We start from the raw sequence: 144,179 nt of genomic DNA on the forward strand, positions 1-144,179 counted from the left end.
GCCTTTCACAAACGGGGAGCCATCGCAGAAAGGGCTCGTTCTCGTGTTACCATCCACCTGACCCATAGCTGCCAAGTACCCCGTTTTCCCTGGGAAACCCCCATTTTTATTTACCTTTTCCTGGTGGTCCCCCGTATCACTTCGTCTCCCATTTTTCTCTGTTATTTTCTCCTGCCAGGGGCCATTTTTTTCCTCATTTGCCCTTCTATGGGCACCAAAAATGGCCACCGCCGGCTTCAAAAGTTGCATCTACGCATGCCCGGAAGTGCATAGACGCGACTTCCGGTGTCGGCGGCGGCCATTTTTGGTTCCCATAGATGGGCAAAGCGACACCGGTAGTTACGTTGACGCAACTTCCGGTGTCACAGGGCTGCCGGTCCCGGATTCTGCAGTCCAGGACTTGGAAGGTAAGACCTGACCTCTCATAGAGGAGGCACATGAAGACAGGGTAACTTATGTTGGCTACACTTAAACTGGTATAACTTCTGTCAACTTCCTGTAGTTAGGATGGCTCTTCCAAGATTTAAAAATCCACCCCACCTTTCAAGCTTGTTTTGTGGGGGTTTGGGGACATAAGGATCTGGTTCACTTCCGAATCCAGTACCCTACCTCTGCCCTAGGGACTATGCGACCTTGATTTCTGTTATTTCTCAACCCATTTTAAAAATGGAGCTGGGCTTGATGTGTTTGTTCTGAAATACATTTGCAAATGAACTACCTGGATTGATTCCTGGATAAAGACTTTAGAATGCCACTTTCTGAGATCATGCAGTGAAAAATCAATTAGAGATGAACACACTTGGAAATACCTGGGTCGTCATTAGCATGCTTGCTGCTTTGTGAAGCCGAAACTTTTCATCTGCTCTTCCTGTGATCACTTAAGGGCTCAGTCATTTGTTGCATTGTCTCCCTGAATTCTGCCATCTCCAAAAACATTTCTGAAAACGGCAACACTAAGGAAGCTGGCAATTAAACTTGGAAGAAAATTACTCCACTGGAAATTGGTTTTAGGGGGGTTGTAAATCTGAGCAACATGAAGGAATAAATGAAGCTGGGTGAGAGGATGTTAAACAGTGGCTTTCATTTTTTGGAGAACAGATAAGAATTTTGAAGTTCCAAAATAAATTCTGAGGCTGTTGACATTTTTAATGCACTTTTGAAACTTTGCTTAATAATTGCTCAATGCTGTTTTAAGTTTTCCCCTTTACAGAAGAATGACCATTCAATTTTTAATGATGGTTACATTACCATCCATTTTAGCCTGTGAAATTTAGTAAAAAGCTATTGGGCTAGATGCATTTGAAATAAATACTTACCTTTATTTACATGTGCATTCTGTCTTTGAACTAAAATGTATTTATAGAATCCTTCATAATTTTAGGAATGCTCTAATACTGAGTACCTTCTAGAAGCTGATTAATTTTCTACTTGGTGTGTATACCATCATGTGATCTAGCCTTTTTTACACATGAAAATGCATAAGGGTGGAGGAGTAGGATCATGACAACATTTCATTGTGAAACTATGAATAGAAGAACTGTCATGTGTACATCTGTAGGTGCTTAAGTTTCTCTCTGCACGTTCAGGAGCCATTGACAATGGAGTTTTTGTTCACTGAGATTTAGGCTTATAAGTATGCAGTTGTAAATGTGGGTGAATCTATTTATTTCTTCGAAGTGAAGGCATTTGAGTTGGGGTAGTGACTGCTGATGCAATCTCTCCCCCCCCCCTATGCATTCCTTTAATGGCTAAAAGGGGTTGATGTGCATGACCTTCAGACATCTAGCCCTCTGCAGATGTTTATATCTATGTGTGGCTGAGGGAAAGTCCCTTCCGCCGTAGAAGGGGGGGAGTTCATGGGCGGCCATGAGCTCGAGCATGTGCTGGGAGTATGGCTGCCATTCTCCCAGCCCATTGGCTGGCTCCCAGACGCAGCGCTCCCTTGGCGTGTCCAATTGGGACACTCCAGGGGGCGTGGCTCGCTGATTTAAGCGAGCGTGCGGCTGGGATTCAGCCTCTCTTTCCTGACCCCCAGCCGCTTCGTTTTTCCCGCCCACCCTCCCTTTAGGCAGGGCCCTTCCTTTTGACATTGCTATGGACCTCGGTTGGTCACCGTTGAGGGGCCTGGTAGGAATTTTCCCACTTGGCAAATTGGCTCTCGCCTGGTGGTTTTCGCCTACCTCGTAGCAACTCATCACTACTTTGGTTTTTGGCGGTAGGCATTGGATTATCTCTGAAAGGTTACAGGTGGGGGGGAGGTTGCTGCCCTCACCTCCCTCAGAATGCTGAAGGGTACTCCCTTAAGGAGTCCGGGGGCGTGGCCATGTCCGAAGCCATGGTAGGTGAGGGCCTAAGGCACGCCCCCTGGAGGTGGCCCCAGGGTGAGTTCCTAGTTGATCTGCATCGCAGGGCTCACCCAACGGTGGTTAACCCTTCACAGACTGCCAGCAGAGCGGGCTGGAGTCGGATATAGACGGTCAGATCGAATGCCTAAGCCAATACCTCTCTACATCCGTAATCAATAAAGTTGTGGCCTTTAACGCCCATTAACCTCCTGCAATTTGACCAGTGTCCTTATTTACTCTGGGAGGGATCGGGGTATCGTCACACAGTTGAGAGCACAGTTTCCCATCCTGTCCCTGTTGCATCTATCCCACCCGCAGTGAGATCCCTGCATTTTCTGGGATACTATAAAATTAGAGTATATGCATCATGTGCTTGAAATCTGTGCACATGGTCCTCTGTGGTCCATCATGAGCAGGCGAGGCGCATAAATGGGCAGGGTGTGGACACCCCACCCTCTAACCTTGTGTGCACTAAAATATTGGCAGCAGTTATTGGGCTTCAAATGCGCAACACCCTAACTTTCAGACAAAGAAGACATGCTCTGTGATTTCCATGTCACCTAGATATTTCTATTAAACCAGCTATCACCCAATGTAACAGCACAATGAAAGATAAAATATCAAGCTCAGCTCTCCATGTAGCAGTTCCATTCTGATCACTGAAGAAAGCCAACCCAAGCCCAGAAACATTTGACAGCTTTCGGGAGAGATTTCCAGGCTCTAATTTTGGCAGCTGTCTAGACCAAAAGAATTCTATCTCGGCCTCAAAGATCGTCTCTCTGTCCCATTTGTCAGGATGCCTAAATACTAAGGCTCCATTCTGCTGCTTTGTAAGAAGCAAAAAGCTCTCATGCCTCAAAGGTAGAAGCAGAGCACAGCCTTGCCTGCAGATCTTAATAGGAGACAGGAGCAGGGCCGGCCCTACGGCAAGGCTGGGTGGTGCAGGGTGCCAGGGGGGCACCACGCAGCTGCGCGGCGGGTGCTGTGAAACAGGGCCGGGGGCGCCGGAGGGATCTTCGCACCACGGCCCCAGATATGCTCAAGACAGCCCTGGACAGGAGATATTGGAGTTTATTACAATTGCTTCGTTGGTTTAGGACTCTCAGTCCATCTTGCCCAATTATCTGTATCCAGCCAGCACTATCCCTCTGTGAAGCTCACAAGCAGCAGTGGTGGTCCCTGGTGTCTCAAATTCCAGCATGCTGGTGGTCAACAAAGGAGGTTTAAAGACTGTCTCAAGGCAAATCTTTTAAAAATGTAGTATAAACACTGACAACTGGGAAACACTGGCCTGCGAGCGCTCCAGTTGGAGAACAGCCTTTATGGAAGACAATCTTACTCGGCTACGAGTGATCACCAAAGAAGAAGAAACGGTCATGCTCCCCTAAATCTGCTTCCGCAAGCAGGAATTAAAGGATACACCCTTTGCCTGTTGCGTGTCCCAGAGCATTTGGTAGTCAGAGGTATGCTTCCTTTATACATGCCATTCAAAATGGCTTCCACCGGCAAGTTGTGATAATAATGAAAGGGCTTCGCACAATGACGGAGATAGTTGGTGTGGGACTTTGAATGGAAAGTTACTAAAACTGCGAAGTGAATTTAAGAGTGAGAGAAAAGCAGAAAACGTTACCTGAAACAAAATGGAGCAGCGTGGGATAAGAATGGGCGGAGACTATTAGGCTGCTGGGACTGTGACATCAGAGGCAGAGAGAGGAACGGCGGGGAAGAGAGAGACTGTGTAGAAAGAAGAGACGGCGGGAGAGCGGAGCAGCGACACCAGAGGCGTAGAGAAGAACTGCAGAGAAGCGAGAGACGGTGTAGAAAGGTGGAACGACGGGAGAACAGAGCAACGACATCAGTGGCCAGAAATGCAACAAGAGTGCTGCCAAAGGGAATAAAGTTGCAGAAAGAACTGCAAAGGGACTTAAAACCTAAAAAAAGAGAGGAGCAACGATATCAGAAGTCAAGTTGGAACTGTATTAACTGGATCGGGTGGAGGAGGGAGAGGATAAAAATGGGAAGTAAAAAACTTAATCAAAGCACATTGCTTAACCTGCAACAAGCAAGAAGGAACTCTGGGCAAGAAGGAGATATGGAGGTGAAAGAACTGATCCTAAGCTTGAAGGGAGATATAATGGAGATGAGAAAAGAATTTGTGGAACTTAAATTAGACGTAAATGAGAAAATGAGGGGGTTGGAGGAAAAATTGGATAAAATGAATGAAAAAATAGAAGGGAACTCAAAATCTATAAGAGAATTGGAAACGCAGGTTAAAAAAATAGAGGAGGAAAATAAAGAGTTGGGAAAGACAACCCAAGAAAATAAGGATAAGGTGCAGCAGGTGGACGACTTGACTAAAAAAACCTTGAAAGAAGTAAGGGATGGCAAAAAAGAGTGGGATAAAGCTAGGAAAGAAAGAGAGGAACAAAGGATACGTCAGGAAGCCACATGGGATGCGTTGGCCTTGCTACAGATGCAGGCCCAGGAGAAATCGCTCAGATTGAGGGGTGTCCCAGAAGAGTTAGAGGGGAACTTGCAAGAGGTAATAATAAAAGAAATAGCGGCATGGCTAGAAATAGAAGAAGAAGTGGTGACAGGAAATGTGGAGTCACTCTTTAGAGTGAACTCAAAGAAAGCTAAGGAAAATAACTGGCCGGGGGACTGTCTAATCACCTTCTACACAAAAAGACTGAGAAACAGAATGTTGCAGAAAAAAAAGGAGAGGAATCTAAAAATTGGAGGACAAAGAATTATAGTGATGAAGGAGGTGCCTCCCCGCTTTTTGAAAAAGAGGGAGAAGTATCAGTTTCTCGCCAAAGCACTCAGAGCCAATTCTATCTTTTTCAAGTGGGAGTACCCTCAAGGTTTATCATTTAGCTACAAAGGGAGGTGGAGAAAATTCGTAACTCCGGAAGACGCTGATTTATTTTATAGGAGATACAAATCACAACTAGGTGGAGAAAAAACTCCAATAGAAGGAGAAACTGACCAGGAAAAGGAGGAAGGGGAAGAAAGTGAAGATATTGAATAGAAGAGCTTCAACTGGTTGTTGTTTTTCCCCCTTTTTTCCCCTCTTCTCCTTTTTTTTTTAAAGTTAAACCAGTAAATAAACGAACAAATAAATAATTAAAATTTGCGAAAGGTAACGCGTGCTGGAATCAATAATATGAATCTTAAATTAACAACATGGAATGTTAATGGCTTAAATGACAAAAAGAAAAGGAATAGGATAAGACATGTATTAATCAAACAAAAACTAGACATTATATGTCTCCAAGAAACTCATATCAAAAAAGAGCATCAAAGATTGCTGATAGACCCAAAACTAGGAGTGGAGTTTATTGCAGCCGACGAAAGGAAAAAAAGAGGGGTGGTGATTTATGTTAAAGCGAACCTAGAACCACAACTACTATATGCAGACCAGGAAGGCAGGATAGTAATAATCCAAATTAAATATTTGGGAGAATCAATCGGTATAGCGGGTATATATGCACCCAACGAAAGAAAGGCGGAGTTCTATAAAAAGGTTGAGGAGAAACTATTAGAATGTATTGAAGGGAAAATGGTACTAATGGGGGACTTTAACGGAGTCTGTAATCCAACGATAGATAAAACCGGGACTGGGAAAGGGAAAAAGATGGGGAAGTTGCCCCAGACGTTTTTTGAGATGGTGAAGATGCTGGATTTGATAGATGGTTGGAGGGTCAAAAACGAATTTGAGAGGGAATATACTTATTTCTCCAATGCAAAAAATGTGGCAAGTAGAATTGATACAATATGGTTGACATCAGAATTGTTAGGAAGGATACAAGAGGTTAAAATTTTACCTAAAACCATGTCAGATCATAACCCAATAACCTTACAGTTGAAACCAGAGTGGAAAGTTGGAATGAGGAGGTGGAAATTGAAAGAATCATTGTTGTACGATGAGAAAATAATAGAAGGAGCCAAAGAAACATTAAGAGAATTTTTTGAATTGAATAACAACAAAGAAGTGGAAAATAGAACTGTGTGGGATGCCAGCAAGGCAGTAATCAGGGGTTACTTTATAAAACAAAATGCCATAGCAAATAAAGCCAAAGAAAAAGAAAAAAAGAAAATAATAGAAGAACTAGAGAAAAAAGAGAAAGATCTAAACAAAAACCCGAATAATGAAAGATTAAAGAAAGAAATTAATATGCTACGAGTAGACTATAAAATTAGAATAGAACAGGAAATGGATTGGAAGATAAGATCATGGAAACAGAACACCTTCGAATTTGGCAATAAGCCTAGCAAATATCTGGCTTGGCAACTAAAAAAAAGGAAAAGTGAGAGAATGATAAATAGAATAAGAGAAGGGGGAAAGACAATAGATAAGCCACAGGAGATAATGAAGAAATTCGTGAAATATTATGGAGAATTATATAAACAAAAAGAGGAGGATAGGAAAGAAATAAAACAATATTTAGAGTCACATAGACTGAAAATAAATATAGAAGAAAAAACCAAAGAGATAGAAAACCCAATCACAATACAGGAAATAAAAAACATAATGAAGAAAAGCAAACCAGGAAAATCACCAGGTCCAGATGGACTTCCGGTTGAGTATTACAAAAAGATGGAAGGTATTCTCCTCAACCCGTTAAAAGACCTGATGAACCAGACATTAGAAAAGGGACTAACACCAGAGTCCTGGAAGGAAGCATATATTACGTTATTACCAAAAACAGAAGCAGACACAGAGACAATAGCAAACTACCGTCCGATATCCCTTTTAAACAGCGACTATAAGATCTTCGCAGGGATAATAGCACAAAGAATAAAAAACATCCTTAAAGAAGTAATACATCCAAACCAGGCAGGATTCTTACCAGGGAGGCAGATTGCGAGCAATACAAGAAATGTAATTGATATTTTAGAACATCTGGAATTTAAAATTGATAAAAAAGCAGCATTATTGTTATTAGACGCCGAGAAGGCATTTGATAATGTCTCCTGGGAGTTCCTAAGAAAGCAAATAGAGATGATGGGATTTAAAGAAAAAATACAAAATGCCATAGGAGCTATCTACAACCAACAAAAAGCTAGGTTGATATTGAACGGAAATGTGACGGATAGCTTCCTGATAACAAAGGGCACAAGACAGGGGTGCCCATTATCCCCTCTGCTATTTATAATGGTATTGGAAGTGTTATTAAACAACATCAGAAATGAGGAAATGGTGAAAGGGATAACGGTCGGCAAAAGGTCATACAAGGTTCGTGCGTTCGCGGATGATATAATTATAACATCACAGGACCCTATTAAATGTATCCCGAAAGTATTGGAAATCATCAATGAATATGGGAAGGTAGCAGGGCTAAAAGTGAATTATAAAAAAACCATGTTACTAACAAAAAATCTGGATAAAATGGAAAAGGAAAAGTTACAACAACTAACAAGTCTAGAAATAAGAAAGAAAGTTAAATACCTCGGGGTTTGGATTACAGCAAAGAGCCTAAATCTGTATGAAAACAACTACAAAAAAGTGTGGAACGAGGTAAAAAAAGATATGGAGCAGTGGAGTAAGCTACAATTATCACTATGGGGCAGAATATCAGTAATCAAAATGAATGTACTCCCTAGGTTAATGTATTTATTTCAGGTAATACCAATACTGGGAGGAATGAAATGTTTTATAAAATGGCGCAAAGACATCACGAAATTCATTTGGAGTGGTAAGAGACCCCGTATTAAATACCAACTACTCACTGATAAAAAGGAAAGGGGGGGCTTCGTGCTGCCTAATCTTGAATTATATCACGCAGCAGCAGGGTTGGTATGGGTGAAAGAATGGATAACCCTGGAAAACCCAGAACTTCTAGACTTGGAGGGAGCTGACAACCGCTTTGGGTGGCATTCTTACTTGCTACATGAGAAGGTTAAAGCCCACAGGGGATTCTTAAACCATTTGGTGAGAAAATCTTTATATACAATTTGGATAAAATATAGAGGAATTTTAGAAAAAAACATACCTCTGTGGGCCTCCCCAATAAATATGATAACAGTCAAAAAAACAAATATGGACGAGAAAAGAGCTACCTACCATGACTTATTGGAAATAAATCAAAACGAAATTAAATTGAAACAATATGAGGAAATCAAAGATCACCTTTCGGTATGGCTCCAATATTTTGAAATAAATCAAAGATTCAATGAGGACAAAAAATTGGGTATTGCTAAAGAAAAATCTAAATTTGAAAAAATCTTAATGAATAAAGAAGGGAAACATATCTCACAGATATATGATTTATTGCTCGAATGGGACCTTATAGAAGAACAAACCAAAACATCAATGGTGAGATGGGCCCAAGATTTTGGGTATAACATTTTCATGGAGCAATGGGAGAGGCTGTGGAAAAAGGACATGAAGTTTACTGCCTGTTACAACCTAAAAGAGAACATCTTAAAAATGTTGTACAGGTGGTATCAAACACCAGATAGATTAGCCAAGATGTACAAAAGCCAATCCAATAAATGCTGGAGGTGTGGAACAGAAGTAGGTACACAGATACATATGTGGTGGAAATGTCCCATGATAAACAAATATTGGAGTATGATCTATGAGGAACTTAAGAAAATGACAAAAATAACATTTAAAAAGAAACCAGAGGTATTTTTATTGAATATAATACCGGAAAATGTAAAGAACGCTAACAGAACGCTAATGATGTATGGAATAGTGGCTGCAAGAATTCTGCTAGCGAGAATTTGGAAAAGTAACAACATACCCAGCAAACTCGAATGGCAATCGTTAATGAAAGAATATGCACAGCTTGCAAAATTTACAGGAAGGATTAGAGGACAGATGAAACAGAAAACTAAAAAGGAATGGAGAATATTTTATGAATACCTAGAATCAAACTAAATAATAAAAAATTAAGCCAACCAGCAGAGTATACCTGAGCCTAAAACAGATCATCTGAAGACCAATACTGTAGACAAATTAAGAATTGTGTCATGAAAATGAATGTAATTGATGAGATACAGAGAAGTAACTGGAAGTTAAACCTCAACTCTTCTTTTTTCTTTTTTCTATTCCGTTTTTTTTCTTTTCTTTCTATAGCTTCTCCCCTGGCTTATCTTTTTCCTTGCCTCGTCGTCTTTGAGCTTGTTAGACGAGGTATATATCTTTATTTGTGTGTACTTTTGCATACTGTGATTTATTGCTGTGCACTGTGATTTTTAAATGGAAACCAATAAAAACTTTTTTTAATGGAAAAAAAAACCAAAATGGCTTCCACCAATTAACTGGTAAACAGACTGATCTAGAATCTAAACTTGTTACTTGCAGGCTTTGTAATGGGATTTGTGGAAAGACAGTTACCTTTCTAGACAGAATCTGCTTCTCTATCAAGGCTGTTCAGAAATATCTGAAGAAGACACAATTATTATTATTTTGAATGGCAGAAACAATAGGTGTGACTGGGGGCAAGCAAAAAATAAATAAAAGCAACCCTAAACCCTCAAACCTGCCTTGTATGGACCGTTTGAGGGAATTGGATCCAAGACCCAAGTTTTGTGACACTACAAGAAATGAAAACTCCTGGAGCATTTATGCCAGGGATGGCTAACCTATACCCTTCCAGATCTTAGTGGACTTAACTCCCATAAGTCCCAGCCAGTATGGTCATTGATGGTGGTGAGAGTTGTATATCACAAATATTGGTTGATCTTGATTTATGTTGTAAAGGATACCTTTGCAGCTTTACTTCATACCTCTCCAGATTCATGGTTGTTGTTGTTGTTGTTTGGGGAAGGATGGATTCTCCCACATGCCATTAAATGCAATAGCATATTTGTTGTGGATTTGTACTGGTTCAGTCATACATCATTCTGCTTTATGTGATGGATTCTTATGTGATGGATCCCCAAATATTATTGCATTTTTTGCCCTTGGCAGTGGCGGTGGGGGGGGGGCACCCCTGCACTATAGTGCACAAAAAACAAGGGAGGAAAACAACAACAATAACACTTCTGCTATAAATAGTTGCAGGATTTCAGCAGGAAGTTAACACTAAAGAAGAGGCACACACTGTTCTTATGCAGGGACAAGAGGACAACCTGGAAATTCCCTTCTTTTGGTAGGTCATTCAACAGACTAGGAACTGTGAAACTTCAGAGTTCTATTAAAGGTAAAGGTAAAGGACCCCTGGACGGTTAAGTCCAGTCAAAGGTGACTATGGGGTTGCGGCTGTTTGCCTTCCTGTGGCAGCAGTACCTATATCTTCTTACACTGGTGTGCTTTCAACCTGCAAGGTTGGCAGAAGCTGGGGCAGAGCAAGGGGAGCTCACCCCATTGCAGGGATTTGAACTGCCAACCTTCTGATCAGCAAGCCCAAGAGGCTCAGTGGTTCAGACCATAGTGCCTCCCTAGAGTTCTATTATCACTTCACAAACACCACTCTTGATCTGATGTGAGACTTCTCTTCCTGAAGGCCAGCAGAAAGAAGAAAGAGAAGATCTCAACAGGTGATGATTTTTTTAAAACGTTACGTAACCCAACACATTTCAAGTTTAAAAGGACGGCTGTAAAATAATTCATGTGAGCAAAGTAATGGAGGCTATGAAAATGTCCTATAATTTTTTGTTTTAATTTATTATGGCGTCCTTCCCAACATCATACAGCATCCCTCTCTGGGAATTGGTCTGTAATGCTTCAGCTATGCCCAAACAAAAGTGAAACTTAGTTCCAAAGCACCCATTCTCCATAGGTTAGCATCATCTAGCAGCGCAGTAGTAGGACATCTGCCATGCACATAGAAGGTGCCAGGTTCAATCCCCAGCATCTCCAGGTGTGGAACCTTTGGGATGTAACATCACTGAAGCAGTCAAATACAACATATCCTGTTTGCCCAGAGTGGACACACAGGGGAATGTTGCTCCAGCCTGGAGGACTTCCTGCCACACCTCGTCTGGAACATTCTCCCCCTGCGTGTGACCAGGTAGATGGGTGTGACCCTGGCAAAAGGGCTGGTCACGCAGCCATCTTCCCTTTCCACTTTTTCGCCTTATTACATTTTGCCTTTTGCTATCTGCTGACTCTCAGCCAGCAACACATGGGCTCATCCCTCACAGCGGATGAACCCACACTTTTCTCTGTAACTCTAACTACAAGATATGGCCTGCCTTCAGGACTGTACTGTGAACTGAATGTAAGTAAACTTTACTATTTCTTTTAAAAGAAGACTGTTGTGTCGTTATGGTTTTTAAGAGGGAACTAAAGGGGATTTGCCAGGGACAATCCAATCTGGACAAGCCAGGATTGCTTAACTCAAATGATTCTCATGAAACCGTCAGCTAGCTTCCTGCTATGTACAAGGGAATGTGCTCTGCTACTAACTCACTAGCGTGAGTGAGGAAGGATAATATTTAATCAATATATCCTCTCCTACTATCTTCAGCATTCCCACAGTACCCCGGAGACCTACCGCCATGTTGACAATTCTGAGCTAGATGGGACTTGGTATATGAGACAATATTTCTTTGTTCCTATTACCGAATTTGGCCATGCAAAAAGAGGCAAAATGTGCTTGTGGGAAGCCCAGACAAATGTCAGGTGAATAGAGTATTAACAATGACTATCCTAGGATTCTGCGGCACAGGTTATTTGCTCTGTTTATGGCAGATGGGCAGGTCTGTACTACAACTAAGTCATATTGATGGGGAAGAAATAACCTTTTTCCTTGAATGTGTACATCATTTGATCATTTATATGTGAGGTCAAGAACAGCACATTAAAAAAAAAATGCCACCACCCCAACACACTCTAAGAGGACTAATTAAAAAGTCCTTTGCATCAACTCAATAGATGTTAGCTCATTTTCAAGTGGAACCTCATTAAGGCAAACCCTTGTGCACAAACGTCTCTTTCCAAATAGAACTTCTGGCAATTATTAATGATGTTTCCAAGAGAATTACCATCTGCCAAGCTATAAAGATGAACAAATCCAATCTAAACCCAGGCTAGATTATGTCTGGTGGCCCTTTATTTATCCGAGGCCCTGGCTGAATTTGAAAAGCAATCGCGTTTGTGTAAGTGTGGCTTTTAGGATTCTAGACTTTCATAATGAAGGCATTACTGTCACTGTGCCATGCAGAACTGCTCTAGCGCACCATTTATTTATATATGAATCTGTGTGAAATAAGTACACACGGCACACCACTATTTGCATATCCTCATTTTGGGCTGTTCTCGGAAGGGATTTTTGTCCTAAAGAATGATAAAATAGGCAATTAAAACAAATGAAGTAAATAAAGCTCACCGTTAATGGGATGTAAATAAAGCTTTAAACTAATGAGAAATGAAAAGCCTATTACCTGCTGACGAATACATTGTTAATATTGTTCCGTGCCCCTCACTTCTCTGAACGTTGGGAAACAGTCTTTTTACATGGCTGAATTGTTAGAGAGGAAGGAATATTTTATGAGTGTATTATTATTATTATTATTATTACTATTATTATTATTATTACTATTATTATTATTATTAGAAAATATAAAAGGTGAATCGGGTGGGGAAGGCAGAGCAAGGGGAGCTCACCCCATCGCAGGGATTTGAACTGCCGACCTTCTGACCTAACCACGGTTTCAATCTATTTAAGAAGGGTCAGTTCCCTACAAAGCAAGAAGCAAAAATAATATGTTATGAACTGATCAGATGCACATTTCCAGACTGATACATCTGGTTTCATGCTTCACTTAGTTTTCTATTGAATAGGAGGTCCCTATTTTGATCTGATAAATGTTAGGGAAAGGTACAGCTAGGCGAGGGAGAGCAAGACACTGTATACAACTGAGAACAACTGACTTTGAAAGGAAAAAGTAAGAGGGTGTAACAGGACAGACTCACAAACTGATTACAAGATAAGCAGAGAATTTACAGCTAATAAAAGTGCAGGGAATTCCATAAACAGAGGACAGAATTGTGCAAGGTTCTGTAACAAGGAAGGGGCAGAAAAACATAATAATAAGTCTGGATGTCCTGTGGTGGAAAGAGTCCTGAACTTTCTTCTGGAGGAAAAAAAAATTGACCCACTTGAATTTTTCAGAGAATGGTAGAGAGTTTGGGGGTACAATCAGCTTAAATATGAATTTTATACCAAAGAGAAGGCAGGAAGAAATCTCACAATGGGTCTAAGGACCTATTGTCTGCTCAGCTCTCCCAATAAACGTTGAGGAGATTCTACAGCAAAGAGCCATTGGTTTGATGCACTTTGGTTCATCTTAGCAAAGTCCAACAGATAAAGAGGACAGGCACAGCATTCTCTAAGAGAACTATTACTTACAGAATCCATGCTGTCCTGTTTGATTAATATTTCTCACCACTAGCAATCTGTCTCACCATCCTTCTTGTCATCCTTACTTATCTGCACCCTGATGAATGTGTTCATGACAACCTGCAAATCTCTTTCTTTCTCAGTGTTTTTCCATGGCCCTCTTCCATTTCGCAGATATTCACAGGTTGTTGGGGGCTCCAGGATTTAGAAGCATAATTTGAAATTGCCATGTCCATTCCTCTGAAATAGTACTCAATCTAGAAGAATGGGCAGGGGTGCTTAGGAATTGCTGAGACAGAGAAAGAGAAAGAACAAAAATTGACATGAATGTTACAGTGGTACCTCTACTTAGGAATTTAATGCGTTCCGAACACACATTTGTAAGTCGAAAAAAGTCGAATCCCATAGGAATGCATTGGGAGGAAAAATTCATAAGTCGAAGCAACCCTATCTAAAAATTCGTAAGTAGAAAAAATCCTATCTAAACCGCATCCAAGATGGCGGACGGAGCTCCATTTGTAAGTAGAAACATTCGTAAGTAGAGATATTCGTAAGAAGAGGTACCATTGTATTGCTTCATCATTGATGAGAATAGAAACCCCCATAAGGCATTGAAGATTGCATGCCTACTGTCGGGTGCACTGAGGTGGCACAATCTCATACACTTGACTTTGCTTATAGTCCATTTGCCATCTGCTTGGCCACCATTACAACATGGAACCCATGGATGAAATAATGAGCTTTCTCTCAGATTACACATGCATTTTTGTAATATATTTTGTAATATAAAGTAGTCTTCTGTACATTGATTAGGTAAAGGTAAAGGGACCCCTGACCATTAGGTCCAGTCGTGACCGACTCTGGGGTTGCGTGCTCATCTCGCATTATTGGCCAAGGGAGCTTCCAGGTCATGTGGCCAGCATGACAAAGCCACTTCTGGCGAACCAGAGCAGCACATGGAAACGCCGTTTACCTTCCCGCTGTAGCGGTTCCTATTTATCTACTTGCATTTTGATGAGACAAATAATTAGAATTCACCAGGGCACTGCAAGTGGTTGCAGTTACTGATCCCCCCCCCTCACGTTTCTAATATAGACCCGATTTCAACATTTTGATAATGCATCTTTTAAGCAAGCCGTTCCATCTCAGCCTCAGTCTTACTTGTGTAATGTGTTGATGACAATGTCGACTGCTCTTGCACTTGTATTACTGAGGTGATGTGTGTGAAGTTCTTCTATATGATGTAGCTGTTGGGCCCCAAGACAATTTGTTGCATCAATTGCAATTCTGCTTGCAGATCTCAGTGTACATAATGGATGCTGTTCTTTCTTGCTTGGCCTTGATTTGAGGCACACCATTGGATCAGGCCACAGCTGATCAGTGAGTCCCCGAACTCACCAAGTTGAAGATCGGTGCTCTAAATGATACCAAGCAAATCTTCTCTTTCCTGTAGAGTCTAAATGTTTCTGAGTTTTAGACTTGTCTGCTGTTTAGCCTGCAGATCGGCAGAACGTTCTGAGGTATGGTCAAAAGGTGAGGTGAATGCAATGCTGGCTTAAAAAGGAAAAAGGGACCCCTGACCATTAGGTCCAGTCGTGACCGACTCTGGGGTTGCGGCGCTCATCTCGCGTTATTGGCCAAGGGAGCCGACATACAGCTTCCAGGTCATGTGGCCAGCATGACAAAGCCGCTTCTGGCGAACTACAGAATTGCAAATTAGTACCTTCATGAGCTTTGAATATGTTAACATTTAGGCAGGGATGAAATTGCTTGCAAGTGACTAAGCTGTGAACTGGGAAAGGCCTCTAGATAAAATCTTATCACTATTATCAACTCACTAGGTAGCCAGGGTCTCTCAGGTTCACATAGGCATTTTCACCTGAAATAGGGAGATGATTAGAATACTGACTCACATTCTCTGTTTGAAGGTTTTGGAGACTATCAGGCTGCATCTTGTGAACCTACTGCAAAGTTCTTTTTTCACACTTGACTGTAGCAAAATCACCAACGCAGGTCAAATTGTCATGTTCTGTCAAAGCAAATAAATTAGTTTTTTTGGCATGTATGAAGGGACACAGGTGGCGCTGTAGTCTAAACCACTGAGCTTCTTGGGCTTGCTGATCGGAAGGTCGGCAGTTCGAATCCCTGCAATTGAGTGAGCTCCCATTGCTCTGTCCCAGCTCCTGCCGACCTAGCAGTTCAAAAGGACGCCAGTGGAAGTAGATAAAGAGATACTGTGCGGCAGGAGGCGAAATGGCGTTTCCATGCACTCTGGTTTCTGCCACGGTGTTCCATTGCACCAGAAGCGGTTTAATCCTGCTGGCCACATGACTTGGAAAGCTGTCTGTGGACAAACACCAGCTTCCTCAGCCTGAAAGCGAGATGAGCACCGCAACCCCATAGTCACCTTTGACTGGACTTAACTGTCCAGGAGCCCATTATCTTTACCTACAGCAAAATCACCAATGCAGGTCGAACGGACATGTTCCTTTGGCATGTATACCTAGAATGTGGGCCCATTTACTTTTGTGATGTACTGATTAGGAATGGGGCAAAATTTGGTTCGGTTCTTATTTTAACAAGAACTTAGCAAACAACCTAATCTCCACTTCCAAAAACAAAACAACTTTGGGATAGGTTAGTTGGTAGAACACGAGACTCTTAATCTCAGGGTTGTGGGTTTGAGTCCCAAGTTGGGCAAAAGATTAATGCATTGCATGGGGCTGGGATAGATGATCATCCTGGTCCCTTCCAACTCTACAATTCTGTGATTCTAATTATGCAAACCAACATGCAGCTGCCCTTTGAAATCTTTACTTTTGGGAGCTAGACAACACAGTTCTTCATCAAGAACATGTGTTCAAAGTGTGCCTTTAAGGGGGAACTATTTAGAGAAATGCATGCAGACCAAAATGTGTTTATTAGGAGAAATGCACACTAAAATGCTGACAAATCTTTAAAGTTAGTTGTTTTAAAAATGAAAAATGATGTGGAAATGTGGTGAACCAAAAGAGTGGAAAAATAGGAAACTGAGAAACTGAACAGATGTTCATCTCTAGAACCAGTGAGTTTCCATGAAATATAAGAGCTGTTGAATAATAATTGCACACTGTCTGAATCGTGTGTGTGTGTGTGTGTGTGAGAGAGAGAGAGAGAGAGAGAGAGAGAGAGAGAGAGAGAGAGAGAGAGAGATACTTGAATGGGATATTGAGCCACCACTTTGTCAACTCACCAAAGAATTAATCTCATACTACCTAGTAGAAATCTTAGCTAGGAGGCACAAGACAATGAAACAGGGTAAGATATAGTGATCCAGAATCTATCCAAATTGGAAAGCATTAGATTAATTTTAAAAAGGAGACACATTAACAAGAACATAACTTCACAGTTAATTAAACAAGTAAATAAAACAGTCTTTCTAATTGGGATAGATAGACCTCCATCTTTCTATTAAGTCAATGTTTCACGGTAGGCATATTATATTCCATTATTATAATGTGGGTTGTGATGAACTTTCCATGTTGCATAGGTTTGACATATACTCTGGAGTTATTCTTATAATAACCTTTATCCTTTTCAACATTTGCACCTCCTCCCCCTGGTTTGCAGATAGCGAAATTGCTATTTCTGGTATTAGAGGCAAGTACTTTGTTGCATATTGTCTATTTTTGGAAGCAACAGTTATATCAAATAAAAAAAAAGCATCTTAACTTCCTGGCAGAGAAACACCATGGACTCTTGTTGGAGCTTGGTAGCTATGCTCCCTAAAATCTGTAACCTTGAGAATGGATAACTGGAGACCACAATCTAAGACCAGGTTCTCTGCTGATAGGAACTTTCTTGTGAAATTAACGCAATAGCAAGCACATCCTTCAGTGCGGATGGCACTGTCGTCTAAACCACCGAGCCTCTTGGGCTTGCTGATCGTAAGGTCGGCAGTTCTAGTCCACACAATGGGGTGAGCTCCCATTGTTCTGTCCCAGCTCCTGCCAAGCTAGTAGTCTGAAAGCATACCAGCGTTAGTAGATAAATAGGTCCTGCTGCAGTGGGAAGGTAAATGATGTTTCTGTGCACTCTCACACTCATCACGGTGTCCTGTGTGCCAGAAGGGGTTTAGTCATCGTGGCTACATGACCCGGAAAAGCTGTCTGTGGACAAATGTTGGCTCCCTTGGCCTAAAAGTGGAGATGAGCATCGCAACCCCATAGTTGAATTCGACTGGACTTAACCATCCAAGGGTCCTTTACCGATACCGAGAGCTGGTGGTGTAGTGGTTAAGAGCAGTAGACTCATAATCTGAGGAACCGGGTTCATGTCTCCGCTCCTCCACATGCAGCTGCTGGGTGACCTTGGGCTAGTCACACTTCTCTGAAGTCTCACAGCCTCACTCACCTCACAGAGTGTTTGTTGTGGGGGAGGAAGGGAAAGGAGAATGTTAGCCGCTTTGAGACTCCTTCCGGTAGTGATAAAGCAGGATATCAAATCCAAACTCTTCTTCTTCTTCTTTACCTTTACTCATTAGATAGGGTGAAACAAAAGTAGGCGTGTAATGTTGCCCCCTCAGGAAGGAAGGCAGGGAGGTTCTTTGGGCTTCAATTGAAGCAAAATGTCAAATTTACAAATGTGTTTTAATTTTCTATGTTTTAATTGCTAACTTCAGAACATTCAATGACATGCGTTTGCGGATTGAGCCCAGTCTTATTATACGAATGGCACACTTTGAATGATTGGGTGAAATATACAAAAGTGCTACCCATTGCTTTTTCTTTGTGCTGAGGGGGTGATGAAAAGACAGCAAAGTGAGAAATGTATAAAAGCGGTGGCTCAGAATGTCAACTCATTCAGCTGGAAGGAGGTTAAGCTCAATTTAGCAATCTGCATAACACTCGCTGGATGAATGCAGCTTTCAGAGTGGCATCAAAATGCGAGGCATTTAAAATATATGTTATATAGGAGGAATTGTTATTCAGCGCTGCAGGAAGGTGATTTGTGGTGAAATTATTGTAATTAGAGTAAAGGAATATTGCACCTGAAAAAGTCACAAATAGTTAAGATTTTTGTTTGTATGACCAAGCAATGAAAGGGCAGGCATTTCCATAGCCAGGGAAAAGAGGCACATGAAACTGTAGCTCAAATAATGATGGCACATTTGTACAGTGGCATGAATGTGTGTGTCTATGGAGACAGATTAAAACATTTAAAAGCTTGCTTTGAATTTAACATATATCTGCCCACTTTTCACGTAGATCAGAATAGACCCCCCCCCAGGTCCTGTTGTCTGATTAAACATAGAATCATAGAGTTGGAAGAGACCACAAGGGCCACCCAGTCCAACCCCCTGCCAAGCAGGAAACACCACCAAAGCATTCTTGACATATGCCTGTCAAGCCTCTGCTTAAAGACCTCCCAAGAAGGAGACTCCACCACACTCCTTGGGAGCAAATTCCACTGCCGAACAGCTCTTACTGTCAGGACTAATAAACTGGGTCAAGTGTACACACCATTTTTCTCTCTGCGTGTGCAAGTGGCTTCTTGAGTTTCTCTGCCCTGTTTGTGTGCTCTGGCTGCAAGTGGCAGCGACAGCAATTGTGTTGACAGTCAGGCCACTATTCTGCATCCTCTGCAATGAGCACTCCTAAGAGAGCAATATGTCACAGAATGCACAGGTTTCGGAGCTCTCAGATCTGTGCTTACCTTGGGATTTGAATAGATGTTAGGCAAGAGGCAGGACCTGGGCCCACGTCAGGCCCACACAGCAGGTCTTCTTCACCCCAGACTTTACCCAACTTTCTAAGCCATGCTTGCTCCAGGTTTGAGGGTGCATTGGGAAAATTGTCTCCTGCTGGGCCATCTGCTACATTTGTGACTTCCTTTGGGCTTACTAGGTAAGCCTAGTGGCAGTAGCACTAAGAAATTGGCCAGGGGCCAACACTGTAGTTTCCCACAATCCCACGAACCACCCAAAAGTGTCCCAGGGTGCATCAGTTTGTAGCACCATTCCCAACGGGCCATTTTGTAGAAGGAGTTTGCCGGGCATTCTGTGTCTTTGCGATGAAAGAGCAGAGAGACCCAGATGTGAGGAAACTAACTTCCCTCCACAAGAAGTACTCCGTGGCGGTGAGCAGCGGTAAAGTTTCCAGTTAATTATACCCCTTAACTTCTACTAAGCGGCACTAATTTCAAGAGGAATTAAGAGACTAAAAAACTACTGTTTAGATCTAGGAGAGTAAAACCTAGGTCCTAGGGGTACCGGACAGGAAAACCTTGGAAATTAACCTTATTGTGTGTGACTTCAGCACAGGAAATAACCACAAGGCTCAGTGGAAAATAGAGCTATTTAAGGAAAAGAACTGCCACTGATACCTCTGCCGCCAAGCTTTAAACGGCAACATGGAATTGTTACAGTAACTGGAACTGGAACAGTAACAAGGAAACATACAGAGATTTGACAAAGCAGTGGATTAAGGAACTGTATCAAATACCACATTGTTAAAGGGGGCAGAGAAGAAAGGCCCAGAATATTGCCACAGCATGGTATGGCTATTTCATCCAGCCCAGGGATGGCTAACCTTTGAGCCTCTGGAAGTTGCTGGACCTACACCTCACATGATCCCTGACCACTGACCATACCATTTGGGGCTGATAGGATTTGTAATCCAATAACGTAAGGAAATGCACAGGTTAGCCACCCTGGACTAGCCCTCTCCCTGATTTGAAATATTTTGACCCAGTGTTAGCCAGGTGCTAATGCCAGGCCTGTTTGAGATATGGGGAAAAAACCTCAGCATGTGATTGTGATGAAATCCTTTTCTTTCGTCTTTTTCACTTCAACCTCTATATTACTTAAAGAGCTACTAGGGAATCCTGAGGTAAAACTAACCTCCCTCTCTCCCTTTCTCCTTGCTGTAAACCCTTCTACCCCGTGGACTTAATAGTAATGAGGTTTTTCTTCCAGCATGCGCGGCCTGGTATCATTTGCACCTTTTGAACTATTTACGGGACTTTCCCTTTTGTCCACAGTAAAGGGGTTCACTCTCCCTGAACTTCCCCCATTGCAAAAGATTACCTCTCCACTGAGGCAACACTGTGACACTTTAGGTTTGTGCTCCTATTCAGCCCCCTCAGTGAGACTCAAAGACACAAACTATCCATTCTTCTCTTGTAGGAAGTTTTGTCCTTTGCGGTGTCTCCACCTAAACAAGTGTTGATACCTTGCTGGAAAATAATACAGATGACTCTTTACTTGGCACTTAAACGACAAATATTTATTTGCTTCTAGTCATAATGAATACTTTATGGTTTCATGTGTACAAGCTTGGTTTTTGTTATTTCACCTTTGTCAAACATTCAATGTATATATATATTTCAACCTTTACCTAAACCTATCCTAACTATAAGACCTTCTTCTTTTTTTATTAACCACACACACTCCCATTCCCCAAAACCCTCTACTCACTGACAAATGGCTGCTCCTCCCTTTTAAACACAAGTATTCCTCCCTAATAGAATGTTCAGTCAGCCAGCCTTGAGTGTGGGTTAACCCTTCACAGGTCAGGTAAAACAAAAATAGTGTTAACCTGTTACAGTGGTCCTCCTGCATGTTCTGGGGATTCTCACATTACCCAAGGGAGCCTGGGAAGGAGCAGTCCTGCAGCAGTTCCCATACTTACTTGCTCATGAACTTAATTTGCTTGTGGCTTGACCTAGCAGATATTCTAGAAATATAATTTTTTCCAGCAATAGCTATTGGAAGGTTTGACACCTGGCATAGAGCCATCAGAAAGTATGAAATGTCATCGTTTCCCCCCAAGAGAACAAACATGACAGATTTTTTAGCACCAGGGAACATTTATTATTATTATTTTTCACAATAAAACGGCTTGTACCTGGTTCAATGGTTCATACTAAAGACTCTCACATTAGTTGACATTTGCATTTGTTTTCACAACAGCAAAGCACTCTCCTGCTCTCACCTTAGTATAAGAAGACAGAAAGGTCAAGGGGACCTTTGGTAAAGCATCCAGCAACAGCCCCTTCCAGGTATTAGCAAAGGCAGATGGAAAACAGCGCAGCATCTATTCATCTGGAAAGAGTGCTTTGCCGCAAGGCAGAGGTCAGACTAGTTGGCTCTCATCACCTACTGAAGAACATTCTCACATGGGATAAATCATAGGTGTTGGCCCTAGCTACTGTTCAGTAAAAGTTCAAGGTTACCTGTGGCTTTTATATGTCTTTGTAAATTCTGCTTTAAAAACATCAGTGTCTGAATTAGAGCTGTGCAAAACAGTCCCCATTCATTTTCAAGTGCAGTGGTACCTTGGTTGTCAAATACCTTGGCTCCTGAACAAATCGGCTTGTGAACGCCGCAAACCTGCAAGTAACTGTTCCAGTTTGTGAACGTTTTTTTGGAAGCTGACCTTCTGACGTGGCTTCCGCGGCTTCCGATAGTGTTCAGGAAGCTCCTGCAGCCAATTGGAAGCCATGCCTTGGTTTTCGAACAGTTCTGGGACTCAAACGGACTTCAGGAATGGATTAAGTTTGACATCCAAGGTACCACTGTAGAAGGTAACAACAACAACAACAATTTTATTATTTGTACCTGGCCCATCTGACTGGGTGGCCCCAGCCACTCTGGGCAGCTTCCAACATATACAAAAATATAATAAAACATTTAACATTAGAAACTTCCATATTCAGGGCTGCCTTCAGATGTCTTCAAAAGGTTGTATAGTTGCTTAACTCATTGACATCTGATGGGAGGGAATTCCATAAGCTGGGCACCACTACCAAGAAGGCCCTTTGCCTGGTTTTCTGTACCCTCAGTTCTCACAGTGAGCAAACTTCCAGAAGGCCCTCAGAGGTGGACTTCAGGGTCTGGGCTGAACAATGGGGGTAGAGATGCTCCTTCAGGAATACATGTCAGGAGTCCTAGTCCCGGCTTGATAACACGGTAAGCGTAGGTAATTAAAAAGGGGGATTCATTGCAAAGACAAACAGATAGCTCCAGACTTCTCTAACAAAGCCACTGGCATTATCACTCAAGGTAACCCTTCTAAAGACTCCTTCCAGTACCTTCAGAAGATATTGAACCTTCACCCCTTATGTCTCTTGTTTTGCTTCCTGTCCAGCAACCTCTTCCTGTTCCGAAAGACTGTCTCTGTTTGCGCCTGTTTGAGCTTCCTGAGAGCTTTGGCTGTGTTCCAGCCTGCTCTCAGTTGTTCCCTTGGCAACCGGCTGTCCAAGGTCAGAGGGATTTGACGCTGGCAGCTCTGGCCTCTGCTCAGCCTGCATCAAATTTAAACCTCTCTGTTCCCGCCTGTATTTTGCAGCTGGTTGTAAAGTTCCACTGGGAGCTGGCTCATTCCGGACAATACAGTAACTTCGTTAGGACAGAAAGAATTCCTCTGGAACAATGTTATCTGGTGTCAGTGTTCCCATGATTATTACTAATTTGATGCCATTCATAGGTGTGTATGTGTGTGTTTTTAAAGCTGCTTTTTCCTCTTTCCGGTCATACGGGGAGTCACACATGATTTGAGAGCATACAGTGAACAAGAAGATACCACTGAGGATCTTTTCACCATTATTCTTTCACTTGAGTCTTCTACCAGGGTGCATTGGTAATGTCTCAATACTATATAGCAATGGTTCCCAAACTCCTCCCTCCCCACCCAATGCAGAACACTTCATAAACCACATATGATTTTTCTTCCTTTCACAGCACTTGCAATGTGTTGTACTAGCTGCTGGATGACTTTTAAGTATATTTTTTATTGCTTCTTTTATTTCTCATATATTGTGTTTTACTGTACTGCTATTTGAATTCCATAAAATTCAAATTGTAATGAAATAAAGGAAGAAATAAAAGAAGCAATAAAATACAATTACAGTCAATGCAGATATTTAATGCGATAGATGTGCTGTCTCCCAGCTTCCACTACAAATCCACACAATAGCACCTTAGAGACCAACTACCGGTAAGTTTGTCATTGGTATGAGCTTTCATGTGCATGCACACGAAAGAAGAATCTGAAGAAGTGTGCGTGCACACGAAAGCTCATATCAATGACAAACTTAGTAGGTCTCTGAGGTTCTACTGGAAGGAATTTTTTATTTTGTCACAAATCTACAGACATGTCTCGGATCACCTGAATGAAGTTTGTGGACCACAGTTTGAGATGTCCTGCCAGACAGCTGACTAGCAAAGAATGCTCGTCTGGACTTTTTACTGGGTTTATTTATATAAATCATAGCAATAGTACTGCTGGAATAAATTTAATATAAAAGGTACAAGTTTTATATTATATGACCCTGGTACATTTCCCACTTGTCCTAAAAGAAAAGCTACCATCCAGACTTTAATAATTACAGAAAAGATCAGAGGACTAATCCTTGTATTTGCCAGGGAGCTATGGTTATCAACCCCTGTAAGTGAGAACCTGGTTTCAAACAGATAATGAAGTTTGCTTTTAAGATAAATTTATGATTCAGGAAGTGCAAGTACAAGATGTCGTCTCTACAAAACTAAGGTTGTGTCCTCTTCACTTAAAACTTCTTTCACAGGAACAAAATAGTAAACTAGAAGGAGCAAACATAGTTCAGGTGACTTGTGCTTGAATAACACCTCCTGCCTTTTTTTTAAAAAAACATAGAAGTTAGATTCAAGGTGTGTCTAGCCATAGTTAGCTGACTCAATGCTCCGATGGAACTCCCTTTTTTCTGCACATTGATTCCAAGGATCACCCCTACACCTCACTGGACCACAGACCAAAGTAACAGGTGAAATATTTCTGTTGCCTTGCTGGTACAGGATTTTGAAGGGGAGAGCTTAATTCTCACAAAACCATCAGTTTCTAATCCCTGACTTTGTGCTCCTTCCTTTTATACTCGAAGGAGTGTCTCCACCCCCATCGTTCTGCCCAGACACTGAGGTCCAGCACTGAGGGCCTTCTGACAGTTCCCTCACTGTGAGAGGCGAAGTTACAGGGAACCAGGCAGAGGACCTTCTCCGCAGTGGCGCCCGCTCTGTGGAATGCCTTTGCATCAGATGTCAAATAAATAAACAACTATATGACGTTTAGAAGACATCTGAAGGCAGCCGTGTCTAGGGAAGTTTTTAATGAATGATGTTTTAATGTATTTTTAATCTTCTGTTGGAAGCTGCCCTGAGTGGCTGGAGAAACCCAGCCAGATGGGTGAGGTATAAGTTATTTATTTATTTGTTGTTGTTGTTGTATGTTTTAGACTGAAGGAGAATCTCCAGATTCACTGTGAATTTTTCAAAAATAAAAATAAAATTAGTGGCTCCACATTTAAATACTGTGTTTGTATTAGTTTGCTGCTGGTTTCTGTCTTGTTCTCTTAATTATGGCATGTGCTGCTTCTTGGCTCCTCCAGTCCAATCAGCCTATCATTTTGTTTCAATTTCTGTCGTTCTTTTTCACTCTGCTCTGAAACATATTTCCATGAAATAGCAGGTGCCCTTATTATGGCAGAAGAGAGACTGAATGGGAGCCTGTAAGTGCAACCTCCTCATAAAGAACATTTTCTAATGCAAATTGCTTTTCCACAGCTCCACGGTAGCAAATTGATTCTCTTTTTATATTGACTGATTATGTTAATGGAGTTAAGGAGGCCACAATATGCTGGCTTTTATTTTTGGTATCTGCAAGGTAACGTTTAATTCTTGTATGATTTTTTTTTTTTTAAAAAAAAGAGAGTGGGAAAGAAGTGTTCTCTGTATAGTTCTCATTGGAATAGTTTTTTTTAAATCTGTGTAGGACACTTGTGGCAGTTTAAAGATGGAATACTTAACACTGTATAACTGAGATGCTCTCTTCCTTGCCTCTCATAGACAGGTTCTTGATTTTTTGCAACAGAGGCTTTTTCACTTGCAACAAGGAATAAGAGTGTATGCATCTGTTACAATACTTCTATTTTATTGACTGGTGTGGGAATGGCCTTTGATCCTAAAAGGGCAGTCCTAAACCAGCCAATAAAGGAGTGAACAAAAGAAAAATGTAATTGCAAAGAGCAGAGCTGCAAGATTAACACAGGGGATGAGTCATTCAAGCCCAGACATATGGCAAAATAAAATAGCTTTTACCAAAGGCCAACCCATCATCAGATATGCAATGTTGTTGTTTAGTCGTTTAGTCGTGTCCGACTCTTCGTGACCCCATGGACCATAGCACGCCAGGCACTCCTGTCTTGCACTGCCTCCCGCAGTTTGGTCAAACTCATGTTCGTAGCTTCGAGAACACTGTCCAACCATCTCGTCCTCTGTCGTCCTCTTCTCCTAGTGCCCTCCATCTTTCCCAACATCAAGGTCTTTTCCAAGGATTCTTCTCTTCTCATGAGGTGGCCAAAGTATTCGAGCCTCAGCTTCACGATCTGTCCTTCCAGTGAGCACTCAGGGCTGATTTCCTTAAGAATGGATAGGTTTGATCTTCTTGCAGTCCATGGGACTCTCAAGAGTCTCCTCCAGCACCATAATTCAAAAGCATCAATTCTTCGGCGATCAGCCTTCTTGATGGTCCAGCTCTCACTTCCATACATCACTACTGGGAAAACCATAGCTTTAACTATACGGACCTTTGTCGGCAAGGTGATGTCTCTGCTTTTTAAGATGCTGTCTAGGTTTGTCATTGCTTTTCTCCCAAGAAGCAGGCGTCTTTTAATTTCGTGACTGCTGTCACCATCTGCAGTGATCAAGGAGCCCAAGAAAGTAAAATCTCTCACTGCCTCCATTTCTTCCCCTTCTATTTGCCAGGAGGTGATGGGACCAGTGGCCATGATCTTGGTTTTTTTGATGTTGAGCTTCAGACCATATTTTGCGCAGATATATTTTGCAGATATGCAATAACCCAGGGCAAACCATTCCATAGTATTGACATTGCAACCCAAAAGCTCCTGCCCCAGGATTTCAACCACTGCTCTTCCATTGGTAGTATGATGTGCAGCAGGACCCCAAAGTTTACATAAGATTACAAAAAAGGGAGTGGTTTATTATTTCTAGTGGAGAACTGGAGTCAAACTAACAAAACGAATTTCAACAGGGGGCCAAAATCAGGTTCTGTGCATAGGCAGGAAGAGCCAGCTGCACAAAAATAAGTCGGGAGATACCTGGCTTACTAGCTGTTCATGTGAAAAGGATCTAGGGGTCTTGGTGGACCACAAGCTTAACAGTGTGATGCAGCAGCAAAAAAGGCTGATGCTGTTCTATCAAGGCTGATGCTATTCTATCTATTCTATCTACATCAAGAGAAGTTCAGTGTCCAGATCAAGGGAAGTCATAGTACCACTCTGTTCTGTCTTGATCAGAGCACACCAGGATTCCTATGTTCTGTTCCAGGCATCACAATTTAAGAAGGATACTGACAAGCTGGAACATGTGCAGAGGAAGACAACCAAGATGATCAAGGGTTGGGAAACTAGATGACCCTTAGGGTACTTTCCAACTCTGCAATTGTAGAATAACTAAAAAGGTCCCCCTGACCGTTACCGTAGGTCCAGTCGCGGACGACCCTGGGGTTGCGTCCTCATCTCGCTCTAGAGGCTGAGGGAGCCGGCGTTTGTCCTCAGACAGCTTCCAGGTCATGTGGCCATGACCCATGACTAAGCCGCTTCTGGCAAACAAGAGCAGAGCACGGAAATGCCGTTTACCTTCCCGCCAGAGCGGTACCTATTTATCTGCTTGCACTTTGACGTGCTTTCGAACTGCTAGGTTGGCAGGAGCTGGGACCGAGCAACGGGAGCTCACCCCGTCACGGGGATTCGAACCGCTGACCTTCTGATCGGCCAGCCCTAGGGCTCTGGGGTTTAGACCACAGCGCCACCCACGTGGATGACTACCATCCTAATAAAATTTCATAAAGTATAACATTCAAAACACACATGGTTTTCATCAAAGAAGATGGAAATTGCTACAAGAAATCAAGTGTACATGGTGTATTTATAGATGTGTGAGCCTAATTTTTCTAACAGTTAATCTAGTAATGTATTAATTTGTTGTATTCCTTCTTTTGTTCTTATATAATTAGTTAGTTTCAGCAGGATGACGTACCCATGCAATTTAATTTTCCATCCAGCTATTTTAGGAATTGCTGCTATTTCCGAATGCTTTGCATGGCATATTCTTATAAATGATGATAAACGACAGCAGTTATCATACTCATATGATTACTGTTATAATATCATACCATAATTTACAGCATTAACAGTGCAGTTCTAAACATGCCTCCTCAGAAATAATCCCTATTGATATCAGTGGGACTTACTCTCACATAGCATGTAAAGGATTCTGATTAAATGGTATATCTTTATCTGAAGGATTAAAAATATATATAACATCAATGCATGTTGATGTGAATTGCTAACTATTGTCAGTACAGTAATACCTCCGCGAACGTCCACCCCATTGACCGCCCATTTCGGCAAATTGAATTTAATGTATTTAATGAAATAACTGCACGAGTGAGACAACTTCTGCTTGCAGAATGAGAATTTCCCCTCTCTCGTCCCCCACCCCCCATTTCTGGAGGTTTGGGGGAAAAACCCCAAAACAGATTTAGTGGGATTATTGGGCAGGGTAATCCTAATTCCACTTGTGCAATTATTTAGTTCATACGATCCTGAGTGATCAGGTCACCCAACATTTGGCCTTACGTTTGGTAACTTCCCTGCTGAATCTATTCTCTCAGGTATTTCTTGCAAACATTTTCTGTGACCATTGTTCCACACCCATATCCTGAACTCTTATTTACTGATTTGTTGGGAAGGGAAGGGATTTCCAAGCGGCTCTCTGCTATGTTTCAGCATGCAGAAAGGTCCCAAGCATTCATAGGTTGGGCTGGGAAAGATCCCAGGGGAACTGCAATCAGGCATCGTAGCTAAATGCATCAATGGTCTTAGTCTGTATGCATCAGTCTTCTATGCTGTTTGACTGAAGCTGGAAACTACAATTGCGTGTGGAGGTCCCCAAAACCACCCCTCCAATAACTCACACCATAGACAGAATTTTTGTTTAATGGTTTTTGGCATGAATTTGGCCACAACTTTTATTGAAATACAAATATAAAATAAGTGAGTGGTTGCGTAGGCATTGGTCCTCAAACTATCACCTAAGGACAGAAATAAACTCACCTTGTCAACAAGGGGAAACCCTACAGGGAGAGACAGGGAGTCGGGTCCAATAGGCTCTCCCCTCTCCCCTCAGGCTCCCAGGGGCTCATGCGCGTTCCTGGCCCCCGACCGGGGTTATGGACACTGCATAGAGCCCCTGTATTCCTGACCGGAATTTCCCCAGCACGCAGGCATTAACTTAAGGGGCCAACACAGTCAACAAGACCCCATATACAACCAATAACCAATGCCTAACCGCCAACCTTACAAGTTGTGACTATTTGCTATGCAGTAGGCAAAAACCAGATGGCACCAGCCAATCAGCCAAATGGAAAAATTCCTACCAGGCCCCTGAATACAGGCAACCCCATGAGAGAGGCACAGCAATGTCAACACAGAGGCCTAAAAACAGCGGAGGGAGGGTGGGGATCCGAAAATGCAGCCAAAGAGAAAGAGAAACCTCTCTCTCTTTGGTTTTTATACCAAGGGGGCTGACCCATCAAATTGCAACATCCAAATTTGCCCAGCAACAGCCGAGGACCTATCCCACAGTGACCACGCATGCCCCCACCTTTGGAACTCAGGAGTGGTTTGTTAAGCTCCCACCGCAAATCGTGCTCACCATGATGGTGAACCCGCATTCCTAGAGGGTGACAGAAGTACCAGCTTCACCCCACAACCATGGATGCCTAGGGCCATGGGTGCCATGCAGTGTGCATGGCCCTGGTGCCGAATTTTGCGGGTGCCCAGCCCCTTCATGGGTAATTTTGTGGGTGCTCGGGCACCCAAGGCCTTAGTGAGCTAACACCTATGGAGGGTGATATGGTAAGGCAGATGAGTGTAGCATCGCAAGCCAAGAGAGAGGTCTCAGGAAACATGAGTTTCCCCAAGAGTGGACTTTGGACTTTGAAATTTCAACAGTGTCCTGTGTGAGGCCAAAATTCAGCAGCCCCCACCTCTGGATTTCTGCATTTTAATATTTTGTTGGAAGCCGCCCAGAGAGGCTGGGGGAACCCAGCCAGATGGGCGGGGTATAAAATAATAATAATAATAATAATAATAATAATAATAATAATAATAATAATCTTGCATTCCATTCTGCTCAAGGCACTCGATCACAGTTGCAAAACCCTATGGCACCCTCTATGTTCAGTGTCCAGTGCAACAGAAGTGCTCAGGCTGCCCTAAATTTCCCTCTGGCTTTCCCTAACCTGGCCAAGAAAACTTGTAAATGTCAGGAGGAGTTTGCCCATTTATTTATTACTTTCCAAATAAAAATCAGTGTTGTTGCTTGCTTGCTTGTTTGTTTTCAAATCCTTCTTCAGTGTCAGTAAGTGCCTCCCATATAAGTAGTTTCTTTCTACATAAAAAGTGAAATCTGACCTTTAAAGAAAAATAAACAGGAAAACAATCTTTAGTATGTGCAATGTGGCCCTAAGCAAATTAAACTGACTTGTTCCTGCTTAAGAACATCTCTCATTTCTTCAGACTGTGAAATCAGAGGAGGAAAGAAAGAGATTATGCTTTAAGGTCTAATTTGTGTCACATTCCTCAAGAGACCTTTGATTTTCGTGTTTAGAAATTGGGGAGCGAATAAAGGGTCTTAAATATGCTCGACTATGTACCTTGAGGCAAACCATTAAGGGGAATATGTTAAAAGATGTGGCAGAAAATTGATAAGAACACACACATACAGACACATATATTCTGTTCAGAGTTCTGGAAAATTGTGTACAGATAAAATGGAAAGACAGGCCATTTAGTTTTCTATTGTAGATGAAGGGTTGTAAAGCAACCACCCCCCATATTAAAAACATTTAATTCTTTCTTTCTTTCTTTTTTAAATGAAAGTAAATCCACATGGAGTACAGTTGTGCCAAAGCTCTTTAAGGAATTTCACTTCTCATTAAATCTCTTTAGGTTCCCCTTGATATTCTTGGCTTTAAATTTGGCTTCAGGCAGCTTAGGTCTGTGCTGAGGTGGTCCTACAATATGGCTCCTTTCTCTACCACTGGAGTAATATGAAAAGCCCTGGGTCACACAGGGATCCAGTTGCAGGAGAAGCAGTTGGTATGGTAAATGAGCTAGACACACCAGCATTTCCCAAATAGTCTGTGGCATCTCAAGATATTCTAGTGCTATAGAAAAGAGCAGCATGGGATTAGCAAGAGCAGCAAGTTACAGGGAACCAGGCAGAGGGCCTTCTCGGTAGTGGCACCCACCCTGTGGAATGCGCTCCCACTAGAGGTCAAAGAGACCTTAGGCATCTCAAGGCAGCCCTGTTCAGGGAAGCTTTTAATGTTTGATGGATTTCTGTATTTTAATATTTTGTTGGAAGCCGCCCAGAGTGGCTGGGGGAACCCGGCCAGATGGGCAGGGTATACATAATAAATTAATTATTATTATTATTATTATTATTATTATTATTATTATTATTATTATATCTGAGGTTGCCCCATCTGCAAGACAATTCTCTCATCAAATTTAGGTATGTGAAGCAGCACATAAACAGCTGAAATAAATAAGCAAGTGAACTTTTTTGGTTCTTTTGAAATTCATTGGAAGAGAATCTCAGCATTTGCTTCAAAAGTTTGCTTTAGCAGAGGTGTAGAACTTTGCCACTTTGAGGTTCATTGTCCGGTGGAGACCAATAACCAGGCAGTGGATAGCAATGCAAAAAATAAAATAAAAAATTATTGTACAAGATTGCTGTCTCATCCACTTTGCGCTGCAGACAAGAGACCTCAATGTACAGCTTACATATATGCTTTCATGGTTTTCCATAAACAGCTTGAGACATGCATCACTGATTCAAAAATCAAAGGGAAAAACAGAGAAAAGAAATGTCATGGTCAGGGGCTCCGGCATCTGGAGTGGTGTGGGGGTGGGGCTAGCCACCCACATAATGGACGGCTAAGGATGCGGCGAGCGTGGAGGGGGGGGGAGCCACTTGCCACCCAAGCAGCGAGCTCCCCTAGCTGCCTGCCGCCTGCATGACGAGAATTGGGAGGGGTGCTGCTAGCCACCTGCGTGATGAGCTTCGGGGGTGCCGCTAGCTGCTTGCGACAGCATCGTCCCCGGCAGCCCGCCGCCTGTGCAGTGAGCGTCCTGGGGCACCGCCTGCGCAGCGAGCGGTGGGTGGCACGGCAATGTCACCTGCCCTCATGGCTGACACCCGGTACACACCCCACACCCGCCTTCCTCTGCCAGTGGCCATGGTGCATCTGCAGCAGCACGGCCATGGTGCATCTGCAGCAGCACAATCAGATGACTTCATCTGCTCCAGCTGCAACAAAACATGTCTCTCCTGGATTGACCTCTACAGCCACAGCAGACACTGTAAACTTCCAACAGTTTGACCCCCAAAGACACACTCCTCCAATTTCTCCCAAGGCAGAGGGATGCCAGCCAACCACTTATGAAAGTGATACATCTTGAGCTGGATTATAAGCTTGAAAAAACAGGGAGATGAAATTTCACACGCTGATGAAGAAGAGCTCTTTCATTTGAAGCCCAGTTTAAAGCCTTAACTGCAGCAGTACCTTGGTTCCCGAATGGCTTAGTTAACGAACAAATTGGCTCCTGAACGCTGCAAACCCAGAAGTGTTCCGGTTTACAAACTGTTTTCGGAAGCCGAATGTCTGTTTCGGCTGTCGGCATTGTTTCTGGGGCCAATCAGCCAGATTTTTGAATGTTTTGGAAGTCAAATGGAATTCCAGAATGGGTTGAGTTCGAGAACCAAGGTACCACTGTACTTTTCTATCCATAGCATAGATAGCATCAGTGTATTAGGTTTAACCCAAACTGCTAGTTTCTACTTAGATGATTAGATTATTTATCGGGATGAAGCTGTAGCCCCATAGTAAGGCATTTATTTTGCATGCAGAAGGTCTCCTTTTTCAATTTCTGGCCTCTCCTGGCTCAGGGGGAATCCTGCCTGAAACCCTGGAGGAACACTGTCACTCAGTGTACATGATGCTGAGCTAGATAGACCAATGGTCTGACTCAGTATGCAGCTTCCATCATTCCTAAACCACAGAAGAAGCCATTTACAAACTGTATATGGAAAAGGTCACATCATTCATCTGTCCTTATTGCTATTTCCCATGCTAGAATCGGACATGGTAAATCTCTTCCTGCTGCAGTGCCCTGAAATCTTTATAAATATTTATACCGTATTAGAAGAAAACTGGCATGGGAAAAATAATTATATTAAGCATCCAGAAGCTTTGCTCTTGCGGGAGGCAAAAGCTCATGCAAGGGAATATTGCACGGTGCATGGCAGAGTTTTGTTTTCATTAACAAGCAAGCCTTGAATTCTTTCCCAAAAAATTCTCAGTCCTATAGCCATAAGACCCAAATTTGATAACGGATATAAATTATGCACAGTAGGGATATTTACATAATCCTTTATTGGTTGCATATTGAAAATATAAACAACATTTTGAATGTAAGAAGGCCCATCTAGTCCCATATCCTCGTATCATAGGAGCCAACCAGATACACATGGGAAGCCTGCAAGCACTCTTCCCACTCCTGTTCTGCAACAACTATGTTATATTCGGAGGTCTACTGCCTCTGACAGTGGAGGTGAAACATAAATACAGTATATGTAAATAAAACAGGCCCAGACTGGGCCAATGAAAATTACTTTATTGGAGCCAATCAGTGTTGGTTTTTTTTAAGGGGGGGAGGTGTTGGTACTTACCATGAAGTTGTTACAGTAAGTGCCATGCTTTTTGAAGTGTAGTTGGGTTCCCATGAGGCAAGACACAGTGATAACAGCAAGAACCTTTATTGAACTAACAGAACGGGACAACAGGGCCAAAGCAACTGCTTATATACATTTCCGAAGGCCTGGGCCACTCCCACTCCCAACGTGATTGGCTGTCTAAACTTCCAAACTGTGAATCATGACTCAGAGTTTAAGGGCCAATGGCAGAGGCCCAAATCCTGAAATGTTCTGTCATAACACAGGGGCTCAGAATCCTTAGTCCAGACTCAAGCTCAGGCAAACACAGACCACATTAACATTTGGAAAAAAAGGTGCTGGCACCGCGTACCCTTGTGTATCCTCAGGAATAAAAGTGGTGGATCTAATAATCATAGAATTATAGAGTTGGAAGGGACCCTGAGGATCATCTCATTCAACCCCCTGCAATGCAGAAATCGTCTGCCCAACATGGGGGCTTATGACCCATGACCCTGACATTATGAGTCTCATTCTCTGCTAACTGAGCTGTCTCCTTTATCCATTGCTGCTGCTGTTGTTATTTATTCATAATATATACAGTGGTGCCTCACTTAACGAATGCCCTGCTTAACAAAATTTCCGCTTAACGAAAGGATTTTTCGAGCGGAGGTTGCCTTGCTAGACGAATTCGTTTTATGAAAAATCTGTCTAGCGAATCGCGCTTTCCCATAGGAATGCATTGAAATTCAATTAATGCGTTCCTATGGGTAAAAAAAAAAAAATATCGAAAAAATTCGATGCGTTCCTATGGGATTCGCTAGACGAATTTTTTCGTTATAAGAAAAGACCCGTGGAACGAATTAAATTCGTCTAGCGAGGCACCACTGTATTCTTATTTATTAAATTTGTTAGTCACTTTATTTTGCCCAAGGTAACAGAAAGCAACTTACAACCAAACAACAAACAACCAAACCCCCACATAGATACATTAAAGCCAAGGTGGCGAAAGGAAAAAGAAATTCATTAAAAAAATATCCCACACACTTCTAAACGGCCAAAGATGGTTATAAGGCCAAAGGCCTGGTTATAGGAAAGTTTTTGCCTGGTGCCTAAGGAAACCAGATTCCCCTCCCCCATGATGCCAAACATTTTTGGGTGCAACTTGCCACAGAAAACTCCTCCCCTCCTCTCCCCTCCCCACACCCCCAAAATAAAAAAGCCCCAGCCTGCTCCATGAAGAAACCAGATTCCATGAAATCTCCCCTCCCCCCCCCAGCAGTGATGAACCCAGAAGTAGAACAACGAACTCATACCCTCCAACATTTCTCCAATGAAAATAAGGATGTCCCATTCCATAATGCTATTGTTGCTATTTATACCCCACACATATTATTGGGATGCCCCAGCACTCTGTATATGTATATAAAATCATAATAAAACATTAAACATTTTAAAAAAATGTTTTCCCTATACAGGATTGCTTTCAGATGGCTCAGGAGTCGCATAACTCTGTATCCTTCAACATTTCTCCAGTACAAATAGGGATGTCCTAAGGAAAAGTGGGATATCCAGGGATCAGGTCATAAACCAGGATGGCTTCTCTAAATCAGGGACATCCCTGGAAAAAGGGACACTTGCATATGGCAGATTGCAAACAACAACAACAACAACAACAACAACCCGGTAGATTGACTAGCTCAGGGGTCAGCAAACTTTCCCTCAGACCTTGTGGGGAGCCGGACTATATTTTGAAGGAAAAAATGAACTAATTCCTATGCCCCACAAATAACCCAGAGATGCATTTTAAATATTTTACATTCTACTCATGTAAAAACACGCTGATTCCCGCACCATCCGCAGGCCGGATTTAGAAGGCAATTGGGCCGGATTCGGCCCCCAGGCCTTAGTTTGCCTACCCATGGACTAGCTGCTTTCATCTAGCGCTTGCAAAAGGAAATGAAAAGATCTCGCCCTCAGAAAAGAGCAACAAGCAGGTTACAAATGCATGCATCCGAGGCTCTTCAGGGTCCTGCCATGGAACTTTCAATGCATTTCTGAGGGACTTCTGATGGGCTAGAGTTTATTCCAAGGGAAGTAAAATGAAAAGAAGAAGATTTAGCAGGGTCTCCTGCCCTCCCTAGAACACTCCTGCTGGAATGTATTATTTAGAAGCTTTTTTAAATCCTTGAGGACAAGATCAGGACATGGAGATGGTTGTGCTGTCCAGAGATGGTTGTCTAGTACAACAGATACACACAAACACACCCAGAGTGTCTCTAAATGTGAGGTAATGTATTAACTAGGAGTGAAAAGGACCTCTATAGCATAGCTGCCAAGTTTTCCCTTTTCTCGCGAGGAAGCCTATTCAGCATAAGGGAAAATCCCTTTAAAAAAGGGATAACTTGGCAGCTATGCTCTATAGCAGTGCCCCACCTGCATGGGGGCAAAAGATGGGGAAGCCCCAGTGCTGAAGGAGAAGTCCTTGTGTGACCAGGATGACTTTGTTGGAGACATGAGAAATTCAAGTGAATATGTAGCCCCTCTCCCCCACTACACACATTCACTCACTACTATTGTGTTATTTTAAGTGATTTTAACTTTAATACTTATCTGTGGTGGTGTTGTTTTTAATCCCACAATACAGAGCACTTAAAAAACCACAATCAAGTGAATTCCAAAGAGAGACGATGCTTGATAGGCAACCTTCTGACTTCCTAGTTTTTTCCTTTCTTTCTGTGATTGGGTATTTGAATGCTGCTGATTTTTTAAAAAACCTACACACTCAACCCTGCATTATCTCGTGCATTAGTAGATACTTGAAAAAAATATTTCCAAAGGGCTTGTAATTGAAGAGTTGGACAATTTGTTTGAGTGGGAGGAAGACATCAGTAAAGTATATTAGATAGCTCAATTTTAAGGGAGCTGCAACAATAACAATTATTATTTTTTAAAGCCCACGCATCATAAGCCTTGATATATAGAAATGAACAGACTGCTATATATTGGTAGGAGAAATAAGCATGCCTGACCCTGACCCTGACACACACTCTCTCTCCCCCCCCCTCTCTCTCTATATATATATATTGTTGCTTTGCCCAATCTTCACTACAATAAGATTAGCCTTCCTGGATCCGAGTCCACATAATTCAGGACCCAATGTTGTATGGGACAAGACATTCATAATTAACTTGAGTCCCACTGATTTTAATGGCAGTAAAGCATGAACTGGTCTGGAACCAAACCTTGTCTCTAATGGTAGCCAGCCAGGGAGTTTGCTACTGGAGCACAATAGATATGGCCAATAGCTCTTGTTTGCCCCTAACCTCTCAAAAGGGGCTTTCTTTCTTTCTTTCTTTCTTTCTTTCTTTCTTTCTTTCTTTCTTTCTTTCTTTCTTTCTTTCTTTCTTTCTTTCTTAGCTATCACGGATAACTGGCATTCAATTAAGTTATCCATGAAAATGTCTAATCCTTTTTTAAAAAAAATCCTTCTGTGTGAGTAGGCATCAATATATTCGATGACAACATCAACAAATGTCAGCTGCTAGTTATGCATCAAACTGAGGCTGCAGTCACTTGGCGGTTTATTCCATTTTCACAACTGCTGATTTCCACATTAAATTTGAGCTTCCACATTTCTGGAACTAGTGGAATATAGCACAAGTTCAGCCCTCATTTCCATGTTATTTGCAAATGGTCCCCCCCCCCCCCGGGATATAAAAAACACAACTCTACTAGCAAGCATAAGAAGGAAAATTAACTTAGCCTATCACATCGCTCCATATTTCAATGTGCCTATAAGAACACCTGCATCCAAGATATGTTCAGATAATTTTCCTGCAAAGACAGACATGCAGAACTGCATTAGGAATTGTTGGAGATTTAATTAATGAATTAGAGCATTCCCAGAATGCCCTTCCCGATATATATCCCAAGGTTTTTTGCAATGTAAATTAAAATCAATAAAAACAAATGCAAACACAATAAGCACTTTATATACAATAACCATACCACACACTGCAAACAAACCCTGGATTTAAATATCTAACCATTGCAACTCTATGCTCTAATGTTCTTATCAACTTGAGCAGAAAAGAATTACAATTTTATAACTCCCTAATAAAATCTATTTCAAGGGCCTCATTTATTTCCTTGGATGTGTGTTTGGCTTTAGATTTGCAGATTCACACAGTGTAAACCTGCAATACATTTGTTCTGTTTCAAGTGAAGAGCTCTTATATTTATGAGAATTGATTACTGTGATGAGAAGTGTCCTATTCACAGACAGGATAAATTCTTTCCATTCCTTTGCAAATACACTGTCTCCTTTTTAAACAAAACCCCCCAAAAACTGAATGGGTTTCAAAAGTTCTTCATTTAACCTAGAAGACTTTTTTCATTTTTCTTCTTCTTTTTAACCCCCCTCCCCCCAAAAAAAACGACGAGTGGCATTATCTGTCTAACATATATAGCCTCTCCTCTTTTACAGTCTTGCTTAGCTTTACCAATTAGTTCCAAATATAGGCTAGATCTGGCAGGTGTCAGAGTCACTGTTAATTGTTCTCTAAGGTTTTCTGAGATCTTTGCCTTTTGACATTAAAAAGATCAGCTCAGTCTGTCCCAGTCAAAAAAAGGGCTGCAGTAATTTGTTAACTCAACGCTTTTAATTAGTGTAAGTGAGCACTTCAGGCTATTTTTAATATAAACTCTTTTAGGAAGCAACTTGAGATGCGGCTCGTGAAAGACAATTAAAAATGAGCACTAGTTTTGCTTCACACAAAGCTATGGGCAAATTCACATTAAACCCTTCTGTTCCTCTCTGTCTGTTATCCCTCCATAGTTTGCTTTTTTAATAATAAAACTTTATTAGGCTTTTTACACAGACTTTGACATTGTTCAGCTAACTTTTTTTTTTAAAAAAATATCTTACATTTTGACTTCCCATCCATACATCCATGATGCTCCTGTTATAATCGTTAATCTGCTGCCATAACTACCATTTTTCCCTATTACATTGTAATTTATATTACATTCATTTATTTACTCTCCTTCCCTTGCCTATAATTCAAACCTTGCCTGCAATTTCATTTGATGTAATTTTTTTCTTAAATAGTCCGAAAAGAATCTCCACTCTTCGACAATCCAATTCGAATAACTTTATTGTACTAGTCATTGGCCATGACAAATCTAAATCCGAAATAAACACAGGCCAAAGGAGTGTCTTGTCACAAATAATAGTCTCTATTTAGGTCTCTGTGTCTCTCTTGCAGTTTACTGCTATATTGTCCAGGGTCTTCTTTCTGACCTTTTGGCTGCCAAAGCAAAAAAGGTGACTTTATAAGTCACTTAAGCATTTACATCACTAAGAAGCCATAGGACCTTCTGTGCCAGAGAGAGACATCTTTCCTGCACAGAGTGAGAAATTCCCTCCTGAGTCCAGAAACTTATTAAGTGAGAAATCACCTCCCGAGTCCAAGGTATAGTGGGCAATATAGTAAATAGTGCAAGATGTCTTCCACCTGCTGTTGCCCACATATACCGAGTCTTCTCTTCGTACGGTACCGTTATATTGTCCATCTAGGGTGGCAGAAGGCACAGCCTGAAAACACCTCTCAGTAAAAGTGACTCTTAGTGAGGTTGGTTGGAGATTCGACAGGTAACTGGCTCAAAAATGGACCATTTTTTGAAGGGGAAACCAAGGAGAACATTTAGAGGATTTGCTCACTTGCAGATCATGTAGTGATTCTGTCGCACCAATCTCTTAATTGGTGTTTGTCCATGGATATAATTTCTAACGTATGGAAATAGTAAGAGTTCCAATAATGTTAGGTGTTAGATTTTCATCACTGGCTGTTCTCCAATTCTGCATAGCACGGGGCTGGCAAGCGCTCACAAGACATGGAGGACAGTCTTTCCAGGTAATTAAATCTGGTGCAATCAGCTCTTGCAGTTAACGTTGGCCATCCAACTTTCATGCCTAAGAGTGTGGTAGCTGTTCCCATGGGTAGGGAAAACAGTCTCTTGGGAAATTGGTTTTGCACTATTTCTAACCCTTTAATAGCACTCTCATCCTCGCCCCAGAATTCAACTCCATAATAAAGCATTTGAGGGATCACTTTACTGCCAAATATTTTTAGGCAGGCTCAAACTGTTTTCCGCCCTTACACTCTTTGACACAATTTCCAACTTTTTGATCTCTTATTTTTGCTGCCAGAATTTGTGTGTGTGTGTGTGCGCACGCACAGACACGACACACACACACACACACACACACACACACACACACACAGAGAGAGAGAGAGAGAGAGAGAGAGAGAGAGAGAGAGAGAGAGAGAGAGAGAGAGGTGCAAACTGCAGAGAAGAGGGAAGAATGTAAAAGGCTATGACATGAATTGTCTAACAATGTGCCACGTTTATGTACAATGTAGTCCTCTCCTTTGCACAAATAACCACAGAGCAGAGTAACACTATAACAAGTTAACAAACAGCACCCTTGTAAGTATTTGCAAAGCATCTTCTTTCTCACTGCGGTGAAGATTATGCGTAGCCTCAAGAAACTTCAGATTACTAAGCATTTCTATGAGTATCTCTCTCCCCTCAATAAAATAAAACCAACTATAACAAACCCATGAAAGTCTAAACTCCCTGAAGTGCATAGCAATCTCTCGAGCCTTTATTGTTTTAGTTTGTAAGGGAACATGCAGAAGAACCCAAATATATTAAAGCTATTTTTTCTTTCTTTAAACCATCTCCCTTTCCCACTTGAACTGATTTCAAGAGCTCTCTAATCTACTTCTGATTAGGTATTTCAGAGAAAGGGTATGGCTTAATATAGCTCAGCTCAAAATTGGGGTTGCAGCTAATAGTTTGCATCAAATTATAAACTCAATAAGACAATCTCACCTTTAAAAAGGTGGCTCTATTCTTCCAGCAATAAACAAAGTTATCACCTGCCTCCTTGATGATACTGTCTTTGCTGTGTAACTTCATTATCCAAAGTTTTTTTAAAAAAAAACCAGAGTAATTTTCAACCTTTTATTTTTTTTAAGATAAATTGGATGGCAAAATCTCTTTATCCATACAGTATCAAGTCTTGACAACTAGAAGTGTATCTGCCCCAATCAACATTTATTTTGTGACTAGTATCATGAAGCCCGTTAAATTAACGGGTGCTAGAACATATGTGGTGAAACATTTGTAATAACAGTTCCTTTAAATTTGGAAAGTACGGTGCGTGATTCCCCCCTCCCATTCCCGCTCTCTCTCCCTCTCTCTCTCCCCCTCCCTTCTTTTCTCCACCCACATGCCTCCCTGCCTTCCTTTATGGCTGCTCTGCGTGTGCGCATTGCTGCGACGCTCTTCCAGTCTTTCCCTGCGCCGTGGGAGGTAAGTGCTGGCTCCTGACGCGGGCCATTTTCTGGCAATTTCCCTGCACACATTGGAAGGATATGGGCATGGAATAGCAGCTCTAAAACACACAGAGGAGTCTTCCGGCTGAGTATACTCTTTTACAACATCTCCCGTTCATTTATGATACTATGTGCTGTTGATCATCAGCAGGGGGTACCAGAAATCAATACAATGAAGCACCTGCCTGGGTGCAGAACTAGTTAAAGGTCTCATTTAGCCCAAGAATGCTGGCTAAATGTCTCAGGGGTAGCAGTGCATATGTAGTGCTATGTTGAAATTTTATTCTGCTTTTTCCTCCTGACCATTCCCTATCAATTATTGAAAAACTCAATAGTGTTCAAAAATCTTCAAAGGAAAAAGAAAATGGTTAAATTTTCATGGATAGGTGGCAGAGCTTTTGATATGCTTACCTTTCTTCTGAGGTTGTCGGGGGCGGGCGGGGGGGTTACAAGTGTCCTTTCTTTGATTATACAGATTGTCTCAACAGCGGTCTGCACTCTGCAGCCTCCCTGGGTGACCATACTTCAATTAAGGCCAATGTCAAGCCCTTGTGATTTAACATGTCCCATGAGGGTTTTTCAGATCATGAAGTGCTGAAATGAGGTTGGATAAATGTTTACTAGAAATAAAAACACATGCATCGCTCTTGGCCACTTCACAACAATGAGGTTAGCTTTAAGGCCTTCCCCATGAAAAAAGGCTAACAAAATTCTTAAGTTCTTATCAATAAGGCAAAATATGTAGGCTTCTTTCGCAGATGGGCCGGGGGGGAGGGGGGAGAGAGAGAGAGAGACAAAAGAGATGTTGCAGGAGGGTTCTGCATATCCTGTGACAGTGGTCGGATTTTGCACGGAGAAATTCAAAATATATTTGGAGGATGCTCCTCAGGTGAAATACCTGAGAGGTTTTGAAGGATACTAAAATGATTTTGAGAAGACCAGTAAATGTCTTTGGTGCAGGGGACTGAAGAACCCTTTAAAACAGGCATATCCAACAGGTAGATCGTGATCTGCTGGTAGATCACTGGGCGTCTGCGGTAGATCACTGGTAGATCATTGGCTCCCCGCAAAGAAGCTGAACAACTGTGGCTCCCCTTAAAAAAGCTCAACATTTTACCTCCTCCCTGAAAAAAACTCAACAACTTTGACCCAAACTACCCCAAAATGGGCCTTCCTCCTTCCTAAAAAAAGCTCAACAACTTTGACCTGAACCCCCAAAAGGGGGTAGATCACTGCCAGTTTTTAACTCTGTGAGTAGATCGCAGTCTCTTGGTAGTTGGCCGCCCCTGCTTTAAAAGGTGTGAACTCATTATAAGATATGAATAGAAAGAAGCCTGAATTCTTAGCTCAGGGCACACACTGCCTGCTCCTTTTATATACCTGCCTAGAACTGAGGTCATTGTTTTATTGTATTTTAATGTTGCTTGCTCTCGGGTTGTGTGAACAAAGAACAGGGCTATAAACAAGCCATCAGGAATTTACAGCTGTTTATTTCTTATTTTATTAACTTTAATGATTATCCACATTGTTTCTAATGGTGTTTTATGTTTTGATGTTGCACACCACACTGATGATGATAGAGAAATACTGTTATAAATAAATATGCAAAACCAAGGCAACATCCACAGCATACATTCATAGCACATTTACAGCACATGGATTCTGTCAAAGAATCCTGGGGCCTTTTGTTTCCCCTCACAGAGCTACAATTCCCAGCACCCTCAAAAAACAACAGTTCCCATGATTATTGGGGAGGGGGGAACCATGAGCTGTAAATGTGCTTTAGTATGGTATGGCTGTGGCCCAAGATAATAATAATAATAATAATAATAATAATAATAATAATAATAATAATAATAATATATTCATACCCCGCCCATCTGGCTGGGTTTCCCCAGCCACTCTGGGCAACTCCCAAAAGAATATTAAAAACACAATACAACATTAAACTTTAAAAACGTCCCTAAACAGGACTGCCTTCAGATGACTTTTAAAAGTCAGATAGTTGTTTATTTCCTTGACATCTGATGGGAGTGTTTTCCACAGGGTGGGCACCACTACCAAGAAGGCCCTCTGCCTGGTTCCCTGTAACCTCACTTCTCACAGGGAGGGAACCTCCAGAAGGCCCTCGGTGGACCTCAGTGTCCGGGCTGAACAGTACAAAACTTCCTTTAACATCAAGGTGTGGAACTGAATGGGACTTTCTGAAACAAACTCTGTTGTAAAACAATAGTGTTTTTCTTGTGATTTTGGAGTAAACACTCACTATGCAAAACATCTTAACTGAAGAGAAACCACAGATTGTCTCAGTATCAAGAACCCTGTAGGGGACCTGTTCCTCTCGCATATCTAATTCATGTAGGGTGTGTTTTTAATGGCAAATAAAACATTTCAAAGGAAATGCTTTTTGAGCAACATTGCAAACATTATGCGATTATATTCTTCGAAAATCTCTCCATTCCTGAAATGAAATATTGTTAAATATAGTCAAGTTACACTAGCTACTTACAAATCCATGCCAGCTACTCATTTTACCACATGTTTACTGTAAAGTAATAGTGCCAAGCATTTTATTGCTCTCCTATTGCTCTTAATTATAGGTTTTATAGTTGAGCACTTAACCTCACCATAGAAAATAGAATGCCTGAGTAATATCTATAACATAATGCACGCGGAAGACTCACCATAATATATTTTTAATGGAAGTGGCAACTAACCCTGCTTTACTTCCCCCTCAGTCCTCACAGTTATTTTTTCTCCCTTTTAATTTTAATAGTTTAGTGTATCTGCTCAACCTGCTTCATATGAACTGTTTTGGTTCACCCAAACTAGCACTCTTGCATCATCTTACAGGAACTCCCCAGAATTTCCGGGGTGTGTGTGTGGTGATTTTACCTGATTAGTGCCAGCTAATGGTCCCAAACCTCAAAACTGGGACTTTCTCCATGCAAAGTATCAACTCAACCATTGAACTATACTCCATCCCCCTCAGGAAAGACATTCTCTAATCCATACTCGGTATGTACAGTGAAATTATGTTTATTATTTTGGACTGTTGGAAACTTCCTGTCTGTTGTTCCCATTTTCTAATTTTGAAATCCTCTCAAATTATCAGTTCATACACTCCTGTACTCCAATGTGCTTAAGGCAATGTACACGATTGCTCCCTGTAACGGATTGGACTGGCTTGCGATAGAACTCCAGGGTGTAAAGTGTTAAACCCAACCTCCTAGTTGAGTGACGCATTTCATTCCTGAGGGGCGGGACTGCCACGAGTTTAAAGGGAATGGGGAGCAGTTATTTCAGTTGATAGAGTTGAGAGGGTTTTGGGAGCGGGAGTGTGTGGGTGGTAGTGGATATTAGAGTGGTTCGAGAAGTTTACTAGAACTATATTATCTAGCCAGTGTTATATGTAACTAAGAATATGATCTAAGAGCTTATACGAATGAAACCATAACGAATTTTACACGTCCTCTAGTTAAATAAAGCTTTCTTAAATGTTATGTTAAAAACGGATGTGCCTTGTTATTCCAGCAACGTATCCTAACTCAAAAGGGTGGTGACTGCAGAGAGGAGGCTAGACTAAACCTGAGGAGCAGGGAAATAGTTTAAAACCTCAAGGTCAAGCACAGGGAAAGCGAGTGCCAGGGAAAGGGTGCCACGAAGTAGCAAGGGTTGCTAGGGCCATCGGCTGCTGAGGTGAACCTTAGGTGAAAGGGAATCCTTACTGTGGGCACAAGTTTGTACCTGATACACTTGCCGGGAGTTAATAGGGATACTGAGCCACGTTATTGTGAGAACTGGAACTGCACTTCAATTACTAACAGATCCCAAACATAAACAGGCAGTTTATTTGGGAGGAAGAAGGAATAGTGGGTTGTTTGTTGAATAACTAATTTCCTTCGACACTCTGCTAGTGATAGATAAGGGAGGTACATCACATATTTGGTGGGATCCGCACATTTTAGGTGGGTTCCTCTAAAGTTTAGTGACAGCTCCGGGATTGTCACATATTTAGTGATAGCGGCGTGTGATCGTCACATTATTTGGTGGCAACGCCAGGGTTCGTCGCACTCCCCTTACCCGTCATTTTATCCTCAAAATAACCCTGCTGGTTGTGAGGGCTGGTTGTGTGAGCTTTATGGCCAAGAGGGGATTTGAACCTGAGTCTCTGCAGTATGAATCCAACATTGCTACTCCTTACTCCCCCTGCTTAACAATACTAGGAACGCATGAAGCGGCCTTGTACCAAGTCAGATCAATTGGTCCACCCAAGTCAATAGGTAAAGGTAAAGGTACTCCTGACCATTAGGTCCAGTCGTGGATGACTCTGGTGTTGTGCACTCATCTCGCTCTATAGTAAGGTTACCAGATTTTTTTCAATGAATCCGGGCACACTTTTCAACTTCAATGGATTTTGTATGGGGACTGATTTGTAAATCCGGGGACTGTCCCTGGAAAATAGGGACATGTGGTAACCTTTATAGGCCGAAGGAGCTGACGTTTGTCTGCAGACAGTTTTTCCAGGTCATGTGGCCAGCGTGACTAAGCCGCTTCTGGCGAACCACAGCAGCGCACGGAAATGCCGTTTACCTTCCTGCCGGAGCGGTACCTATTTATCTGCTTCCACTTTGACGTGCTTTTGAACTGCTAGGTGGGCAGGAGCTGGGACCGAACAACGGGAGCTCACCCCATTGCGGGGATTCGAACCGCCGACCTTCTGATCAGCAAGCCCTAGGCTCTGTGGTTTAGACCTGTGTCCCTACCCAAGTCAATACTTGGCAGCAATAAAGGAGATGGGGAGGGGGAAACTTGGCAGCAGTCCTCCAAGGCTTTGGACAGAGGACTTCCCCACCCATACCTGTGGATCCTGAGGACTGAATTTGGGATCTTCTGCATGTAAGGCACTCTGCTGCTGAGCTACATTCCTTCCTACTGGTTCAAGGGAGTACAGGTGCTGCATTCCGGTGCGTCCCCTCCTATGCTGGTGGGTTTACAGCAGGCTTTCCTGGTGGTGGACAGTGTGTGCCATCTTTGTTCCCCACAATGTTCCTGGCACACAGGGCCGTCCCTATGGCCAGACTTGGTGGCGCAGGGCACCATGGCGCCGGGCCACCAGGGGGCACCATGCTGCTGCGCCCGCCTGCCAGCCGCACTGAGAAACGGGATGGGGGGACAGCGGAGGGATCGTCGCACCACAGCGCCAGGGCGCCAGATATGCTTGAGACGGCCCTGCTGGCACAGCATTGCCCCAAGGCACTGTGGGAAATCACCAGTTTTTGCACGTTATGATTCCAGGGTTCTGATGAGGAGGACCTCCTCTACGTTTCTCCTTGAGTCCTTCAGAATTCACTTCCCAATACGGTTCACTGGTACAAGTCCCCGTTGCCTTTACCGACAATCTGTATGAGCAGGTGTTTCAAGGTCTTTCGTGAGGAAATTGTTGGTCACTGTTGATGTTGATGTATTGGCTGTTTTATTATTCGTTGACATTTTGGGGATTTTACGCTTGCTGTCTTTTATGGATGTGTTTTATTTTGTATTTTGCAAGCTACCTTGTGCTTTGGGAGGAGGAGAGCTATAAATAACAACAACAAAGCAAACCAAAGCATAAAATAAAATAATAAAGCCATTGCACAAAGCCCCTGTTGAGGCTTGTGGCATGTACGTGTGGGGGGGGGGATCAAGAGAGCAGGAAACGATAAACAGATAGGTAGGTGAAAATTTGGCAGCAGCCCTCCAAGGTTTTGGACAGAGGACTTTCCCACCCATACCTGTGGATCCTTTTAGAAGACATCTGAAGACAGCCCTGTATCAGAAGGTTTTTAATGTCTGATGTTATATTATGTTTTTATGTGTGTTGGAAGCCAATCTTAGAGGCTGGGGCAACCCATAGTAGCTAGGGCAATAAATAATAAAAATTAGGAAAGAAGATAAAGTCCCAACCAGGGAAGAATGGCAGATTAAGTTTATGGATTATGCCGAAATGGCAAAAATGACTGGAAGAATAGGAAATCGAGAAGACCAAAATTTTAATAAATAATGGGGGAAATTGATAATTTATCTTAAAAAGCATTGTAAACAGTTGAAATTATTAGTAGGATTGGAATAACACTTGTAGTTTAATGGTGAATTTCAGATATAATGGAGATGTAAAAGAGTTGGATTATTATATAAGATGCAGGAGGAAATGACTAACAATAGGACCCACAAAGGGGAGGAGGGAAGTCCAGGAGATTCCTTGGAATCTTGTTTTTATGTTGGATATGTGATTGTAAAACTGTAATTTAAAAAACCCCACAAATCAATAAATTTAAATAAATAAATAATAATAATAATAATAATAATAATAATAATGACACCCCTATTTTCATCAGAGAATTGTTGGAAGGTATGGTTTATAGCCTTCACGTTCAGAAGCTATTATTATTGTTATTATTCAGCTTTCAGTTGTAGTGGGAAAGCATAAAATAATTTGCCAAAACCGCCGCAATCTATAACATTAGCCATGATGCTTCAGGATTGTGCAAGCTACTGCTTCATCTGGTGGTAATATAATATATTGAACTAGCACTGAATATGTGTAAGAACACTTCCTACGATAATTCTGGTAGTAAACCGACAATAAAGTGCTGGTAGGAAGACATTCCTGGAAACATTAAAAACACACACTTAAATATAATTATTTCCCATTAAATTCAGTTGATGTAAAATTTTTACTGTAAGTTTCCTGATGGATTAATTATTGAAATTTCCGCTATTATATGACATCTTGGATAATTTCCTCTAACAGCTGCCATAGCAAATGCATGATTATTTCCCCCCTTCATACAGAGCTCAAACAGTTACATTTTTCATATTTGGATTGCCATATTTTTCACATCAGATCCCACAGAACAGTGCTATAGACTAACTCTTCGAAACAAAAGGTCGCAACTTGGAACACCCTTGAGTGGGGGCGGTTGTAAGTAGAGGTTCTACTGTATATAATGTATAAGGGTTTGTGCATGCAGAGAAAAAGGACAAGAAAGGGTTAAGTTAGGTGTGCTGATGGATCAGATGTGTTTGTCCTGCACCTGCTACTAGTTAATCATGCGAGAGCGAGTCAGCATGTATGTGAGAGTGACTCAGCACAATCTAAAGTTTGAAGCAAGTTTGCTCTTGACCTTCCCTAGAGCCTAGTGTGTGTTGGAACACCGCAAAGAGACTGCGTGCCTCTGGAAGGACTGTATATCACAACTGTGTGTAACCTACAAGATGTGGAACTGCTTTATTCAAGTGACTGACCCTACCTAGAACCGTTCAGTGTTTTTCCTGTTCCATTGGCACACTCTGCTGGCATGTTGAATGGACACTCGGCACACGCCCCAACACACACACACAGAAAGAGAGAGAACTAGAAAGGAGCAGTTACAGGTAGGTAGCCGTGTTGGTCTGAGTCGAAGCAAAATAAAAAAATTCCTTCAGTAGCACCTTAAAGACCAACTAAGTTTATATTTTGGTATGAGCTTTCGTGTGCATGCACACTTCTTCAGATAGGAAAGGAGCAATAACTATTGCAGAACTGATAGAGGTGCTGGTGGCTCCACACACTTAGGTTTGCTTCTCTTATCAGTCTTATTCTGTACACTTGTCTGTATGCATTCCTTGTGCCAAGTGATAAGCCATGGGGGGGGGGGTGCCCACCACTGGCAGCTTGCTCAGGGCCCCCCCAACGTCTAGCTGTTCCTGCTAAATCCAGCAGCTGCACTTGAGTACACACTTAAGCAATGCACAAACTTCCTAAATTCACCACTCGGTAAGTTCATCATCTGAATTTTAAGCCACTTTCACTACACTTCAGATGGGCGGACACGTTGCATGACCAGGGCGTGACAGCCCCAGCCCCCAGGGATCACAAGAAAGGAATAAAGACTCTGGCAACATTATCCTGTTGTCTTTGTTCATGGAGTTTTCTTGGCAGGGATACTGGAGTGGCTGGCCAGTTCCTTCTCCAGGTGGATCACGTTTAGTCAAAACTCTCCACTATGACCTGGGTGGCCCTGCATGGCATAGCTCATAGCTTCTCTGAGTTATTCAAACCCCTTCGCCACGACAAGGCATTGATCCATGAAGGGGAATTATGGAATTAAAATTAAGCCACAACTTTATTAAACTTCCGAATGTAGGAAGACCTTGGCTTAGGCCTTGGGCGTGTATCCCTCCCAGCCCCCCCCCCCCAGCCGGGGGAACTGGGGCACAGCAGGGTGAATGGGATATGGGGGTGCTCTGCAAGACGTAAGTGTAGCACACAGCCCAGCCCATATACCCACACACAGGGTAGTTCACTGACAGCCTTTTGGTGTATGGCCAGTGACACCCAAAATATAACCCCTTTTAAGAGGGACCCTGGAATTGCCGCCGCAGGGGGGTGAGTCACCACTCCCCCCCCCATTAAAGGGAAGAAAAGACTAAAGGATTTCACCCAAGGCCATAAACCGCCAAAATTGTGGCAAATTGCTACGCGGAAGACAAAACCTGCCAATGCAGGAAAATTTCTTCCCGGTCCTTCAACAGCAACCAGTCAAAGACTGTAGCAGCGCCTGCTAAACAGGAAGAAAAAGTTAACCTGCAAACAAGAAAACATTAAACAAAGGGAGTGGAGGGAGGGTGAATCTCCAGAGCCAACTGCCTGGCTATTGTCGGCTCCACCCCCTATATATAATGGGACTGGCCCACCTCCCAGCAAGAAACTTGACTACTGAGGCTGAGCGTGAACCTCCAAGTAATAATAATAATAATAATAATAATAATAATAATAATTTATACCCCGCCCATCTGGCTGGGTTCCCCCAGCCACTCTGGGCGGCTTCCAACAAAATATTAAAATACAGAAATTCATCAAACATTAAAAGCTTCCCTGAACAGGGCTGCCTTGAGATGCCTTCTAAAGGTCTGGTAATTGTTGTTCTATTTGACCTCTAGCGGGAGGGCATTCCACAGGGTGGGTGCCACTACCAAGAAGGCCCTCTGCCTGGTTCCCTGTAACTTGGCTTCTCATAGCGAGGGAACCGCCAGAAGGCCCTCGGCACTGGACCTCAGTGTCCGGGCAGAACGATGGGGGTGGAGACGCTCCTTCAGGTATACTGGACCGAGGCTGTTTAGGGCTTTAAAGGTCAACACCAACACTTTGAATTGTGCTCGGAAACGTACTGGGAGCCAATGTAGGTCTTTCAACACTAACACTGAGAGGCAGGCCAGCCCTTGTTTGCCAGTAAGCTCCCTGGGAACTGTAGCACCGCGCACGATCCCACAAAGGGCGCCCACAATGTAAAGTGTGAGTGCTCATTTTCTTTGCCTTGAAAATAAACACCTTAAAATGCAGCAAATACATGTATGCATTTTTTGATGTATATCTAGCTTCTCCTTGAGATCACAACCCAGAACAAAAAATCTTTTCAAGAACAGGGCAAGGGAGGTGGGGAGGGAATGGAGTTGGCTTTAGATTTTAGCTGGATGGGGGTGGGGGACAACAACAACTCACTGAATTCCTGAAAGTGTTTTATGGTATCTTTATTGAAGAGCTGAGATAAATTCAGATGCAATTCCAGCCCATCTGTCTCTCCATTCTCTATGCTTTTCCATCAAATACATCTTAGCTGCAACAATATGTGTACTTTTTCAAGAGGGGAGAAGCAACAATTTATTAGATGTATTGATTCTGCCACTCCTCTTGGAATGGTCTGTTTGTTTCCCTTGTTGACTTACCTATAGGTGTGTATGGCATTAGGTTATTGATCTTTCAGTACTTTTGCAGTAAAGCATTTTAAATTGGATAAACTTCATACTAAGAATCCTGCACACCTTTCGAGAAAGAAAAAGATGGGAGAGATGTCTCTAAAAGGGTACCAAGTCAATAATCAACAAGATCTGACAAGTCTTAAAACTCATGGGTATGATATATCCTCTCCATGCCTGCATGGAGGCAATCTCTCCATACGATTCAATGGAGTTCTTTACCTCCCACCCCTCCTTTCTCACCAATCCTTGGCTTGTCATCCGTAGTGTTGAGTACAATGTAATGTACTAGGCCACTGCTTACAAGGGCAGGCCTAACTGTGGCTTTCATAGAGCTGGGGAAAATTATACTCCTCAATTTGTTTTTAAATTCTAGCTCCCATCATCCCCAACAAGTATGGTCAACAGTCAGAGATGATGAGAGTTGAACAACATCTGGAGGAACCCAGGTTGGCATTCCAGGAAACAAGCCACCTTCCTCCTTTCCTGGACCAGGTGCTCAAGCTACTAAGAGGGGCTCCACTGGATGTTTTAACTTGCATGAAAAAGGACATGGGCTAAAATCTGAGGCAAACTGTACATATGCTAAGCTCCAGAATTAATTTTAGAAATTCAACATGTTAGACCAGAAGGCAGACCTAGAAGAAGATGAGGTGCAACCGTCCCTTGAAATAACAACAAAAAATAGAATCGTAGGTTTCTTCTCATACATTAAAAAATATGTTAAATGATGATGGGATCCAAGTTGCCAGAATATTCTTGGGTAATTATTTGAGGAAATATACTGTGAAATGTTGACCATGTTGATCAAACAATTTTAATATTGGCCAAGAAAATGAAGAAATGCCAAAGAAATAATTACTGTATGGATAACATAGCATGCATATATATATATATATATATATATATATATATATATATATATATATATATATGCAGAAGATGCAACAGTGGTGATTGGAATTTGAGTGGCAAGCCTTCATAAATGGACCACCCGAAATGGCATTTCTCATAAAAGTTAATAATCAGGGAAACTAACACACCTCACTACCAAGGGCCTTCCAGAAATAGAGGGCAACCACAAAGAAAAGACCCTCTTATGCAAGCTGGTCACTGCAAGCGGGGCAACCCCCTAGTGATGGCAACACAAACTGGGCTTCTTCTGGTCATAGGGCCTGGGAGGGTTGATGCTAGAAATGTAGCAGATGCTATGAAAAGGACAGAACTCCCATCGCTTCTCCATGAGCCCACAGCAAGCTAGTATTTTATTTCTTTGTTTTTTGACAGGCTAGTAACATTTGCGACCTTATTTGGAGAATGTGGGTATTCATTTTACACCCACCCACATCCCGTAAGCCACAGTTTAATTCTACCTTGTGTGGAATTTGTACCAGCCCTTCATCTGAAACACCATCTTCAAGATTCATATATATATATTTCTGTACTGTCATTTTATTTCTACAGACATGGGCACAGATGAGTGATGTATATGTACACATTTAGCCTAACAAGAATTCCACAGTCATCTGTCCAAGTGCAGGAGGTTTGGCATTCCCCATACATGGCAGGCAAAACCTCTTCCCCCTATAGCCTCTTATTCTGTGTTTCCCTTAAGACAGATTTAACAAGAGACGGGATGCAGACTGAGTATGTATGCCTCTATAACCTTTTGTTGCAACCCACGCAGAAAGGTGCTGAACTGCAAAAAGCACTGCTTGTTGAATTCTAGAGAGAAATTGCATCAGCCATTCAGCAAGAGTATACTCTGACTTTTCTCTCTCAAGACACTAGCTAACTTTAGAGTTGTTATTTTGTCAGGGAACACAATATCTGCTTTCTTTCACAGGTTACATTCATTTTCTGCACAGTCTGAGACCACACATAGGCCTGAATCATTTGCTATTGGGCCTCTATCACAGCTCAATCAATTGCTGCATTCTAATCGTTTTAATTGCATGTAGATCACCTGGGAAGATTCCTGGAATCTGGAAGTGTTGATATGGGCGGGAACTCCCCAAATGATGCATGTTGGGTTACCAGAGTTGTACTGAATCCATTGATGTATGTATGCTGACACAAGAGTTGGGTTGAATCCAGTTTTATGTCACTTTGGTAACATGTGAAAGAAGCGGTATACTTAATGGGTGGAATTCAAAAGCGTGCTAATATAATTGTTCCATCAGCTCAATAATTTCTGCTTCCCAGACAGCGTAACCTCCCCTTTCCTCCTGACACAGGTTTTCTGAGAGTTCTCCTGACTGTCCCCTCAAGTAGATTTGTTGGATGCACAGGGGGTACTTGGAAGGAGGAGAGGTAGGGAGGAGACAGGAACATTCTTACATCGGTATCTTCTTGCACAAGATTAGTTGAATCCAACCCAAAGTTCATTTCCCAGTTGCAAGAAATGGAATAGAGGAAGGCACTGTCCTGTCCTTTGCCTCGGACACTAAAATGTCTTAGACCTGCCCAAGGTTTATCCGTTTGTATTAACAGAAAGGTGTTTCAACACACTTTCGATTTTAAAGACCCATCCATTTTTAGGATTCTGTGGATCTTGAGATCTTTAAGGGAAAGGAAATATGGGGTGTTGAGTTGCATATAGTAGATTAATCATTCAAACATTGATTTTATTTTTATTTTTTTTGCTTTTTTACGGTGTCCACCATGCTGCTTTTGGGAACAAAGCACTTTACAAAGTGGTCAAAATTAGGGGGAAGGGTTTGAGTGACTAAAAGGCATTTAGAAAGTTTGCAAACTTTACCTTTTCATGTGAGAGTAAAGAGAGAAAACAAATAATGTTGATTTTCTCCACCAAGCTGAACCCTCCAATACTTCCTTTATACTCTTTGGCAACCTGCCCGCAAAAAGCTCATTCTTCATTCCTAACATATAAAAATCTGCTCGGGAAGCAAACAACACTTCTGGCAGCTGGGAGTTGCAATAACATTCTACTTCAAACTGCTTGTTTCAATCAAAGCACTAACTTTCCTAAAGTCAATTGTGTCTTCAATCATGCTTGGATGAAGAAGGCTGAGATTGTTCTGAATTTAACACTTTTCCATAAAATAATGGAAACTCTGATGTTAGCTTTCTCCCTTTATTAGATCTCAAGCTGTATCAGTACAGAGGTCATCTCTGGTCAAGGAAGAACTTGATTTTCTCCCCCTTTCTTGACTTTATGGCGATGTTTAGGACAGATTTTGAGGTTAACCTCTTGCGACTTCAGCCTTAGCAACTGCAATGCTTAGCAACACAAGTATGCTATGTGACATGACTTAGGGTGACCCGATGCAAACATGGGCAGGGCTCTTGCACATTGAATAGTTGAATAAAAGAGGGAATTTCAGCAGATCCAGTTAAACTGGACAAAATCAGACAAAAAAAATTCTTTATAATTAGTCAAGGTGCAGGAGTCCTGCCCCACTATGGCACCTGGGCACTTTAGAGACGATCCACTTCCAGGGAAAGCCCATTTAAAGAAACCATTGTATAAGTTCTCATCTATGGATCGTTTCCATGTTCATGGTTTTATTAATGGTAATAATAATTAATAATGGTGATAGTAATAATATTACCCTTCCTGTCCCTGCAAAGGAGCCCAGGGCATGAAACACACAAGCCATAAAGCAATTAAAACATATAAAAACAATTCCAATATGGATGCAGACTGGGAAAGAACACCATTTAAAAGGCTGGCTGGGAGAGGAAGGTCTTCAGTAGGCACTGGAAACACAACAGAGGCAGTACCTGCCTCATAGCCAAGCTGAGAGAAGTCCAAAATGTAGATGCCACAACACTCAATGCCCAATTTTTGTATTGTGTGAAACGGACCAACTTTTGCCTCTTTCTCAAGGCAATTCACGGACCTAGAACAACAAAGCTAAAATAGTTTTTTAAAGGCATAAAAAACAAACAAAACAAATGAAGGTAGATTTAAAAGAATGGATGCCTGAGCTGGAAAAACTTTCTGAAACAAAAATGTCTTCTGTTGTTTCTGGAAAGTACAGGTTGCGAGCGTTTGTGCTATCTTAACAGGGATGTTGTTTCTTACCTACGAGAAAAACCCACACAACTGAGGCCATTCACATGGATCCAGTGCCAGATTTACGTATAAGCTAAACAAGCTATAACTTAGGGCCCCACTCTCTTGGAGCCCCCCCCCCAAAAAAAAATAAAGGGAAAAAACCTGAATGTACATTTCCAAAATATAAGATAAAAAACAAATAAAATAAAACCTACACACAGCAACAGTGTTTTGTGTTGTGTAGGCTCCTACGATGTAAGTAATGGCCCCCGCCTGCTAGCCTGCTCCCTAAAATATCACTGGTTTGCTTATGTCTATATCAATTACTTTGATAAAATACATATTTTGTTACGTGCAAATGGCTTTAAATACCTATTAGGTCCATAAATTACCATATAGCATATATTCAACACAGAAAACAGCAACATTTTTTTTGTTGACAAAGGACAGCTGGACATATAAAGGGCCCCATTACCTCCAGTAGCTTAGGGCCTCATCAAACCTAAATCCGGCCCTGCATGGATCATACAATCCATGTATGCAGCACCTAAGACAATATTCAGAGAGCGAATACCCATAATACCTCAACAGAAATACAGCTCAACACCATGGGTATGCTGTGGTCCTGAAAGCTTCTGCCATTCAAATAATTTGGAGAATGACTTTCCTGGTATTTGAGCCCAAATTTACTGTGTTTGGGAATGCTGTTTCAGAGAAAAGATCCTAAATATTATTTCTTAGAATTTTAGCCTTTTGTTATCCAAAAGCCTCCAAGTGACTTACAAAATATTTAAAGACATAAACATAAATACATACTATTTTTTAAAAAATCATACTAAATACCTACCATTCATTAAAACAAATGCACAAATTACAGCTGAAACAACATGGACAGCAAAAAGTTCATCCAATTCTCCTTTGTCAAAATTATTATCCAAAGAATATTTGCCAACGATCCTGAATATATGATATTTATATCTGTTATCCTGCACTATATGGCTTTAATATTTGCTTGCTTGTTTGACAATATTTGATAGTTAACATGTAATGTCATTTAGTTTATGACACTATTTGTTAGGTGTTATGCAAAAGTATTTCAGTTTTTAATTACTGGCACGTAAAACTATTTAGTATGCGCTGGGAGACTTTTTTTCTGAAAAAAAGAGAGAACATTTAAATATGGACAATTTGCTTTACAATTTAATAAAGAAACTGTGGAACAAGAATATACAACAGAGACTATTCCAATGGCCATGTAATCGTATTTGACATCTGACAGTATTTCATGTTTGGTGCTTCCCTAAGAAATCATGAAACGAAAAGGTCAAAAATAATAACACTTTGAATAATGTGATACTGCTTAATATGTTTTTCGATTTTATACTTAAGAATTTTTCCCTCCTAGCATTCCCTGAGTGGAGCAACATATTGGGGAAGTGCATGTCAGCAAATTGAGTTTCCTGAGCACTGTGAGGATTGCTGCTGGCCTCTTTTATTTTTCAGCTTAGAAGCAAAGGAAGTGAGGAGGAAGTAGCCTTTGGGGTGTCAGAAGTTGCTGCCAAACTATTTTAGGTGGTGGGGCTTTGATGCTGGCTCACCAACTCCGCTCACTGGAAGGACAGATCGTGAAGCTGAGGCTCCAATACGTTGGCCACCTCATGAGAAGAGAAGAATCCTTGGAAAAGACCCTGATGTTGGGTAAGATTGAGGACACTAGGAAAAGGGGACGACAGAGGACGAGATGGTTGGGCAGTGTTCTCGAAGCTACGAACATGAGTTTGACCAAACTGCGGGAGGTAGTGCAAGACAGGAGTGCCTGGCGTGCTATGGTCCATGGGGTCACGAAGAGTCGGACACGACTAAACGACTAAACAACAACAACAACAACAACTTCCAGACACTTACTGAAGGCCCAGGGCAGATGTTTTTGCTGCACACTTACCCCAGAAAGCCTGTAGAACAGTAGTGAGGAAACATCTCCAGCCCAGGAGTCACACTCCCTTCTGTGCAACCTCCTGAGGGTGACATGCCCATGGTGCGCAGCGCCAGAGGCATAAGTGAGGGGAGTGACAAAGGTAAATTTAACCTCGTACAGCAGGCTAGTTTCTGCATACTCATGTACCCCTCTCTATCCTCCAACCACCAAGCAAGAAGGCCATATTTCAGTCAGGGGAAAATTCTCAGGCTGCAAAAGGTTAAGGTAAAAAGATAAAGGATCCCTGGACAGTAAAGTCCAGTCAAAGGCTACTATGGGGTTGCAGCGCTCATCTCGCTTTCAGACCGAGGGAGCTGACGTTTGTCCACAGACAGCTTTCCGGGTCAACATGACTAAACCGCTTCTGGCTCAACGGAACACCGTGATGGAAACCAGAGCGAATGGAAATGCCGTTTACCTTCCCACCGCAGTGGTATCTATTTATCTACTTGCACTGGCATGCTTTTGAACTAGGTTGGCAGGAGCTGGGACAGAGCAACGGGAGCTCACCCCGCTGCGGGGATTTGAACCTCCGACCTTCTAATTGGCAAGTCTAAGAGGCTCGGTGGTTTAGACTACAGCACCGCCCGTGTCCCATGTCTCAGGCTGCAAAAAAAGGCCAGCAAAGGGTGTGACCTTGAGAGCGGGTTTGGTATGGGCTGGGCAGAGATCCAAGGGCCAGAGAGAGACCTGGAGAGCTTCATTCAGCCCCCTACACTTTCTGGCTGGTTCATAACCCAAGAGTCTAATTTGAATCATGAGGGAAATCAAATGAGTTTCCATAACTAGTGGAATTTCTTTGGGTAGTTTGTCAGATTCTTATTTAATCCTATAATTTAGTAAAGATTACAGTGGTGTCATCTGTGAGGGATTCCCCATTTCCCACCCCTCAATGCTTTAAAAACAGAGGCTCTCCCTGTGCTTCTGTACAAACAGGAGTAAACCTCCAGTGTCCAAATTGGACTTGTCTCCAGGGCACCTCAGGGCTCTACGTTCGAAACCTATTGCCACCAGTGGGGTCTCCCTCCCATGGATCCCTACTGCTACAATTTGCCTCTTCCGTAGGCAACTATGTGGCTCCTTTGGCTTCCCTAACCAGTCCTTTGTATGACAGGAGAAAAAGCAAACAGTTTCCTCTTCCACAGGAAAGCTTTGTTCTCGCCTCTTAGTCAAGTCCACAAACATTTAGGCACATTTAACTTTATTAATTAACTTGAGAACATTGATTTCTCTGGTTCTTAAAAGGGCATATCCATACCTGCCAAGTTGCTGTCAGAGAAATAAGGGACCGGGCGGAAGTAGCAGAACAGAAGTAGCGCGGTGGCTGTTTTGGAACTGGGCGGAGCATGCTTAGAAGTGACTTTTGATGCTGCTTTGCCCAGTTCCAAAATGGCTGCCACACCAGAAGTCGCACTGCAGCCATTTTGGAACTGGGCAGAGAAGCATCAAAAGTCGCTTCTGAGCATGCTCCGCCCAGTTCCAAAATGGCCGTCGTGCCAGAATAAACCGGGAAAAAACAAAAACAAAAATCTTTTTTTTTTCCAGCTAGGAACAGCTGGAAAAATGGGGATTTCCCGGGGAATACGGGAGACTTGGCAGCTATGCATATCCTCTTTTCATATAATACAGACTTGTTAATACATCTCCTGCATCCTGATAATAACAGTTATAACCTTTCTTCCCATCCACCCAAACCTAACCTCCTGCTCCCTCTCTAACCCTCCACTCCCCAACTGCCACCCCCCAACTGCCTTACAATGGTTGTTCCTCCTCCATTTAGAACGCCGTCTAGCTCCGCCTCCCAGGGAACACCTGCCCATCATGGGAGTGATAGGTTAATCCATGATGAACCGGAATCATCATCAGGCACTATTCCGCCACATTATCCTGTGCCCGGTTGCCTACTGAATTATCTCAGTTTCAATGGGCAAAGAGTTTGCCTTTATTTGTTTCTACTTTCCAAACAAGAACAAATGTAAATCCTGTTGCAAGTCCTTTGCTAATCAATAAGCACAAGAAACTAGAATGTGCAGGAGTCACCTAGAGTTACATTCAACTAACTTTTACTCAAAATAAAGTAACTGAAATTAATGGAGCTTAGTTAGTTGCGATCATTAATGTTAAATGGTCTACTCGGAGTACAGGTTAGCTGAACAGAGCCCCTGGCTACCATATTGATAGGTTGCTGGTTAATTAATAGCATCTACTTGAAATGGAATGAGCTGGAGGTCACAGGCTGTGCTGTAAAAAAAGAAAGAAAGAAGCTTGTTAAATGTCAGACACTAGTTCTGCTAATTGCCTGCCTTGTCCAACTGGGACTGTTTTGGACTATGCACTAAAGATGCTGAAAATGTCTTGATGTATATATTTAGTAAACAAGGTTAACATTCTGAATGTGGAAAGAAACGTCTCTTTATCTGCTTGTTCATACCAATTTTTTTTCCTAATTCAGAGGTTGTTTGGAGACTCAGTGCCCCAATTTTTGAGTATTGTGGATGATGTGTGATTTGACACCTCCACTTGTATTCGGCAGGAAAAGTGAATTTCTAGTTCTTGTGGTCAGCGTGCACTGATCTACACACATAAAACAAATTCATGCACAGGCGCCTTCCAAAAACCCAACCCAAACCCCAAAAGTCCCATGGCGATTGGCAAATGGTAACGGGGGCAGGACCATGAAATCTGAAAGCCCCTAGTCATGAACCGGCACATGGGCGGTGGATACAGATTCAGCCATTCTGACTCAAGGAACGAGGCAGTTGAGCAGCTCGGAAGCTGTATCCACGACTGAGCAGCCCTTTTTAGAAGAAGAAGAAGAAGAAGAAGAAGAAGAAGAAGAAGAAGAAGAAGAAGAAGAAGAAGAAGAAGAAGAGTTTGGATTTGATATCCCGATTTATCACTACCCGAAGGAGTCTGAAAGCGGCTAACATTCTCCTTTCCCTTCCTCCCCCACAACAAACACTCTGTGAGGTGAGTGGGGCTGAGAGACTTCAAAGAAGTGTGACTAGCCCAAGGTCACCCAGCAGCTGCATTTGGAGGAGCAGAGACACGAACCTGGTTCACCAGATTACGAGTCTACCGCTCTTAACCATACATCACATTGGCTCTTTTTAGGATCCACTCTGCTCACCCTGAAAAGTGGGAGAGCCTAGAAAAGGTGCCCTACCAATGTCCCCACTGTGGAAGGACGTGTGGATCCAGAATTGGCCTCCACAATCACCTACGGGCTCATTGTTAAAACCGTGTTTATGGAAGACAATCTTACTCGGCTACGAGTGATCGCCAAAGAAGAAGACCATGGACAGTTCCAAAAGTCCCTGACAACAGGAAGATGAGCAGAAGTGGCTGGTAGATTAAATAATCTTCACCTTATTTTGCAAGGGTGGGGGGGGGTTGCTTCTGCTTGGCTGGAGAGATAGCAGTAGAGCAGAAGATAGAGTCTTATCTTCCAAGTCAGTTCAAGGTGGCAGGGCTGTAAGTCTAGCCAGGAGGACCTCAGATAAGGCACTGGCAATTCTCCCACAAGGAAGTAGCCCAACCCTCATCTTCATTGGATCCTGCCATTGTGTACTACAAAGTCCCTGGGTTTGTAAGCCCTGATCTCCTAGCTGGCTGTACAGACTCATATGATTACATTTACTGCCATAATGATACAAAGCACCACAGAATGCCATGCTCTCTATCTTTTAACTTATTAGCTGTGTAAAATCACAAGTGATCCCATTTGCAGAAGCACCTTGCATCGGAAGATTAATTCTCTACAGGGCATGGAAGATCAGTGGAAGGTGACAAATGTGCACTATGCACTATGAGAAGAGGCAAAAACATCTGGAAGATTGATATTATACAGTGGCATTCATTTCTGAAGAATTATAGAATCAAAGATTCATTGAGTTGGAAGGGACCCTGAGGATCATCTAGTCTAACCCCATGCAATGCAGGGATATGCAGCTGTCCCTTAAGGGCAGTCATAGGCAAACTTGGCCCTCCAGATGTTTTGGGACTACAGTTCCCATCATCCCTGACCACTGGTCCTGTTAGCGAGGGGTGATGGGAATTGTAGTCCCAAAACATCTGGAGGGCTGGGTTTGCCTATGCCTGCTTAAGGGGATCGAACCTGCAACCTTAGCATTATCAGCACCATACTTTAACCAGCTGGGCTAAGAACAGTTCCCTTCCATCCTCAAAATCGTTTTCCAACACAAAATCCAAACATGACAAATATTTGGCACAGCTCCACCCCCTCGATCACTCATGTTTGTCCTTCAGAAGATAATGTATGGTTCAGCTGTGGGGCCTAGGAACCTATGACAGTGTGGCAATGAATGGCAGAATTCTGATGAATGGTGATATAATATATAAATTGATTTAGTTCAACAAGGCTTACTCCCAAGTAAATATTTCAGCCTTACAGTGTTGTCATATACATGTCTATTTGGCAGTAAGCCCTATTGAGTTCAATGGGACTTACACCCATTGATGCTTTAGTTGAGATTCCTGCATTGCAAGGGCTTGGACTAGATGACCTTCAAGATCCCTCCAACTCTACAGTTCTATGATTCTATTTGTTTATAGGACTGCAACATTAACGTATTTGCATATTACTGCAGCCTCTAATTAGGGAATATATTGTGATCTTGAAGGTAGTATAATAAAATAGCTTACAATCCAATTAATGAAATCTAGGCTCTTTGTAGAAGGAAAGGTCATCTGTAATATTTTCCCCCATTCTGTATTACAATAGCACAACAGGACTAAAATAAACTGGGAAATAAACAAACTCTCAGATCCACCATTAAATTTAGTCTGCAGTGATTAATCAGCGAAAGCTTTTGTTGACTAACCTGCCAATTGAGACAATTAAACATTCAGCTCTACTATATACATGATTGCTGAAGAGATGAGCACAGTCCTTTCATATCTAAGGAGAATACGCTTTTACAGTTTGTTTTGGTAGGGTTTTGTGCAAGATTTCACACCTGTGGGTAGTAACAAATCCTGGCCTTAGATATGATTAGCTTAAAGTCCATGTTTGCATAAATCTTCCCTGCCTATGAGTTAATCCGGTATTGCCATATCAGAAAAAAAAAAATCTAGATCCTGTGCTGCGCTACCCTTTCAATTCATACTGCGCAGTGAAATTAATTATGGTACCATTAAACACGCCATTCGGTAGTGTTGACTGCAGTGTTCTGGGAAAGCCTTTGATCCCACCTCAGGCATTGCGGCTGTTTGTAATATGAAACTCCTAATACGGTTAGTTATGACATGCTGGTCAGAAGTTAATTGGTATTCCCAACCTTTCTTCCTTGCTTATCTGCTTTGATAAAATTATTCATCATTTTGCCCCTCCTCTTGAGTAAAGAACATAATGTTATAATGCACATCCCATTAATTATGATCCACCTCTTTAATCTTTGCTCACACTGAGGCAAAATGTAATCATTCTTTATCTCCAACTGTAGTAGAGCCAGAATCTGTCAGTGCAATGCTGTTCTGATTAACCCAACCCAACCTCCACATTCCACTTGCAAAATCATTTTTCGGTTTAGTTTTCATGGTTATAACCATGGCAGCAGTCTACCATTCTCCCACCCTAATTTGAAAAAAAAAACAAAAACAAAAACAAAGCATGTTTCTGTCTGAATTTTACTATTTTACTATTTTGTTGTTGTTGTTTAGTCGTTTAGTCGTGTCCGACTCTTCGTGACCCCATGGACCAGAGCAGGCCAGGCACTCCTGTCTTCCACTGCCTCCCGCAGTTTGGTCAAACTGATGTTGGTAGCTTCGAGAGCACTGTCCAACCATCTCATCCTCTGTCGTCCCCTTCTCCTAGTGCCCTCAATCTTTCCCAACATCAGGGTCTTTTCAAGGGAGTCTTATCTTCTCATGAGGTGGCCAAAGTATTGGAGACTCAGCTTCAGGATCTGTCCTTCCAGTGGGCACTCAGGGCTGATTTTACTATTTACTATTTACTATTTTGTAAGGGACCCAGGTGGCGCTGTGGGTTAAATCACAGAGTCTAGGGCTTGCTGATCAGAAGGTCGGCAGTTCGAATCCCTGCAACGGGGTGAGCTCCTGTTGTTCGGTCCCAGCTCCTGCCCACCTAGCAGTTCGAAAGCACATCAAAGTGCAAGTTGATAAATAGGGACCGCTCTGGCGGGAAGGTAAACGGCGTTTCCGTGCGCTGCTCTGGTTCACCAGAAGCAGCTTTGTCATGCTGGCCACATGACCCGGAAGCTGTCTGCGGACAAACACCGGCTCCCTCGGCCTATAGAGAGAGATGAGCGCTGCAATCCCAGAGTTGGACACGACTGGACCTGATGGTCAGGGGCCCTTTACCTTTTTATTTACTATTTTACATTGCAGATTAGGGCTTATGTCAAATAAGCTTTGAAATAACTAACCACAGGGCAGGGAGAAAGCTTTGAGTCAAGTCTTTACTCTTCCATGCTCGCTCTCTATGTTGAGGAAATTTGTTGGGGGGGGGAGGGGATATGGTGGAATTGTAATTGTGAAATGGCGTAGTCCAGATACAGATTTACCATCTCAACAAAGTCTTAGTTAATTATTTCACACTATTTTATCACCAATAGTATAGAAGTCCCATTAGAAAGGGACTTTCTGGAGAACGCCCACCTGTGAAAGTGTGGGAGAGGGGACTGTTATGATGATTATTATTTTACTATTAGGCTGTCTGTCATTATGTTTTGAATTATGTTTTTATCATTGATGTTCTGTAATGTAATGTAATGTAATGGGAATTTCTGCTAAAGGGTGGTATATAAATAGAACGGAGGAGGAGGAGGAGGAGGCGGCAGCTGGAAAGGGAGATTATAGGTGGTGGTGTGTTTTCAAAGAATAAGTTACAGAAGTGTTGTGAAAGAGGGTTCGTCGCTGGTCATAGTGGACATAATACATTGTAATTTCTTTTGTGTGTGTTTGAAGAAACTTTTCACAATGTGAGCAAAATGGATCAGTCCTGGGACTAGAGTTACCATCAAACTCACTCTGAAGACAAAATTCAGAGGCAACTACTGGGGGGTTCCTACTTGGGCAAAACATAAAAGGAAGCAAAAACCAACAACCAGCCCATCTTAGAAAACTGAACAAAAACCTATTGTCCTTGTCTGGTCTTGAGTTCAGTTAGCATGACGGAGGTGTACTTAGCACTTGCTACAGATGGGTTTTCAGCATACCCGTGCCTTAAAGGGGAACTTTACAACTGAAGCAAAGGTGTACCAGGAACCTGGGGTAATGCCTCACAAGCACATGTCAGCCACAATAAACACAGGTGCGCTTATTGGCAACTGCCCTTGAAGCATTACAGTGCCCAATGTAAGAAATATGCTGAATCCAGTTGAACCCATCTACCACGTGTTGTGTAAAATGGCCCTAAATTGCTGCTGAGTTTTGTGCAAACAAAATGGGTTTTGCGGCAATTCCATCATTTCCCCATAACTTGAATTATGGTTCCCCCACCCACCTCATATTTTCACTCAACACAGCCATATATACCATTTCACTTTTGCCTCTTGGATTTTATATTTACCATTTCTGGTTTCTGCCTTCAACACTCATTCGGGGTGTGTGTGTTCTTTCCCCCGTTCTTACATGCCTTCCGCAATCCTATTTCAGTTCTCATTACCTGACTAACTACAAGCTATTTTCCAGCTGCTACTAAAATGTCATTGGGAAATTGTTGGCCAGGGACTATTTTCTCCCCAAAAGGTACACTGAGACAAAAAGTAAGATATATAGAGTATTAGTATTTCCATCCTGAATGCAACAAACAGTTGATATATATTTCTACCCTTTTTGGGCTTCTCTTTTCTATGCTAACTTTCTACATCCCAAATAAAATAAGTAAATCGGGTGGCAAGAGATAGACTTTTATAAGTTGTTCAGGTGAGCCTATCCTTAAATGAACCTGCTCATTATTTTTATGCTTCTTATCAGTACATAAGAAAATCCCAGCTTTGATCTAGGTCCTTTTTCACATAGTCTTCAATGAGATGCCTCTGGGAAGCTCACAAACTGGACTTGAGGGCAATAGCTTACCCATGCTATTGTTTCACAGCAATGGGCATTCATATGCTTTAAGCGCAGGGGTCAGCAAACTTTTTCAGCAGGGGGCTGGTCCACTGTTCCTCAGACTTTGTGACGGGCTGAACTATATTTTGAAAATATATATATATGAATGAATTCCTACGCCCCACAAATAACCCAGAGATGCATTTTAAATAAAAGCACACATTCTACTCATGTAAAAAACACCAGGCATGCCCCACAAATAACCCAGAAATGCATTTTAAATAAAACAACACATTCTATTCATGTAAAAACATGCTGATTCCCAGACCGTCCGTGGGCTGGATTTAGAAGGCGATTGGGCCGGATCCACCCCTCGGGCCTTAATTTGCCTACTCATGCTTTAAGGCATTCATCTGTATTGGCTCCTAGTACGTTTCTGAGCACAATTCAAAGTGCTGGTGCTGACCTTGAAAGCCCTAAACGGTCTGGGTCCTGTATACCTGAAGGAGCTACCCTCATCGTTCAACCCAGACACTTAGGTCCAGCGCTGAGGGCCTTCTGGCAGTTCCCTCGCTGCGAGAAGTGAGGTTACAGGGAACCAGGCAGAGGGCCTTTTTGGTGGTGGCACCTGCCCTGTGGAACGCCCTCCCAGCAGATATCAAGGCAATAAGCTACTCTCTTAATTTTAAAAGACATCTGAAGGCGGCCCTGTTTAAGGAAGTTTTTTAATGTTTGATGCTATATTGTATTTTTAATATTCGGTTGGAAGCCGCCCAGAGTGGCTAGGGAAACGCAGTCAGATTTTTGGGGGTGGTGGTGGTGGTGTAGAAATAATTAATTAAATAAGTAAGTAAAAAAAAAAGTATAAATAAATAAATATTATTATTATTATTATTATTATTATTATTATTATGGTTTTGGAGGTAAATAACTAACCAATGACAGCCTTATCCTTCATTTGTCTAATCCCCCTTTAAACCCTTCTAGCACATCATATGGCAGTGGATTCTCCATGTTAACATCTTCCTGGAAAAGACCCTGATGTTGGGAAAGATTGAGGGCACTAGGAGAAGCGGACGACAGAGGACGAGATGGTTGGACAGTGTTCTCGAAGCTACGAACATGAGTTTGACCAAACTGCGGGAGGCAGTGCAAGACAGGAGTGCCTGGCGTGTTATGGTCCATGGGGTCATGAAGAGTCGGACACGACTAAACGACTAAACAACAACAACAACAACAACAACAACAACAACAACAACAACAACATCGTCCTAGAGAAGGACTTCATTTGGTGTGTTCTGAACCTCCTGGCATTCAGCTTCATTAAATAGCCTGGAAGGGGGGGGGGAGGGAGAGAAATATCTCCCTCATCTTTCTTCCTCACCTGCTGTTGCTTTTTCTGTACGCCTGTAGGCTGAGTGTGCAACTTCTACACGTAAAAAGTATAAATTATTACCATCACCACCACCATTATAATCTTCTATGAATTGCTTCCCACGAGGCCTCCCAAAGAGATTTGCAATATGATAAAAAAACATATGTACAATAGTTACATACATAAAAACCAGCTAAAACAATAGCATATAGAAAATGTTTTTATATACACATAGATAGTTTAAAACAGCACCAGCACATACATAAAATCAATTCTAATCCAATACAGAAGCCAAATATGAGACCCCATCAAACCTGTACCGTGTCACACTGATCAATGTTACTAATGCAGCTCTCACAAGCTTTATGTACTTCTACTTCGCATTTTAACCTTCAGTTTGAAGCATCTGGATCCCAATAAAGTGGTCAATATGAGGGAATTTTCACTCCCTTGCCCGTATTGCCCTGTTCTGTCAGGCAATTTGAAATGAAAGCCTAAGAAATTTGTTTAAATCCATGTATTTAATTCAGGTCAAAGTGCTGTTCAAAAGGCATCCATTGTTCTGCACTTAATCAGGAGCACTGAGGTTTCAGTGAAATACTATACAGGGGATGTGCTCAGATAACAATCCCCCCCCCAATATTTCTTTTGCAGTAACTGAATGAATTTAATGGGGGCGGGCAGGCTGTATCCTGGAATTGAGGTCATTAAGAAGCCATTTACTATCAACGCAGAGTCCAACGAAGAATTACGGGTGCTTAAGCTCACTGATATCAATCTGTCTAAATGCACTGCACTGGATTGTGGCTCATATCCATTTAAACGTTGTAACCCAGGGGTGGAGAAACCTCAGACCTGAGGGCCGAATGTGTTGACCTTCCAGGAGCTCGATCCAGCCCCCAAGTTGTCCCCAGGCCACACACAGACACACACACACACACACACACACACACACACACACACACACACTGGTGCTGCTTTTGCCTAGAGTCAATGTACCCTTGAAATATGAAACTGCATCTTGCTCGTCCAGACAGAAGGGAATATTTAGATTTGTCATTCCACTTTTAATTCTGGCCCTTCCTGCCACCGGCATTCAGCCCTTGGGACATTGCCTAGAAGGGAATGCAGCGATCAGGTTGAAAGGAGCTCCCTGCCCCACTGCCCCTATCTTCTCTAAATGCCATTTCCCAATTTCCCAATTAAACAAAGAAACCAAAATGAGGTGCAAATGCAGAATTGGGTTCAAGCCTATTTAAAAGTAAAAGGTAAAGGACCCCTGACAGTTAAGTCCACTGGGGTTGCGGCGCTCATCTCGCTTTTCAGGCCGAGGGAGCCGACGTTTGTCTGCTTCCGCAGACACTTTTTCCAGGTCATGTGGCCAGCATGACTAAGCCGCTTCTGGCGAAAACAGAGCAGCACATGGAAACACCATTTACCTTCCCACCAGAGTGGGGATTTATCTACTTGCACTTTGACATGCTTTTGAACTGCTAGGTGGGCAGGAGCTGGGACTGAGCAACGGGAGCTCACCCCGTCGCGGGGATCTGAACCGCTGACCTTCTGATCGGCAAGCCCTAGGCTCAGTGGTTTAGACCACAGCGCCACCCGCGTCCACATATTCAAAAGTACTGCAGGTTATTTAGCATCGCCATGATCCTGTACTTTCAAAATTAGGTAGCTGGAGGCCATTAAAAAACCCCAATTCTGATGTCTGAGAAATGAGAACAAATCAAATGAGTACCTATCCTCCCTGACCACTAGACAGGTAGGCTGGAATTTATGGGAGTTGGAGTCAAGCAACACCTGGAAGGTTGCAGTTTGCCCATCTCTGGTGCAAAGGAAGTGAACCTAGTTAGGCTGTCCTTTGGATCCAGCTGCATCCTGAACCCAATATGGCCAATTTGAGAGGGGAGCATGATCTGAACTTCATCCAAATTGGGTGGAGATAGCCTTAGATTCTCCCAGGTTGGAACTCCCAAAGTAATCTCTGGCTGTCAGAAGTAGCTTGCAGACCCTTCTAGCCTCCTCACCCTTGTCCGATACATTAGATTTCAGTTTTTGTTTTGTTTTGTTTTAAAATATAGTGCTACACACAGACTGCTGAGTTGGGCAGGAAGATGCCACACACAGCACCTGCCGGTTAGTGTATTTCCCCCTCCAGGTAGGGAAGTATCCACAGAAGCTGGATCCCCACTTAGCTCACAGTGTTTGAGCCTGCATTGCTAATATGTTTTAGGGCAGAAAATATGTAAGAATGTGGCCTGCTGTTTCCTTCTCTTCCTTTAAAAACAAACTAAGTTGTGCATAGTTCCTCAGGGAAATTGTCGTATTTTGTATTCTTTGCCCCGCTCATGCTAATTGGGCTGGGAGCCATTTGACTGGAGAACAGGTTTTCTTCCAAGATAGTTGAAATAGAGACATCTAAAGGCAACCCGTAACTCTCTTTCCCTTTGGCTTATGAAAGCTCCACAAAGAAGAAGAAAAGGCGGAAGCAATGTCCCAAATTTAATTACTAGCAAGGCAGTGTGATTTCTTTTCTTTTTTAAAAAAATAACTGTTGGGCCTTTCCTCCCACTCCTCATCCTGTGTTATTATCTCTCAGCCATTTTGTCAACTGATATGCCAACATGTTTGAAAAGCCGTCACCCAAGGGGAGGCATGATTAGACAGGGGTGGAATGTGATCGTCAGAAGAAAGAGGTGCTGTTCATGGCAGAAGAAGAGAGATCAAGCCAGGCTTCTGGGCTTCACAATATGCAGTGGCACTAATGAAAACAAGATTAAAGTCAGAAATTCAGCCACTTCATGGGGAAGAAAATGTCAATGTGGAAACTGTCTAGCTGCCACAGCTTAGGTGTCAGATTAATGACTGTACAGTGTTCAAGGACTGTGTTGCAACATCCAAGAATGAAATGTATGCAGTGAAAGATTGAGGCAGAGAGATCAAGTACTTCAAAATAACCATTGGCTAGATGGATACGTACACTAATAGAAAGAAATATAATTTTGGACCACTGCCCTCTGGAAGAGCAGGGTGTTAAGATGAATAGGAATGACATTCTGGGAGAAGCATTGGTCTCATGAACAGGCAACGTTACCAAAGGGATAGAAGGTGATTTAGTTTGGTCCCCATTTTGAAGTGAAATAATGCCATTCACACGTCCTGAACTAATGCATGGAACAGAATGTCATTAGCCTTCCGATTTTGCACTTCTCTGAATTTTGCAATGCAGCCCTTGACTGCAGAAAATATACAGAAATCCATAAAAATGTATGTTAAAATACATTTGGCATGTTAAAATACATTTGCAAATGTGCACATTGAGATAAATCACCTATTTAGAGACACTGAGGGGGTGGGGTGGGAAGCAACTTTGAATTTAATATTTGCATTCAGATACAATTTTTTCACAGATTTTTTTTTTGGGGGGGGGGTTGATAACAATGCAGAAACAGGTCAGAACAGACTTGTGAGTGAATCTATGCAAAATCAACATGGACTAGAAATTGTCCAATGCATCTGTTCTTATACTACAGCTGTTGTTGTTGTTGTTGCACCACCGGGGGTCTACCTAGAGCCGGCCCTGTCCAGCTCTGTACCAAAACCTATCTTCCAATTGCTTTAAAGCCCCAGGCAAGTGCTTGGTTGCACACCCAGTTCAACCACATCGCTTGCACTGCCCTAAATGTGCCTCTGTTCGGGAGGGCTGTGTGCACTTTGTGTGAGAGTGTGACAGTGTATGTGAGACAGTGTGGGATGGCCACACCCACAGCTTGCATATGGCCTTTGGAAGGTGGGTATGGCCATCCCACACTGTCTCACATTGACTGTGACTTACTTCAAATAGGTATACCCTGATAGGATCACTGCCTTAAGGAGTGTTGTGACCCTAGATGCCGTCTGTTGTTTGGACAGAAGCATATCCTTCAGGATCCCTTTAATGGGTTATCCCTATCCTTTGGAGAAAACCTCTCTAACCATGCCTAAGGCTTGCCCAATGCCTAAACCGCCAAAGGTTGTGATGATTGCTTTCAGGTAGGCAAAACTGTCAGACGGGGCCAATTGGTCTGAAGAGAAAAATTGCTCCCCGGTCCTGAATACAGCAACCAACTTTGTCCATAGCAAGATGAAAAACATAACACGGCAACTGATGGGTTTAGAGCAGTTTCCCAAAGTGAGTGGTACTACCCCCTGGAGGGAGCTGGAATGATCCAGGGGGCAGTAATATCCTCAGGTGCAGTTGGGGGGACATTGAATAAAAGTAAGGGGGCAATCGAAGCATAAAGAGAGAAGAGAAGGAAAATTTGAAATTCTCAGGCCCATCCTTCTCATTAGGATTGTCTTCAATGTTATTCGTAATTTTTATTTTAGCATTATCCTTCGTTATCTTGTTTTTCTGTGTGTAGTGTGAACGTTACCATGGTTGGTTTTAACAAATATTTTTATAATTTCAAGCCTCAATGTGTCTTATTTACAGCGACATCTTTCTTTACTCTGTTGTAGGATGTAGGTAGAAATATAGATACATAAAAGAACATGAATTTGTCACGGCATTTTTCTGTTTGTTTGCTTAAAGAAGGTAGATTTCCAGGGAAGTGCTGAGTTTGTTTGTTTGTTTGTTTGTTTGTTTGTGAAAAGGGGGTGGTAGGCCGAATATGTTTGGCAACCTGCAGTGTAGAAGTAGGATATAGAGGGAGGGTGGGCTGGAGAGCCAATGAAAAACTGAGGAGCATGGAAGAGACAGACCTGTTTAAATACAGGGGGAGTGGACCTGAGTGAAGCCTGGAGGCTCAGTCAGGCCCGCCCCTCCTCCAGTCACCTGCCTGCTAAGGCTGCCTGCCATTGGCCAATTCAGCAGGCAGGCTGAATTCAAATTTCCCAGCCAGCGGAAGGGAAGGCAGTCCTTGTCGTGGAATGCTAGGTGAGGTGGAACTTTCCTGGAAGTTCCTTGTAATTAGGTAAGCAGATATCTCAAGCAGAAATAGGTTCTATTATTATTTGTTATCAGCTGAAATTTAGAAAGGTGGCCATTTTCATTTCTTCAAAGTGTTTCAGTGTTGGTTGTTTCTGCTTTTTTATTATGAGTGTGCCTTTAAACCATCTGCTTCAGCAGAAATATCTACAAATTAAAGCCAGTTCCCCCCCCCCTCTCTAATATGGTACATGATTTGTTACAGCAATCTTCTTTTGGATTCTCTCACTAAAATGAAACCTTGAAATGAGTCTCTTCCAAGAATAATATTAAACTTTATTAGAAGTTTAAACGGCGTCTTATATAGCACTGAAGTGAAATGTGAAATTCCGACTCTCCTAAAAGTTAGTGGACTAGAAAATTAAGTAAACTGTAGTTTTCTCTGCTTCAATTAGCTAGCATTGTCAGACCTATTATTCCCATGAAAAGATCTATTTAACACAAAGATCTCCACCATGAATTAAATGTGGTCCATTATGCAGATCATTCATTCTTCTGCTGTTGCATTTTATTTAAAAATACTTCTGGACACTCTACTCAGGCTCTTTTTCACGTGCCTACTTGCATCTTTATATTCCTTTAACTCAGGAATCTGTAGCCCTCCATCTATTCTTGGACTACTTCTCCCATCATCCCTGAACATTGGTCACACAATCAGAGGCTGATGGGAGTTAGAGTCCAAAAACACCTGCTGGGTCTCTTCTTCATTAAAGTGGGGGGCGGGGGCGGGGCATAAGCCATGGACTTCAGCATTCATTGCACGTGAACAAAATGTGGTATAAAAGAAGTATCCTTAACAATGCAACTGACCCCAAGAGCATTAAAATTCGATGGGGATTGCTCTTGGTTGAATGCTACAATTTTATACAGTTGATTTTCACCCATATTATATTGTGTAATCCGCCAAGTACGTAGTACTGCCAATAAGCTTCAGTTTATTTCAATATGATTTCCATCATTGACATATGTTGGTGGATTTTACTTCTGAAAAGTCCCTCCACTGTACCCCACACACCCCAAAAAACCAGTTTTGCTGGGATAATTTCAGGGAAAAGGGACAATCTCTGCTATGAATTAAAATTCAAGGAATTGCATTTTTACTTTGCAGGACTAAGGACTAAATTGTTCATAAAGGTAAAGGTAAAAGGGCCCCTGACCATCAGGTCCAGTCGTGTCTGACTCTGGGGTTGCGGCGCTCATCTCGCTCTATAGGCCGAGGGAGCCAGCGTTTGTCCGCAGACAGCTTCCGGGTCATGTGGCCAGCATGACAAAGCCGCTTCTGGCGAACCAGAGCAGCGCGCGGAAACACCGTTTACCTTCTCGCCGGAGCGGTCCCTATTTATCTACTTGCACTTTGATGTGCTTTCGAACTGCTAGGTGGGCAGGAGCTGGGACCGAGCAACGAGAGCTCACCCCATTGCAGGGATTCGAACCGCCGACCTTCTGATCAGCAAGCCCTAGACTCTGTGGTTTAACCCACAGCGCCACCTGGGTCTTTTGGAGGCAGATAGATGCCATAAAAAAAAAGAAATATGAGTAGACATGAGTGGGTTGTTATAGTTTAGTAGACTCCACAGTCTATCAACCAGAGAATCCTGCAATATACTAGATGTGGCAAATACATACACTTAGAACTAAGGAACAAAGTGCAATTATTTCCAGTACAAATCTGCAAAATAATAGTTCCATGGACACACATGTAACTAAAGGGTTCACATAGGAAGTTGGCATATACCAAGTGAGACCACCAATCCATCCAACTCATTATTATCTACATTGCATGGCAGCGGCACTCCTGGGCTTCGAGCAGCGGTTCTATTCCAGCCCTCCTTGGAGATGCCAGGAATTGAACTAGGGACATTCGACATGCAGCACAGATACTCTACCACTGAGCTTTGGAGGGACGTTGGTGGCGTTGTGGCCTAAACCACTGAGCCTCTTGAGCTTGCTGATCAGAAGGTTAGCGGTTCAAATCCCTGTGACAGAGTGAGCTCCCATTGCTCTTTCCTAGCTCCTGCCAACCTAGCAGTTCGAAAGCACGCTAGTGCAGCTAGATAAATAGGTATCGTGGTGGGAAGGCAAATGGCATTTCCATGCGCTCTAGTTTCTGCCACAGTGTTCCATTGCACCAGACGTGGATTAATTATGTTGGCCACATGACCCGTAAAGCTGTCTGTGGACAAACGTTGGCTCCCTCAGCCTGAAAGCGAGATGAGCGCTGCAACCCCATAGTTGCCTTTGACTGGACTTAACTGTCCAGGGGTCTTTTACCTTTACCACTGACCTATAGGCTTTCCCCACAAGCATATCTGGCAACTCCTTTCCCATGTGAAACTCTTTGTCTAGAGGGAGATAGATTTAGTGATTTCAGTAATCAGTAATTGGAGAAGAAAGAAGTATTCTGTAATCGATAAGTAAATGAATTCTGAGCTGTAATAAAGAACTGTACTCTCTCTCTCTCTCTCTCTCTCTCTCTCTCTCTCTCTCTCTCTCTCTCTCTCTGTGTGTGTGTGTGTGTGTGTGTGTTAAAGAAAGCACAGTAGTATTCTCAGCAACCCTGTATGAATGCAAACCTTGCTCGTATGGTTTTAAACCAATGGATTCAATTTCATTCATGGCACACACACACACACACACACACACACACACACACACACACACACTTTTATTTTACTATACAAACACCAGCTACCTCACAATTGAATTCACATAAAACTGGATGAAAAATCACCTACCAATCATCCTAAAGTAGGATTCGTTAATTTAACTCTGCAAATCAGTTTGAAATTTGTATCACTGCCATAAATTGCCTTATGATGAGAATGAGGGCTCATTACTCAAACGTATGCACTAATCCAATATCGTTTGTAACATCGTACGAGAACAAAAAGCTAGCTATCAGAAAATATCATTACTGGAGAGATGCCTACTGGTTGTAGATGAGTCACCTTCAAGTGATCTATGGGATCCACAGTTTGATTAGAACTTGGATATACAGGCCACTTTGAAGTGGCTTAGAAAGTTTTCTGAGAGTGAAACTCTACCAATGAAAATCAATGAACTTTACGTACCAATAGAACAGTATCACAACAAGAAACAATAAGAAAAAAAACCAAAAACAGATCAGGAATTTCTACCCACTAGAAACATTTGTCACTAACTGCTCATGATAAAAGATTTTTAAAATATTTTATCTAATTCTTAGAAACCATCATGCCACATTTTACCATCAATGGAAATTATTATTAACTAGTGTATTTCAGCCCGTTCAATAACGGGCGCTAGAACATCCTGGGGTTCGGAGAAGCGCTTGCGCAAGCGCTTCTCCGAACCCTGGGACCTGTCCTTGCTGTCGGCGGCAGGGGGACAGGAACGGAGGAGGAGAAAGCACTGCTTTCTCCTCCTCCGTACCTCTCCCGCAGCCGCCGACAGCAAGGAGACAGGGAGGGTTGTCAGGTCCGCGGGGCGCCAGGCTCCTCCTCGCGGGCGGTTCGTCCTGGCGGGCAGGCAGGATTAGCTCATCTCGGCCGCGGAGAGGCAGGACAGCAGCGGCGGCAGCAGCAGCAGCAAGAGCGGCGGCACCTCAGTAGCCTCGTCCTCCTCCTCGCCCGCCTTTTTGCGCGCTGCTTCCTGGCGCCCTCTCCCCCCGCGGGCTGTTCCCTCACGGAGGGAGAGCGCGCGAGGGGATGGCGTGAGGGGAGGCGGAGTCCGGCGCTTGGGCCTAGCGTCCCTCAGCCATGGCGCGCTTCGGCGCGAACTTCGCCTACGGCGACGGGGAAAGCCTGGCTGCCCTTGGTCTGCCGCCGCCGGGAAACGGGAAGTGACAGGAAGGAGACATTGCTGGACACACACGCGCGCTCCCCCCCCGCCAACGCTCAGTCCGGCTGGGATCAGCGGTTGGCGGCCGCAGGGAAACGGTAGGTGGGGGGTGGGGAGAGCGCGTGCGCGTGTGTGTCCAGTCTCTGCTGTCCAATCCCTGTGTCCCTGGGGGACATGCGCAGTGACCCAGGGACACACGGGACAGCTTGGACGCAGGGACAACTTGGACTTTATTATATAGGATTTTATAGATTTAGCATATTTATTTATTTATTTATTGTTGATACTTTTAAAATATGAAATTCATTTTTGTGTGTGTTACGTTTGGATACATTACGTTTTCTTCTGTTGACTATCATTCTGGCATTTTGTATTAATTGTGCAGTTTCCCTTTCTGTTGTTTACCTCTTACGATTCCCTCAAGAAAGAAAGAAAAAGCAGCATAAAAGCAATAACTGAGAGGAAAATGAAACTCAGTGGTATTGTTAATAAACCATTTTAGATCCTTTTAAATATATGACATTAAGATGATGAAATCCTTGCTAACACATGTAGACTGGCTCATTAATTTGCTCCCACAAGGATTTTGCTAATTAAGAGACTTTACTGAGATGAGCAGGGTCTAAAACAGGGGTCAGCAAACTTTTTCAGCAGGGGGCCGGTCCACTGTCCCTCAGACCATGTGGGGGGCCGGGCTACATTTTGAAAAAAAATTATGAATGAATTCCTATGCCCCACAAATAACCCAGAGATGCATTTTAAATATAAGGACACATTCTACTCATGTAAAAACACCAGGCAGGACCCACAAATAAGCCAGAGATGCATTTTAAATAAAATAACAGATTCTACTCATGTAAAAACATGCTGATTCCCGGACCGTCCGCGGGCCGGATTTAGAAGGTGATTGGGCCGCATCCGGCCCCCGGGCCTTAGTTTGGGGACCCCTGGTCTAAAATAAAGATAAAATCTTCCCCAAAAGATCATGTGTCACTTGAAACATTTCAGTTGGTAGAATAGAGATGACTAGTTAAATTACAGCGAGTGCATTTTCTTTTCCTGCTGCTATATCTTTGGTGCTATGTCCCCTTGCAATCTGAGACATAAACAACTGCCAATTCAATTTCATCACCAAGTTCCAGAATAATGATGGAGGTGGTTTTGTTTTTGTTTTAAATCCCTATCTGAAAGTCCATGTTAGATTATATTCATTGGTAGGGTTGTCATATGTCAGAAATTTGCTGGAAATATACAGAAGATACATTTGGCAGCAGTGTTCAGGCTGAATTTATGGCAACCCTATCATTGAATTACAGTGGTACCTCGACTTACTAATGACTCGACAACCAAATTTTTCGACTTATGAATGGGGGTAATGGCCATTTTTGTATCTACCACCCCAATAAATTTGAGGGAGGTGAGGGGCATTCTCCATGGTGGCCATTAGTTAAGAAATTCCCTCCCTACAGAGGTCCATCTGGCACCTTCACTATACAAAATACTTTTCTTTACACTGGATTTTGACACCTGAAACATGAGCTCCCATGATCCACTCTATTCCTGTGACTGTAACCTGTTTTACCTATTCGTAACATGGAATTTTAAATTGCACAATGTTAATAACAATAGTATCCTTCTCCCTACAGTTAAGATTACATAGAATAGGGATAGTATGACTTTGAGCTACGGTAATTAAGAGGCTTGGAGCGTGATGTTTGATGCAGTACACTAGACTATCATGTCCAGCAGGCTGGGCTATTATGAAACACCTCTGATATGATTCCATGTCATTCCTTTTATTGGTGGACTGTCTAAATCTTTATACATTCTACAGAAATACTGCTTCTAATTATGGAGATGACATTGTCTCTTTTGTAGATAAGGATGCACCAACATTTGCAGCAAAGCTGGATTAAAATCCCTCTGCTTTTACACTTGAATGGCAAAATTTAAACACCCTCCTTCATATTTAATAACTCTGCAGGGGATAACTGAATTCTTAGTTTAAAATGTTTGGGCAACAGCTTCCGAACTTTGGCAGAGAGCAGAGTTTTAAATGAGCCTTTTGTTTCTTTCTAACATAAGCCTCTTTTCATTTGTATCAGACCTGTTGAAACTGGCTGATAACTTGACAGCCATTCAGAGACAGGCTGCAAATGGTATGAACTGACAAGAAAATAATTTGGATGGCTTCTGATATATTTTCCAACCTACTACAACTGGCTGAAAGGTTCCAGCAGGTTCCAGATATCTGGGGTCAAACTAGGTGAAAAGGGTTTAAAACATTTTTGAGCTTGCTGGAGGCAGTGATAATAAATGTTGCTTTCAATTTAACCCCTTGTTTGCAGCAGGAAAGCACACACACAAAACAAATCAAATCAAAATACTTTATTTGACCGATAGAAAGGAAAACATTTCTCAATACAAATATAAAAATATAAAACTGAAGGCATCAGAGGGATACATAAATGAAGTATGACCGCGCTACTGAACCTCCCAGATAACCCACATCAAGGCATTCAATTATACGTTTCCGACACTTAAGCGCCAGGAAGAGGAATTTAGCCACCGAGAAGGTTATTTTCCCAGTGGGCTTGTTTAGCAAATATGCTGCCTGCCGTTCTCTTAGTCGGGAACTAAAGTGAGATAAATATGGGGTTATAAGATATTGCCTTAAATCATTATAAAAGGGACAACATAGTAAAATGTGTTCTGTGGATTCTACCTCACCCAAGGCACAATGGCACATTCTCTGACTGTATGGGACTCCTCCAAATCTTCCCCTCAAAACCGCCGAATCAAGAACATTCAGTCTGGCCCCAGTAAGTAATCTGCGGTATTCCACGTAGTGGATACCCGCCAGGTAACGGGCTGGTGCAGCCCGATACACCTACTTCCCTAAAAACATCCCAGATTTCACGCAGGCTATGTCCTCCTGTCTGGCGATATCCCCCAATCTCTGAGCGATCACCGCTTTAGCGCGGCTATACGTCATGGACTCAATATAAAGGGAGGACAGACCGCATTTCTGCACTTCCTCTACCACTTCCCCTTCCCATGGAGATTTTAAATTATCCCTCAGAATCAGGGGGGCCAAACCTGAAACATAGTTTGAGCCATAGCCACAATTTCGCTTTCAGTGCCACATACCTAAAGGCTTGGCAGCCAGTCTCCAATCTCATGATTGCATCCGCAACAGAAGGGGGGATCCTGAGAATGGCCCCGAGGGATTGTGATTGGACTGGAACACGTTGTATCAGAACTGCAATAACTGCAGAGTCAAGGTCACTCTGAAGTTGAGTGGCATTATTCTCAAGATATGCAACCATATATCCTGCCAATGCTCCAGCTGTCCCCACCACCACCACCACTACAATGGGAGCCAGCAATCTCCAGACCATCTGAAATGTATTCTGCAAGGAGCCTCCAGAGAAGTGGGTGGAATTTGTGAAGCGAGCACAGGAGATGTTAGGAGATGGACAAATGGGCATGAAATTCCAGACCTGTTTTATGAACAACTTTTAGGTCTCTATTCCAAGATTTTAACTAGTCCAATCCACCTCTATTTGCCTAGCATTCTATGACCTACAACGGATGAGCAGGAGCCTAACATATAATAATCCATTGCTGGGCTGTACTGCTGCAGCTGTGGGAATCAAATGTCTGAATGTTGGCCCACGTTAAATATTTGTTAGCCTAGAAATCTTTCTTGGCAGGGGAAAAAGCTAGCCTGGAACTGCCTGCCTGACACATTGGTTTCATAGATTGTTTAGGAAGCATTTTGTGTGAAAATACTTTACATTCAAGCATTCCATTCCTCACCTTCATTCTGAAATGGTACTGCCCAGTGAATAATACATCATGTGGAGCTTCAGCTCCAGTGTTTTATCTCTTTAGGTTGAGAGTACAACCCTAATCGTCAAGCAGAATTCCCTTCAGAGCTGGAACAGATTTGCATATTCCTTCCAAGAGGAACGAAAGGTCTGCAAGGCTAAAGAGAGAGTCAGTTATGAGGCTGAGATAATATGCAAACACATCTGGCTGATCTTTTTGGCTTCTCCTTCTTGTTATTAGACTGCCTTTCCTCTCATAAATCTATCATGCTACAGAATGTCCGAATAATTCCTACCAATACAAAACACATATATGAAAATCTATCTAATGGAAATAAATGCCAATGACAATAACAACACCATAGCTGAAAATTTATCTCCAGCCAAACAATAAACCTTTTCCTCCCCTGCTTTGACAGTGAAAAATAAAAGAGGTAGGGTATGAACTTCCCACTTTGTTCCTAAAGCAAGCTGAAGGTGAACTAGAGAAATCATCTCAAATATGTTTGAGTAGTTGCTCACCTCACTCTCTCTCCTCCATTTGACTTTGTTCCTTATCAATGAGATGAGCATTCCTCAAAGGAACATTTCTTTATATACACATAAAAATCTAAGGCTGTCGTCATGCTGCAGTTTCCATGGCCACCAATAGGTGGCCCCACCAACTTCAGCGTGACAACAGAATGGCAGGCAGCGAATGAGCAAGCTGGTGATAGGTGGCTCAGGTGAGCTGCCAAACCACTCTCTGAAATGCCTTTAGGGCTTCGGCAACAGAGGAGCTTGCCAAACCTCTATCTGAAGTGCTTCGTTCCTCTGCAAAATGCGGCTGCAGCAAGGTTTAATAGGGTGGGGAGGCGATTCTGAGAATGATTTACCATTACACTCTGTGAAGTCTCACCCCCTCCTTTTAAAGGATGTGGGGCTTCTGATGATCTGGGAAGGAAGGGGAGAGGCTTGAGGTGAGTTGTGAGGGAAGGGTCTTGGGGAAAGCTATGAGGAAAGGAGGAAGGGACGTTAGGGTGAGCTGTGATGAGATAAGTGAGGAGGTAAGTGAGGTCATTTTGCTGCTATGGCATATTTTACCAATACACACACAAACAAATGTAGCCGTTCTGAGCCATTGATTTTTTGACTCTACCAACACCCCCCCCCCAAAAAAAAGAGCATATGAAATTTCTGAGTTAATCTAGGGGGAGATGCAGAATAGTCACCCATCTGTAGTCAGCATTAGCATCTTGAAATGAGCTAGGAGATGGACTGGAAACCAACGTGATATCTTCCAGGCAGTGGAAAGGAAATACGACCTCTGAATCTAGTCCCAGGTAACCATCAGTTAAATCCTGATAGTTAATATGATAGCTACTGTGCCATGTGCAATATAATATGATTAGCTATGTTTGTTCATAGCAGGATTACAAAAGAACTAAATGAAAAGTCAGAGGTGGTATCAATACTTTCGGGAAAAGGGACAAGAGTGGAGACACATTCACTGCAGCAAATAAAAGCAAAACTCCCATTGATTTAGAGACTGTGAAGTAGGATATGCATTTGAAGTGAGCTGTATATCTTTGGCACCCAAATTACTCTGAAATCCCCAGGCTCCGCAGATTTGAATAGAAGTGTTGTGTCATACTATCAAAGGAAAAGAAATTACAAAGTCTTTTAACTTTCAAGCAGTTAACAGGGGCTGCTAAGACTCTCTATAGGCTTAAGGAAGTGTTTGCTTTTGGAGCGAGATTATATTTTATAGTGACTTAGTTTCAGTAATCTTAAAAAACCAAGTCCTTAGTGTCTGAAGAGAGAAAGTGTTTCCTTTCACTGACCTTCTAAAACAGCAACATTTTAAGCACTCGCTTCTGCCTGGTATAAATGGGAGCTTTAGTCTCTGTTATCTAGAAGGATTTTTAAAATATATTTTAGAAAAATAGTGTTGGATTTTGCCTGGGATTAAGTGAACATAAAAGGAGATTAGCTGTGGCAGCCGAGGACTCCTGAACCCCCCCCCTTTTTTTGTACACAGTCTGCTTCCAGGAGTCTATTGTGGATATGATGGAGAATCTATTCCACTTGAATTAATATGGTCTTTCTGAAATCCTCCTCTGTCTCCACATAGTCCCTTTTAAGCAATTATTTTGGCTTCTGTTTTGTTCAGGTTATGGAGTGCCTCTTTTAGAGCTGCTTCACATCTCATTCAATGTAAAGACAGAAGATGCCTCCTCCAACTTTAGAAGGGAGATACAACTTAACAAACAAAACTAAACGGTGCAACATACCTATTTCCTAGATGGAAATCTGTAGATTGTTAAAATAGTTTTGAAGTAGTACACTTTACAGGTCCATTTCAGAGCAAGACATGCACATTATACAAGACATTTAGGCTTTGGTTTTTAGAAAGGGGTATTGTATCCCACAATACACTTTTTTGCAAGAATGTAAGTATATTTAGTATTATTGATGACTAATTGATACAACATGATTGGTGTATTGGCTGGTGAGGTTAAAAAAAGAAGAAGATGCAAATTGTGTAAATGCAATTAAAGTACATGTCCCCCCCCCCTGGTGCTGCTTTTTTGTGATGGGCAGGGAGATCATAGAATTGTAGATTTGGAAGTACCCCAAGGGTAATCTAATCCAACCCCCCTGCAATGCAGCAATCTTAACACACAGTCCCCCATACAATTTGAAACCACACTGGACCCTACTTGGCTTTGCAAATGTGCTCTGAACAACAACAACCAACACATCAGCGAATAATATACTGACAATATTTTTATAAGACTATCCTACAAACTTGAGGTGATGGGTGCTCCAAACGTCGCAATAGGGTGTTTCCAGCACGGCAGCAGACAGTACAGTTCTTCCAGGATAAGGAACTGTTTCAATAATAACTCTTCACCAGCAAATTAACAGTCCCAAAGGTACATCAAATGGCCATGGATCAGCTATCACTAAAAAGTGTTGTAGGATATTTTGCCTCCATTTCAGTGATCTTTCGCAGTGACTTGCCACTCCTACCATTCCTGTTCTTGAAACATTTATTTGATTCTTATTACTTTGTGACTCCATGCACATATTATGAGTCTTCTGCTTATGAATTCTGAAACAGTATAGTGTTATAAAAATATTGTCAGCATATTATTAGCCGACATGTTGCTTGCTGTTGTTCAGAGTATTCTGTTTTGCAACACAGGGGATTTTCTTCGGTGTATAATTTTGCAAATGTACTGGCAGATTTGTTGCTGGGAGGCTAGCTCTCATTGGTGTTTGCAGTGTGGTAGTGGAGTGCAGAAGGCTCAATCCAGCAGCTTCATTTGCACTGATTTCAGGGTTGGGAAATTCCTTGGAAAGCCATTGCCAGCTCTGGGCTGGATGAGCCAGTGATGAGATAGATTGTGTCCTCCCTAAAAGAGGGCACATGTTGCGGTGAGACCTGGAGACTGACCTCATGGTTGTGGGTGGGTCTATTGGATAGCCACAACACCCGATTAGTAGGTCCCTAGTTACTGGGTTTAATCTGGCCAGTGGAGTGCAGTATAAATGGATCGAGGGAACCATACAAACCCATGCACATGTCCCAGAGCTTCCTCTTTTGGCTCGTGCATTGGAACACCCGCCCACCTCTCCCTAATTTTAGGGCATTTTGCGATTGACCTTGCTATACCGTCGTGTGTCGTGTGTCGTTGGGTCAGGGGCACGGCAGGAATTTTCCCCACTTGGCTGTTTGGATGTGGCCATTTGGGTTTCGCCTGCCAATCAGCAATTCGTCACAACTTGTAAGGTTGCGGATAGGCACTGGTTCAGGTGATAGGGATGGGAGAACGGTCTTGCCATCCCTATGTGAACGGTATTCCGTTAAAGGAACCCAGGGACTCAACTTGGTTTGGTCAACCCCCGAATGGGGTTGTGCCCATGCCTGAGTCCAGGGGAGCATCTGGGGAGTGAACAGAGTCTGTTCCCAGGCTTTTCACCTGCCTCAGGTGTTCACCCTTGGCTGACCAATGATAGAGCTCTGGGTCAGCGCTACCTGCGAGGGTGTAGGGAGCTAGTCAAACCAGAGCCTATGCAATCACTCACTTTTCTGAAATCAATAAAGTTGTGGCCTAAATTCTGCCAAAAACCAAAACTACAATTTGAGACAAATGTGTCTTTATTTAGGGGGGAGGTCTCTGGATCTGAACATGCAATACTGTATAAGGTAACTTCATGTGTTCGCATCCTCTGGGATTACCCTGGGATTCAATTATGAGCCATTCTTTGGGCAAAGCAATTCATGGGATCAGACTTCTAGCTTACTACATTTAAAAAAATTCTAACATCACTTTAGGCTGAAAAAAATGGGAGGGGGGAAGCAACTTTCTCAACTTGTTATAGACTTCTGCCAATGTCTGTTGCTTTTTGACCTCTGCTATTGTACCAACAACCTCACCAGGAAGATCAGAAAGCCCGTTCTCAGATGAATTCCCTGGTGCCTCAATTCATACTGTTAACAAAAGACACTGTGCAAACAAACAAATTGGAAGCTGCATTCCTGGGGAAAGATCAATAACTGAAGTGTTTTCTTATTTCATGTACAAACATACTGTAGCACATTCATGTTTACTAATCTTACCAGTATTACTTAAAGTACACTTTGGTGGCAGAAACAGACTTGTGTCACTTGGAAGTAAAAAGGACCCTTAGGTTTGAGTTGGCTTGAAGCTGCATGCAAGATAAATTTTATTCTTTAGTGACTTCACCACTGTATTTTCATCCTACTGTTCGCCAGCATTTGCAAAAGCTACTTCTACTTCTACACTGTCAAAATTTTGTTTCATTATCACTGTTGTCATCATATGCAGGCTGGCTTTTTCATTAAACAAACCTGCAAAGTGGCTTACTTGATAAAAGGATCACACACTTCCAAAAAGATGCTCCCTTTTCTTAATTTATCTTGCACCCTCTGGGGCAGCCTGCTGGTTTGTGGAACATGTTGATTCTCCCCCCTGAGACAATTCTAAGGGCAGCATTTTGGCATTAGTTGAAAGACTAGGTCAGAATTCCAAAGGGACTGATTTTAGAAAACATTTGCGTGTGTAGAACTTTTAACAACCCCCAAATAAATTCAGACAAGACTCAAATTTTTGGTCTGGTTTTTGGCAGAATTTAGGCCACAACTTTATTGATTACAATCAAGTGAGTGGTTGCATAGGCTCTGGTTCAACTAGCTCCCTGCACCCTTACAGGTAGCGCTGACCCAGAGCACACCATAGGTCAGCCTTGGGTGAGCCCCCAACAAAGTGGAAAGTGGGGTCAAGCCAGTCCACCAGCCAGATGCACCCCTGGACTCAGGCTCAGGGCACAACTCCTCTCAGGGTTGACCAACCAAGAGTCCCAGGATTCCTTTAATGGAATACCCATTGCATAGGGATGGCCAGACTGCTTTGCCACCCCTATCACCTGAACCAGAGGCTATCTGCAACCTTACAAGTTGTGACAATTTGCTACGCGGCAGGAGAAACCCAAATGGCACCAGACAATCAGCCAAGTGGGGAAAATTCCTGCCGTGCCCCTGTCCCAACGACAGACGACACATGACGGCATAGCAAGGTCATGCGTGCAAGCTCTAAATATAGGGAGAGGTGGGCGGGTGTTCCGATGCACTGGCCCCAAAGAGGAAGCTCAGGGACACTTGCATGGACTTAAATAGAGGTCCCTTGATAGAATTTAGCTGGCATCCCATTGGTCTGATTGCACCCAGCATCAAGGGACCCCCAATAGGGTGTTGTGGCCATCCAAATGCCCCCACCCACAACACAGGGTTTGGTTGTCAGGTCACACCGCAACATGTGCCCTCTTGTTAGGGAGGACCCGATTTGGAGTTAAACCAGGCATTTGACATGCTCTGTTGGAGAGGAAGGCTACTTGCAGTACTGTACACTCAAGCAATACATTCAAGAAGGTTGATATTAGTTTGTGCATATTAGCTGAACTTCAAGGCTGAAGCCTGGTATGTGGGTACTTTTATAGCTATTTAATCTCAACCTCCCCAGTCTTCCCTGTCCCCCACATAGCCACATTCTGTCTTGTTCCAACTGACCTTCTCTGGTTGTCCCATTCAACCTGGAAAATAGGGACACTTGGAAGGAGAGCCAGTGTGGTGTAGTGGTTAAGAGCGGTAGACTCGTAATCTGGGGAACCGGGTTCGTGTCTCCACTCCTCCACATGCAGCTGCTGGGTGACCTTGGGCTAGTCACACTTCTCTGAAGTCTCTCAGCCCCACCCACCTCACAGGGTGTCTGTTGTGGGGGAGGAGGGGAAAGGAGATTGTTAGCCGCTTTGAGACTCCTTCGGGTAGTGATAAAGCGGGATATCAAATCCAAACTACTCTTCTTCTTCTTCTTCTTCTTCTTCTTCTTCTTCTTCTTCTTCTTCTTCTTCTTCTTCTTCTTCTTCTTCTTCTTCTCTCACAACAGGTTCATACTGAACATATGCAGGGGACACACTTATGAACTCTCACCAAATAATATTGGCCACACACAAAAATGCTTTTTCAATAAAAGCTGCAAACATGTCACACAACTAATGGGTGTGGCACAAAAGACACAAAACAAACAAATGACACAAAACAAACAAACAAACAAACAAACAAACAGAGATGTCTCCCCCTAAAAAAGACTTACTCCAGCATGCCACCTGACAGCTTCCAAAAGCCATTCATCCCATGTCTAATTTATTCCAAAAACGCTATTTCGTGCCCTTACTATTCCAAAGTTGGCACGGACCTTCCTCAAATGCACCTCTTCTACACTGCCAACTTTCAAATCTATACAGTAACTATAAGCTGTAGAACCTACTGCCCCCAGTTTCTCATCACACAAACACACCAAGTGTTTTTGGGACAGTATTCACCAGTAGCAACACCTTTTTTCTTCTTTGATGCCCATGACATCCATTTTGTGCTGGTACACACAATAGTTTTATTATGGCTACCAGCAACTCATTTCCCCCCCCCCCCCAAAGAAAGACAGCAATGTGTGTGTGTGTGTTTTCAAATTTAAAAAGCAGTCCATAAAAATGCAGCAAAACCGACAAAAACAAATAACCTCAGCAGGCCAAAGGTCTGTCTAAAGGAAGGTGTACTCCAGTCAACAGAAGTTCAGCAGTAATAAGCTGATGGGTTGGATATAAGCCCTATTTGGTCACTCAAAAAACACTGTATAATTGTTTTTGAAATGTAAAGCTAACACTTGTATTTGTGGTAGCATTCTTATCTAATTATTTATTGTTTCTGACACTCACAAGACAAAATGGCACATTAAAAATTGCCTCTGAGCATGCACAGATTTATTCTCTGTTTTCCTCCAAATGAAAGGGCTGAAAGAACTCAAAGCGCCCTTTATTTGGGATTGGTTCCTAATATCTTTAGATAGCTCATTGACTAACACAGGGGTCCCCAAACTACGGCCCCCGGGCCGGATGCGGCCCAATCGGCCTTCCAATCCGGCCCGCGACGACCCCCGCCGCCCGCTGCCGCCGCCCGCTCTTACGGCGCGCGGCGCAGCGACGATCTAAAAAATCGGCAAAAAATCGCCGAAAATCCTTTGTGCGCATGCGTATGGGCCTCTCCTGACCCGGAAGAGGTCATTTCTGGTGCACTTCCGGGTCAGGGGAGGCCCATACGCATGCGCACAAGCGATTTTCGGCGATTTTTTTCCCGCCCGTGTGCGTGTGCGCATGCGCACGGGCGCGCACTCCCCCGCCCTCCGGCCCGCTGCGCGCGCACTCCCCTGCCCTCCGGCCCACCGCGCGGTCGGTGCGGCGGGCACCGGCCCGCCGCACGGTAAGTCTGGGGACCCCTGGACTAACATTTGTGCCCTGCACACTGAAGCTTCGCTGCCTAGAAAGGTGGGGGTGGGGTGGGGTTCAGTTTCTATACGCTTGTTTTTTGTTTGGTTGGTTTTTTAAACAACAACAACAACAACAACAACAACAACAACAACAACAACAACAACAACAACACAACAACCCTGAGGACATTTCACCCCACATTTCAAGATAATGATCCATTTTTTGTATACATTTTAAGACATTTTTCTGCTCTCCAGGCAACTGATGAAGGGGTTGGGAAGGGAAAGAATTTCTGCTGGTGGTCTTGTCTAACTTTTCTTTCCCGCTTTTGAACCAGCCATTTTTGCTGGAAAAATACCAGGCTTTTTCAAAAGCTGTCAAAATGTAAACAAATTGTCCGCCACTGAGCTTCATTTATAAGCATGCTTGCAGCGGGCGAAAAGTCAAAGTTTGGAATAAATCAATATCAAACCATGTAGGTGGCTTTGCAATGACTAAAATTCCTTAGAGCCATATTTTGATCTCTCTTCAAAGACCAAGCAAACTGGACAGATGCACAAACACACCATCAGAGGAGGCGGGGAAATTAGAATGCAAAACTCCAAAGATTTAATATGGAACTAAACTGCATTCACATTGCATTGTTCCTGCACTTTTTGCTGCAACATTCCCATGACAATTGGTGCAGGCAGCCATCTTACGGCTGGCTCTTCAATAACCTTGCGAATTTACGATTGGTGCAAAACACCTCTGAGAAATTTGTCATTTTGTTGAAACTACTTTTGGCTTCCTTTGAAATTCCTCCCACGGAGGCACCTCTGCCCTCACTTCGCATCTCACTGGAAGTGAAATCTGGGGACAGAGTTGAGATATGTGGAAAGCTCAACAGAAATTGCACTAGTCGTACGAACGCTGCTTTGACTTCACTCGAACAAACTTGTGGCTGTGTCCCTGACCACTGGTCCTCTTAGCTAGGGATCATGGGAGTTGTAGGCCAAAACATCTGGAGGGCCACAGTTTGGGGGTGCCTGATCTAGACCAATGGTTCCCAACCTTTTTTGGCCATGCCCCACCTAAGCATCTCTAAAATCCTGATGCCCGCCCCCCTGTGACATATAATTCTTATTATTCAAAAAGTGAACTCCTATTCATGTGGAGGAAGCCTAAAAGGCCATTAACTTGGTCTAAGCGAGCTTCCAACCCCCCCTTAAAAATCAAATTACCCCCCTCTGGGGTGTGTGCCCCACATTGGGATCTAGACCCCGTTGTCCACAGGAGTGGGTGTAGTTACTTGATACATGCTTGAAAACTTTCCTCCTAAATCAAGTTGTCCATACATTTATCTCCCTGACCATGCCTCAGGTGAATGAAGAACAACCATTTCATAGCTGCCAAGTACCCCGTTTTCCCCGGGAAAACCCTGTTTTTACTTACCTTTTTCCTGTGGTCCCCCATATCACTTCGTCTCCCATTTTTCTCCGTTATTTTCTCCTGCTGACGGCCATTTTTTCTTTCCAATTTGCCCTTCTATGGGCACCAAAAATTGCTGCCGCCGGCTTCAAAAGTTGCATCTACACATGTCCGGAAGTGCATAGACACGACTTCCGGGTTGGCGGCGGCCATTTTTGGTGCCCATAGATGGGCGGAGCGACACCGGAAGTTGCGTCAACGCACTTCCTGACATGCGTGCAAGCGACTTTCGAAGCTGTCGGTGGCCATTTTTGGTGCCCATAGAAGGGCAAAGCGACACCGGAAGTTATGCCGACGCAACTTCCGGTGTCACACGGCTGCCGGTCCTGGATTCTGCAGTCCGGGACTTGGAAGGTAAGCCATTTTGATTGTGTTCTTGGTACACAGCCACTCACAACATCTTCAGGCAGATGTGGATACATATAGTCCCCATTACTAGAACTGCCTACATCTGTGTCCTTCTCCTCTTTGGATGGACACAGAAAACAGTTGCTTTTCAACCAGAACATCCACCATTCAGAATGTTTGCATATACTGTACAACTATCTAAAGCTGAGAATGTATGGGTGGAATTCAACATAGTTGTCCTTCCAAGCACCACCACCCCCAAACCTGTCCAGGGTTTCCCTCAATCCTCCCCAACAGATTTATGGGGCTCCAGAGGAGGATGGAGGGAACATCTCCTATATGTATATTTAAAATGATAAAATATATTGCTATATTTCACGGGAGAAAATATACAGGCCACAGTCATGTAATAGCTTCTCTAAATAAAACTGTTTCAAACAAGTCATCTCCCCTTAATTGAGACAGAACCCAACAAGGGTTCCTTGCTGTGTATTTCTCTCAGCACAAACTCCTTAAAATGAGAGAAGTGAGGGGCTGTGAATTGATGCAATATCCTTTCATAAATTCATAAGCATCTTGAATTTGATTCAATGAGGACCTTGGTGTTTTTGTGATTACTTTGCCACCGCAAATCAAACCAACTGCTGTTTACCTTATTGTTGTGTAAGGTTGTGTGCCCAGTACCAACATGTTCATAAAACATGTTTTATGAAGCCAGGAATAAGCATCAGAATGATGCTTTCCTCCCACTCCCCTTCCAGTTCCATGTCGCTTTGGTGCTTAGTTCCTGGTTTGTAGTAACCTACGCTTCACCATTATGTCCAAGTCAGGAACCTCTGGCTTAATCCTGGTTAATTATGTTGGCTTGTCAATTGATGTAATGTGAGAGTTTCATAGTTTAGATGCTACAAAGATCTCTGGCTTAACACAATCCAGAAATGAAGGAGAAGCTGGGTGGTGTGGGGCGTATTCAGTTCTGTCACTTGTCCCCAGTTTCATAAACTGCGGTTTGTCTGGTGATAGGCTTTAAAAATTACCAGCAGGAATAAAGAAGTGTGTTTTGACTAGCTAGCCTTCCATTCTAAGAAGAGGAGTTTGATTCTTTTATGAGAGGGTTGTAACAGGGTGTGACGATCACCCCAAATTTAGCATAGAAGGAGTCAAAGGGATTAGCCAGTTAGAACCCTAGGGGGCGGAGTTAGGAGGACTATATAAACCCACCCTGGGAAGTGGAGGGGGTGGTTGGTTTTTTGGGAGGTTTGAGGAAGGGTGGCGGGGAGTTCTGAGAGGGGCAGGGGGAGAGCGTATGAGGGGAGAGGGAGAGGTAGTGAGGTAAGAAGAAGAAGAAGAAGAAGAAGAAGAAGAAGAAGAAGAAGAAGAAGAAGAAGAAGAAGAAGAAGAAGAAGAAGAAGAAGAAGAAGAAGAAGAAGAAGAGTTTGGATTTGATATCCCACTTTATCACTACCCTAAGGAGTCTCAAAGCGGCTAACATTCTCCTTTCCCTTCCTCCCCCACAACAGACACTCTGTGAGGTGGGTGGGGCTGAGAGACTTCAGAGAAGTGTCACTAGCTCAAGGTCACCCAGCAGCTGCATGTGGAGGAGCGGAGAGGCGAACCCGGTTCCCCAGATTACAAGTCTACTGCTCTTAACCACTACACCACACTGGCTCTCAGGGAGAGAGAAGGGAGAGATAGTTTGGAACTGTGATTGAATGTGGAATGCCCTCCCACCAGAGGTCAAAGAGAATAACAATTACCAGACCTTTAGAAGGCATCTCAAGGCAGCTCTGTTTAGGGAAGCTTTTAATGTTTGATGGATTTTTGTATTTTAATATTTTGTTGGAAGCCTCACAGAGTGGCTGGGGGAACCTGGCCAGATGGGCGGGGTATAAATAATAAATTATTATTATTATTATTATTATTATTATTATTATTATTATTATTATTTAAAACTGTAGGTATAGGCCAGTAAAAGACTTGTTATTAAAGATCATAAGAACTATTCATTTGGAAACCACATGCTTATGTACTGAACTTCAATAAACACAGTTTGTTCCAACATTATCCCTGACTGGAGTGAATGAAGAGATTATCAGGCATATAGTAGTAGTTGGTGGCAGCAGGTAATTGATCAGTGGTTGGTGCAGGTACCAACGGACCGTCAAACGTCTGGGGATTCTGTGCAGGTGGAGTGAACCGCCACACAGGGTCATAGAATCATAGAACTGGGAGGTAGAAGGGTCCCCCAAGGGTCATCTAGTCCAACTACATGCAATGCAGGAATCACAGCCATAGCTGCCAAGTTATCCCTTTTTAAAAGGGATTTTCCCTCATGCTGAATAGGCTTCCTCGCGAGAAAAGGGGAAACTTGGCAGCTATGATCACAGCTAAATCTGGGTCCGTTCATATGTTCCGCTCTGGCTTTGATCAAGGATTTTGCTTTGTGCTGTTTGGCTTTGGAAGTAAGAGAACTATTGTGGGTGACTTTCCAAATTCAGGAAAGGGAGACCAGGCTGGTAATGGTTTTTCTTCTCTTCTTCTCTTATTGCTCCCAGTTCTTTGATTGTGGGGACCCGGGTTTGCTAGTCACTGATACTTTGTGTGTTCCTTCTAAATGCAAGGCAATTTCTCGAGAAAACACAGGTCATTCATGATTTAATTATGGCTTTGGGGTATACGTGAGGCCTGACCAGATGGGAGAGGGATTCCTCTTCAGACAAGCCCTTCTCCTTGTTTGTGGACCCACTTCATGTCTCCTTTGTAATCAGCATAGAAATGAAACAAATGATAAATGAACAAAACAGTAATGAAGAGAAATGAAATGAATTACAGAATAACGTATGGAATGGACAAGTGAAATGAATGAGACTGCCAGAAGCAAAATGAAAGCATGAAATGAAATGATTGTTCTGCCCAGGGGCAGAAGTTCTGTCTGGATTTGAACACAATGAGCAAACAAATGGGGTGAAGGCTACAGATTTTATTAAATAGCCACAAGAAACTACAGAGCATTTCAATTGTGCTTATGTTCCTGTGGTTGCTGGGAACTCCATCAGCAATGAGCATGACTCCTGAAGCTGGAGCTTGGTTAGAACACTACATTTTCTTCGGTATCTGCTGGGATTCCATCTAGCAGATGGTCTTGAAGCTTATATGCTGCTGGAGTTGCATAAACCTTTTGTTTAGGTTACACGTCCATTCCCACAAAAGTGAAAGACTACACCATACAGAGATAACTTACAAGACTAGTCAATACTAACTATTCTAGGTGCCAACATGGGATCAGCAGGAGATTAATAAATAATAATAATAATAAATTATTTTTATTTATACCCCACCCTTCCCGGTCCAGAAACCAGGCTCAGGGTGGCTAACAACAAATATAAAACATTGATTAAAATGACTTAAAAACAGCTTAAAAACAACATAACGTACAGTGGTGCCTTGACTTACGGATTTAATCTGTTCCGAAGGCACCTTCGTAGGTCGAAAAATTCGTAAGTCGAAAAACGCCATTGGAAATGCGATTTCCCATAGGAATTCATTGGAAACGGAAAAATTTGTAAGTCGAAGCAACCCTATATAAAAATTCGTAAGTCAAAAAATTCCTATCTAAAACCGCCGCGGTTTCCTTTTGGATGCCGAGACATTCGTAAGCACGCAGCCATTATCCCCATTCGTAGGTTGAAAAATTCGGTTGCCGAGTCATTTGTAAGTCCAGGTACCACTGTACAACATAAACGTAGAATTGCCAGGAGTAACTGACCAAGTTAGTCCTGCTATGGCCAGTAAGGAGACCAGGAAAGTATTTAGATGTGGGGACCCAGAAAGGTTTCTTCATAGAAAAAGGGAAGGGAAAAAGGAATGGAGGATCAGGCTAAATTGAAGGCCAGGCAGAATAATTCTGTCTTACAGGCCCTGTGGAAGGAGATCAAGTCCTGCAGGGCCCTAGTCTCATGGGACAGAACATTGCACCAGGTCGGTGCCATCACTTAAAAGGCCCTGGCCCTTGTGGAAGATAATCTGGCTTCTTTAGGGCCCGGGCCCCTTAGGCTGTTATTATTCACGGACCTGATGCCACATTGACATATAGCTAGCTGTGATAAATGAACTTTTAATGGGAAAAAAAAACAATTAAGTATTTAAAGGCCCACAGGATTTCTAGGCATGAAATGATCATTGATGGATTCTGCCTTAACCTCCTCGAAATCTTGGAGGTCCTGATAATACAGGGAGAATGTTTTCAAATGCACATCCCTACTAAACACAGTTGAGAAAGACTTGTGATCAATCTAATCAAACAAGCTGGTTTGAATACCTACTCTGTCTCAGTGATGGAGGCAAAGAAATATTTCTTCTCTCCCACCACTGTAGTTGCATAAACCTGGTGGTTGTTGTAAAGGCAAGCTACTGCAGGTCAGTTGCTAAGCTGCTAACTTGGACCAGTTAACTTGCCATTGCTTAAAGAGTTCCAGTGGCTTCCAGTTCCTTTCTGAGCACAATTCAAAGTGGTGGTGCATATTTTTAAAGCTGCACAGAGCTTGGGACCTGGATGGTTAAGGGAAATCAATCTGCCCACATACTCAGATGTCCCTATGGGCATCAACCTGCCCTTATACTCAGATATGCCTTTGTCTAGCTTTCCCTGTAATCTACTACACTAAGGTGAGTGGCCACTGGAGTGATGATCTTTTCGGCGGTGGAGCCTAACTTCTGAAACCCTATCCCTACAGAGGCTCTCTTAGTGCCTATGTCACCAAACTTTTTCAGCAGGGGGCCGGTCCACTGTCCCTTAGACCTTGTGGGGGGCCAGACTATATTTTGAAGGGGGGGGAATAAAATGAACGAATTCCTATGCCCCACAAATAATCCAGAGATGCATTTTAAATAAAAGCACACATTCTACTCATGTAAAAACACACTGATTCCTGGACCATCCGTGAGCTAGATTTAGAAAGCGATTGGGCCGGATCTGGCCCCCGGGCCTTAGTTTGCCTACCCATGGCCTATGTTAATGCATTTTAGGGGCCTGGCAGAAACCATAACTTTTGAAAAACTTCCATACCTCCACACTCCACCAATCATGTGTAGTCCTGCCTTATATCAATTTATTCTTCCTTTTATTAGATACTATAACTGTTCCCAGATATTCTGAATCAAAGGCCAATATCAAAATATCTCAAAGAAATACACCACTTCACCTGAATACATGATTCCACATTCCTGGGGAGCAGTGCTATTTTTCTAGAAAAAGAGGTGCCGGAACTCACCATGAATGCCTCCCTTGTTCTCTTAGAATGGCAATGGTGTCCACCTGAGAAGTGCTGGAACTGAGCTCCATTGAGTTCCATTGAGTTCTGGCTTAAAAAAAAAACCCTGTTGGGTAGTATGTATGAATGAAGCAACCTATTTGAGTGGCATATGGGTAGGGGAAAGGTTGCTGATTGAGTGGGGATGCCCATATTTATGCTCAAGAGGTCTCGGATCAATCCTCAAGGAAGCATTTCCCACCTCACTGGGCATAAGTGTCAAGTAGGTCTAAGCTCAGTTGCTGAGCCATTAGCCTTTGACAGAACTGCACTGCCGCTGGCAAACACAAATCAAGGGCAATACTGAATTTTCAGTTAGGGGGCTGAGGGGTCATTTTTGATCTTCCCACTAAGCTGCATGAATTCATATTATTTTTTTAGCCTTTCACGACTTCTCAGAACTCTATTAAAGATCTACATTCTAGGAAAGTGAAGATGTCTTACAGTGATTTTTATTCTGTTTTATCTAAGTGCAGAAGCTCCACTGTCATTAGACTTGGGCCTTTCAACTGACAAAGGCATTTTACTCTTTGAAGACTTTACAGAGAAGGAAGTAGTTTCTAAACTCTTTAATGACTTAAGTTTTTGCTGATGAAAAAAAAAAGAGAGAAAGAAAGCTTATTACAACCGAGAAGTCATCCCTATGTTTTAAAAGGCAAGTCTATATTTCACATTTTAATTAGAAATTTTTGTTTTCAGGGTATTACTCTCCATCTATATTAATATCCCTGTCTGCCTGACAATGGGAATAACAATTTAAATGAGAAAATGTATAGTTCACAAAGATGAGAAGAATTGTCTGGGCGGCACACTATTTTTTTTAGAAGTCAAACAAAAATGTGGATGTGAGTGTGGTGCCCAGTGGGGGAGATGTTATTTCAAACAGAAATCTTAAGTGTGTATGCGTTTGAATAAACATGACTACACAACATACCTTTTAATATAATATTTAGATATGATTGCTATAACAAATGCTAAAAACATTGCAATTCTAGGATTCTATGGTTATTTTGAAAAGTTGGAAGGGACCCTGGATGTTATCTAGTGCAACTCCCTGCAATGCAGGACTCTGAACTCTTCTTCTTCTTTGGCGATCACTCGTAGCCGAGTAAGATTGTCTTCCATAAAGACAGTTTTAACCATGAATCCATAAGTGACTGTGGAGGCCAATTCTGGATCCACACGTACTTCCACAGTACAGACATAGGTTTCCGGGCAGGAGTTCATCAAGGTGAGGGTTTGCCAAATGTGCTTTCCTCTTAGCACGTTTCTCCCTTGTGTCCTGCGTTCGAGTGTTTTCAAAGCCTTTGACACCTTTGGTAAAGGCTCTTCTCCAATTGGAGCGCTCGCAGGCCAGTGTTTCCCAGTTGTCTGTGTTTATGTTTTGTTTTTATTTTTTAATTTGCCTTGAGAGAGTTTTTAAACCTCTTTTGTTGACGCTTTCCATTTTTAAATTCGGAATAGATTACAGTGGTACCTCGGTTTATGAACACAATTGGTTCCGGAAGTCTGTTCATAAACTGAAGCGTTCATAAACTGAAGCGAACTTTCCCATTGAAAGTAATGGAAAGTGAATTAATCTGTTCCAGACGGTCCGCGGAGTAAGTGTTCATAAACTGAAGCAAACTTTCCCATTGAAAGTAATGGAAAGTGGATTAATCCGTTCCAGACGGGTCCGCGGAGTACTTAAACTGAAGCGTTCATAAACTGAAGCATGGGTGTAATTGGTTCCGGAAGTCTGTTCATAAACTGAAGCGTTCATAAACTGAAGCAAACTTTCCCATTGAAAGTAATGGAAAATGAATTAATCCGTTCCAGATGGGTCCGCAGCGTTCATAAACCGAAAATTCATAAACCGAGGTGTTCATAAACCGAGGTTCCACTGTAGTTGCTTTGGAAGACCATGGAGGTGCAGTTTAATTCTGTGTCCAGGGCGGCTGTCTACCAGCTCCATCAGGTACACAGGCTGAGACCCTACCTGCAGTGCCCACAGACTGTCTCACCAGAGTAGTACATGCTCTGGTTATCTCTCGCTTGGACTACTGCAATGCGCTCTTCGTGGGGCTACCTTTGAAGGTGACCCAGAAACTGAAATTAATCAAGAATGTGGCAGCCAGACTGGTGACTGGGAGCGGCCGCCGGGACCACATAACACCGGTCTTGAGAGATCTACATTCGCACCCAGTATGTTTCCGAACACAATTCAAAGTGTTGGTGCTGACCTTTAAAGCATCCAGTATACCTGAAGGAGCGTCTCCACCCCCATCATTCAGTCCGGACACTGAGATCCAGCGCCGAGGGACTTCTGGCGGTTCCCTCACTGCGAGAAGCAAAGCTACAGGGAACCAGGCAGAGAGCCTTCTCGGTAGTGGCACCCACCCTGTGGAACACTCTCCCATCAGAGGTCAGAGAGATAAACAACTACCTGACATTTAGAAAATACCTAAAGGCAGCCCTGTTTAGGGAAGCTTTTAATCTGTGATATTTTAATGTATTTTAATGTGTGTTGGAAGCCTCCCAGAGTGGTGGTGGGGACCCGGCCAGATGGGCGATGTAATAATGATAATGATAATGATAATGATAATGATAATGATAATGATAATGATAATGATAATGATAATGATAATGATAATGATAATATATTATTATTATTATTATTATTATTATTATTATTATTATTATTAGATGATAATCAGCCATCTGCACAACATGAGCAGTCCAACGAAGTTGATGTTGAAGAATCATTACTTCAACACTGGTGATCTTTGCTTCTTCCAGTACACTGGTATTAGTTCGCCTGTCTTCCCAAGTGATGTGTAAATTTTGTCGGAGACACCGTTGATGGAATCTTTCGAGGAGTTGGAGATGGTGTTTATAAGTGGTCCATGTTTCACAAGCATACAGTAAGATTGGTAGTATGACAGCTTTGTAAACAAGCATTTTGGTTTCCCTGTGAATATCTTGGTCCTCAAACACTCTGCACTTCAATCGGGAGAAAGCACCCATAACAGATGGACACCCAGTCTCTGAAACTGAAAATCACTGTGTTAGTTTGAGCCCAGTTCTCCAAGCTGTTGAAGTCATTTGAATCCCGATTCTGTCTTCTGTGGCATTAGCTACTTTGTCATCCGTAAATTTGGGGAGCATCCCCTCCAGGACAGAACCCTGCAGCATCCCACTTGCCACTTGTTTCCAAGATGATGTGGAATCTTTAGACACAAATTGGGGTCTGTCAGCCAGCTAGCTACAAATCCACCCAACAGTCGCCAGCTTTCCTGCAAGAATATCATGGGGGACTTTGCTGGGTCTTAATAATCACAGCATCATTTTCTTAGTGCTCATAGTATAATAAAAATAATACTAATACTGTGGTCTAAACCACTGAGCCTTTTGGGTTTGTCGATCAGAAGGTTGGCGGTTTGGATCCCTACAACGGAGTGAGCTCCCCTTGCTCTGTCCCAGCTCCTGCCAACCTAGCAGTTCGAAAGCACACCAGTGCAAGCAGATAAATAGGTACCACTGTGGTGGGAAGGTAAACGGCGTTTCCATGTGCAATGGTTTCCGCCATGGTGTCCTGTTACACCACAAGTGGTTTAGTCCTGCTGGCCACATGACCCGGAAAGCTGTCTGTGGACAAACGCCGGCTCCCTTGGCCTGAAAGAAAGATGAGCAACTCCATAGTTGCCTTTGACTGGACTTCACCGTCCAGGGATCCTTTCCCTTTCCCTTTACTACTAATAGTAATAATTTTATTTATACCCCACCCATCTCCCCCTCCCAGGGCCTTCTTGGTAATGGTGGTGATTTCTCATTTGTGGAATGTCTTCCCTAAGGAGATGTACCTGTCTCCTTCATTATTCATTTCCATGATGAGTTTAACAGTATTCCTGTTTACCTAGGCATTGGATAGCTGATACAAACTGTTCCTGGCAAGGTAGGAGAGTGTGTGATAATTTTTTATATGATTCAAAGTGTTCAAAACATATTTTATATTATTTTAAAGTTCTTTTAAAATCATGTATGTTTTCACTGCCCTGTGCTACTTTTGGAGGAAGGGTGGGGTAATACAATAAATAAAAACATCATTCTGCATGTTGAAATACTAACAGTTCTAAGATCCCTGTGCCGTATCATTTATTAAACAGGCATACAAGATGTGCAAAGGGTGTATGTGGGTGTGTGTGGGTGTGCTTCCCAATGCAGAAATGGGCACACATCCCTATTCAGTTATTGCATGTGTCTTGTTAACACAAGCAATGCTATTTTGTGAGGCAATCTCTCTAGCACAAGCCCTTTCTATGTAGCCACACTAAGTCAATATACCAGAGACTGTATTGCAAAGACGGGCTAATAAATTGCAATTTCTGTTTTTTGGGAACAGCAGCACACCTGAGTTTACGGTACATACAGTACTAATCTCTTTTATCACTCTTCAGATTGGATCTGTGTAATTCATAGTAAGCGGTTCATCATTTACACAATGTTCTGGGTTGTGTTTTTTTTTTTGCAGATGTGATATATGGGAATCTATTACAGTACCTCGTTGTGAAGCAGGAAATCTAGAACAGTTGTCTCAATCTGTCATTGTACTAGAAAGCCTTGTATATAAGTTTCCACCGGCTGATGAGATTCAGGCTATTGTTTATGCAAACTCCAAGATATGACATATTTTACCTATGTAAAGAGAACATTCAAATCCCTGGCGATATGGTTTGCAATGAATCTCTTGGAATATCACCGAATGCTGAAAGTCCAAGCAAGTTTTGCCAAAATTCATTTAACATAGCTATGAATTTATGGATTTACTTATTTTAGTCTTCAGAGCCAGGGGCTTGAGCTTAGCAAATGAATGTTCATTTCAATATCAATTGAATGTTCATTTCAGTATCAATTGTTGTGGTCAAAATTGGGATAAAATAGGGATGGGGGACCTCAGTCTAGGGCAGTGTTTCCCAACCTTGTGCCTCCAGCTGTTTTCGGACTACAATTCCCATCATTCCTGACCACTGGTCTTGCTAGCTAGGGATGATGGGAATTGTATTCTCAAAATATCTGGAGGCACAAGGTTGGGAAACACTGGTCTAGGGAGTCAAATTTGCCCCTCCTAACCCCTTTATCTGGGCTTTGGGACATTCCTCTGAACCAAACACATTCTTCTGAACCAAGCCCCTTGCCAGCCCTGCATTCCACCATCCTCAGGTGTATTTGCTTGGCTGGAATGTGCCCTTGACATTTGATAATCATTTCGCTTGCCTGAATGAAGCAATCCCCCCTGCACAAAAGATTAAATGTGTTGCTCCATGCATTGTGGTCTCTGGCCCCACTCCTCAATGCCATCTGGTCCCCGTAAGGTTGCCCAAATAGAAATGTGTCCCAAAAACTGAAAGGGGTTCCCCATCCTTGATCTACAGAGGCTGTAGATCAGGTGAAGCTCTCTGGGGCTACAAATCTAGCTGCAATGAAAGGCAAAAGGGTCAGGGCCTGAGCAAACCAGATGCTCTTTGACTACAGTTCCCATAATCCAGGTGTCCCCAAACTTGGCCCTCCAGATGTTTTGGGACTACAATTCTCATCATCCCTGATCACTGGTCCTGTTAGCTAGGGATGATGGGAGTTGTAGTCCCGAAACATCTGGAGGGCCGAGCCTTGCCATAATCCCTGGTGACAGGAGGGAGCCAGCAGTAAATCACACTGATCAAAGCTGGAGTTAACAGGATCTCCACAGGAGTGTCAGGCAGATGAGCACAGCAACTCAGGTATTGCCTCCATGAAGCAGATCCCTGCCTTCCCACAGCTGGCTATGTCTCCTCCTCTTCAGATTGTTTGATTAGCTTATAGGAGTTCAAGCCCAATGGAGGATCATAATTTCCCCATCGTTGCAGAAGTCAAGCTTATATAAAACCGCAAATGAAAGTTTGCTTTAAAAGAGCAGCAGCTGCAGTTGCTCATCAGTGAGTTAATTCTTGAAGCATTCACATTCTGTTGATAATGATGATTAATCCAAGTTGACTTTAAAATACTTCAAAACATTGTGTTGTGAAAGGTGAAAAGATTAAATGCTGAGACATCATGAAAAGGATGTATATTTTAAACAACCATTCCTCTTTTCTTTTCTTTTTTTCCTAGAGATTACTTATGTTTTATTTTGGGCAATGCATTTCAAGAGAGCTTGTTTTTGAAAGAGAGAGAGGCTGAGAGCCAAAAGGAAAGTTTTCTATGGGCAAAACTTCATGCAGTATCTCCAAATATTTTAAAGGAAAGATTTCATTTCCACAGTGAACCAGAGACTTTCAAAGTAAACCTCTTCAGACTCCACTTGAAGTCAATAACACAGAGTAGGGTGGACCCTACTGTTTGAGGGCTAGTGAGGAATGAAAAGCAAGGCATTTTCTTGCTAAAGAAAGCCCTTAGTCCTTGTTCCTGCTACAAAGCCTTGCAACACTTCAAGCTCATCTGTTCTCCAGAGAGCTTCCCAGCAGAGCTTCTGTCTGCTCACAAACAACCTTTGCCCAGAAGGGAGCTTGTTGTCCAACTGCCTAGAGCACAAATCTACCAACAGGAGACCCAGCCAACCAACAGACACAGAAACTGCGCTAAAGTCAAAACCTCATGTGCACTTTAAAGTACTTTCATATACTATGCTTTAGGATCCTTTCCTTTCTTTTGCCAATGTGCATTGATACCCTTTTCCAAGTAAGGCATCTCACACTTGGAATGTCATTACAATTTTTGAGCCATTCCACGCAGCCAGGCACAGCTGTAATCCCATAGTTTCTTACAGGTGTTCTGGGAAGGTTGTGATTTTAAAAGGTGCACAGGTGACAAGAGCAAAATGAAGGTGCTCTCAAGAAATGGTGCATACAATTCAGGATGTGTGCCTGTCTTTTTCATTATTCTCCCCCCCCCCAAGCTTTTATGTTTCATTGATCCATTGTGACCTATTGACCCATATGAAAATATATCCCAATTCTGTCTTCTATGGCATTAGCTCCCCCTCCCAGTTTCATGTCATCTGCAAATTTGATGAGCATCTCCTCCATCCCTTCATCTGAGTCATTTATAAAAACGTTGAACAACAACAGGCCCAGGACAGAACCCTGTGGCACATATGTATCTTTACTTCAAAGACCAGGAGAACTATATAGTAGATAGTACTGTTTAGTTTTGTCTTGTGTCTGGAGAAAAAGATGTGGGTGGCGCTGTGGTCTAAACCACTGAGCCACTTGGGTTGCTGATCAGAAGGTTGGTGGTTGAATCCCCGCAATAGGGTGAGCTTCCTTTGCTCTGTCCCAGCTCCTGTCAACCTAGCAGTTCGAAAGCACACCAGTGCAAGTAGATAAATAGGTACCACTGTGGCGGGAAGGTAGACAGTGTTTCCGTGCGCTTTGGTTTCTGTCATGGTGTCCTGTTGCACTAGAAGTGGTTTAGTCCTGCTGGCCACATGACCCGGAAAGCTGTCTGTGGACAAACACCGGCTCCCTCAACCTGAAAGCGAGATGAGCGCCGCAACCTCATAGTCACCTTTGACTGGACTTAACTGTCCAGGGGTCCTTTACCTTTACCTTTGTGTTTGGAGAGAATAAATACTTAGTTACTTTGAACTGTGCAGGACAGAAATTTTTCCCTTAACTAAAGACTCTGGAAAAAGCTGTCTGCTGGCAGCAGCAAATCTCTGAAGACTATGATGTCTCCACATGCTCTGTTGATACATCACACTGGTTGAGGTGTGATGAACTACTAACATGTTTCTGGGCACAATTTGAAGTCCTGGTTACAGGGCTCTCAGGCCCCGGACTCTTGACCTGGTGCCCCTGAAAACCCGGCGCCCGGGTGCCCCACACCCCTAGCGCCTATGAGTAAGACGGCCCTGGCTGGTTATCACTGATGGAGCCCTAGATGGCTTAGGTCCTAGGTACCTAAAATATTGTAATCCCTCATATGAACTTGCCCAGGTTTCAAGATCTTGTGCGAACGCCATTCTCTCAGTCCCACGACTCACACAGGCACGTTTGGTAGAGACATGAGAGAGGGCCTTTTTGGTGGCTGCTCCCCGACTTTGGAACTCCATCCCTGGAAAAGCTAGACTGGCTTACTCCTTGCTGTCCTCCAGCAGGAAGATGAAGACTTTCTTGTTCCAAAAGCCTTTGGGGAATTAACTGCTTTTAATTAAAGGGCTGATGCAGGGCTGTTTTTATTGTAATTATCAGAATTAGTTCTAATTCTTTTGAGCTTTACAGATAGATTTTTCCATGTTTTGGGGTGGTTCTTATTTTTATCTCTAAGCCACTCTTAAGTCCTGCCAGGGGAAAAGGCAGGGCATAAATAAATATATAATAATTGTTATTTTAAGGGAAACTGCTTGTCACAATCTGTATATTAGGCAAAACTGCTTAGTAACACGCATGCTAGGAAAAACTCGCAGATGAAATCTCATGAGGATTTTTTTTTTAAGTAGGGGAACAAAATAATAAACTGTGTGGGAATGTGCAGAACTGAATTTAAGCTTGGGAGAACGAGAAATGGAAAATGACAGATCTCTATCCTCTGACATGCTTTTGTTTTGGATCTCCCCTGCCAGTTTTGCCACAGAAAGTTAAAGAGCTTTCTGAATGCTTACAGAATAGAGGGGAAAGCCTTGTCAGTTACCTCAACCTTCTTTCAAAGGAACCCACCGTTGTGCACAGAATGCACCACTGTTCAAAGGTTCTCACAAACATACATTGCTTTGCAAAAACAACAACAACAACAACAACAACAACAACAACAACCTGTACTCTGAACAACAGATCCAGAACAATACTTGCTGGTTGTTAGGCAGGACTTACTAGTAGATTACTTAATTTTCCATATGGACAACTGGGACAGGGCCAAAGAGATGCTGGTAGCATCAAATTATAACTGTTTGGAAATTGCTAATTAAGACAGATTGGCCAGGGGAGGTTTTGCAGCTGCTGCTGCTGCCCTGCACAACCTTGCTGCCTAAAAAAAATCCTCTCTCCTGTACCTCTTGGGAGATGTGGGTCTGGAAAGGGAAATGAAGTGGCTCTGCAATGCACCTGTTGCTCTGGCTTATCGAAAGGTGGGAGGTAGATGCTCGTGCTCCTTGGGAAAGGTGGAGAAAATGAAGATAACACCTGAGGGCAGAGATGTTCTGATTTGCTGCAAGTCCTCCACATTCAAACAGAGTGCAAAACAGTGCATTTACAGAACAATTGCCCCAGCTAGCTTTGGTAGAGTGGCTGGGGAAACCTAGCCAGATGGGCAGGGTATGTAATAATAATAATAATAATAATAATAATAATAATAATAATAATAATAATAATAATAATAATGTAAAATAAAATAAAGCAAAACAAGAGTGGGATTATCTCAGATCTGGGAGTCACATGTGGCCTTCCAGGTTTCTCTGCCTGGTCCTTGGACACACCCTGCCAAACCACACCTCTTCACCAGCCTTCTTTCATGTGTATACCATCCTTCTTGTGTATGCCATCAAATGGCAACAGTGCCCTTCAGCTCTGTATATCGGACAAACAGGCCAAACCCTATGCCAAAGGATAAATGGACATCAATCTGACATCAGGAATCACAAGACAGAGAAACCAGTAGGAGAACACTTCAATCTCCCAGGACATTCTATACAAGATCTCAAAGTAGCTGTCTTATTTCAAAAGAATTTCAGAAATAGACTGGAAAGAGAAGTTGCTGAACTGCAATTTATCACCAAACTTAAAACGATGGAGAAGCCTGGTCTAAATAAAGACATTGGATTCTTATCTCATTATACATGAGTAAGCTATCGTTAACTATCTCCCCCCTTGCTTTTCCTGTGGGACCAATCGTAAACAGTCGTAAATTCTTCCTGTAAGACCAAATGCAGCCATAAACAGTCCGGCCCCTCTCACTATATGTGGGGATCTGGTGACTTCTGTTTCAGTGTATCTAAAGAAGTGTGCATGCACACAAAAGCTCATACCAATGACAAACTTAGTTGGTCTCTAAGGTGCTACTGGAAGGATTTTTTATTTTATTTTGTTTCTTCTTCCATGCCTTCATTTATTGTTTTTGCCTGACTGAAATGCATCCTTGAACTCTCCTTCTGGGGTAGTTTATTCATCTTTGGTCCCCATCTTGCACTCAGTTCTCACCTGTGGCTCCTAGAAGCTGTCAGGATGCTACATGTCAGGATGCTACAGCTACCACACCCTGGGAACAGCTTTGACTGGCCAGCTAATCATCATCATCATCATCATCATCATCATCATCATCATCATCTATGTCTTTAAAGCCCTATACGGCTTAGGACTCTCGTACCTACGGGAACGCCTCTCCTGGTATGTCCCACAGAGGATCTGACAGTCTTCAAAGAAAAATATATTGGGGATCCTGGGCCACAGGGAAGTTAGGCTGGCCTCGTCCAGAGCCAGGGCTTTTTCAGCCGTGGCCCCGATTTGGTGGAATGCTTTGTCACAAGAGACTAGGGCCCTGGGGGACTTGACATCTTTCCACAGGGCCTGCAAGATGGAGCTGTTCCGCCAGACCTTTGGCCAAGGCACCATCTGACACCCCCCCCTTCTGTAATCCTCATAGAACTCTAACCCAATGGTTGCCATTAATTTGATTCTGAATTGATTTTAGAATGTATTTTAATTAATTGATTGTGTGGTTTTATGTACACTGTGCTATTTTTACCCGTTAGCCGCTCTGAGCCCAGCTTTGGCTGGCACAATAAAACATCAAACATTAAAAACTTCCCTAAGCAGGGTTGCCTTCAGATGTCTTCTAAAAGTCAGATAGTAGTTTATTTCCTTGACATCTGATGGGAGGGCGTTCCACAGGGCGGGTGCCACTACTGAGAAGATCCTCTGCTGTTTCCCTATAACCTCACTTCCTGCAGTGAGGATGAGGGTAGCCAATGGGTCTCAAATCTCCAGTGAGTTCCCCCTGCATGAGAAGACAGGCTCCTGCAGATTGAGTTGATGTTGTAGACCCATAGTGGGTTCAATGATCAAGAAGGCAGTTACTGCACCTCCTGTAGAGGGAAAGGGGTGGGGGGTGGGGTTTGTCAATCTGGGAAGGTAGCCCATCTAGGAGAAGGAATATTCTGATCCTAAATCTCTACTGTCTTGAGGGAGATCTTCTGGAGAACAAAAGGCTAAGAGTAAACCTTACACAAACCCAGAAGAGCTGAGTCCCTAAGAGGATTAGATGGTACCCTTGTCATAGCTGTCAAGTTCTCCCTTTTTAAAAGGGAAATTCCCTTATGCTGAATAGGGTTCCTCGCGAGAAAAGGGAAAACTTGACAGCTATGTACCTTGTCCGCCCCCTTCTCCTCATTGCATAAAATCTGAAACATATCCCTGTGACATAACTAATGTTTAGGAGATGTTTGTTCCAATTCCATTCCCTGTAGCATTTTTAAAGTGCCAAAATTGTTCCTGGGTGTACATAAATTTGCACAGGTTTTTTTTTAAATGGGGTTTTCCAAGCAATGCCTCTTTCTAAACTCAGATTCAACATAAAAATTCTGTTTGTCTTGACAGGTCCACAGCATTCCAGATGGTCAACATTGGGATGATGGAAGGACAGCAGGTATATTTGTTATGTGCATTTTTTTAAGGTACTAGCTTGGGATGATGTCTATGTGATACAAATTACTTCCGTAATACATATCAAGGAAGTGTGATAGCACTTGTCACAGATGTCAATCTGCTGCTAGTGTAGGTTATTTTTAGACCAGTCTGCTATGTAACCTGTCAATTAAGCATGCCTATCATTCCATCAGAGATGGAAATACAGAGGAGTATATCAGTGCAATCGTAGCTCCAATCGATAAAAGATCAGACAACAGATCGATATCCTCTCTCCTTAAGGATGAATCAGCTAATAGTAAACGAAAGAAATCCTTTCACCCAGAGAACAGCCATGCAGTGAGAATGACAGTAGTTGTACGTGATGCTGATACATTGAGCCAAGCAAGCTACTGGAAAATGGGGAAGGCAAGTCTGTTCTATAAGATATGGGGAGGCACTGAAAGTTGCCTTCTCATAAATGGTCCTCTTATTTCCTTCTTGCATTAAACATCTAGATTTTCATTTCTACTCATGGAGAAAGCATCCCTAAAGAATGAATAAGCAGCAGCCTCCCTTCATTTTCCCAAAGGCATATAGGTCTGATGGGAGAGGTCTGTGGGCACTATGTCAAAGTAAGTGGACTCCAGGAGATTCAAGCTTAGGTGGGCATTAGTTGCTGTTTGAGTCTTAGGGCATTAAGATATGGAGAAGAGACTGTGCTTTGAGTTCCTTTGTTTACACCAGGGGTTGTCAACCTGGTCCCTACCGCCCAGTAGTGGGTGTTTCAGGATTCTAGGTGGGCAGTAGGGGGTTCTAGGGCACAAGCTGAATCCTCCTTCCATCAAGCACTGGTGGGCGGTAAGGAAATTTTACCATCAAGAAATATGCACTAGTGGGCGGTAGGTATAAAAGGGTTGACTACGCCTGGTTTAGAAATGTCTACTGTTGCTGGGGTGTAGATATATATGGCTTCCTTTTTTCAGGGCTAGGGTTGGAGAAAGAATCCATTTTATATGGATCCATACAGTGATACCTCTGGTTAAGAACTTAATTCGTTCCGGAGGTCCGTTCTTAACCTGAAACTGTTCTTAACCTGAGACACCACTTTAGCTGATGGGGGCTCCTGCTGTCACCGCGCCGCCGGAGCCCAATTTCTGTTCTCATCCTGAAGCAAAGTTCTTATCCTGAGGTACTATTTCTGGGTTAGTGGAGTTGTAATCTGAAGCGTCTGTAAGCTGAGGTACCACTGATATGGAATTGGGTGGTTCAGACCTGATTGAGCTTTGTCGCCATCAGACCCTCTCGCATCAAACACCCACTTATGTTTGAGTACCTCATGTTTGCCTTTTTTTTTAAAAAAAAACAACAACCTCCAACTAATTAACTGCAAAAACAACAATGCATATTGCAGACCCCCACCCAAGTGTCCCTATTTTCCAGGGACAGTCCCAGATTTACAGAAGCCACCCCAGTTTCTGATTTGATCGTGGAATGTCCCACTTTTCCTTAGGGGGGTATGGTAGTATGTCCCTATTTTCATAGGAGAAATGTTGGAGGGTGTGGAGTTATGTCACCCCCCGAGCCAAGGAGTTAAGTAACTATACAACCTTTAGAAGACATCTGAAGGCAGCCCTGTATAGGGAAGTAGTTTTTTATTTTTTATGTTTAATGGTTTATTATGTTTACATATATATATATATATATATATATATATATATATATATATATATATACTGGAAGCCACCTAGAGTGGCTGGGGCAACCCAGTCAGATAGGTGGGATATAAATAATCAAATTATTATTAGCATTATTATTATGGAATAGGGTGTCCCTATTTTAATTGGAAAAATGTTGGAGGGTATGATATTATACATATAATAGATACATGCCTCAGGCCCTGCAGCATAATTGCAGCATAATTGCTTAAGTATTAATATTAATACATATTTTTATACAATTATATACACTGTTCTCTTTGGGAGGAAGAATGTGTGGGAATAGATTGACAGCAGGAACATGTGGAATCAAACATAGATAAGTCCCAGAATGCTTTGTCTCCATACCTGTGAGTTCCTTCCTTCTCTCTCTCTCCCCCCCCTCATGTTCTAGGGGTTGCCATTATATTTTAAGATCTGAGTGCTGATGGCATAGACTGTTGTGACAGCTTCAGTACTCCTGCCACCATGGTGATTAAAATTGCTCTCAAGCCAGTTTTTTTTAAATATATATATATATGGGATTGTTTCATTTTGTATAAGACATTGCTCCTGTTGGCTGCCACTGCTTGTGCATCTGTTACCTCATCTATCTAGTCTGCTCTCCAAAGCTCCTGGGTATGTTTATCTCAGTAGAGACTTTTTAATGAAAAGCAAAAGTTAAAATAAATGTGCATTATCATATGTCTGCAAGGCTCCATGGGCTTAACCAACACAACGGAAGGGTGTATCTTAAAACTACCAATTTCAAATCTACTACTTCCAGATTATACCGATTAGTTTTTGTTATACCTAACAAATTTCTGATTACAGGTAGGTAGCCGTGTTGGTCTGGGTCGAAGTAAAATAAAAAAAATCCTTCAGTAGCACCTTAAAGACCAACTAAGTTTTTATTTTGGTATGAGCTTTCGTGTGCATGCACACTTCTTCAGATACAGTGAAATAGAAGTCCCCAGGCACTTATGTAGAGAAGGGGTGGGGAGGGGGTGGGGATGGGGAGGGGAGGGGGGATCACTCAGAAGGGTGGTGGAAGTGGGTGATTGACTGACTGATAGCTGTTGATGACCGAAAACGACTGCAAATGGTTTTGCATGAAAAAGCAAGGGTTGAGATGGCTGAAGATCGCTTATCATGTATAATGAGATAAGAATCCAATATCTCTGTTCAAACCAGGTCCCTCCATGGTTTTGAGCTTGGTGATAAGTTGTAATTCAGCAACTTCTCTTTCCAGTCTATTTCTGAAATTCTTTTGTAGTAAGACAGCTACTTTGAGATCTTGTATAGAATGTCCTGGGAGATTGAAGTGTTCTCCTACTGGTTTTTCTGTCTTCTGGTTCCTGATGTCAGATTTATGTCCATTTATCCTTTGGCGTAGGGTTTGGCCTGTTTGTCCAATATAGAGAGCTGAAGGGCACTGTTGGCATTTGATGGCATACACAATGTTAGAAGATGAGCAATTAAATAGTCCTGAGATGGTATGTTGGATGTTGTTGGGGCCAGTAATGATGTTGTCCGGGTGTATGTGGCAGCAAAGTTGGCATCTGGGTTTATTGCAGGCTCTGGTACCAGTGTCCATGTTAAGTCTGGTGGTTGTATTATTGTGGGTGAGGAGTTGTTTAAGATTGGGTGGCTGTCTGTAGGCAATGCAAGGTCTTCCTCCCAGAGCTTGAGAAAGGGAGCTGTCATTGTCCAGGAGAGGCTGTAGATCTCTGATGATGCGTTGTACTGTTTTAACTTGGGAGCTGTATGTGATGACTAGTGGTGTTCTGTTATTTTCTTTTTTGGGTCTGTCTTGCAGCAGTTTCTCCCTAGGTATCAGTCTGGCTCTGTTGATCTGTTGTTTAACTTCATCAGGTGGATATTTTAGTTCTAAAAAGGTTTGCTGTAGATCTCTTAGGTGTGATTCTCTGTCTGTAGAGTTGGAACAGATGCGGTTGTAACGTAGGGCCTGGCTGTATACAATGGATTGTTTGGTATGTTTGGGATGGTAGCTAGAAGCATGTAGATATGTTTGTCGGTCAGTTGGTTTTCTGTATAAGGTGGTGTCTATACGTCCATCCTGTATTTTTATAGTAGTGTCCAAAAAATGTATTTCTTGCATAGATTGGTTCATTGTTAGGTTGATGGTGGGGTGAAAGTCATTGAATGTCTGGTGGAAGGTTTCCAGGGTCTGTTGTCCATGTGTCCAGATAATAAAAATATCGTCAATGTATCGCAGGTACAAGAGAGGTTTGAGTGGGTAGGAGTTTAGGAAACGTTGTTCTAAATCTGCCATGAAGATGTTGGCATACTGTGGGGCCATGCGGGTGCCCATGGCTGTGCCGCTGATCTGGAGGAACAGGTCATCACCAAATTTGAAGTGGTTGTGGGTAAGGACAAAGTGGCAGAGTTTGGTAGCAAAGTCCACTGTGGTTTTATCTGAAATGGTGTTCCTTATGGCTTGTAAACCATCATTGTGTGGGATGTTGGTATATAAAGATTCCACATCCATAGTGGCTAGTATAGTATTGTTAGGAAGATTGTTCAAAGATTGTATTTTCCTCAGAAAATCTGTGGTGTCACGTACGTAGCTGGGAGCACTGATAGCATATGGTTTCAGAACAGAGTCCATATAGCCGGAAACACCCACTGTAATGGTGCCAATACCTGAGATGATGGGGCGTCCTGGATTTCCTGGTTTGTGTATTTTGGGTAGAAGATAGAAAGTTCCTGGCCGAGGTTCCGCTGGTGTGTTTGTGGGGATCTGTTCTTGGATGTGTAGGGGTAGCTCCTTGACAATCTTGTTCAGTTCTTTTTTGTATGCTTGTGTGGGGTCTGAGTCCAATTTCATGTAAAAGGCAGTATTGGAAAGTTGTCTGTGGGCCTCCTGGATGTAATCAGTTTTGTTCATGATGACGACAGCTCCACCCTTGTCTGCCTCTTTAATTATAATGTCTGGGTTGTTCCTGAGATTTTCTATGGCTCTCCTTTCAGCATGGTTTAGATTTTGTTGTAAGCGATGCTGTTTTCTGGTCACATCCGTTTGGATTCTGTGGCGGAAGCATTCGATGTACAGATCTAGTGTGGTATTGCGTCCATCAGGAGGGGTCCACGTGGAGTCCCTTTTTGTGTAACTTCTTTTCGGTGGTAGTTGGTGGTCAAATTTCTGATGTTTTACTTTTCTTTTATTTTTTGAATAATTTTATCACTTTTGAAGTCATTATAATTGTGTTTTATGTATATATGATATAAACTAAAATGGTAAGCATAATGCTGGTGGTCAACAAAAGAGAGTTCAAAGACTCTCTCAAGGCAAATCTAAAAAATGTAGTATAAACACCGACACTGGCTAGCGAGCAATCCACTTGGAGAAATTGTGTCCTCCCTCAAAGAGGACACATGTTGCAATGTGACCTGGCAACTGAACCCTGCGTTGGACAGCTACAACACCCGATTGGTAGTTCCCTTGATGCTGAGTTTAAACAGGCCAATGGGACGCTAGCCAAACTGATCAAGGGCCCATGCATGTGACTCAGAGCTTCTTCTTTTGGTCAGTGCATCAGAACACCCGCTCACCTCTCCCTACTTTTAGGGCTTGCACACTTGACCTTGCTATGCCGTCATGTGTCACCTGTCGTTGGGACAGGGGCACGGCAGGAATTTTCCCCACTTGGCTGATTGGCTGGTGCCACTTGGGTTTCACCTGCCACGTAGAAAATCATCACAACTTGTAAGGTTGCGGATAGACTCTGGTTCAAGTGATAGGGATGGGGGAACGCTCTCGCCATCCCTATGTGAAGGGTATTCTGTTAAAGGAATCCAGGGACTCAAAGGTTTAGTCAACCCTGAGAGGGGTTGTGCCCATGCCTGAGTTCAGGGGGACATCTGGGTGGTGGACATAGCATGTCCCCGGTTTTCCGCTATTCCAGATGTTCACCCTAGGCTGACCTAGGCTGGTGCCTTGGGTCAGCGCTACCTGCAATGGTGCAGGGAGCTAGTCAAACCGGAGCCTATGCAACAACTCACCTGATGTAATCAATAAAGTTGTGGCCTAAATTCTGCCAAAAACCAAACCAAAATTTGCATCTTGTCTGAATTTATTTATATGGGGAGGTTTAAATGTCTAAACACGCAATAGCCTTTACCAAAGATGTCATGGGTTTTGAAGATGCTCAAACTCAGTACGAAAGGGAGAAATGCCCTAAAAGGAAGGCATGCTTGGCAAACCCTCACCATGATCAACTCCCGCCCGGAAACCAATGTCCCCACTGTGGAAGGATTTGTGGATACAGAATCGGCCACCACAGTCACTTACAGACTCACTTTTAAAACCGTGTTTATGGAAGACAATCTTACTCAGCTATGAGTGATCGCAGAAGAAGAAGAAGAAGAAGAAGAAGAAGAAGAAGAAGAAGAAGAAGAAGAAGAAGAAGAAGAAAATATAAACTACATATACATATACTTTTAAGAGACTTACATTTTAACAGTGCTATCTGCATGACTATTCAAAATTATTTGTGTGCTAAAACATTTTCTTTTGCATTGAGAAGGATAATCAAAGATTGTTGTATTACTCATTCTTGCAATTTAAACTAAATTCAGCAGCTTCAAGTCTTGTGCTTTTAATTTTTTCAACAAGATATGCATTTTTAAAAAAACTGAAGTTAGCAAAGAAAAGTTATCAAGTAGCTAGCCTTGCTCATGGTGCAAATTTATTATTTATTTGATTGATATATCAAAAGAACCCAGGAAGGTGTGCAACATTAAGAACACATTTTACAGTGAATCAATAGTAAAATCATAATAAAATAATCATAATAACAGCCCCACACCCAGCTTTAACAGAACATAGATTATTTAATGGCCATAGGCCTTGGTAAAGAGGAATGTGTTTTTGCCTGGCACATGAAGACATGTAATGGTGGCGCCAGTTGAACCTCTCTGGGGAGAGCATTCCAAAGTCAGAAAGCCATCCCAGAAAGGGCTTATTCTTATGTTGTCACCCTCCAAATCTCTCGAGGAGCGGGGAGACATAGAAAAGAGCCTCAGATGACAAGCACAGTATCTGGGTCAGTTTGTATGGGGAGAAGTGGTCCTTCCTGAACCATGTAAGGGTTTATAGGTCAACAACAGCACTTTGAATTCAGCCTGGAAACTAATTGACAGCTAGTGCAATTGGGCCAGGATTGGTGTTACAGGCTCAAATAGCTTGGCACTGGCTGTAGCCCAGCAAGATCTGGGAGGGTCACACAGTACTGTGTAGAAAGTACCGTACTTGCCAATCAGAAGGTCGGCGGTAGGAATCCCTGCAATGGAGTGAGCTCCAGTTGCTCTGTCCCAGCTCCTGCCAACCTAGCAGTTTGAAAGCACACCAGAGCAGGTAGATAAAGAGGTACTGCTGCGGCGGGAAGGTAAACAGTGTTTCCGTGCGCTCTGGTTTCCGTCACAGTGTCCCATTGTGCCAGAAGCAGTTTAGTCATGCTGGCCACCTGACCCGGAAAGCTTTCTGTGGACAAACGGTGGCTCCCTCAGCCTGAAAGTGAGATGAGTGCCACAACCCCCTAGTCGCCTTTGGCTGGAATTAACTGTCCAGGGGTCCTTTACCTTTACTTTAAATTCCTTATTAAAAAATGTGGCCTTTGTTAAATAAAAGCTGCCCAAGATGGAGATAAATGCTTGCGGCAAGGTGAAATTTATCATTCTATGATTTTCAAATATTATGCTTTAGGCCACTGCTCTCTGTAGTCATTATGGATGCATGCCATGAGATGAACAGGGAAGGGATTGTTCCATTAAGAAAGTTGCTTTTTAAATAGGTTTCCCTTTCCAAACTCAACCAAGCCGAATTCAAAGATGCATAGACAGTACTACGAGGGCAAATATTGGGAGACATACTTTCAACAGCCAGTTGATAACAACAAGACTCCTGAAGAATCCATACTGGAATAGGTAACCTGAAACACATTTATGACTTTTTTTCTGAGAAAAGTTTTGTGACTTCATGAATGCAAAAGAAAATACAGCTTTTGATCCTTTTTTTTCATGAATGAATAATTTGAGAAGTGGTCAAATCTTTCTCCTTTTTGCGACATTTTAAAAGCTACCAATCAGATATATTATGTATTTAAACACCAATGTAAAGTTATTGTTTACTTTAAGTACAATTGGGTGCTTTTCTATTTTTCTCCAACATTTTTTCTGCCCTTAAGACAAAAGATTTAAATTCAGCAGACTTTCCCTGGAAAGAAAGAAAAGAAAAAAGTTAGGGGTTTGCTTTTGAACAAAGTCAAAGGTAGTGGATGATTGTTAAGTGCTACAATGACTGTAGGGAGAGAGAGAGAGCAATCTAACAAAGCTTAGAAGTTTCTCCATTTCCTTTTGTTCACATCTTCAAAACGTTGGAGTTGAAAGAAAATGAAATTATAATGAAGATACTTCGGGAGAGTTTTCAGTATTTCTCCTAGGACAATATTTTATAGCCAAATTCAATGATTGGAGTTTTTCTTATGTCATGGGATATTTCATTATTAATTAGAGTTGCCTACTTGAAAAAAAATAAATACTTGGCACAGTCTCAGGATGCCCACTTATTCTGATCAAAATTTCAATATGAAACAAGTTTCATAAAACCCTGTGTGCTTTTACAACTTGGTGAACTTTCCCCCCATCCTTGTAGATAGTTTTATACGTATATGGAAGTGTATCCAAAAATGGCATTCCCTAGTTTGAAGTGGTACAGTCCATTCTCCTGCCTCAAAATTTTATGCCTCATTCAGCAGCCTGAACTTGTTTCTGGGTATACTAACATTGGATTACCAGACGTCCCCGGATTTGCAAATCTGTCCCTGGACAAATGTCCCCAGAATGTCCCCAGATTTGCAAATCTGTGGCAGCAGCAGCCTCAGCAGCCCGGAGCCAGCCTGGTAGCGCACTTGGCTCTGGCTGGCTTCAGGAGCTGCTTGCTGTCGTGGTGCCCGCCATTTTTCCTTGCCGGAAGTCCCCATATGATGTGTTTTGTGTGCAACACATCACATGGGGACTTCCGGAAAGGAGAAATGGCGGGTGCCATGGCAGTGAGCAGCAAGCAGCTCCTGAAGCCAGCCAGAGCCAACTGCGCTACCAGGCTGGCTCTGGGCTGCTGATTGCCACTGCCGCCGCCTCTGCCGAAGGGGAACCGGGAATGTCCGGTGGTACAGATCTCCTGCTCTCTTGCCCCTTTGCTTTGCTTTGATTGGGGGAGGCTCGGGAGTTGCGAGTGGGCAGCCGTTGCCCAGTTGTTGTTGTTGTTGTTTTTAAAAAACTGTGCATTTATGTTTCACAGAGTGCAAAAGAAGGGCTTTGCACCTTTATAAAATATGCATTTGTGCTTGGGCCCAGGGTCCTTTGCCTCACCATCCCCAATACTGACTCCCTGTTGCTACTCAGCTTCAAAATAATAATAATAATAATCCCCGGATTCCCCGGATTCGTCGAAAAAAATCTGGTAACCATATACTAGCACCCAGGGAGTTCTATTATTGTTGCCACACTGTTTGTGTGAAAAAATACCCTTAAATGTGACAAATCATACCCGTATATTCCGGCGTATACAACGACTGGGCATAATAATAATAATAATAATAATAATAATAATAATAATAATAATAATTTATTATTTATACCCCGCCCATCTGGCCGGGCTCCCCCAGCCACTCTGGGCGGCCTCCAAAAAAACAGAAATTCTAAAATACAGAAATCCATCAAACATTAAAAGCTTCCCTAAACAGGGCTGCCTTGAGATAAGACGACCCCCAACTTTTCCAGTCAAAATATAGAGTTTGGGATATACTCGCCGTATAAGAAATACGGTGCGGCGTATAAGACGACCCCCAACCTTTGAGAAGATTTTCCCGGGTTAAAAAGTAGTCATACTCAGGAATATACAGTATATTCCTCAGATGAAAATAGGGACATTTCTCACTCACTCCAACTGACCCTCCTTGATCCCCCATTTTTGCCCCCCATGCAGAGCATTTCTACCACCACTACACCAGCAGCACACAGTACACACACCCTCTGCTACCCCTTAATCCCAATTTTATTTATTTTATTTTATTTTTGGTAGATTTATTTTTGGTAGATTTACAGAAAGGAAAACAAACAGCACATGAAAGCTGGACATAACTTATAATTATTTTTTAAAATATAATTTTTTCAACAAATATCACAATGTGACGGAAACTTTAATTGCAAGTTTGTGCTGGTACAGGCAGGACAACAACATTTTAACTGATAAGCAAAATGTCCTACATCCCATTTCATTATTGTTCTATGGGTTGGCTCTGTCCTGTGTGCCATTCTACCCGCCTTCAAGCATAACATGAAGCATTTCTAAAATTAATTTTCATATTGATGTAGACTTAAATTGCTGCAGTTTTGTGTTTGCATCTCTCTGTGTCCCCTGCCCTCCACACTGTCAATCTGTACCCTGATTCAAACCACCTACCGAAAGCAATTACAGCCACATTGCATGGTTGCATCATGCTTCCCTTTTTGCTCAGTTTTAACAATGGTCATGTGCATGGGCAACTTGTATGGGGAACAAAAAAGATATGAACCGGAGAAAACAACAAACTGTAGATCTGCAGTGGGCTGAACAGAGTCCACAAATCAAAAGTAAAAGAATGGTAGATTGGCAGCATACCTGCCAAGTTCCGGCCTGAGAAATAAGGGACTGGACCGGAAGTAGCAAGCCGGAAGTAGCGCTGCCGCCATTTTGGAACTGGGCGGAGCATGCTCAGAAGCGACTTTTGATGCTGCTCTGCCCTGTTCCAAAATGGCCATCACACCAGAAGTCGCGCTGCAGCCATTTTGGAACTGGGCAAAGCAGCATCAAAAGTCGCTTCTGAGCATGCTCCGCCCAGTTCCAAAATGGCCGCCGCGCCAGAATAAACCGGGGAAAAACGAAAAAATCAGTTTTTCGGCTGGGGGCAGCTGGAAAAACAGGGGTTTCCCAGGGAATACGGGAGACTTGGCAGCTATGATTGGCAGTGAATTAATGTCACTGCACAGATCAGGGATCCTAGAATTGTCAAAACCAATGAAACCTTCAGATGGGGATAATTTTTTATGTATCACTAATTTTTATGTCGCTAAGATAAAAGCTCCCCATGCTATTTTTACAGGCATGCCCTTTAATTCAATGTGTCTTGTGAGTAGAACAAAAAACCTTCATGGTGCCAACTTTGCCGATTAGAATTTTCAAGGACCGCGACAAAATATTGACTTAAATTACGGCTGAACATGAAAGACAAGATTCTTTTAATACATGGACAATGGTGCTTTAGAATCTGTTAATGAATTAATTGATGAATCTAGGAATGGAATGTGCAAAGCAGGATTTCAGTGGAAACTCCTTCCTTCTCCATTTGCCTTCTATGCTTATTTCCAGATATATCCCATAGTTAAGAGCAGTGCAGAATCTGAGACTTCATGGTAGAACAGTAGTTGAGTAAGCCACTGAAGCTTATTTGTGATTCATCTCCAAAGCCAACGCCTCTTATGAATGCCGAACGAAGGGTCAAATTACGTGTGCATTCTTAAGAGATGTCGCTTCATGGAGGTTTCGTTTGTTTGTTTGTTTGTTTGTTTATAGCCACAGGAAGGGGCAGAGGTTGTTATCAGGATAACAGGACATGAGAAGGAGCACTCAGATCTTCCAAGTTTCCCTATTTTCCAGGGACAGTCCAGGATTTACAGAAGCCGTGCTGGTTTCTGATTTGATCCTGGAATGTCCGGCTTTTCCATAGGACATCCCCTTTTTCATTGGAGACACATTGGAGGGTATGGAGTGATTTGAACCCCGAGCCATCTGAAGGCAGCTCTGTATAGGGAAGTTTTTTAAAAAAAAATGTTTAATTTTTAATATGTTTTTATATACAGTGGAACCTCAGTTTATGAACACCTCGGTTTATGAATTTTTGGTTTATGAACGCCGCGGACCCATCTGGAACGGATTAATTCACTTTCCATTACTTTCAATGGGAAAGTTCGCTTCAGGTTATGAACGCTTCAGTTTATGAACAGACTTCCAGAACCAATTACACCCATGCTTCGGGTTAAGTACGCTTCAGGTTGAGTACTCCGCGGACCCGTCTGGAACAGATTAATCCACTTTCCATTACTTTCAATGAGAAAGTTCGCTTCAGTTTATGAACGCTTCAGTTTATGAACAGACTTCCGGAACCAATTGTGTTCATAAACCGAGGTACCACTGTATTTGTAAGCTGCCCAGAGTAGCTGGGGAAACCCAGTCAGATGAGTGGGGTATAAATAGTAAAAGTATTATTATTAGCAAAATGTTGGAGGATACGGAGCACTTTATGCCTGCCTGCCTCCCAGCCAAAACCTCCCTGGAGACTGTGTTCCTCCCCACATCTGTGAGACTTACTTTTAGAGGCACAATGTGGAATGCCACACATACAGAACAACCCTGGAACCAACTCTCCCTGGAAGCAGCAGGCACTTGCAGTTCTGCTACTAGTATCAGTCAGGATCAGTTTGCATTTCTTAGTGCAGAAAGTATTGATCTTATATGTAGAGATCTTTCCTATTCTAATTAGTTCAAGAGGGTTCTGGAAGCTTCTTGAGAGAGCCAGTGTGACATAGTTAAGAGCGGTAGACTCGTAATCTGGGGAACCGGGTTCGCGTCTCCGCTCCTCCACATGCAGCTGCTGGGTGACCTTGGGCTAGTCACACTTCTCTGAAGTCTCTCAGCCCCACTCACCTCACAGAGTGTTTGTTGTGGGAGAGGAAGGGAAAGGAGAATGTTAGCCGCTTTGAGACTCCTTTGGGTAGTGATAAAGCGGGATATCAAATCCAAACTACTCCTCCTCCTCCTCCTCCTCCTCCTCCTCCTCCTCCTCCTCCTCCTCCTCCTCCTCCTCTTCTTCTTCTTCTTCTTCTTCTTCTTCTTCTTCTTCTTCTTCTTCTTCTTCTTCTTCTTCTTCTTCTTCTCTGTGTGAAAGAAACAAGCAAGAAGGTTCATGATGTTTGGGTTATTTCTTCAGAGAAGCGGAGTACAGCTGCATTAAACTGGCTCTGTTACCTCTTCTGTCAAGATCATTCTGATTATAATAATAAGGCCAGAAGGAGCCTGGGTTTCACTTTCTCTTTCTATCTCTCTTCCTTCTGGTGTGGTGTTCTGTACAGCAGCGTTTCTCAACCGGTGTTCCGCGGCACACTACTGTGCCGCGAGACGCTGGCTGGTGTGCCGCGATGAGAAGGGCGATTTGCATTGTCACGTCGCTGACCCGCCGGAAAGGAAGCCGGCCGGGTCACGACGCGAGGCGAGCGCCCGCGTCGTGACCTGGCCGGCTTCCTTTCCGGTGGGTTAGCGTTGTGTATTGGCGGCCGCCAGGCACGTGACAATGCAAATCGCCCTTCTCGTCGCCACACGTCAGTAAGTGTACAAGTCGGCATCCAGCCGGAGGAGGGGGAGGAGGAGGCAGACGGGGAAGGCTGTGCAGGGCTTCCCTTCGCCGGGCCAGAGCGGCAGCTGCCTGGGGCGGCTGGGAGGGAGGCAGCGGCAGCTGCGCACCCGTGTCTGCCCGCCTGGGGTCTGTGCGTGCCGTCTAACGTGTCCTCGCTCGCTCCGCAGGCTCTGCGCCTGGTGGGTCCGCCTGGCTACTGTGCAGCAGTTCTTCAGTGGCATGCTTTACGTCTCCCCTCCAAACTGAACTAAATATAGGGCGGCACAGAGTTGGTGTGCCGCGGAATTTTTTTTCATAGAACAAGTGTGCCGTGGCCCAAAAAAGGGCGGAGTCTGTAACCTGAAGAGTTTGTAACCTGAAGCATTTGTAACCCGAGATACCACTGTACATAGTATGCTTAGTGTTTAGACTTATTATAAGTAGTAGTTGTTGTTGTTGTTTAGTCGTTTAGTCGTGTCTTACTCTTCGTGACCCCATGGACCAGAGCACGCCAGGCACCCCCGTTTTCCACTGCCTCCCGTGGTGATTATGGGGGAAGAAATGAATTTATGGTTATTTAAAGAGGATTTTGTTTTGGCATCCCTTTTGAATATTGGCTACTTTTAAATCTGTCACTTTTCAGAAAATTCAATCTATATAGTATTATAGTTTACCATCTGTTCCTACTTATGCTCTCCATTTAGTTTTGAAAATTAACAGCATTTTTTTTAAAAAAAAATGTTTTCCTGCTAAGATTTAAAGTATCCAGTGTTGTAAATGCAAGGTACGCGCCAAAAATTTAGCACACTCAGGACAAAAGCAGATGAGACGTTGGAGATCCATGAAGAGATCTTCTGTATCTTTTTGCAATTTTGGCTAAAAGCAGGTATCACAAAGGAAGGAAGACTCTCTATTATTTCATTTGCTTAGGTGCTCAGATTACAACTGTTGCTATAAAAGCTAAAAGCCCTGATCCAGCCCAAGTTAATATGTGATTTTCGCAACTCGGTCCACAAATTTTGAAAGTCTGTACAAGGCAGTATGCCCCATAGAATACAACAGAACTTTCTTCTGAGTAAACTTGCATAGGATTGCACCGTTATTCCACTGTTAATTTCACATTGTCCACATTGTCCACAATCATCTTAAATTGCTTTAATTAGGAGATTAATAAAGTTTGGTTAGTTAGTTAATAGGCAGAGTCCATTTTAATTAGTGGGGGAAATGTTAGTCGGAAAGTTTGAGAGTTAAAGATGTACTTGCTTATTTTTCAAGGCTTTTTCAGTACATTACTGAAGAAGGAATAAAGAAAGAAAACAGTATACTTTCCTTTCCTTTTTACATTATGTGGTAGTTTTTTCATCATAAAATGTGCTTATAATAAGATTTTGCTATTGTGGAAACACATTTAAATTGAATTTATCAGGTAAATTAATAACTGTGGTCAAACTCTTTAAACAATGGACATTCTGAGGCAATAGGGCAGAGCTTCCATGGCTCCGACTGCCTTGTTCCACCCACAAACCAACTTTAGACAAAATGCTTACATTAAGAAAAGAGCGAATGGGAAATGAAGGTGTGATGGGGAAATATGGCTGCAGTTAGAATAACTATAGTCAACCATCTGGACTTAAGAATTCAAAGTCTGGAGCATTAAATTGTAAAATTGAATGACAGGAAGCTTTCACAACAACAAAGAAGCCAGCATGCATCAAAATGCATGCATTCATGTGTGGCGGTGTATGTCTCACTAGAAGCAGCCTTTAAGCCAAAGGGCTTCTCCCCCCCCCCATTTCCAGTGTGTTGCATGCAGCTCCCCCATCTTTAGTCCAGACCACAAGCTTGGAACTTCCCATCCCACCTGCCGAAAGTGCAAGAGGGAGCATTGTTGGCAGGATTCTAATCCATGGTGGCCCATGGAAAGTCCCCCAGATGGGGCATTCCAGGAAGGAGCTGAGAAAGCTCAGGTTCAACAGAATCTGAAACCACTCCCTCTGCCATCACTTGACTGTATGCCTCAGGACTGATCTGGGACCCATTGCTATGACCGCTCCTAACTGGAGTAGTATGGAGAAGTGTTTTGCCTGCCCCATGATTCCTGACATGGAAGTCTGTTGTTGTTTAGTCGTTTAGTCATGTCCGACTCTTCGTGACCCCATGGACCATAGCACGACAGGTACTCCTGTTTTGCACTACCTCCCGCAGTTTGGTCAAACTCATGTTCATAGCTTCGAGAACACTGTCCAACCATCTCGTCCTCTGCCGTCCCCTTCTCCTTGTGCCCTCAATCTTTCCCAACATCAGGGTCTTTTCCAGGGAGTCTTCTCTTCTCATGAGTTGGCCAAAGTATTGGAGCCTCAGCTTCACGATCTGTCCTTCCAGTGAGCACTCAGGGCTGATTTCCTTCAGAATGGATAGGTTTGATCTTCTTGCAGTCCATGGGACTCTCAAGAGTCTCCTCCAGCACCATAATTCAAAAGCATCAATTCTTCAATTCCATACATCACTACTGGGAAAACCATACGGACCTTTGTTGGCATGGTGATGTCTCTGCTTTTTAAGATGCTGTCTAGGTTTGTTATTGCTGTTCTCCCAAGAAGCAGGCGTCTTTTAATTTCGTGACATGGAAGTCTACTTAATAATAATAATACTAATACTAATACTAATAATAATAATTTATTATTTATACCCCACCCACCTGGATGGGCCTCCCCAGCCACTTTGGGCAGCTTCCAACAGAAAACTAAAATACAACATTAAAAGCCTCCCTAAACAGGGCTGCCTTCAGATGTCTTCTAAAAATCTGGTAGCTGTTTTTCTCTTTGACATCTGATGGGAGGGCGTTCCACAGGGCGGGTGCCACTACTGAGAGGGCCCTCTGCCTGGTTCCATGCAACTTTGATCAATATTGATCCAGAGTAGAATCCCAATGTATAGTTAGCAGAGTAAAAACTTAAACACGTTGCAGGATTCCCCTAAAAAGATAGACCAGAGGCAATTAATATTTCATCCAGCAGAGCTTTACTGCTACTGAAGGCAAATGCATAATGGTCACAAATCCAACACATTCAGGATTGGCACGGTCCAGAAGAAATCCAGTTGTAGCAGACTTAACTTAAACTAACAATAACTTATTACTCTTGAGAGTCCCACGGACTTCAAGAAGATCAAGCCTATCCATTCTGAAGGAAATCAGCCCTGAGTGTTCACTGGAAGGACAGATCCTGAAGTTGAGGCTCCAATACTTTGGCCACCTCATGAGAAGAGAAGACTCCCTGGAAAAGACCCTGATGTTGGGAAAGATGGAGGGCACAAGGAGAAGGGGACAACAGAGGATGAGATGGTTGGACAGTGTTCTCGAAGCTACGAACATGAGTTTGACCAAGCTGCGGGAGGCAGTGGAAGACAGGAGTGTCTGGCGTGCTCTGGTCCATGGGGTCACGAAGAGTCAGACACAACTAAACAACAACTCTCTCTCTCTCTCTCTCTCTCTCTCTCTCTCTCTCTCTCTCTCTCTCTCTCTGTCAAAATCTTGGATAAAGTCCTCTAGTTCATTTCAGAATATAAAACTGTAGGTTTGTGTTTTAATTTTATTTTTTGGATAGCTCTCCTGCCTTGGAAATGAATGCTGATGCAATGATTTTTCTTTTATTGAGCACCCAAAATATAATTTTTAAAGCTCATTAACCTGTAATGTAAGGTTTGAATATTAGAACAGACATAGACAAATACATTCAATCAAGATAATGGAGCTTACGGACCAACGCAAGCATTTTCTGTTGTTTATGAATGTCATCTAATGCACACTGTGAAACAGCGCATAAGTCAAATAAATTCCAAAGGGTCATAAAAAAAACAAGCTGTCAAGACCAATTTTAGCTAAAAATCACATTTTTTTGTCCTTCTTGAAAGAAAGAAAGAAAGAAAGAAAGAAAGAAAGAAAGAAAGAAAGAAAATGGATATAAAAATGTCATATAATAAACTAGGCAATTATTGTATGCACAGCCTTCATTGTAGCATTTCAGTTGACCTACCCTACCCTGGTCCTAAGCCTCTTAGTGTGCAACGGATCCAAGACATAGAATGTGAAATATGCATGAAATGAAACTGACATTTGTAGGTGGGGAGGGCTTATACTAATCCCTGATCTTTAAACACTGGCTTAAATAAATAATGTTGAATGAATTGCAGGTAGCTGTTTGCAAAGTGGCAACTCACAACACAATGTGGTTGTATAATGGCTTGGTAAGGTTGTTGTCTTCAAGGTCCACTGATTGATGTGAAAGTTATTATACATTCATACCTTATCAAGAAAATCTAAAAGTCACTTATATAGTGGTCTGATGAAGAATCATAAATTCTTTAACTTCTTAACTTCTCTCTCTCTCTCTCTCTCTCTCTCTCTCTCTCTCTCTCTCATCGCTTTTATATTCCTTTCTCCTCTTTTCTTTCTCTTTCTTGCCTTTAGATTAATATTTGAACAAAAAAATGATGATAATCTTTGTATTTTTTCTTTATAAGCCTAATAATAATGTATTTAATAAATAGAAGTCACTTAGGAATTACAAAGAAAATATTGGAGGGGTTTTGAGGGAATCAGAAAGAGACCCTCTCTCATATTTCAGGGAGGAGCTAAACATAACAAGAAATATGACATAAAGATGCAGAAGGATATGTCATCCTGCTACTTCCTGTTGTCATGTTGCACACTTCCAAATTGGCAACCAATGAAGTGGAGCTCAACATGGGAACTTCCATTTTCAGTGGCAGCTTCATGGTTCTCGTACACATTACTTGTATGCCTTACCTGCTTCTTATGGAGAAGGGCTGTAACTCAGCAGTAGAGCCTTGCATGAAGAAGTCTCCAGGTTCATCCCCAGGTATTGTGGGAAGAGACTCCCTGTCTGAAACCCTGGAGAGCTACTGCCAGTCAGTGTGGACAAGATTAAGCTACTTGGGCCACTGGGTCTGGATGGCAGCTTCTACTGTACCATTTATTTCTGCTTTTGGAGTTACCACTGTCCTTCATTGTGACACCCTCCCTCCCTATCTTAAACCAAAAGGATTATGTCTCGTCAAAAAAGAAGAAGAAGAAACATTGAATTGGCCTTATTTTACCAACCAGCTTTTGTAGATCGAACATGTTGTGTTCAGAGGAAATGCTGTTTTTTTGTATTCGTACTTTCACTACGCTCTCATGTGAGCCAGACATGTTCTTGTATAATTTAGGTGTTGAGAACATGTCTGTGTAACTTCTATCCAGATATGCTTTTGAAAAATAGCAATTGTTGGTACTTAGTGTAATTTTACTGGGTGTTGCTAAAATAGTATTTGCTTTGATCATGGAAAACTATGTTTAATCAAACTTGTTGCAGAAGTTAAAATGTGTGTATTTGGCACACATGACTTATCCAATCCTTTCCTGAACTTAGATATTTGGTGGAATGTAGTCTTGTTTTTCCTTTAGAAGTGGGAAAAGTTACTAAAAATTATCTGCTTCAATGTTGAGAAATTGAATATAAATATCCCTTCCTTTGAGCATTTCTCACTCTTTTATTTTAGAATGCCCACATCATCTTTTGCTTGCTGCCCAATTGCTGGTTCAAGTAAATATTATTTATATAGCGTTTGTCAGGTCTGCATCAATAATCAATATTGTTATGAGTTTGTGGGTGCCAGACCCCCCAAAAATCCTGGATCCAATACCGTGTTTCTCCAAAAATAAGACACCGTCTTATATTTATTTTTCCTCGAAAAAACACACAGTGGCTTATTTTCAGGGAATGTCTTTTTTATTATTAAGTATGGTACAGTTTAACCTACAAGGTTAAACTGCCTATCACTATGGCTTATTTTCGGGGTATGGCATATTTTCGGAGTATGGCTTATTTTCGGAGAAACACGGTAATTTTTAGAATTTAATCAAGGCTTGAGGTGTTAAACTCGGTGCCAGACCTAGCAAGTGTTAAAAGCAAAACAAGTAAGACTAGCTTCCTGTGTTCAGAACAGGTAATTACCTGGGTGATGGTCCATTAAGAGAACAAAGGGAAGGTGGTGAACCATTAAGAAAGCAAAAGGAAGGGGGCTCTGTGTGGAATGAGCAAAATGAAAATGACAAAAGCCAGATTTCAGAATTGAAGGGGATTTCCCCCCTTAGCCAGAACTCACTGGAACCGGGTTCCAGCACCTCATTTGTTCATTTCGGCACCCCTGTAGCATTGCACTGCTGTTCCCCAGTGGAGGCAGGGCAGGCTGTTCGCTTTCTGCTTCAATACAAGGCAGTAGGTGTGGGAGACACAAGGCCCTGTCAATGTGTTAATACTGTGAACCCCTCCATCGTAGCCTCAGGTAGTATTTATTTGTAAATAAACCATATATCATAAAGACACCACAGTCTTTGCTGTGCCTTATTTTCAAAAGGAAACACAGACCCTGGTTATGTGCCCAGGACCCCTGGAATCTTGCGTTGCTCAGAGATCGGGATGGCATGCAACAATATTTTACCGTACATTTGTAATGCTGGTTATTTATCTTTGTCTTTTCCCTAATGTTTAAAGAAGGAAGTGTATTTGTTGTGTGCCTGAAAGCTCATGCTCTAACACTAAGTGTTCTGTGTGCTGATACAAAGTAGGATTACTGGTAACTCTTCTCTTAACCTGGCAGTTGCTACAGAAGGAATTAAAGTGGAAGACTTAACTGGCAAACTCAGTTTCTCCCAAGTAGAAATCAGACTCAGATTTCTACTTCAAACAGAGCAAAATTAGCACAAAACCCTCCTTCTTGCCTTGGGATTTGATCTTCTGCCTGAATCCGACTTAAATCATATAGGTTTAAAAGAGAGTGTCTTTTGACCTTCAGGAAGCTTGCACATTGATACCTAAATCTCCCCTCATTCAATTCTGATGTGGGTTTTCTTGGTCTAAATTTCAGTGGGAAACTATTGTCTAACGGTACCTTTGCACTGGAAATTCTCTTCCCCCCCCCCCAAAAAAGGGGGTGAGAGTAAATGTTCATTATAATTACTCTTCCATTTTGTTAGGATAATGCTGTGTGTTTGGAGATCCTGGGACTTCTTTTTTACTTTGACAGTTTAAAAAGGCAAATGTAATTCTAGTGAAATTAATAGACCCATAATACCCAGAGCATCTGCTGCTGCATTTAAAATTAAAAGCAGACTGCAGGTCCCCTCCCCCCTTATTGCCTCTATAATTAATATAGGTAAGTTTCCCCTTCCTTAATTATCACACCATATATCAGTTTTTTAGAAATATATGGCGGTAGAAAGAACTGTAATACAATTTCTGCCTTTTATTTTATGGTACACATTTGCAATATAATGTGGTTAGCAGAAAGATGACACTAATTTTCATTTCCATAGAAAGTAGTAACTATTTATTCTAAGATGTGTACCATAATCAAAACCTTAATTACTGTGCATAGAAATCAGAGGATTAAGTATTCACAGCCAACGAGCATTACAAAAAGTTCCATGAACCATGTAGCTCCTTTAAAAAAAGAAAGAAAAAAGGCTCCTTTAACAAGAAGAGATAGCTAAGCACTTAAACTTTTGGCTAGACAGTAGTGTACTTCCGTTTCAGTCTTGAATCGGGCTGTGATCATGCTCAACGTGTCTGGGTCTATTCTCTCCCAGGTTTCCTCCTGTAAACCTGAGCATTCGTCCTGCTTTGCTTGCACAAAGTTTGCACAGAAGTTAGACCATGTCTGGTATTTATTGAGCATTTGTTCTTAGCTCTTTACAGGGAGGTTAAACACAGCAATGAGCATTCATCTCGAACTCACCCTTCACATTTTGGAACATATTAAGGAAAACCGCAAAAGAGGAAACCCAATAACTTGTACTTCCTCTTTTGAACTGAATTTGCCCATTCCTGTCCATTTTAGTTCACTGATGCCCGGGATGTCAGTATTTATTCTTGCCAACTCATTTTTGACCACATCCAGCTTACCTTTATCCATGGTTCTTACATTCCAGGTTCCTATGCAATATTTTTCTTTACAGCATTGGACTTTCCTTTGGCATATCCACAACTGAGCAACCTTTCGGCTTTGACCCAGCCGCTTCATCAGCTCTGAATCTACTTGTACTTGTCCTCTGCTCTTCCTCAGTAGCATGTTGGATGCCTTCCAACCTGAGGGGCTCATCTTTCAGCGTCATAACTTTTATATGCCTGTTGACTTTGTCCATGGAGTTTTCTTGGCAGGGATACTGGAGTGGCTTGCCAGTTCCTGCTCCAGGTGGATCACATTTAGTCAAAACTCTCCACTATGACCTGTCCATCTTGGGGGGCCCTGCACGGCACAGCTCATAGCTTCTCTGAGTTATTCAAGCCCCTTCTCCATGACAAGGCAGTGATCCATGAAGGAGCACTGTCCAGTAGTCACCAATATGTGTACATCGTGGCCAAAAGGCATCCCCAAGCTACAGGCTGTGGAAGATGATTCTAGAGTGCCCCTAACCCAATAATGCCTCAAACTGGTTGTCAGGTAAGGTGTTAATTTCCCTTACTTAGCTGCACAGAATGCCAAATTGACCAGGTTAACAGATACATAATAAACAAATAACCCTACAGGGCTAAGTAAGTGACAAACAAAATTCTTACTTAACCCCTTGAAGAAGGGAGAGGAAGGGGCAGAGCAGACCTAAATAGTGACCCAATAACCTCCACCCATTAGGCTCACCTGCCATGAGATCTCCATAAGAGCTGTTTGGCAGTGGAATTGGCTACCCAGGAATGTGGTGGAGTCTCCTTCTTTGGAGGTCTTTAAGCAGAGGCTTGACAGCCATATGTCAAGAATGCTTTGATGGCGTTTCCTGCTTGGCAGGGGGGTTGGACTGGATGGCCCTTGTGGTCTCTTCCAACTCTATGATTCTATGATTCTCCAGCCCCCCTCCCTGTGTCTTCTCCTGGGGTATGTGTGAAGCATATTCACCCCCAGTAAGGAGTAGCAGCAGCATTCACTTTTGAACCTCATGTTCACCATTGGGGACAACTTGGAAAAATCTGACTTTCCATCCTGAGTGCCTCACAGAGCTAACTTCTAGACTACTTAAACTAAAAATAGCTTATTCCGAAGACCAGGCATCCCCAAACTTCGGCCCTCCAGATGTTTTGGACTAAAATTCCCATCATCCCTGACCACTGGTCCTCTTAGCTAGGGATCATGGGAGTTGTAGGCCAAAACATCTGGAGGGCCGCAGTTTGGGGATGCCTGCCCAAGACACTACTCGGGAGTCTGTGGTTTTAGTTTTACAACTAAAACCCCCAAGGAAATAGTTGGTTTTAAGAATTTTGGGAACCTCATAACAGCAAGATACTTCTGCAGAGTTAAAATAGATTGGCCAGGCAGCCCTGCAGCCCTGCAAGAGCAGGGGAAAAACTGATACAGGACACAGGTATTGGGTGAAATCAGGTGAAATCTTTCTCATGAAGATCCCTATCCCAAGAAAGCTCACAAGAGTACTATGGGGGAGAGATATCTCTGCCTCCCCACCCCACCCCCCACTTTGCCTTTCAATACTGGGCAAAGTTGTCCCATGCACAAGGGACTTCTCTCTAAGACAACAACAGCTCCCACCATTTTTGCTCCTCTGCAGGAGTCTTGTTTTAATGTTCTCCCTTCATTTCTCTCATCTGCACTCTTCGCATTCCCTTTCAAGAAGTTTCTATGCTTTCGTTGGACAATTTCCTGGCTCTTTGAAAGAAACTAGCCTGGATTCATCCCTAGTGTTTCTGAAGAAAACACCTGATTTCTGTATTCAGTCTTCTAGCCCTATGTTTTCCCTACCATTGTTCATGATATATGCAGAAAATTGTCCTGTATTGAACAGTGCTGGTTTTTTTTTTACTCTCCAATTTTTTTTTTCTTGTATCAAAATCTGCATATTCAACAGGAAAGGATTTTCTGTTAAACAGCTCTGAAAATCACGCTATCACTGAAATATTTTTTCCCATCCATTTTCTGCATATAATGAAATACTTTAAGTGTTTCGGTTCTTTTTATTATTATTTTAAGGCTCTCTTTTAAAAAAAGAATTTCTCAGTTGGAGAGCAACAGAAAGCTTGGCTGTAGGTCTAGACTAGGTCAGGGACTGTTAAGCACATCTAGGATAAATTCCCTTGTATCTCCCTTGGGAAGAATTTTCTGACAGTAAGGGCTGTTCGGCCGTGGAACAGACTCCCATGAGAGGTGGTGGAGTTTCCTTCCTTGGAGGCTTTTAAGCAGAGGTTGGAGGGCCTCCTCTCATTTATGATCTAGTTGAGATTGCAGGGGGTGGACTTGATAACCCTCAAGGACCCTTTCAACTCTACAATTATATGAATCTATGATTAGAAGAAAAGGGACCCAGGTGGCACTGTGGTTAAACCACTGAGCCTAGGGTTTGCTGATCAGAAGGTTAGTGGCTCGAATCCCTGTGACGGGGTGAGCTCCCGTTGCTTGGTCCCAGCTCCTGCCAACCTAGCAGTTCGAAAGCACGTCAAAATGCAAGTAGATAAATAGGAACCGCTACAGCGGGAAGGTAAACGGCATTTCCATGTGCTGCTCTGGTTTGCCAGAAACAGCTTTGTCATGCTGGCCACATGACCTGGAAGCTGTACGCCAGCTCCCTCGGCCAGTAATGCAAGATGAGCGCGCAACCCCAGAGTCGGTCACGACTAGACCTAATGGTCAGGGGTCCCTTTACCTTTACCTTTTTATGATTAGAAGAGTCTGCAACAACAAAGTCAGAATGTGTCTAGGGACAATCATTTAGTCACTTACAGTTCTTACAGTCTGAGGGTGTGAATGCTGCCCATTTGTAATCACTGATTGCTCTCCTCCTCCTCTTCTGCTTCTGCCCCCCTTCCTTCCTTCCTTCTACAGGGGAACATCTTAGATGAACGAGTTTTCCTTACTTTTCAAGGACTACTGTATTCCATGCTCTGTGAAATTGTGGTATTTGGTGGTCAGACTTGTCCTCTCTTGGCCACAGTACTCTGTGTTGGGGGTTTGGGCGGTGATGAGAGCTTACCATCTTTGGGCTATTTCTTCTCTCTGTGGACACAAAAGCCATTTCCTGTGTTCTGTCACACCTTAGCATCACAAAACAGAGTGGCCAAGAAATGGAGTCCAATCTGGAGTGATGCAGCTGAAGAGGTTAGCATGCAGGGGGGTGGGAAGGGGTGTGTGTTGTTCTCAGTGGTTTCCATTGAATTCCATGAGGCAAAATAAATGCACTGCAAAGGAGAGAAAACATCACTGAAACAGGTTTAGCCCTCAAAGCTCCCTGCAAATATTGTATGCATGAAGGAAGGCACTGGAGACACACTGCTGGACATTGCATGTCTCCCTGTCTGTGACGTAAGTTGAGCGTGGACACCTGACAAAGTGAAATCTAAGCACATAGAGATCAGTGCACATTTGATTTGGAACCCTGAGTGCCCTGTTTAATCATGTGGAGCCTCTTCTACACATATAAGGTGTGAGAGATGATACACTGCTATTCACAAATTCCTCCCTTCACTATATTCTATAGAACTGAAATATTACTCCCACGGGCTGAGGGGTAAGGGGCACCTTCCCAGTGTCTTCTAAGAGTAAGGATGCTTCGGAGGGTATGTGCAATGCATTTTTTATGGACAGATGCATTAACTACAAACTGCTTGCAATATCGATTCTCATGGTAACACTCGGAATATCCCTAGTTGATGATTACCCATCGTAATGGTTGGCTATTTCACTAGTCAGTCGGAAGGAACAGCCATTTGATTGGTTTCTGTTCTTGCAATTAAATAGTTGGCATCCTCAGATAAGCATCTTTCTGCTTTTTTTCAGAATTCCATCACGTCTAGTGCAGGTATACATTTGGTCTCTTGTCTTTGTTCTTTCTTCATTCTTGGAGCCTATTATCTACATCTTGCAATTCTTGTCCCCTGTTAGAAACACATATCCCTTTCTTAAGAGCCACCTTTTCGATGACTGGTAAGATTATTTGGTTGAAGATCAATGTACTCCTTCTTGCAGGTCTTTTTTATCCTACATGTAAGATAAGCAATTGCTATAGGTAGTTTACCTGTTCTAGTAAAGGTGACATTTAATGTTTGTATACAAAGAACATGCTGTTTGTTGTATGCTATCTCATAATCTGTGCTGCTATATCACAATTTCCTCTCCTAAAACATTGCCGTTTTAGAAATACTGTTCACATCCAAGCCTGGTTCAGATGCAATGTTAAATCATTACCTGTATGAGCATGCTCTCCTCTTTCCTCCTCCAGCACAGCCAGTGAAAGACAGAGGATGCGGGAAACAGACATGCCTGAGGCTTGTTCATGGTGCACAAAACAATGGTTTGGTGCAGATGTAATCCTGCCAACATAGCCAATGGTTAGGGATAATGGGAGCTCTAGTCCACCATTATCTGGAGAGCACTACATTGGCTAACCTAAAAGGGTTAAACATATGAATGCTGAATGTGTGGAGCTGTGTGATAATGTGTCAAACATCTGGTCTGTTAAGTCCAGTGCAGCATCTGTCCACAGGAAATGATTCCCCCCCCTTTATCCTTGCTAGTATCTGAGATACCTATAAGGATGCTGGGGATTAAACCTAGAGCCTCATATAAGTAAGAGCATGTGCTCTACCCATAAGCCATAGCTCCTTCCTCTAACCTTGACCAAACCTTGGTCTATGTGATGTAATTTCCCTTGTAATTGAGTTTTCACACAATTAAAGAACTGAACTTACAAATTTAATGAAGGATTTACGGTAGATTTTTGTAAAGACGCACGTGTTTATAAAGAACAATATTGTATAATCCATTTCATACAAGCGGGGTAATGTCCACACAATTAAGCATCGTAATCAAAGTGGTTTTGCTCATGTGACCTCATTCTAGTATACTTCATGGCTTGGTTGTGAGATAATTAAAGCTAACATTTATTTAATCTCTGCCTGATAAGCCTTATCCATCTTGTTCAGGGCCAGAACATTAGCAGCATATTAATAATATCGCTGTCAATGCATTAATATTTTAAGATGAATTAATGCATTGGGAAAGGCTTAAATTAGGAGAAGTAACCACACAAAAAACTGTTTAGTAGGCTACTGTGGCATGGCCATATTTTGCAATCAAATGCAGCTTGTGAAAATTTATTCCAAAGATTGATAACTTTAGGTGTGGAGAGGGCATGTGTGTGTGTGTGTGTGTGTGTGTGTGCATGCTCCAGTATTACGGGGATGGGTTGTTTGTTTCTTTGTTTAATAAGGATATTTATAGACCACTTCCCAAATAAAATATAATCACAAAGTCCAATACCTGATTTTGTTGAAGCTCAGGGGTAATAATAATAATAATAATAATAATAATAATAATAATAATAATTTATTATTTATACCCCGCCCATCTGGCTGGGTTTCCTCAGCCACTCTGGGTGGCTTCCAACAGAAAGATAAAACACAGTAATCTATTAAACATTAAAAGCCTCCCTAATTAACTTAGTTATACTTAGTATGAAAACAAATGGATGTAAGTTATGTTCTTAACTTTCAATGGGTCTACTTTGAAGTAAAACTTAGTAGAATAACACCCGGTAACTTTTAAGTTCCATTGATTTCCAATGGCAAATTTAAGTACGTGCTCAATGTTCCAGTTGAAATCAAAAGGATCGGGTGCTTAACAGTGGTTAGATTATGACTTGTTTTATTATACACTTATTCATCATGTTGACTTGTAGGATGTCTTCGAGAGAAGAAAGGCTAAGGAGTAAACCCGACACAAATCCAGGGTGGAGTCCCTAAGACAGTCTTGTATGCCTCCTTCTGGCAATTCCTGCAGCCCAGCTGGTGCCAAATGTAATAATAATAATAATAATAATAATAATAATAATAATAATAATAATAATAATAATTTTTTATTTGTACCCCGCCCATCTGGCTGAGTCTCCCCAGCCACTCTGGGCAGCTTCCAGTCGAATATCAAAACAATACAGCAATAGCACAATTACAAAAGTCACAAACAGTACATAAACCACATCAAAAAATACACAACCGAATAGAAAACAATTCCGACATAAATCAAAATCTAAAACTAAGAATACATCCTTAATATAGTTTAAAATAACATAGGTAAAAAATAACAGGAATTTAAACAAAAAACAAAACAAAATGGAGTCCTCTCTGCCCAGCAGTGGCGGCGGCAGCAGTCCTTTTTAAAGCCCGTCAGGCCCCGCTTTCCTTTCCTCTGCTTTTGCTTTCCTTTGGGCTGCATCAGCAAAGGTGGGGGGGGGGTCCTTGTCATCTCGGCAGCCCAGGACCCATGGGCGTACCCAGGGGGGCAGCTGCCCCCCCAGAAGCAAAAAAAAATTACCGTATTTTACGGACCATAACCTGCACTTTTTCCCTCCAAAAATTGAAGGGGAAAAGTCGCTGCGGGTTATGGAAATCAGGCTGTTTCCGCTCCCTCCCTGGCTGCAGCCAGCGACAGGAACGTGGGGAGGGTGAGAAGCAGCCTGAAATTGGGCTGTTTTCAACCCCTCCGCAGCTGCAGCCAGCGAGAGGAATGTGGGAGGGGGGAGGAGCAGCCTGAGCTGGGGGGGGGGGCGGAGGCGGACGGGAGCTCCATCCTTCCCACCATCCTTCCTTCCCCACTCTTCCTTCCTTCCTTTTTTTTTTCCTCTCTCTCCCTCCCTCCCTTCTTTCTCTCACCCCTTCCTTCCTTCCTTCCTTCCTTCCTTCCTTCCTTCCTTCCTTCCTTCCTTCCCCCCCCCTCTCTTCTCTCTCTCTTCTCTCTCTCTCTCTCTTCCTTACTCCCTCCCTCCCTTCTCTTCCCTCCCTCCTGCCTTCCTTCCCTTTCTCTTCCCCTCTCTTGCCCCACCCTAGTTTTGATCCTGGGTACGCCCCTGCCAGGACCTCCATCCACACTGCCCAGGCTTGCGCCACTTCAGTGCTGCTAATGTAGCAAAAACTATGTGGGAGGTGGCCTGTGATTCCCTAGCAGTTTTACTTCACCTCCAGAGGTGCACTCCATTGTCTCTCATGATGGATGGATGGCAACAACAATGTTCCTCAAAGAAACCATCATAGTGTTCAGTTTTAAAACAATACAAAATCATAACTTAGAATCGGTCCCAAATAAATGAGAGCAAAATTCACAAAGCATCAATATATAAAAAAGAGGGGTGTGGGGAGTCAAGCTAAGCCTTAACGATGATTACTGGCCTTTTGGTACAATTTCCCCAGACACACATGCATTTTCATCAGACTCTGCCAGAAAGTCAGGAGTTTTGTCCACATCTCCCTTACTGAGAAGACCAACTTCCATGTAGAGAAATGGAATTCAATGCAGGACTCCATTAAAACATCTTCCCAGGGAGGTTTGCATGGAACAAGATTTCTCCGGAATAAGCAGGGTTTGTTAGTGCAATCTCAAACTCTGAATGATTGAAAGTTCCCCTGCCAGATCTCAGGAGCAAATGAGATATGACAGGTCCGTTTGTTTGTCCATGTGACTGTCCCATTCACGTTTAAAGAAGTGTCTGCCTCCATTCATGCACAAGTGCTTCTCCACAAGCAGAGGAAACCTAATTGCTCCATAGTGTCTCCTCATATGTAGGTCCTCCATCTATGTACGTCAGTAGACATGAAGAACATTCCCCCCCCCACAAGCTGAATGTGAATTTCTGCAGCATGGCCATGGTACGGGGTCATTGCATAGGGAGATTGGCAGCTAAAGACGTGACACTCTACGTGGGGCTACCTTTGAAGGTGACTCGGAAGCTACAACTAATCCAAAACGCAGCATCTAGACTGGTGACTGGAAGTGGTTGGTGCTGACCTTTAAAGCCCTAAATGACTTTGACCTAGTTTACCTGAAGGAGTGTCTCCACCCCCATTGTTCTGCCCGGAGACTGAGGTCCAGTTCTGAGGGCATTCTGGCAGTTCCCTCCCTGCAAGAAGCGAAATTACAGGGAACCAGGCAGAGGGCCTTCTTGGAAGTGGTGGCCACCCTGTGGAACGCCCTCCCATCAGATGTCAAAGAAATAAACAACTATCTGACGTTTAGAAGACATCGGAAGGTGGCCCTGTTTAGGGAAGTTTTTAATGACTGATGTTTTAATGTATTTTCAATCTTTTGTTGGAAGCCGCCCAGAGTGGCTGGGGAAACCCAACCAGATGGGTGGGATATAAATAAATTAGTATTAGTATTATGAACTCCATAACTTTTAGAATACATTTGAAGGCAGCCCTGTATCAGGAAGTTTTTTTAATGCTAGACGTTTTGTTATGTGCTGTAAGCTGCCCAGAGTAGCTAGGACAACCCAGCCAAATGGGCAGAGTATAAATAATAAAATGAGGATGATGATGTTAGAAAGAGAGAGAAGATTGTATGTGTAGGTAGATATCTGATCTCATTTTTTTGACAGAGTCACAAGCCTGATAGATGAAGGGAACGCCGTGGGTGTAGCATATCTTGATTTCAACAAGGCCTTTGACAAGGTGCCCCATGATATTCTTGTAAAGAAGCTAGTAAAATGCGAGCTAGACAATGCTACCATTCAATGGATTTGTAACTGGCTGGCTGACCGAACCCAAAGGGTGCTCATCAATGGCTCCTCTTCATCCTGGAGAGAAGTGACTAGTGGGGTGCCACAGGGTTCTGTCTTGGGCCCAGTCTTATTCAACATCTTTATAAAGAACTTGGATGATGGGCTTGAGGGCATCCTGATCAAGTTTGCAGATGACACCAAATTGGGAGGGGTGGCTAATACCCCAGAGGACAAGATCACACTTCAAAATGGCCTTAACAGAATAGAGAACTGGGCCAAAGCAAACAAGATGAATTTTAACAGGGAGAAATGTAAAGTACTATGCTTGGGCAAAAAAAAATGAAAGGCACAAATACAGGATGGGTGACATCTGGCTTGAGAGCAGTACATGTGAAAAGGATCTAGGAGTCTTGGTAGACCACAAACTTGACATGAGCCAACAGTGTGATGTAGCAGCTAAAAAAGCTAATGCAATTCTGGGCTGCATCAATAGGAGTATAGCATCTAGATCAGGCATCCCCAAACTGCGGCCCTCCAGATGTTTTGGCCTACGGCTCCCATGATACCTAGCTAACAGGACCAGTGGTCGGGAAGATGGGAATTGTAGTCCAAAACATCTGGAGGGCCGAAGTTTGGTGATGCCTGATCTAGATCAAGGGAAGTAATAGTACCACTGTATTCTGCTCTGGTCAGAATGCTCTGGAGTACTGTGTCCAGTTCTGGGCACCACAGTTCAAGAAGGATACTGACTAGCTAGAACGTGTCCAGAAGAGGGAAACCAAAATGGCCAAAGGCCTGGAAATGATGCCTTATGAGGAACGGCTTAGGGAGCTGGGTATGTTTAGCCTGGAGAAGAGAAGGTTAAGGGGTGATATGATAGCCATGTTCAAATATATTAAAGAATGCCATATAGAGGAGGGAAAAAAATGTTGTTTTCTGCTGCTCCAGAGAAGCGGACACGGAGCAATGGATTCAAACTTCAAGAAAGAAGATTCCACTTAAACATTAGGAAGAACTTCCTGACAGTAAGAGCTGTTCGGCAGTGGAATTTGCTGCCAAGGAGTGTGGTGGAGTCTCCTTCTTTGGAGGTCTTTAAGCAGAGGTTTGACAGCCATCTGTCAGGAATGCTTTGATGGTGTTTCCTGCTTGGCAGGGGGTTGGACTGGATGGCCCTTGTGGTCTCTTCCAACTCTATGATTCTATGATACCTGGATTCATTCATTTGTTCATGAATCTATGTCCTTATTTTCCAAACCATTCTGAGATGCTGTCTGGATTTTAAAAAATAATAATATATATATATAATTATGGTGTATACATAGAACACTTAAAATAAAAAACCCATATTTCTCTAACCTTATTAAAATGATTTCCTAAACCATTCTGATTGTTATCCGTGGGTGCCTTCTGCAGAGAGCTGATAAGTAGGAGAGACAGCCTAATAGCCTGCTAATGAGCTCTTTCCCCTAGTGGAACTTTTAAGTCTGGATCACGAGGGTCACTGCCAACCAAGTATTGAATTATTAAAGCTAGTAATTAATCCAGTCCAAATGCAGCTGTTTATAATGCTACAGCACCTGGGAATTTCCAGACAGGTTTCGGTAGATCATATTTTTATGCACAGTTATCACTGCAACATTTTTTTAAAATAATAATAATAATAATGCATTTCCTTCAGGAATCAGAAGACATTTACTTGCACTCAAGGAATGTGGGTTGCTACATTGGGACTTTTAAGTAGCTGTAATGTTTGACATTTATTTTATGCAGAGAGCAAAAAAAAAAGGATCGTCGCTGTCAGGTTCTTTGCCTGCTGCGAGGAATTAGCGTTGCTTCCAGAATCCAGGGCTGGGGGACAGAATCTGGGTCAAATATTGTAGCGCTGTCGCTTTTTAATGCTGTGCTGAACATCCCGGTGCCCATTCTAAAATCCAGCAGGCTGCCTCGGAACCCACATATGAGTCAGCCTTGTTAGAATAGGTATTCTCCTGCTATCTAGAGGCTTGCAAGAGTACAAATATTCTGCAGGAAGCCAACTGCGTATGACCATTTAACCCAGGCACTCCCAAACTCTGCCCTCCAGATGTTTGGGGACTACAGCGGGAATCATCCCTAGCTAACAGGACCAGTGGTCAGGGATGATGGGAATTGTAGTCCCAAAACATCTGGAGGGCTGAGTTTGGGGATGCCTGATTTAACCCACTCATGCTTGTCCTTTTTCCATTATTATCAATATCACTATCATTGTTACTGTTATTCTTTCAATTTATATACCACCCTTTATCAAAAGATCTCAAGGTGGTGTGCAACATTAGAAGCACATTACAAAACATCTATGATAAAAACATAAAGGTAAAGGTAAAGGACCCCTGACAGTTAAGTCCAGTTGCAGACGACTCTGGGGTTGCGGTGCTCATCTCACTTTACTGGCCGAGGGAACCAGCGTTTGTCCGCAGAGAGTTTTTCCGGGTCATGTGGCCAGCATGACGAAGCCGCTTCTGGAAAAACCAGAGCAGTGCACGGAAATGCAGTTTACCTTCCCGCTGGAGCGGTACCTATTTATCTACTTGCACTTTGACGTGCTTTCGAACTGCTAGGTTGGCAAGAGCTGGGACCGAGCAACGGGAGCTAACCCCATCACGGGGATTCGAACCGCCAACCTTCCGCTCAGCAAGCCCAAGAGGCTCAGTGGTTTAGACCACAGTGCCACCCATGTCCCCTTAATAAATATATTATGTTTATTATAAAAACATAATTAACAGTCTAATCCAATGCTGCTACAGTTCAGTTGTGCAAGGCCATTTTTTAGTATCAGAAAGTGCTCGCAACACTGCATTAATTCTACCTTGCCTCTCTCTGCAGCTATCTCCCAAAGGTCCTTTCCACAATATACTGTACTGCACAGGAGGTTCCCTGAAGTGCTAGCCCAGTAGCAACAGCAAGGATACAATGCATTCTATTGTGCGAGTGACCATATTGTGCTTCAGAACATCTGCTTTCAAGAGCTCCTTTGTGGGCACAGTTGGGGCTTCTTTCTCTCAAGCTACTTATGGAGAGTAAAGGGGTTACCCGTGCTTCCGATGGTATGCATATCCAGGTTACATTCATGTAACTGTGCACAGAAGATTAAACTTTGCTTCCAGAGACAGAATCAAATTGGCAATACATCTTTGCCCCTGGGAGGCTGCCAGTACTATGGCAGTGTTCCAGCTTTTTCAGTTCATAGTATTTGTTAGGATTCATGAGACTTGAGTCAGAATGGAACTTGGTGGCCTGAGGCTAGGATGGTGCATTGTGAGCCTACAAGGATTGTGGGTGCTCAGGCCTCAAAGGGAGAGGAGGGAGTGGGATTTTGTTGCACCTGCCTTTGCAAATGTGCTCCATCTACCCTTGGAACAGGGAACCAGCCCGGTCTTCTGCTTGGTTTCCCATTATGCTCAAACCCACTCTAGGTATGTGACAGACAGACTGACTTCCAATGTGTGATGTTGAGTACTAGGTTTGCTTGTGAAATTTTCACCTTCCGATATTAAATCACCTGATCTGCTCTTTTCTTTTCTTTTTTCATATAATTATTTATTAAATTTTCCAAAATAAACACATTTAAAACATTATACAAGACAAACAAACACATAAACAAACATTCAAAAATACAAACATCCCAAAAAACATGCTCCGCCGAGCTTGACTTCCCTCCCTCCCCTCAAAAGGTTTTCTAATCAGTTCTTATCTCGCAGTTCCTTTGTATCTAATCTTTAGGGTCAATTCGTAGGATTTATTTCACGCCTGCAAGTGTCTTTAAACCTTTACAGTTCATTTCCATATAGTCCACAAATTTACTCCAATCCCTTAGAAACCTTGTCTCCCTCTGGTTTCGAATCCTGCTAGTCAGTCTCGCTAATTCTGCATATTCAATCATCTTTGTCTGCCAGTCTCCAATTGTCGGTAAGTCCTGGGTTTTCCATTTTTGGGCTAATAATGCCCTCGCCGCGGTTGTCGCATATAAGAAAAGGGTACTATCCTCCCTAGTTATCTCTTGGCCCATCAGTCCTAACAGAAAGGCCTCTGGTCTTTTGGGAAAAGTATATTTAAATATCTTTTTCAGTTCGTTATATATCATTTCCCAATATCCTTTAACCTTTTCACATTTCCACCACATATGATAAAAGTCCCCTTCCTTTTCATTACATTTCCAGCACATTCTGTTACTCATTCTATACATTTTCGCTAATTTCACTGGAGTTAAGTGCCATCTATACATCATCTTCCAAACATTCTCTTTCAAAGCAGTACATGCTGTAAATTTTATTGTTTGGTTCCATAATTTCAACCACGCATCATATTCAATATTATGCCCAAAATCCTTAGCCCATTTTATCATTACCTCTTTCGTCAACTCATCTTTAGTATACCACTCTACCAGCAAGTTATACATTTTGGACAACAATTTTACTCTGCCCCCTAGCAACTCTATTTGAAATTTGGACCTTCTCTCCTCAAAACCAATTTTTTTATCTTGCACAAATACATCATTAATTTGATGATATTGCAACCAACTCGACAAATATACTTTCACCTCTTCACCTGATCTGCTCTTTTCAAACTAATAATCAGGATTGGAATTTAACTAGCTGGAGCCACTCAGAGTGTCTGGGGCTATCCAGTCAAACAAGCAGGGTAATAATAATAATAATAATAATTTATTTACACCCCGCCCATCTGGCTTGGTTTACCCAACCACTCTGGGCAGCTCCCAGCATAATTGATGATGATGAAGATGATGATGTGATAAAACATCAGACATTAAAAACCTCCCCAAACAGGGCTGCCTTCAGATGTCTTCTAAAAGTCAGAGATGGGAGGACATTCCACAGGGTGGGTGCCACTACTGAGAAGGCCCTCTGCCTGGTTCCCTGTAACTTCGCTTCCCACAGTGAGGGAACCGCCAGAAGGCCCTCAGAGCTGGACTTCAGTGTCCGGGCTGAACAATAGGGGTGGAGATGCTCCTTCAAGTATACTGGATCGAGGCCATTTAGGGCTTTAAAGGTCAGCACCAACACTTTGAATTGTGCTTGGAAATGTACTGGGAGCCAATGTAGGTCTTCCGATGTAGGTGCAAATGATAAAATTATTACCACATTGTTATAAGCCACTGGATTCTTGCTTTGCTGTAACACTTTTCATCACAGTTTAAAATATATCAAAATTTGAATTTTTTAAATGCAGATTAATGCAGAAATTAATTATGAACAAAAGCATAAAAAAGTGACATGGATTGGAAATAGGTTTGCCCATCTCTAGATCAGTTCTTTTGCTTTAGTAGTGTTGTTCACTTACTGGAGACTATACAAGAATCCTGAACGTATTCATCCTGCTGCTACAAAAGTAGGTTGATACTGCCAAATGTCTTTAAGCAAAGGAATGCTCATCTCCTATCATCTGGTGGAGCACTTTCCCCAGTCTCAGAACAGTGGTCCAAGGCTAGAAATGCATTTTCCATTATAAAGATGTTGCCATTTAGCATTACAAAGTTGCTGAGCACACATAATAACGTGATAACGTGCTATTATTGTAACATGATGGCATGTTACAAATAATCCCAAAGACCAAGGCCGTCTCAAGCACGTCGGGCGCCCGGGCGCCGTGGTGCGGAGATCGCTCTGGCGCCCCCGCCCCGCTCCATTTCTTGCCGCGGCTGGTGGGCGGACGCCGCACGGTTTCCGTGCGGCTCTGCCGTGCGGCGCCCCCCTACCGGGCCGGCGCCCTGACACCCCACGCCACCCAGACTACCCCTACAGCCGGCCCTGCCAAAGACAGTTGTAGCATTTAAATATGGCCTGTATCTATTTTGTACAAAGTGGGTGGTTCTCGACTACCACCTCCTTTAAGTGCAAGAATTTCTACTAGCTCAGCAGGAATTCCCTTCCTCTCCTCCCCCTGTGGGTACTCTGTGTCCTCTCCAAATCCACTCCAGAAGGTTGCATGGACACGGAGGAGGAGAGGGGAAGGACATTCTGTTGCACAGGGCGAAGAAATCTTTGTGCTGATGGAACAAGGGTCAGTACTACATTGGATTCCACCCCGAAAATATCTCTTTTGTCCTCCTTTTCCTCAATGAAACGATGGGAAGACCTCTGCAATATTTACTTTGGGATGCAGGGCCCAGGGTTAAATTGCATTGGCAGTTGAATCTAGTCTGCAGTAGAGAATCTGTAGGTGGTCTCAACATGGTACATTCTGCGCAGATACCAGGAGGCATGGCGTGTTTTGTTTAATTCCATGCAGGCACCCTTCTGAGGGTGTGAAAATCTCATCCATCAAAGGGGTCGATGTATGAAAACATGATTCTCCATGCTGACAACCCTTGATGGACAAGGGTATCTATCTAAGGACTCCTTTCTCTCACACACTTCTGATTATCTTTCTAACTGGGCAGTATATCTATCCACTCTTCGTGTATGTTTATCTTACCCTCCTCTCTTCTCTGTTTATATCTCTTCTTCCATTTAACTGTCCCCCCCTCTTCTCTCCTCCCCATTTATTTCCATTCCTATCTCCAATATATCTAGCCATCTATGTATCTCTTTGCTTTCCAATCTCTTTCTGACTCTGCAATATATCTATCTGCTTCTCCATTTTTCCTGTTTTTATCGTGCTTTCTCTTCCTGCTGCTTCATGGCTCCTATTTATCACTGTCACTTCTCCCTCCCTCCCCACATCTTTCTGTCCCCATCTACAATATATCTACCTCCCCTGCTCCCCCACCTTGTGTAATGGATTCCAATCACCGGGCTGCAAAATGCCTCTTTGGGCCTGATGTTTCTCCCCGTTAAGAGTAAACAGACCCAAAAGCTGTGCAGAGCCATTTCCAAGATCAAGGCTTGATAATTGCTTGAAGTCACTGTGTGTCACTCTAAAGAGAGTTTCATTCCAGCCATGAATAAATACCTCAAATGAATCAATTTCGCTGATGCATGAAAATCAATCATGCAAAGTTCCTTCTTTTCTTTTTAAGGCAATCCATCACTTTCAGAGAAGAATGGAGTGGACCCATTTTATGGTTTTAAAAATGACACAACCCATACTCAGCAAGCTGCTTTTGGGAACTTTATGTGTACCATTTTATCTGTTTATTATGCCTGATATCACCATCAAGCACACAGGTACCTTCCCCAAGGCAACATCCACATTCAGATCCAAATGCACTAATAAAAATACAGTAACAGGATTCTTCCCAAGGGGTGGTTGGTGAAAAATGTGCTCCCCACCCAAACCCAAGCACTTCCTCACAAAATTTTTATTTCTCATTCTGTATTTTTATTAGTGCATTTGGATCTGACTTGGAAGCATTTTGATTTGAACTGATGTTGCCTTTGCCTGCCTACTTTTATTTCCCATAACCCTATGGTCCTCATCCTCACTTACCGTAGCTTTTGCCCTGTGCTTTCTAGATGTGGTCCTGCACTTTCCTGGTCTGTGTCCAAGGATTGTGTTGGGTGTGTGTCTGTCTGTGTGTGTGTGTGTGCCCCACCACTTCCCCCAGGAAAACCCACTTTTTAATGCTGAATCAGAATGACAATTTAAGTTTTCCACAGATTGTTGTTTGCTCTGATTCAGCAGTAAAGGGCAGATTTCCACAGGAAAAGTGCTGGGGGGGGGGAATATGCGGAGGGGCTTAGAAATGAAGCTCTATTTTTTCCAGAAAAAGAGGTGTCAGAACTCACCACAAAAACCTCCCTTGTCCTCTTACAATGGCAAGGGTGGCCAACTGATTCCGGCTTTAAAAAAGAAGCCCTGAGCAAAGGTAAATGTGGATGATCCCTTAGTTGTATCTGGTGGAGTCAGAAGTTTCATATTGTTGCTCTGTTTCTGTTTGAGAAGCAAGGGGGGAAAACCCCTTCTTCTCTAGCTTCCTAACTAATGTATTCTCTAAGCTTTCTGTGACACCTTACCAGAGGGCAGCAGTTTATGGTAGATAATTGATGCAGAGACATCACCTTGCTGACAAAGGTCCGTATGGTTAAAGCTATGGTTTCCCCAATAGTGATATATGGAAATGAGAGCTGGACCACAAAGAAGGCTGATCGCCAAAGAATTGATGCTTTTGAATTATGGTGCTGGAGGAGACTCATGAGAGTCCCACAGACTGCAAGAAGATCAAACCTATCCATTCTGAAGGAAATCAGCCCTGAGTGCTCACTGGAAGGACAGATCCTGAAGCTGAGGCTCCAATACTTTGGCCACCTCATGAGAAGAGAAGACTCCCTGGAAAAGACCCTGATGTTGGGAAAGATGACAGAGGACAAGATGGTTGGACAGTGTTCTCAAAGCTACGAACATGAGTTTGACCAAACTGTGGGAGGCAGTGGAAGACAGGAGTACCTGGCGTGCTATGGTCCATGGGGTCACGAAGAGTCGGACACGACTAAATGACTAAACAACAATGTCAGAGAAAAAGGAGCAGAAGATTAGGCATTTTCATCAGATGGGGTTTTGGTTCAAAAGTAAAAGGCTGTTTGCATATGATAGGAGAAAATTGCAGGCAACAAGATTGGAAAAATAGATCTGTAGATTGTCTTTGTAGCAGTAAATTGCAGAGTTTAGTTTAGCAAAGTGCAGGGTTTAAAAAGCACCATCTGCTCACTGTTTTGCTTTTTATTTGATAGTTTCTAAAAAGGGGGGGGGGAACACACACACCAGTGAAACCACATGCAGTTAATTTGCCATCTATGACAGGAAATAAATAAATGTCTTTGGTAGGAATGGAATAGTTGTATTATGCAGTGTGAAAATAAAGGAATTATGGAAGTTAATGAAGACTCATAAACCCAATAGGCACTGCATGCCCCTTAATATTTACCCCTCCAATTAAGTGGACCATGGGTTTTTGTCTATTAATTTAGATTATTTCTTGTGTTATTTTCACAATGTGGCTGCTCTCTCAGGCATTACATGTCTGCCTGGAGATAAATGATACTATTGTTTTCTGTATTCCTGAACCTTGTCTTCAGTTTCCCCTATGTTGACCTCCAAATACATAGGGTGCTTTAGAGTCAAGAAGGCTTATTCTCAAACAAGGAGACCTGTAAGGTTCAGGCTCTGTTAGGTATTTTGAACTGTTAAATTGCTAAGAATCGGAACAGGCTATTCTCTAAATGTAAGCTGCCACCAAATCTTCCATCTAAATTTAGATTTGAGAAAGCTTCGGCCCTTTCAAATTTTGTGATGGCTCTCCCTTAGAATGTCCATTCTTGAAAGATCCCTCAGTTGTTGACCTTTCTTT

Source organism: Zootoca vivipara, chromosome 7 (genome assembly GCF_965207765.1).
Source record: "Zootoca vivipara chromosome 7, rZooViv2.hap1.1, whole genome shotgun sequence".
Classification (NCBI taxonomy): Eukaryota; Metazoa; Chordata; class Lepidosauria; order Squamata; family Lacertidae; genus Zootoca; species Zootoca vivipara.